Source organism: Vicugna pacos, chromosome 22, assembly GCF_048564905.1.
Source record: "Vicugna pacos chromosome 22, VicPac4, whole genome shotgun sequence".
NCBI classification, from domain to species: Eukaryota; Metazoa; Chordata; class Mammalia; order Artiodactyla; family Camelidae; genus Vicugna; species Vicugna pacos.
This window is the reverse complement of record NC_133008.1, coordinates 10,299,356-10,411,776: the sequence shown is the minus strand read 5'-3', so window position 1 is coordinate 10,411,776 and position 112,421 is coordinate 10,299,356. Positions and strand designations below refer to the sequence as shown.

The 112,421-nt window shown below is 45.8% G+C and overlaps 2 protein-coding genes and 1 long non-coding RNA gene across 6 annotated transcripts; 2 read left to right on the top strand and 1 right to left on the bottom strand.

Moving 5' to 3' along the window:
• The first annotated feature begins 16,810 nt into the window (after window positions 1–16,810).
• Window positions 16,811–28,102, top strand: C22H5orf47 (chromosome 22 C5orf47 homolog). Its single transcript, XM_072947216.1, has 5 exons — window positions 16,811–17,190; window positions 21,441–21,526; window positions 22,840–22,939; window positions 24,755–24,793; window positions 27,876–28,102. Exons 1-4 carry the CDS (start codon window positions 16,884–16,886, stop codon window positions 24,772–24,774), a joined length of 513 nt encoding a protein of 170 aa, XP_072803317.1. The 5' UTR covers window positions 16,811–16,883; the 3' UTR covers window positions 24,775–24,793; window positions 27,876–28,102.
• Window positions 22,894–92,454, top strand: NSG2 (neuronal vesicle trafficking associated 2). Its single transcript, XM_072947215.1, has 6 exons — window positions 22,894–22,939; window positions 24,755–24,793; window positions 44,720–44,870; window positions 60,693–60,776; window positions 88,682–88,792; window positions 92,072–92,454. The coding sequence occupies exons 2-6, from the start codon at window positions 24,771–24,773 to the stop codon at window positions 92,261–92,263; spliced, it is 561 nt and encodes a 186-aa protein (XP_072803316.1). The 5' UTR covers window positions 22,894–22,939; window positions 24,755–24,770; the 3' UTR covers window positions 92,264–92,454.
• Window positions 67,108–79,858, bottom strand: LOC140688411 (uncharacterized). Of its 4 annotated transcripts, none has more exons than XR_012063078.1 (3): window positions 79,742–79,857; window positions 70,222–70,594; window positions 67,108–69,222 (listed from the first exon to the last, which is right to left on the bottom strand). It is a non-coding gene; the product is annotated as an uncharacterized lncRNA (long non-coding RNA). The 4 variants fall into 4 exon arrangements; XR_012063079.1 differs by lacking the exon at window positions 67,108–69,222 and adding an exon at window positions 69,876–70,046 and having other exon boundaries at window positions 79,742–79,858; XR_012063076.1 differs by lacking the exon at window positions 67,108–69,222 and adding an exon at window positions 69,876–70,054.
• Window positions 92,455–112,421: the final 19,967 nt, after the last annotated feature.

Here is a 112,421-nt window from a genome sequence, read left to right as displayed (position 1 = left end):
TCTTGGTTAACAAGTCCCTTTTGAGTTTTAGTCCCCGGGTTCCTCCCTAGATCCTAGCATCACAGGAGGTGGCCTTCTGGGATTATAATCTCTCTCTCGTGTGAATTGGAAGTTCTATCTTTGGGTTGGTCCAGAAACCATGTGATCTATATTTTAAACTGCATTTTTAAGCTTTAAAAGGTTTATTGTAACGTGAAATGTTTTAACACTGAGAATATCTCATTTTTGTCAAGTTTAATTCCTGCTCTTTCTTACCTGAGTATGGTGTTCTTAAGTCTAGAAGAAGCAGGTCTCTGAGACAAATGGACTGTGGCGGTCTTTTACTTCTTAATTGTCTATAAACAGTCCTAATACAGAACACTTCCAGCTGTAGGGGCTTCTGAGAGTGATGCTCAGGACCCCCCAGGGGTACTAGGTCCCAGTAGCTAAAACTTACGTCCGGAGTTCAGTGAAGGGCTCCTGAGAAAGCCCCAGGGCCATTGGAGATGTGGGTCACGTTGATTGCCACCTCTGCAGTACCTCTGGGCATTGTGGCATGGTTTCAACGCTGTGGGAAAGAGAGAGAAAAAAAAAAAGACATGAGTAGATTTAATTTATTGCAAGAAATATTTATTTTAGACCAGTGATGTTTCAACTTGTAAGCGATGTAACAACTAGATCTTGAAATAACACGTAGCCGCAATACGGCTGGTGTCTCAAGTCACAGAGTCGGAGGGTGTGAGAGAGGTTGTAAGGGCTGCGTCTTCTTGCTACTGGTTCACCGAGACCCACTCAACAAGGAGGGCTGTGCGTGCCATCCTTAATTGCCCTTGACAGTGAAGGTATTTCACTGGTAAGCGGGTTGTGTTCGCATCCAGTTCAGAAGGAAAATAAAGTCATTTTGTTAGGATTTTTTTTTTTAAAGTCTGAGCAATACTTGAAGTCTGATCAAAAGTCATGGGGGAAGTAAATTTCTGATTTTAAAAATTAAGGAACATTGAAGATGTCACTGAAGTAAGTTAAAAACATTGAAAAGTTTAATTTTTTCCTGAAGTATGTAATGACAATAGTAAATAATAAGAAACCCTTAATAAATTTATTTCCCAAGTTTATGATCTTCAGAGCACTAAGTTCTTACTGCCAGAAAAGGACAAAAAATAAAAAATTGTCATGAAGTAGGTTGTGTGTGTGTGTGTGTAAATTTTATATAAAACAAAAGAGCTACAAAAGAAAAAAGTTCTGTCATTAAATTAACTTAGAAAGTAAAGCACCCTGTTTCTTGGAAAATCAAAATAGGAGATTGGCTTATTTAGGCTTTGAGAAGTTCTACAGAGAAGAAACCTATTTGTTTTGTTTAAAATGTTTTCCTCGTTAAGTTTGACTGTTCACAGGTAACACAGGATCAGGACCCCTGGGAACATAGTTCGGGGTCCACTGCTCTACATTTTCGTATGTTTGCCAGTGTCAGCCTTAGAACCCCACTTTGGTTTTTCTTCTGCAAGGCCTCGTGTTCCTGCCCCACCTCGGTCACCCAGCCATTGTCCACATTTAACTTGCCCAGCCTCTAACCCCTGTCCCATTTCCACTTCAGCTCCTTCCTTCCCTCCTCCCTCCCCTGCCACCCCAGAAGGAAAAGAAGCCATTACTCTGCAGCAAGAACCATCATCACCTTGCAAAGCTGCTTTGATTTGGCTCCTCACTGGCTCAGGTCAGCCCTGATTTTTCCTGAGTGCCACAAATACCGCGTCACACAAGCAGCCTGTGTTCCGAACCTGCCAGCCTGTGCTACGCCATGTACCTTTCTGATAGCGCGTATCATTTCGCTCCTTCAAAAATGTCCTTTGCAAACTTCCCCCAGCACACCCCCCCCTTCCTCATGGTCTGAGAATAGGGACCACAGCCTTTGAATAAACTCTAAGAATTCAGAAAATGAACGTTTGTGCCCTACTATGAACTCTATCTAGCAGTACCAGCTCAGCCTCTCTTACTAGAGAACATTTTGTTTTGGCACGCCTGAATCTTGGCGGCATGTTTCAAAGGTCGAATCTTTTTCTAGTCCAATTGGATGTCATTGTTGGCTGGCTGGGAAAAGTGTCTTCTTGTGATTCATTGTGTGACCAGAGCTGGAAAAATAAAGTGTGTCTCAAGGAAGTTAAAAGTGTACAGCAGCCTCGAAATCCCGTGTGCGCCCAAACCTGCCATGTTTTCTATTGTGTGTGAATCTAATCACGTGTCAGTTAAAAACCTGCTTGTGGGTAGATGGGGGCGGAGGGTGATGAATCAGAGAATGTAATCCCAGAAGCTAAGCCTGCGCTTTCTTCATCCTTTTCACTGGAGTTCTATTTCAGTAAGCAGGGCTTTGACACCATTGAAATGTCAATGTGATCAAGCAGATGTCAACCATTTTTAAAGAAAAAAAAAATGCTTCTCTGACCCCAACCCCAAAAGAGAGGAGAAAAGAAGCAGACATATCCAGGAGCAACCCCCCTGGAACCACTCAGCGCAAGAGGGCATTTAAAACGTGGTGCCCAGAAGGTGATAATAGAAATCTGTGAAAATATGAAAAGTTTTAGGCAGAATCCAAGAAAGACCTGTGCCTTTTTACTTGAATGAATGGAGGCATAATTCACCTCATATCTAAGAGAAAAAGCCAAGTGGCCCCTCGTGTGTTTCACCGCGGGGCAGGGAGGGGTGTGGAATGGCTTGGTGACTCTGCCCTCCTGACCCTGCGAGGTCGATGGCTTGGTTCTGGAAGGGGAAACTGACAACTACTGATCGCCTGTGGGGCGTCAGGCACTTAGGTACATGAGCAGAGTAACACCCCGCCCCAACTAGTATGTGGTGAAGCCTGGATTCCAGTCCCCACCTACCACAGCCCCACTTCTCCCCCCCCGTAAACCTCATTGCCCTGCTGGTATAGCAATGGACAGGATTTCCTTTTTTCAAGTTGAGTTTGTTTTTAAAACAAAAAAAAATTTCATTCCTAAATCTAATCGGGGCACAAGCTCTCATATTTGAAGATACAGAGCTAGGAGGGTGAAAAAATTCTCCTGAGAGAAGGTGAGTTTTGATTGTCAGTCCTCACATGAGGGCACTTACTCCCCGAAAACCGGCTCTTGGTTAAAGGATTTGCTCCAGGTCACACAGGTGGGTAGTGGAGGCCAGGTAAAGGGGCCCAGTGGCTCCCATCTCCCTCTATAATTCTCGTCTGCCTCGTTGGCCTCCCTTAAATGTGTGTCCGTGATTCAGCGGCCAGACCTGGGCGTACATTTCCAGGAGTAGCGGCAAGGGAGTTGAAATGCCATTTCCATCCACTTCAAGGAACTGCAGACTTCTTAGGGCATATTCTTTCTCTTTGACTTCACCACCAGGAAAAGTCATGTATCAGTTTGGGGCAAGAAAACAAGGGAAAAGGAAAGGACTTTTCTGTAGTACTGTAACCCCCCCCCCCACCACCACCACCAAATCCCAGAAACACAAGCAGTTCTGGGAATGAGAAGAAGAATAATGAAGATTACAAGCACCTCAGGCATGGATGGGTGCTTCCCAGGCACAGGCATCGTACTGCAGGCATCCTGCCGCCTGGCCCACCCGCCCCCAGCCCTCTGCATCAGGGGCTGCTAGCATGCTCATTTTAACATGGTCACGATTCAGAAAGGAGAGCTAGTTTGCAAAGTCAGGGTTCAAACACAGGTGTGCAGATTCCAGGTCCTGTTTCCCCTCAGAGAAATTTCATTAAAATTTTATTCCCCCTACAAAGCCATCAAAAACCATTTTTCCTTTATTTTGTTTGACCAGGATGATAGCTATTCTTTGTGGCCGTTGTGTTATCCACTAAATTGTCAGGCGACTAAGAAGTGGTCCAAGCAACTGTAATCACATGGGTGCCAAGGAAGGATATCTAGTTATCCAGATGGATGGATGGATGGATGGATGGATGGATGGATGGATAGGTAGGTAGGCAGGCAATAGATACAGATATTGGAGATACTAGAGAGAGAGAGATACAGATAAGCTATTCACGTATACATCTACACATCAGGGTGTTTTTTTGTTTTTGTTTTAGATTTTGTTTTTGTTTTTGTTTAGATTTAGATTTTCCACCAAAGAGAAAGGTTTTTCCTGCTTTCTATAGAACTATAATTGAATAACACATTCTGCATAGAAATCAAGCCTCTTCTTATGAATCTCATCCTTTGAGACTCTGCACAATCTCTGTAATCGGAACAAAAACAGCCCTGAAATGCGAAGGGGCAAGGGAAGGCGGCTTTCTTACTGCTGTGTCCTGTTGAACTGAAGAACAGCACTTGAATATTTTGCTTCTGGACTGAGATGTTAGAATCATTAAAATAGATTTCTACACAGAATTCATGTTCCTGATTATATACATATATTTAAAGAAAGAAAAAAAGCATTTGCCGTTTTTAGATCACCGGAGCTCTGGAATGCACAGCTTTGATCGTGGCTGCAGCCTGAACAGCTGTTCCTGAACAGATGTGAGGCTGTGGAGCCTGGAAGAACCAACTTAGAATTCTGGAACACAGATTTGCCGCAAAACGTCCTTCTGAGGGACACATTCAGGCTGTAGCCAAACAGACAACAGCAACTTCCTTTTATTTGCCACCCAAAGATTTCAAATCTAACAAAGGCCAAATACAAAATTCTGTAATTGGAAGGGATGCAAATGCGGACTCAGATTTAGGCCCCTAAAGCGTCTGACTTAAATCAGGGTCAGCAGCTCTCCTTCACGGGGTGTCAGAAGGTGGCGGGAAGGATGGTGGGTGAAGGGGAGTGTGGCGGGAAGGGGAAGAGAAGGGCGGTGGAATCTAACCATCAAGTGCAATTTAGTGTCCAGAAGCCAATAGCACCTCGTGCACACGCACACCCCAGCCCCAGGGCACAGCCTCCCACACTCCCGATCACCATCCCACCTCTCTCTCTCCCAGGGCGAGGCAATTCTGCAGGGATGCAGTCGTCACTCATAAAGGGGGGATGTTGGAATCTTTCGAGGGCTTTCCTTATAATGCTTTCTTCTTGGAATTACACATGAAGAGTGGAGCTCCATTAACTTTGGAAGCTGGGGTCTCCACATGTCTTCATCTGTTTCTGATAGGACTTGGCACCCTGCCTGGCAGAGAGGAAGTACTCAGTACATGTAACTGTTATTAGCAGCATCACAACGAGGGTGGTGGTTGTTGCCATTATCATCTGTGAACTTAACGAAGTGCCAGTCCCCGTGCTGGGTCGCGGGTAGGAGGTGGGAACGCTCTGAGGATGCCGCTTTCCCACCTCCTGCCCGTTCTGGCGGTTCCACCGCGGCCAGCCTGCCAGAGTTGCCATGGCAACGGGAGAAAGCACAGGGACTCCAGGCCAAGCGTCCACTGCCGCGGCGCCCAGTTCCTGCTATCTTTCTTCCCATCTTGGGAACAGGGCTCCTCCCACGGAGCCGAGGACCACACACGGCTGAGTCTGGGCTACCAACGTGAGGGCGACTCCAAAGCGCTATGCCCTGGGTCCATGGTTTTCTGGAATCTTTCTCTTTAGGCAAAGAAGCAGGGAAATGTGAATCGGAGTGGGAAAGCAAGCTGTCTCCCGGCTGACAGCTCATTTATTCTGTTTTTGAGGAAATACGATTTTCAGGTCCTCAATTATTTTTCTTTTGTCCTTATGAATGTCAAATTGTAGGCGACAGTGACCTAGGCATGGTAGAGGCCACTTGGGTTTGGAAGTCAGGCAAAGTTGGGTACTCAAACCCCAAAGACAGGGATCGCTGGGGTTAGGGACGGGGTTCTGAGATGAGACCCCCCCCACCCAGGATTTGTCCCTTTGCCACCTCTGGTGGAGTGACTTTGGCCACACGAGGTAACCTCTGAGTATCAGTCATCACTTTGATCAGAAGGGGCAAATAGTATCTCCATCATCTGGCTGAGGTAAGGATTAAATGAAGCAATCATAAAAAATAAAACCCACAAACTATCAACATTAGGGACTCTCATTGACATGATCATTATTGTCCCAGATCTGGCCAGTGTTGTCAGAAACTGCCTTGGGACAGTCCCTTCCCCGCTGTTCTATAAACCACCCTGCCCCCCCCCCCATCTCTGTTTGGAGGGGACAGTGATCCTCAGCTCCCGGGACCGGGGTGAGGCTGGAGTTTTGTGAATGCCCTGGCTCCTCGCTGCCCTGCCAGCTGCCACCCTCCCCCTGCAGCTAGAGCTGAACAGAAACCTGGCTTTGCCAAACCTTGCAAAAATCCTCCAACAGCTTCCCATGGCCCTGGAGATAAAATCCACAAGTTTTCCCAGGCGTGGGTGCCCTGCAGAATCTGGCCCAGCCCCTACCCCACCCTGCTCTCCTATTTCTCCCTCTCTCCATCATCTCTATCCACACAATGACCTCTCTCCTTCCTCCAGTGCCAGCCCCCTTTCCTGGGGCAGGGTCTTCTCACTCGTTTTTTTTGCCTCTGGTGAGAAATGATCCACCCACCTGCGCTACCCTCTCCCTGGCTTCAACTGGACGCAGAACAGAGCCGGCTCCTTATTCACCCCTTGCAACTTAGACCAAGCATCACCTCCTCTGAGAGAACTTCCTGAATCATTTTTTCGACACATGCACCCCCCACCGCCCCCATTCACCAGCATCCCACGCTGCTTGTTATCAGAAGCGCTCCTTCTGCCCAGCCTTTATCGCAATATGTAATTATCACTATATATAACTTGTTTACCTGCCTTCTGGAGGAGGGGGGCGAGGGACACAAATACCGTCTTAATCATGTTTGTGTCCTCGGGACCTGTCATGTGCCTCGCACATCATAAGTGCTTAATAAATGTTTGCCGAGTGGGTGACTCACAGGATCCTGACGCTGGTTCTCTTTCCAAGGCCGCCTCTCCAAACGGCCACTGAGAGGACGGACAGCTGGACGGGGGCGGGGGGCGAGGCTCAGGTATTTCACAAGCAAAGTAGAGATTGGAATGCTTGATAAAGGCAGCTCAGGGCTCTCAAAGGCTCATGGGCGCCAGGTTCACCTGGGGATATTGTTCAAAGGCGGGTTGTGGCTCAGCCTCCCTGGCAGCCTGGAACTCTGCATTTCTAACCAGCTTTCCAGGTGACCTTGCTGCGGCTGCTGCCTCGAAGAACATGCTGGGGAAACAAGAACTTAATCCCCGGGAAAGCCTTGGAGTGACAAGGATGGGGAGAGCCTTGGCGCCGGGAGAAGAGAGCCAACTGAGTTGCGAGTGTAGCTTCTGGACTGGAAGCTGCTGGACCCCGGCCCTGTAGGGGTGGGGATGAGGTGGGGGGAGGAGCAAAGAGCTGGCCTCCCGTGATGCCAGAACAGACAAACCACATAGGGCAAGAGGCTGGAATCGGCAATTTTTTGAATTTGTCTTAGTCCCAGAGAGAGAATTCTACCCAGGAGTTTGCTCACTCACTTACTCATATATTTCTTCAGCAAATATTTGCATATTATTTACCCTGAGGATACTGTGGGGACAAGACACATAAAGTTTCCATCCTCTTGTTGTTTACATCCTGGAGACAAAGACTGAGATTTGAGAGCTCAGGGTTGTGTGTGTGTGTGTGTGTGTGTGTGTGTGTGTGTGTATGTGTGTGATTCTGGTGAGTCATTTCAGTCTGAGCATCAGTTAAAATGTGCTATCCATACCCAGCATTGTGAGCTTTTGGGCAGATCTCAGGAGATAATGCCTTCCAAAGATAAGGCCTTGTTATTATTATTCACAGAACCACTAATCTGAATTTTGAGCTTGCTCTCTGTTAGTCAAAGGGGGCCATCTGCAAAGGATACTCATATTAAAGAGTTTTCTTATTCATTCAGTCATTCATCCAAGTATCTGCCCTTATCCTAAACTCCAGGGATATCGTGGGGGCAAAGTCAGCAAAGTCCTTGTCTGACGGGCGCTTACTTTTGGAAGATGAAGTCAAACCATCAACAAGTGAACACATATATAAACAAGAGAATGTTAGTGCTGAGTATTATGAGAAAAATAAAACTGGAAACTATGGCGTGGACTGGGAATGGGGCTACCTGAACTGGGAAATTAGAGGAGGCACCTCTGACCAGTGAGATTTAAGCTGAGATCCGAATGACAAGAGAAAAACAAGGCATGCCAAAATCTGAGGGAAAAACATTCTGGGCAGAGGGAACAGCCTTTGTTTGCAAGTCTCAGGACAAGACTGAGCTTGATATATCCAAGGCAGAGCAGTGCAGCAGGGGAGGGAGGTCATGAGATGAGCTCAGAGAGGTCAAGGGACCAGAGACGGCGGGGCCTTGTTACCCAGGGTGGAGATTTTGGATTTTAAATTAGATGGAGAGCCACTGAAGAGTAGCTGTAGGGGAGGGACTGGACCTGACTTGTGATCACACTGGCAAATGCACGGGGGAGAGACTGTAGAGGAGGGAGGGTGGGAGCAGAAGAGCCATTTGAGGGGACGGCAGTGGTCTCTGTGAGTGATGTTAGTGGATGACGGTGATTGTGAGTGTCGGTGGATGATGATGGCTTGAGTCAGGATGATGGCAACAGAATGGAGAGAGGTAGGCAGGTTAGGGCTACAAGTTGGAGGACACGTGGGGAGCGAGGAGGATACCCGAGAATGACTTGGGATTTGGCAAAAAATCCCACATGCACCACGATTTGGGGAGGAGTCACAATCTGCCATGCAGTACTGACCCCGCTCCCTTCGAACACTTCAGCAAAGGCAAAGCCTGGGGTGAAAGCGGCAGGAATGGAGGTCTGTCCTCATCTTACCCAGACACCCAGAGGCTTCAGAAGGAGGGTATTGATTACAAAGGGCGATCTTTACCCCAGTCCCCTCCCTGCCCTCCGAAGCCTCATTGAAATTCTCGGCTTGTTTGAAAGGGCACAAGAGATCCTGCTGTGACAAGGAATGAGTGGCACTTAGAGGCGTTGAACAGGCTCTAATTCTGATTAAGCGTCATTCTGACTAGGAGAGGGTATATGAAAGGGAGGCGAGATAGACGGATGACGCAGACAACTTAATTAATCTTAAGAGACAGGGCTGAAAAACCAGGAGCAGAGCCGTGTGTGTGTGTGTGTGTGTGTGTGTGTGTGTGTGTGTGTGTGTTGGTGTACTGCTGGTGAGGCAACGGGGGAGGGGAGAAGTGCTTCATTTCCCTGTTACCAGGTCTCGGGGATTTTCTCTTTCGGTTCCCCATAGGGTGAGGTCCTCGCATCCATTCACTCCCGACAAACTCAGTGTTAGGCTGGGTGCCCTGGGACCCAAGATCCTCCCATTCACAGAGGGCCAAAAATGGAGAAAGTCAACATTACTTAGAGAGTAAACAAGAGATCCACTGACAGGTAGAAGAGAACTGAGCCATCCAGCACCTTTTATCTTTTCTTTTCTTTTTTTTAAATAGATTTTATTTTTTTAGAGCAGTTTCAGGTTTACAGCAAAACTGAGCAGAAAATACAGAGTTCCCACATAGCCCTCCCCACCCACACATATATACTCTCCTACCCTCAACACCCCTCATCAGTGTGGCGTATTTGGTACAATCAATGAACCAACATGGACACATTATTATCAACCAAAGTCCATAGTTTACATTAGGGTTCACTCTTGATGTTGTACATTCTATGGGCTTTGACAAATGCATAAGGACATGCAGCCACCACTATAACATCATACAGAAGAATTTCACTGCCCTAAAAATCCCTTGTGCTCCATCTATTCATCCCTCCCTCCCTCCCTCTCTCTCCCCAAACCCCTGGAAACCACGAACTTTTTATTGTTTCTGTAGCTGAAGCACCTTTTTTCTTAAAAATTTTTTGAAATTGAAGTCTAGTGGATTTACAGTGTTATGTTAGTTTTGAGCCATTGCTCACCTTTAAGCTTCAGTGTCATTATCACACCCTCTGCCTGTAACACATAAAGAATCCAGTCTTAAAAATAACTCCTTGTGGTTAGCAGGGCAGAAAGGGGAGGGAGAGTTTGGGATTAACAGATACACATTACTGTATATAAGTTAGATAAACAAGGACCTACTGTATAGCACAGGGAACTATATTCAATTTTTTATAATGAGAATGGAAAATGGAGAAGAAACTGAAAAAAAATGCATGTATGTATATGTATAACTGAACTGCTTTGCTGTACACCTGAAGCTAACATTGTAAATTGACTACACTTCAATAGAAAATAAGAATAAAATTTAAAAGAATAACTCCTATAATTTCGTGGAGAAAAGCACGATTCTGTTACATTGTATTTTGGAGGTTAATAGCATTTATTTGTTTGATGTAAGCATTTGAAACATATCCCAATTTCTTTATTTAAAAGAAAAAATATATATACCTTCCCTCTTGCCTCCCTCCCGCTGCCATGGAATTGGCCTGGCTTCTTTCTTTCTGGAAGTCCTGGGATTTGCTTTATGAAAGTCGCGGCCGGTTTAGCAGCAAGGACCATTCCAGCCCCCATCCCCTTCCCAGTCCCCGGAACACGGTGGAAGCTGCCAGAAGCGTGGCATTTCAGGCGCAGATGAGGTGCGAAGGTCCTTTTCTGCCAGTCATCTGCGGCTGTCTCCTCAAGGGGCCACACGTCCCCATCCCGCTGCTGGCCAAATGGAGTTCACGACTAGGAACACGCATCCTTCGCTTTTCTCCTCAGCTCCTGCAGCTGTTTGATGAGGGGTGGGGGAGGGAGGAGCAGATCATCTCTTTTGCGGGCTGAAAAGACGTCTTGCACAATCCGTTGCTCCCAGTGGTCTTACTCAGCGCACCCCTCCAGCCGGCGCTGCACTGCGTCACCCGCCCGGGCCCCGGCGGCGCACCCAGGGCCACTCACCCCTCTGCGCACGGGGATTGGAAACGCGCTTTCTCCAAGGGTAGTTTTCAGAAAGCTCAACCTTGAAAGAGTCGAGCTTTGAATTCAGACTACTCAATCCTTGGTAAAAATAAAAATTAACTTCTTTCTTTCTTACAATGGGGGAAATAAAGGGAGAGACGACTTTATCTGGGAGGTGCGACTGCCACCTGGTGGATGATGTTAGCTCAGCAACTAAAGAGGCTGCTTACTCTATAGTCAGTCATTCATTTCTCTCCTCTTCTGCTCAGTTGAGTTCATGGGGAACAGCTCGGAGGAGGAGAGGAGACGGATGGCCACCGCACAGTGTGGCAGATGTTGTGATAGGGATAGTCTTGAATAGGGATTAAGGGCGTGGGTGCAGGAGCTACCCTGCCTGGTTTGAATCTCTGCTCTAGGACTTTCACGTTGTAAGTTTGGCTGGGCTACTGAACCTCTCCTGTGCCTCCTCGTCCTCATCTGTGAAATGGGGCTGATAACAGTCCCCATCTCAGAGAGTGATGGTGAGAAATCAACTGCCTACTCCCTGTAAATGCTTAGCACCAAGGCGGGTCATAGAAAGTATTCAGTATTAGTTAGTTGGTGGTATGGAGGAAAACATAGGGCTGGGGGCACCTTTGGACCTACTATGTGCTCGGCATGCAGTGGTGCATTGGGGATATGATGGTGAACAGAAACATTGCCCTGATCTCATCATCAAGTTTGTCTGGTGAGAGTGAAGGGTATGAGCAAATAAACAGCCAATGGAAGAGCAAAGCTCGTGCCTCCAGGGTCTAGCTGGGGAGTTAAACCTGGAAATGGGTGATTATAATTTGTGATGAGTTTATTCCAAGCTGGTACTCAGTGCTGTAGGAGCACAAAAGGGGCAACTCACCCACCGGGGGAGGGGGATGTTTGTGAGGAAGGGGCACCTGGAGGATGAGAAGGAGTCGCCCACTGAGGCAAGGAGAAGAGGGTTCGAGCAGTGAAAATGCTGCTCGCAATGGCTCAGAGATGAAATCAGACTCAATGCCTTTAAGGAACTGACAGAGGCTGGGTAGGGCTGGAGGCCAAGGGCGATCTGAGAGGAGGGTGAAGATGCAGGCAGGGGCCAGCTCCCCGAGAGGGCCCTACGGGGCCATGAAGGGGAACGTGCTTTGTCGTCAGAGCAATGGGGAGCCATGGGGAGGTTAAGGAGGGGGAGGAAGGTCAAAAGTGGAGAATGACCTTGTCATGTCAGTGGACCGGCGCAGGTGGGACGTCCTGCTGCAAAGGGTTGATTACCTGTATGTGGGAGGAAGTTGGCTACGTAAGTGGTGGGGTGAACCGGCGCACGCTTCCTCTCTGTTGTCAGAAGAGTAAAGTCAACGGAAGCCAGTGGAGCTGACTTGGGGAAGCTGGTGCCACCGCGTGGAAACATGCTTACCGCCAGGGCGGTTTCTTTTGAAATGGCACCAACAAGGTGGGGTGGGGGACGGGAGAGGATTAGAGGTCTGGCCCCAACGACTCTAACAGAGGAAATAAACAGCTCTTCCTTCTGAATGTAGCTACGGAAAATGAATGCGTATCTCCACTAAGGGACTTAGTAAAGAGAAACAACGGGGCTGACAGAGACACCCAGCTGGGACTGGGACACCCACATCCACCCTCATTCTTAGGACTCAAGTCCCATCACCTCCCTCTGCATCGGGTAGGACAGAGCAGGGGGAGGAGGAAGTCAGGAAAGGAGGAACATACTCTTGGCACAGCTCTCGTGTGGAAGAGATGGTTCTCGTTTTACCCTCCATCCCTGCTACGCTTGCCCTTTTATAATTTGGCCATTCATTGAGTTGCAGGCAGACCTCGTTTTATTGCAGTTTATTGCGCTTCACAGATTCTGCTTTTTTACAAACTGAAGGTTTGTGTCAGCCCCGCGTGGGACAAGCCTCCTTGCGCCATTTTTTTCCAACAGCATTTGCTCCCTTATTGTCTCTGTGTCACATGTGGGTAATTCTCCTCATAGTTCAAACTTGTTCATGATCAATCTGTTTGCTACGGTGATCAGTGATCTTTGACGTTAGTACTACAACTCGCTGAAGGCTCAGATGATAAGCAATTGTGGGCAATAAAGTATTTTTAATTAAAGTATGCACTTTTTAGACATAATGCTATTATTGGACACTTAATAGACTACAGTATAGTGTAAACATAACTTTTACATGCAGTGGGAAACCAAAAAAAATGTATAACTTGCTTTCCTGCAGTATTCGCTTTATTGTGGTGGTCTGGAACTAAACCCACAGAATCTCTGAGGTCTGCCTGTATTTTGTTATTAATACAGTAAATGAATGTGGAATGCTGGTGTGTGACAGGCACTGTGTTAGGCACCTGAGTACACGCTGTGGGAACAAAAAGGTCAGGGTCCTCATTTCATGTAGCAATTGTGGGGGTTGTGGGGCGAGGGTACCATACCATTCAATAAACACATAAACCACTGAATAGGAAAGACGATTTCAGATCGGGGTGAAGACCATGTATGAGGGAGGGACTAGGGACAGGAGCTGCTCTGGAGAGAGGGACCCAGGGTGGGTGCTCTCAGGAGGGGCCTACGGGCCGAGACCTGAATGGTGAGAAGGTTCTTTCCCCCACCAGGCTCTCTTGCAACCTGCTGGTCATCCCGCAGGCATCCATCTGTGCTGATCTCTAGCGGAGCACGAGGAGGGCCTCAGGTGACAGTCAGCTCTGTGACTGTTCCATGTGCGCAGCCTCGTGAGGCTCAGTGGCGTCAGTCCACAGTCCACCCTACATTTGTCCCATTCTTGCTCTGGCCAGGGGGCTCTAGTTTGTGTTACATCTGTTGTCTCTTCACCAAGAAAAAAAATCAAACACTGGATGAAAAAGGAAAATAAATCTGTTCAGAAGAATTCAAGAGCTATTGCAGTGGTAAGACCCTGAGGGCCCAGATCCCAGGGACAAGAAAAGCAGTGCGATGGCTCAGTATTCAGCGTAGCTCCCCACACTGGGCATTGCTGGTTTGTGAGTGGCAGCCTAGAGGCTTGGAAGTTGAGCAGAGCTACAGGCAGTCTCATGGGCTAAAGGAATAAAACCTGGAGTCCAGGGCCAGCCCAGGAGGGTCCTAGTAAGTGTCCTGGACTTTAAGTTGGGACACCTGAAGAGCTATACTCTAAAGAGTAAGGTCAAACAAGACATACACTGGCTTATATAAAGACTGAAGCCAAGCTATAAATAACTCAGTTCCTGATAGGATTAAGATGAACTCCCCCTACCTTAACTTCCTGCCAGAAACAAAAGTAAATCCTCCATGGAGAAAGATAATATCATCCCAACCCTCAGATAATCTCCAAAATTTTAAATGTACAGTGTCTGTCAATTAACTAAACAAACAAACAAACAAAAAAACTCCCCATCATAAGAGGATTCAAAAGTCAAATAGCAAAAAAACAAGAGAGGGGAAAAAATTAGTGCAGTCACCATAGTGGTATTAAAAATAACTCTGATCAATATGTTCTAGAAAAGATTCTGAGCAATTCTGAAGAAGACAATTTGGGAGGATGGAAATGGAAATTCTAGAAATGAAAAACATAATAACTGAAATTTAGAACTCAGTGAGGGAGTTTAAAGGCAGATTAGTACTGAAGAGAGGATTCGTGAACTGCCATACAGATCAGTAGAAAATAACCAGATAGAAGCTTCGAGAAACAGGGATGGAAACTACAGACAAGAGCAAGAGAGATACATGGAACAGAGTAAAAAGATTTAACATGTGTAGCGGTGAGTCATGACTTGAGTAGATGAAATAGCTGAAAAAATAATGGCGTAGAATTCACCAAAACCGATAAATACTATAAAATCACATATTCAAGAAGCACTATGATGTCTAAGCAGGACAGATACGAAGAAAATCATGCCTTGTCCTGTCGACGTTAAACTGCTGAAAAGCAAAGACAAAAAGAAAATCTGAAAAGGAAGCAGATGAAAAAAGAATGCATTACTTTCCAGTGGGGGCAGAAATAGGACTGACAGCTGACTTCTCAAAAGAAATAGTAGAACTCATCAGACGATAGAATTTCTTCAAAGTGCTGAAAGAAAAAAACCTTGAATTTGATACTGCCACAGGATGTTAAAAAAGAACTGGAAAACATCAGAGGGAATCAACAAAGCCAACATTGATTCTTTGAAAAGATTAATAAAATTGGTAAATTACTGCTGAGACCAAATAAAAAAAAGTGCATAAATTATCAATATCAGGAATGAATAGGGGGATATCACAATGCTCCTAGAGACATTAAGAAGAAAATGAAAGCATATTTGAATACTTTTTTTTGCCATAAAGTTTTAAAGGCTAAAAAGAATGAAAAAATTCATAGAACACAATTTATTGAAACTGACCCCGAAAGAAATAGAAATCTAAGCAATCCTATAGTTACTAAAAATGTCTCACATAGAAAGCTCCACGCCAAGATGTCTTTATGGGTGAATTCTACCAAATACAGAAGAAAGAAGTCATTCTCTCTTATGAACGTAGAAGTAAAAAGTCTAAACAAAGTATTAACAGATCAAATTTAGAAGTACACCTAACATATCAATTGATGAGCTGTCATAAACAAGTAGGATTTATTCCAAAATGCATGGTTGGTTTAACATTAGAAATCAATTAACGTAACTCATCATATTTACAAAACAGAGAAGTAAAATCATATAATCATCTCAATAGATTATAGCAAAAGTATTGGATAAAATTTAACACCCATTTATTACCAAAAACTCTTAGAAAATTAAAAATAGAATGGAACTTCCTTAATCTGTTAAATGATATGACCAAAAACAAACCTACAGCAAATATTAAACTTAATAGTGAAACACTGAAACTTCTTTTTGAGATCAGAAACAAGACAAGGATGTTCACTACCATCATTTGTATCATTTGTAGTCAACCTCGTATTGGAGGTTTTAGTCAGAGTCAGCTGGATACCCACATGGACAAATGAGTAATCTTGACACACTGTATCATACTATTCATAAAAACTAGTTCCAGATGTGCAGGCAAAATAATAAAGCTTCTAGAAGATAACTTCTAGGAGAATATCTTGGAATAGGTGAAGATTTATTTAACCAAACACAAAAAGTATAATCCTAAAGAAAAATATTAATATATTTGACCACATTAAAGTTAACATTTTTTATTTATTAAGAGTCCATAATGTGAATAAAAAGGTGAAGCGCAGATGAGAAAAAATTTGCAATACATACAAATAACCAATAGCTAAAATACAGAATATAAAAAGAATTCCTCTTAATGAATGAGAACAAGATAAGAACCCCAAATAGAAACAGACAACAGATTAAAACGCAAAAGATAATATCCAATCGCCAATGAGCTCAGCTTCATACAGCATCAGGGAAATGCAAATTACGAGAAGGCAATACCACATTGTGATGGCTAATTTTATGTGTTAACTTACCCAGATATTTGGTGAAACATTCTAGACATTTCTGTGAAAGCATTTTTCAGATTAGATTAGCATTCAAACCGGTAGACTTTAAGTAAAACAGATTACTCTCCATCATGTGGATGGACCTCATCCAATTGGTTGAAGGCCTTAGTAGAAAAAATAGAAAAAAAAATGACCTCTTGAAGAAGGGTGAATTTAGCTAGCAGATGGTCTTCAGACTTGAACTCCAGTATCCATTCTTCCCTGGATCTCTGACCTGCTAACCTAGAAGATTTTGGACTTGTCTACGAACACATGCACACCCCCTCCATTGGTTCTTTTTCTAGAGTCCCCCGGGCCCCACCCGAGTGGTCTGTTCCCTCAGCTCTGCACCCCCCCCCGCTCCCGCCCGAGTGGTCTGTTCCCTCAGCACCCCGCCCCCGCCCCTGCCCGAGTGGTCTGTTCCCTTAGCTCTGCACCCCCCCCGCCCCCGCCCGAGTGGTCTGTTCCCTCAGCTCTGCAGCCCCCTCCCCCCGCCTCCCAGCCGAGGTCCCGCTCCCGGGTCCCCCCCTCCTCCCGGCGTCGCCCGGCCCCAGTCGCTCTTCGCCGGTGGCTGAGGGCAGTTGGCGGCGGTGCCCGACGACGGCAGCGATGGCGGCGGCCGGCCGAGAGCGGGAGCGGGAGCAGGCGCGCTTCGTCTACGTGACCCGCTTCGGCTCGCACCAGTGCGGCAGCGTCCTGCGGCTGGGCGGCCGGCGGGCTCAGGGCCGGTGGAGCCCCGGGCTCGGGGCGGGCCGCAGCCGAGAGGAGCCGCGGGCGGCGGCGGCGGCGGCGGCGGCGGCGGGGGCCCCGGGCGGCGGGGAGCTGCCCCCCGGCTCCCGGCCCAGGGCCCCCGCCGCCTCCTCCCCGGAGCGGGCGTCGAGCGCGCGGAGCGGGCCCCGGCCGGCGGCGCGTGCAGGTGGCGCGAGGGGCCGGGCGGGCGGGGCCTCGGGGTCTGTGGGGATGGCCGGCTGGCGTCCGTCCCCCTGGGCAGCCGTCCTGCCGGGCGTCCTGGTGCCCGGGCGGTCGGCTTCCTGTCAGCCTTCCCCGGGGGGCCGCTCGGGCCGTCGGCGGCCGGCTCCGCCCTCCTGTCAGCCTGGACGGAGGGACCGGGCCGGGCCCGCGCTTCGGGGCTGCCCCGGAGGGCGCCGCCTGCACGGGAAGACCCGAAACAGCCCTGAGGTCGGAATCTGAGACGAGAGGCTGTTGGATGGGGTCCCTGCAGCCCCTCAGAGTGAGGGGGGCCTCGGCTTGCTTGTCCATGTGCCTTTCAGGAGTCACTGAGTTTACAAGTTAGCCCGAGGAGAACCGGCGTCGTCAAAATGATGTCATCTCCTCTTTGAGAACGGGAGACGACGTCTTTCCATTTTCTCTCTACTTTTGTGTCTCTCAGAGATGTTTTATATTTTAAAAGTTTCTTTCTATAAGTTTTTAAAATAGTTTTATTTTATTTTAGCACCTAAGTCTTGTTTTGAATCTAGGAGGAATTCCTGTAATATTCTGTTGTCGTTTTTATATTTGTCAGATTTGGGGAAGGGGGTACTTACTTTTTATTATTTGAGGAAAGTACTTTCTCTTTTCTTTTTTTTTCTTTTTTTTAATAGAGGTACCGGCGGATGAACCCAGGACCTTGCACATGCTAAGCACACACACTCCCACTGAGCTATGCCTCCATATCCTGTAGGATTTTTTGTATATTGTGTAAATTTATTCCTAGGTAGTTGATCTTCTCTGCTGCTGTACATGGGGTTTCCCTCTTGCATAATGTCCTCCAAATGTTCATTAATTGTGTATATAAAGCGTCTTGATAAAACAACAGCAATAACAATGTTGAGGAGATTTGAGAAAGTTATCCACCTGGTAGTATCCCACCACAATCAGGATCTAAAACATTTCCATCAACTCAAAAAGTCCTTTCCTCTACCCATGCTTAAAAAAAATTAATAGTTTATTGAGATATAGTTCACAGTCCACTCAGTTTACCCAAGTAGATAATTCAGTGGTTTTTACAGTGTTGTGCTACCATCATCGCAGTCAATTTAGAACATTTTTACTACCTCCCCAAAAGAAATCCTGTGACCATTAGTCACTCACCATCCCCTGTCACTGCCCTCCCCTCCCCTCAACCCCAGCTGTAAACGAACACTGAACTACTTTCTGTCTCCGTAGATTTGCCGATTCTGGATACTTAGTATAAATGGAATCATACAATATGTGGGCTTTTGTGACTGGCTTCTTTCAGTTAGCCTATTGGGGTTTTTATGTTAATTTCTGATCCCAGGACTTCGCTGAATTCTTTTAGTATTTGGGTTAGTTTTATCATTGATACTCAAGATTTTCCAGGTATATTATTTGTAAATGGATCACTTTATTTCTTTTTAACCCGTTTTTCTGCCTCCAATTGACTTGTTTGTCTAACTGCGTTGGCTAATACTATGAGTATAATGTTGAATTGTAGTGGAGATAGCATCCTTGCCTTGTTTCTGGTTCTGTCTTATAAGAAATGCTTCTAGTATTTTCCCATTAAATAAGGTATTGGCTTTAAGACTAAAGCATATATATTTAAAACATTAAACTGTATTCCTCAATTTTTATTTTCTTTCGTGTTTTTATCATGAATGGGTGTTGAATTTTGTCAGAGGCTTTCTTAGATCTGTGGAGATATATTTTCCATTAGATTTATTAATATGGTATATGATACAGGTGGATTTCCTAAGCTTGAACCAACTTTGCCTTCCTGAAATATATCCCATGTGGTTATGATGTACTATTTTCTTAACATTGTTGGACTCTGCTAATAATTTATTTAGGATTTTTGCATTGGTGTTTGAAAGATTTATCTATAGTTTTTCTTTGTACTTCATCTGACTTAGGTGTCAGTTATATTTAGTTCATAAAAGGAATTAAGAATTTTTCCTTTCTTTTCAATGTTCTGGAATAATTTAGAGAACATTGGGACTATCTGATATTTGAAGATGTGGTAGAATTCTTCTGTGAAACCATCTGGGTCTAGTGCTTTTTATGGGCTAATTCCTTAATAATTTTCTCTGTAACTTCTATGGAAATTGGTCCCTTCATACTTTCTAACTCTAATGGGTCAATTTTGGTAACCTGTATTTTCTTAGGAAATTATCCATTTCATGTAGATTTTTAAACATTTATTTGCATAGAGGTCTGCAAATTAGTGTCTTATGATTTTTAAAAATTTCTTGTGTTTCAATGGTTATTTCACCCTTTTCTTTTCATATATGTGTTTTCTTCTTTTTCTTGATCAAGTTAGCCAATGTTTTATTTTATTAATTTTTTTAAATTCAGGAATTTTGTTTGTTAATTAGGTATTTTGTTTCTCTAGACTCCTAGACTAGATAATAAATACTAAAGATATAAAGAAAATAATAAATAAAGATATATACTACAGATAAAATATTTCCTTATGTGTTTTCTTTTGGTTTATTTTGTTATTTTTATGCTTTCATTTTGAGCAAGATTTTTAACTCATTTATTTTTTCTTCCTTTTTATTGATAACAGTGTTTAGTGCAAGGAATTTTTTTTCTAACCACTACTTTAGATTCCATAGATTTTAATTTGTCACTATTAAATTTATTTTTGTAATTTCAAGTTTGTATTACCGCTTTGAATCTAGAGTTGCTAAATAGATTTAATTTTTTAATTTCCAGGACTTTCTTTTCTTTTTTCTTTTCTTTCCTTTCCTTTTTCTCTTTCTTTCTTTTTTTTTTTTTTTTGGCTAGTAAACTCTAGTTTTCTTGCATTGTGCTCAGAGTGTTGTTTGTAATGTCTCCACTTTATATATCTTACCGATGTTTTCTTTGTGACCTAATTTATGAGCTTTCCTTTTTGTTCTTTTTCTTCTCTAAAAGCCATGAGATTAGAAGACTGTCCGTTTAAGTCATACTTGTCCCTTTAAATCATGCATGCTACCTTAATCAAGTTGGTTCCATTAAATTGCATGCTTTTGGTGCTTTATGTGGTATCTCGCCTTTTAAATTGCACATTGAAATGCTCCTGGTAGTCTGTTGAGATCTGCCTGGTTATGCTTTAGTATTTTCACATTTAGGGTGAATTTAATCTTTCTGTTGGTTGCTCCAGCTCTCCTGCAGGCACCTTTTCTAGGTTCCTTCCTTTCTCTCCCCTGCTGGCTGCAAAGCCCTGCTTAGGGTGATGTTGGAGCAGATGGGATCATAGTACCGCAGTTTAACAACTTTTCTCATTTTGCTTAGTTTATTTTGCAGTTTCAGCGTTCTCTGTTTTCAAGTAATACAGAGTGTGTGGTTTTCTGTAGAATTTTTGTAATGTAAAGTTGTTTGGGGAGAAATTTGGGAAGTTGGTTACCCCACTGGGCATTGTGTTCAGCTACCCAGAAATTCTGCATTGAAAGGTTTCGAACAAGAGAAGTGATGGGGAAAATTTATTTAGTTCACGCTGTGTACCGGAGATAAATTGGAGGCAGACAAGACTCGAGTCCAAGTTAAGAAATATATAAATATTTTGTTTGGTATCCTTTCAGAACTTACTGAATTTTACTTTGATAATTTAACTTACTTACATTTAGTTGGATAATTTAGAAGTGTAAAGCTGTACTCTGTGTAACTTGATTGGCTCCTGGGAGTGAGCTATGGTGGGAAGCCTTCAGAGATTCTTCATCAGGGGCGCTGTTTTAGACTTCATACCACTCCAAAGATTCCATAGTTAAAAGGCGCTCAAGGTTTGTTTGTTTGTTTGTTTTTTTGCCGCTATGCTGCTGATTTAAAAATTCAGGGGTAGCACGAGACACCTTAGCACTAGGTTTCCAGCTCCTTTGAATAACAAGAACAGATGAAAGATTTATTCTAGGAATTGGACAGAGTGTGGTGGTGGCGGTGGTGGTGGTGAACTCTTCAACTTTAAAGCAGAGAGAGCAGGAAGTAAGGAAAGAATAAAATGCATCGGGTAAAAAGCCTGATTGCATTAACACAGACAGATCAAAGAGACATGTGACAGTCCAGCACTAAGACAGTGGATTGGAAATGAAGCGCTTTGAAAAACAGACGAAGAGGTTCAAAATAGAACTCAAGAGACATTTATAATTGTCTACTCTCAGGATAGTGAGTCCTTTAAAGTATGTGCTAACCTTGATATGTTACCTTGTCAATCTCCTCTTTTAAAATTAGGTTTAACTCAGGAGGATTTGGCTAAAAAGTTTGACTTCCCCATACCTTTGAATGAAGCTTCCAAAATAATGAAGAAAAAGAAAAAGGTATATTATTGTAAAGGGGAATAAGTGATATTTTGAATTTTAGATTAACCTGTTTAAATACAAAGGTGTGAAGATACTCAGGACAGGAAAAGTAATGCCATAGTCTTTCCAGTGTTTGAAGATATAAAACAATTTTAACCAAAATGTAACCGACTGGGAGCTTTTTCAAAGCATGAAAATACATGTCCCATAGAATATAACAAACTGATAGTGTAACATAAGAAAATCATGGATTTCACAGAGAAGAATAATGTATCCGTATTGGTGTCACATTGCTCTTTTAAAGGCAAGGGATGTGCGTTAAGTTTCAAGCAGAAAAGCTGACAAGCGTGAACCTTTATAATGAACCATTTTCTATTTTCATCTCTGGTTGTCCAGATGCCATGGTAACTGGAATGGTTTAAACATATTCAAGCTCAGCTGCTCTACTAATCTTTGTTTCCCGCCATGTATTTTACTCTTCAGGTTAGAGAAATTGTTAGTTGAAAGCAGCCCATGAAACCATATTGTTTCTGAGCTTTGAGTGTGATTTCTAATCCATGTGTAATGTCAAACAGCGTTCCAAGTGACTAAGCCTTGCAGCAGGTGTGCTTTGAGTGGGGGCATTTAACCTTCCCATTATACTGAGAAATCTTTCAAGAACCAGTTCCGCTTGGGCAATAGCCAGTATATACTTACACCTACTGTGTGCCAAACGGACAGTGGGGTAAGTGGTTTACATATACTTTTCATTCCTTCTAATAACCCAACGTGTGAAGTCGTTCCTAGATGAGATCAGAACACTCGCCCAGTGTCAAGCGACTGGTTTAAGTGGCAAAGCCAGAATTTGAGCCCGAATCTATTTGTTTGCTTGCATGGTCCGTGTTCTTCCTCTTCAAGTATATTCATGCTCTCTAGTGCGTTTGCTTTGGTGTGTCCTAGGAGAAAGGTTAAAAATTAACTGGAATAAAATACACAAATAAATCACTGCCCAGTGGTTTAGACAAATGAATAGAAACTCACTATCTTTATTACCTTTCAAAACAAAAGTGAATATGTTGAAACCACAGGACATTATGGACATTGCCTTTGAAGGAAGACTTCATCCAGGACAGTTAATTTAAATACTACAGAGAGGAAATGCTCGGAAGTTGGAAAAAGATATCAGAGAATTCAGTGATCATGGGAAAACAGTTATGTTTAAGTTTTAGTCTCTAAGTGTAAGATTGCTTTATAATGATAATACCAAATTGGCATGCAGCACAGTTGACTGTATCGAAATGTATTCCTTGGTACTCTGCTCAGTGTTCCTTAACTATGCTTATCTTTTTAAGGCTTCAGTGTGGAATGGAGTGTACAAAGTCATTTGTAAAATGCTTGAAGAAAATGAAAAATATAGACTCAGGCTGAAATCTCAACAATTATCTGGTGGAAGTAAGTGAACACAATTTTTATTGTATTAAAGAAGACTGGCTTCTCTAACAGTTTAGTTACCCTTGGATCACGTTAGATCAGTAGTTTTCCTAATCGTCACGTTCAATGTATAGAGCTGTAGAAACAAGGCTACCATATTATCACTGTTCGCCATAGTTGATGATGTCACTTACGTGTGGAATCTGAAAAATGACATAAATGAACTTATTTACTAAACAGAAACAGACTCACAGACATAGAATACAAACTTACGCTTACCAAAAGGAAAAGCGAGGGGAGGGGTCAATTAGGAACTTGGGATTTGCAGATACTAACTCCTGTATATAAAATAGATAAACAGCAAGATCCTACTGTAGAGCACAGGGAACTGTATTCAACATGTTGTAATAACCTATAATGAAAAAGAATGTATATATGCACATACATATGTATATAAAACTGAATCTCTATGCTGTACACCAGAAACTAACACAACACTGTAAATCAACTATACTTTAATTAAAAAAAAAAGAAAGTACAGAGCATTGTGGAGCTGTGAGTGAGGAGTGGACTGCAGGTGTGGGTATGAGTGAGAGGGTGCAGGGGTGCATGTTGACTGGACCTCACCAAGCGAAGGGAACGTGCTTGTGTATTAAATCTGAATTTGATGCCAACTTTTTAATGCAGATTACAAAACTCATCCATATTGATGAAGAAAAACATTTAATCTGCATTCTAGAAGTGTACATTTTGTGTTGCTTTGTACTTCCACTTCCTTTTCGTGATGCTGCTGTCCAATCTAGTGCATTTAACAAAATCTGCCCTTGAATTATGGCCCTGATGTCATTATTTCATTCCTGGAAAACAACTCATAAATCAAAACATGTTCTAAAGCTGCATCAGTATTGAGTTGATATTGTGGCCAGAGCAAAATTGGATGTGATCTAGTGTGTTTATTAAAGTGGTTGAAAGTTCTGGATTCTCAAACAGTTAAGTTGGATAAAACTTATGTAACTAATAATGCCACATAAATTGGTGAATCATAAGTTGTTTTCTTTCCTTCCTATGCCTATCCTAATATATATGTTATCGTGCTTCTGTAAGTTTTTAGTGCAGTCATTCAATGACAAGTTTTATTTTGACAGAGAGTAAATCTGCAGAATTAGATTTTGTGAAGAATATTTTCATAAGATAATAAGCAGAACAGATTGCCGGGTTTTGTGAGCCGTCTAACACTGGAACCTCATCACTCTTCCTGTAATATTGCATCAGTAATAACACACATTGTTTGCAATAATGGCATATAAACTAATATTCACATTAGTGGTGCTCTGCTTTACTTTTCTCATCCAATTAGGAAGAAGAATGAGGCAGGAGAGGGACTTAGGAGGGAAAAAGTAGCCAGTGGTTTCATAGGTGAAAAGGACGTTTGAATAGACAGAGAAATGTGCAAAAAACCCAAACTTTTTTTCTGAGTGTTAATCCAGATGCAATTACTTGAATAAACATACTAGATTACGTCTGATTTTGCTCTAGCCATAATCTTGAGCTTGTCGGGTTCTCTTGTGCCTCAGCAGTAGGCCTTCTGCTAAACATCAAATGACCTAAGGATTTAAATAACTTAAAATAATATGCTGTGTTTTCTAGAAATACCCTCTTATAAACAAAAGGTAACGTAAATCCTTTTTTAATTGCAATTTTAAGCCATATTATAAAAACTAATGATTATATTTTTAAAATGTATTATAACTCTTATTCATCAATATATATTTATTAATGAGAAAACCAGTGCCAAAGACTAATTTGAATTTTCCTTACATTTTATGTTGTTCCTAGACTCGGATTACACAGGATGAACCTTCTTGAAATCCTCTGGTAAGAATCCATTTAGATAACTATTAAAAAGGGTAGACTTCTTCCTTCCCTTTTACATCCTACCGTCTCCAATCTTTACTGCATACCCATTGCTAATTCCAGCCCGTTTCCTTCCTTAAACCCAGTGCTTGGCACACAGAAGGCACTTACTCAATACTTGTTGAAATTTAATACACTCTTTTTGGGCCCATCTTCACAGTGCTATTGAAACTTCTGTCTCCATGGTCCACGTTTTTTGTTTTTTTCTTTTTTCTTTCTTCTTTCTGAACACGCTGTCACATTTAATATTCTATTACTACTACTCCTTTAATTTTCCTTCTTTCTTATTGTTCTGAAGACTATGTCATGGTCCTCTCCCTGCCTTTCTGACTGTATTTTCTGTGTATTTTTTTTTTTTTTTGAGGATAGAAAGGAAAAGCTTTATTGCTTTGCCAGGCAAAGGGAGACATAGCAGGCTCATGCCTTAAAGACTGTGAGCCCCTATTTTCTGTGTATTTTTAATTTGCCCCTTTTGCTACCATCTAATAACAGCAAATGCTGCCCTGGGAGTAATTGTTGGTCCGACTCTGTCTCTACATATTTACTCTGAGATCACTCACCCACTTTATAGCTTTAGTTCCTCTTTCTTGGCGTTATGACCCTTAAATCTCTATTCTACTTCTGACCTCTGGTCGTGTACCTCTGAATTCCTTTAGGCAGTTCTACAGTTACTTTTTTTTTTTCAAATTGAAATACAGTTAGTTACAATGTGTCAATTTCTGGTGTACAGCACAATGTCCCAGTCATGCATATACTTACATATATTCATTTTAATATTCTTTTTCATTAAAGGTTATTACAAGATATTGAATATAGTTCCCTCTACAGTTACTTTTAAACACCACCATGTTTTAAACTGAGCATATCAACTCCTCCCCCTCCCTTTTTTTCCAACTGTGCCCTGGTTTACTAATCACCTGGGTTCATCCCGTTCTTATGGATAGGTTACACCCAGTGTGGTGGGGTTTGGAACGTAGTAGAAAAGGTAAGTAAGGAGGGCCTTGGAAACGAGAAATTAGATTTTTATAAGTGGGAATATGGGGGAAGGGCGTGTACTTTAGACACGGACATGAGCATATTCATGGAGTCCAAGAAAATGTTTAGGAATGCACCATTTGATTAAAGCTTGTTTAAGGGAGTCATAGTAAAGAAAGGTATACACTGAGACTATTTCAAATGGTCGCACGTGAATATTTGGCCAAGAGTTTATGCTCAGTTTAGTAGGCAGTGAAGAAACATGGAACATTTCCTTAACCCTTTATTCCAAATGATTTCAAATGTACAGAAAGATTGCAGGGAAAATGCACAGAACTCCAGAGTACCCCTCACCTAGGCTTACCGGTGTTTACATTTGCTTTATCTTTCTCCTGCTCCTCTCTCTCCCTCTCTCCCTCTCTCTGTGTGTTTGTGTGTGTGTGTGTGTGTGTGTGTAAAGTATTGCCCCCTGATACTTTGGTGTGTGTATCCTAAGAACAAAGATTTTTTTAATAACCACACTACAGTTGCCAAATTCAGGAAATTTAATATTTTTCTAAAACTTTAACCTATATTCCATATTCCAATTTTTTTCAATGGTGATAATAATTTCTTTAATGGGATATTTCTTCTGATAACCAGGTCTGGTTGAGGATCATATACTGCATTTCATTGTCATGTGTCTTTAGTCTTCTTTAATCTGTACAGTTCTTCAGCCTTCCTTTGTTTTTTATGATAATGACATATTGGAAGAATGTAGGCCAGTAATTTTTCATGCTCCCTCCGGACTTGCTGATATCTTCTCATGACTTGATTCGTATTTTGCATTTTGACTGGAACGTTACATAAGCATTCGTGTCATTTCTTTCTCAGAAGCTCACATCCGGATTCATGTGATCTTCATTTATCCCTTATTGATGATGTTAACTTTGATATTGGTTAAGATGTCCGTTTCTCCACTACACTATTTTTCTTTTTATAAGTAATAAGTATTTTATGAAAAGATAAGAGACTATGCAAACCTCTTGTACATGGAACATTTTAAAGCGGTGGGTTGATCAGATCTGTGTTTTCAAAAGAATCAAATGTCATTTTGTGAAATGGTTTGGGACAGAGACCAGACAAGAAGTGAAAAAGAAAATCTGGGGATTGTAGCAGCTGTCCAAGTGAGAAGTGAAATGCACTTACTGAGAGTGGAGAGGAGACAGGTGACTAGATGTAGGGGAAGAAGAGAGATGATACTGAGGTTGGAGAATGAGTACCTAAGAAATAAGGAAGTCAAGAGAAAGAGCTGGTTTTGTGAAGTTACTGAGTTTTATTTTGGTGTGTAAATTTTAGGTAATTTTACTCAGGTGAAAATTCCAAGCAATTGGAAGTCACAGTGGAGCCAGTGTGCTGTCTATGCTACATAAAGGTCATGTGTGGTTCTAGTGGATGTAGTGAGGATGGAGGGAGAGGAGAGGACTGAGGACAGAATGTCAGGCAATGTCTGCAATGAGAAGGAGTTCTCAATCCCTCAAAGAGGGGCTTCAGGGCTTTATTAGGAGGACTGAGAGAAATAATTGTAGGGCTGAGGGGGACGCAAATGAGATCAAGGGACTGGCAGTTGAAAGGAGGGCAGTGACCTTGCTCAGGGACAGTCAGGGGTACAGAAAGTAGGAGTATAGAGATACACCAGCTGAGCACACTTTGAGGTTCCTGCACTTAGAAGTAAAGCACAAGGTCCACGTGATGACGGTGTCCACGCGATGACCTTGCTTGTGGGAGGCTGAGGTGGCCTGGAGTAAAGGCCTGTGGTGTAGTGTTTTTGTGACACCGTTCTTGTAATTGGGACTGTTGAAGGCACCAAGGATATTGGCAGGAGGAGTTGGAGTGGAGAAGAGAAGTATGAGTTACACAGTGAGTCCATCAGAAGCTTTTCTTGGGCAACTAGACAAAGTAAGTTATCAAAGCAGTGAATGCAGGAAGTGGCTAACTGTTACTTTGCAGTCTTAGAAATGTTAAAACTTTTCAGTGACTACTGATTATGACATATTAATAAGATTCAATTTTGTCATCTTTTATGTAGGATTAACCTATCTTTGGATCTGTTTACCAAAGAAGATTTTGAAGAATTTAAAGATGAAACTTTATTGAATCATATTTATGTATTAATTTTGGTGTGTTTTGTTGGAATTGGGACTTTAATTGTTGAATAGAAAAAAACTACATTCTTTATAAATTAGTAGTTCTTTATTCTTTATAAATTCTTTATAAATTTCTTTGCAAATTAATAAAAATTTTAGTTAAATATTATTCATATGCATACAGTTGTTATTTCTAGAATGAATACTATTCCACACTTGTTCAAATTAATATTTTACATAAAATTTATATTAGCATATCAGTATAATTGCATGCATTTAAAACGCCAACTTTCCCCTCTTATTAATGAGTCTGCAGCTGCCTCTTTATTCATCCCTTCATATAGATTTAACTGTTTGAAGTTGAATTTGGATTCACTTAAATTATTTTTGGCTTCCTCACTTTTTCTAAATTTCTCAGTTACTTTATGGTCAAAACCTATCATTTACATAGTAACAATTATTTTGGATGTTTAAACTAATAGTTATTTTGAGCCATCTTTTCTTACTTTGAGAAAGTTAGTAAATTTATTCAAACTCTAGATATTTCCTCTATCTCTTTAAATTTTTATTTAATAAGTTCTGGTGAAAATATATTAAATGTCTCTTTTGTTGAATAGAATATAATAAATATAATACAGCTGTTCTTTGCTGACACGTCACTGAATATCAACTGTAGTTGATTTTTGGTTCTGTAGTTCCAGAAGGGGTTCATGATGCCTGCATTAAATGACCCCACGTGACTCAGAGGTCCTGACTTTCCTTCATCTCTAGCCCAGAGTCTCTTTTGTCCAATCTGCGTGAGTAGGAGCACTCACTTGCCAAATATGTACGTGACTCTTCCTTTCTTCTGCTTAGACCAAAGGCAATTTTTGTTTGTTTGCTTGTTTTTTATGAGGGAGGAGGTAATTAGGTTTTAAATTAAAAAAAATTATTTATTTATCTATTTTTTAGTGGAGGTACTGAGGATTGAACCCAGGACCTTGTGCATGCTAAGCACGCAGTCTACCACTGAGCTATACCCTCCCCGCTAGACCAAAGGCATTTTATTTTAGCCCAGTAGTCCAGTATTTGCAACTTTTGTTTTGGGGTCTGCAGTGGGTGTTTAATGCTTAGCTGTGCAGGGTGGAGAGGGAAGAGATCTTTAAGTGGTTCAAATTAAGGATTTGGTGAATACAGAATAGAGGAGAAACATGTCAATACTTCAGAATATTACTCAGCCATTTATTCCAGCCACCTGAAAGATTGTACGTGAGTTTTTAGAATTATGAAGAAAAACCAATGGGATCTTTTACCAAACAAGCTAACTAAAATCCAGGTTATTTTCCCATCTGGCGTAAACTGAAGAAAGGTTAAAATTTGGGAAAAGTTTTGGGTAACCTAAGAGTCTTTGAGAGTTGGTTTATAACACAATGGTGAGAGATGAGCTTTGAGTTTGGGAGCCAGGCCTGTGGGAGTGGAAGTGGAAACATACTAGTGCAGCATTTATTACGGGGAGGATGCCTGACAGCAGGCTGTGCCGCTGCGGCGGCATCCCTAGCGCCTACTTCAGGAAACTGTATAAATTTGCTTCTCAGACTTCCTACCACAGGGGACACGATGGACTGACGGCCCACCTGTACTGCACTGTGAACCGACTGCTGCGTTTGTGTGAGGCCCTCCTTCCCAACTGGTGGCCCCCGGCCAGTGATTAAGCATGGTGGGGATATTAAGGCAGGCACGTTTCTGTGAGACAGGCCTTGAAGACTCCCCACTTGCCTTGTGGAAACTTTCTTAGAACCACAGCCGAGAGTGTGTAAGACTTTTCCTACCCAACTGTCTTTCCTTTCCTCTCCCCCCTGCAGAGGTCAGTCCTCCATCATGGTGGGGTGGCTCTCCCGGCCCCCCTTGCTCTCTTGCAGTTTTCTCTCGTAGGCATCTCTCCAGTGAATACCTGCACATCTAATTCCCCCTTAGCATCTGTTTCTGAGAGGACTCAAATGAACACAAGTGATGTCAGGAGGGTCTGACAGAGCAGGCAGTAAGATGGGGCACTGCGGTGGTGTACTTACCAGCCGTCTGGCAACAAGATACCTTGTTGGGCGGCATGTGCTGTATGGATAGTCCCTGGCACATGGTGGCGGTCCTGTTCTTAAAGATCTCACCTGAGGTCACTTGGAAAACCTTCCAGTGGAGTGGGATGTCTTTGCAGGTGTGATGATCCAAGCATTTGCGAGATACGCGGCAAGTAATGCCTTCGAACGTAGCTCAGTTGGCCGGTTACTGCTATGTTGTAGTAACACCCTACAGAGAGGATAGTAAGAAACTGTATGTCCTGTATCAGAGATGGAAGTGGGGGCAGCGGGTTTGGAAGGAGAGAGAAGTCTCATTACTTGTCAGTGGGGTTGACAATCTTGGCTCCCTACTTGGCATTTTCTGACATCACCCCATTGAGGGTGCTGGGGCACCTCGGTACAGGGGGAGATTGTCTACTTCATCGTCCTGGAAGCGTAAGTCTCAATTGATATTTTACAAAGGAAGTGTGCAATGGCAGTTCAGTGAAGAAAGGATAGTCCCTTTAATAAATGGTGCTGAACCAATCGGTTATCCCTGTGCAAAAAAATACTAACTTCTACCTAAACCTCACACCTTATATAAAAGAACAGCTCAAAATGGATCATCGATCTAAAAGTAAAATGTGAAACCATAAAATGTTTAGAAGAAAATATAGAAGAAAGTCTTCATGGCAGGATTACCCGAAGTTCAAAGTGGGTGAGTTTGATTTCATCAAATTAGAATAAAAAACTATACATGAATAATTATAGCAGCTTTATTTGTAATAATCAAAACCTGAAAATAACCCAGATGTCCTTCAGTGGGTGAATAACCAAACAAAGTGTGGAATACTGCTCATTAATACAAAGGAATAAACTATTGACACATGCAACCACCTGGATGAATCTCCAGAGAATTATGCTGAGTGGAAAAAACCAGTCCCAAGAGGTCATATACTATATTATTCCATTTCTTTAGCATTCTTGAAATGGGAAAATTACAGAAATAGAAAATAGATCAGGGGCTGGCAGTGATTGAGGAAGGGGTGGGGGCTTGAGAGAAGTGCACACAGCTACACTAAGGTGAGTTCCATTGATTTAATGTCAGTGTTGAGCAGACCTTGCATTCCTGAGATAAACTCTGCTTGGATATGACATAATATTCTTTTCTCTATATTGTTGGAACTGACTTGATACAGTTCTGTTGAGGAATTTTGCCTTTATGTTTGTGATGGTTATAGGTCTGTAACTTTCTCTTATTGCAGTGTTTTGTGTGGTTTTGGTATCAGGGTAATGCTGTTCTCATGGAATATTACTGGGTGCATACATGTTGAGAACTGTAATGACCTCTGATAAAAGTTGACTGATAACTTTATTATTAGGTAATGTCTTTATTTCCAGTAATATTCCTTGTTCTGAAGTGTACTTTGTGTTAACATAGCTACATCAGCCTTATTTTGATTAGCACTGCGTGGTATATTTTTTCCCCACCCTGTTACTTTTAACGTGTCCCATGTTAAATTTAAAGTGTAATTTTGTAGAAAGCCTATAATTGTTTTTTCTAATCCAACTTGACAAGTTTTGTCTTTTATTTATTTATTATTATTTTTAACATTTCTACTAAGTTACAGTCATTTTACAATGTTGTGTCGAGTTTTGTCTTTTAGTTGGTTTGTTTAGACCATTTAGAATAAATACAGTTACTAATACGTTTAGGCTAAAGCCCACCATGAAGGTAGCTATTTCCTATTGGTTCTGTCTCTTTTGGCTCTCTTTCTGTTTTCTTTTGGGTTGAGTGTTTTTTATTATTCCATTTTATCTCAACTATTGGCTTAAGTATTAGTTGTCCATGGCTACACAGCAGATTACCCCCAAATTTTGTGGCTTAACAACACATACATTCATAATCTCACAATTTCTGTGGGTCAGGAATATAGACACAGCTGAACTGAATCCTCCACTTCGTGGTCTCTCTCAAGACTGCAGAGTGTCAGCTCAGCTTCTGTGGTCTTATCTGAAGTCTCAGCTGGAGAAAGATCTGCTTTTAAGTTCGCTCATTGGTTACTGGCAGCATTTGGTTCCTTGCTAGCTGTTGGCTTATGGTCACCCTGAGTTTCTTGCCATATAGGTCTCTCCAAAACAGTGAAAACTGCTAGCAATGTGGACGTCACGGTCTATTTTTAATTTTAATTTTATTGAAGTGTAGTTGATTTAATGTTAGTTTCAGGTGTACAGCAAAACAATTCAGTTATACATATACAGACATACATATTTTTTCAGATTCTTTTCCATTACATTCCATTATTACGAGAAGTGAATATAGTTCCCCATGCTATATGGTAAGTCCTTGTCATTTATCTTTTGTATATATACTAATGTGTATCTGCTAATCCCAAACTCCTCATTTATCCCTCCCTCACCTTTTCCCCTTTGGTAACCATAGTTTGTTTTCTATGTCTGTGAGTCTGTTTTTGGTTTGTAAATAGAATTTGTGTTTTTCTTAAGATTCCAGTATAAGTGATATCATATGTTACTTGTCTTTTTCTGTCTGAGAAAGTCACAGTCTTTTATAGACTATCAGAAGTGATAATTCCATCACTTTTGTTAAGTTTTATTAGTTTATACAGGTTCTTCCTGTATTTAGAGGGGAGCAATTACATGAGGATGTGAATACCAAAGTGAGATTATTAGTGGCCATCACAGAAGTCTTAAAAAAGTTACCTCTTAAAAAGATTTAGTGATCTCTTCAGGGTTTTCAATATACCTCTTAAGTTATTCAGCTTACCTTCGAATAATCTTTTAGAGCAACTAAAAATAATAAAAACTGAATTATATATTTATATATTTACTTTCATTATGCCATTTCTAGAGACCTTCATTTATTTGTGTTTATTCAGGTTTCTGTCTGTTTCATTCCTGACTGAGGAACTTCCTTTAACATTTCTTGTAGTGCATGTCTGATAGTAATGATTACTCTTATTTTTTGTTTTTCTGAAAAAAATCTTTATTTTGTTTTCATTTTTTGGAGAATATTTTCCCTGTATAGAACTCTGAATTAACTTTTCTTTTTAAGCATTTTAAGGATGACATTCCATCATCTTCTAGCTTGCATAGTTTCTGATAAGTCTGCTGTTATCTCTATTTTTGTTCCTTTGTATGTAATTTCTTTAGTTTCTGGCTGTCTTCAAGAGTTTCCCTGTTTTTGGTTTTTAATAGTTTGAAAATGATGTGTGTAGGTTGTTGTGGTTTGTTTTTATCCTTCTTGGAGTCCTCTGAACTTTTTGGATGTTTGGTTTCATGTCTTACTACTTTTAGACAATTCTGGCTACTATCTCTTCAACCATTTCTTCCATTCCGTTGTTTCTTTCTTCTTTTTGTACCCCAATTACACGTATATTAGACATTTGATATTGTCCCACAGTTTGTGGATGCTCTGTTCTATTTTTTTCCATTCTTTTGCATTTTTTGTTTTTCAGTTTGAGCAATTTCTATTGATTTATCTTCCTGTTCATTGATTCTTTCCACCAGTGTCTGAAGTCTACTGATGAGCCTTTAGAAGGCATTTTAACCTCTGTTACTAGCATTTAATTTTTCTTATTCTAGCATTTTTTATTCCTAGCATTCCTACTTGATTCTTTTATGGTTTTTATTTTTCTGATGAAATTCCTTTTCCAGACATTCATGTTGTCAATATTTTCCACTAGAGACTTTATTCTAGTCATCAGACTTATTTGAAATTCCCTGTCTGTTAATTCCAACATCAGCATCACAAATGAATCTTCTTCCGTTTATTGCTTGTGTGTTGGCTTTTTTTTTTCTTGCTTCCTCATGTGTCTCTTAATTTTTTTTTCTTAATTTTTGATTCACCAGTGCTGAACTCTGTTGCTTATAGGGAGATAGGGACAAAGGATCTGAACAGAATTTTGTGCCTCTTGCAGTGCTGCTGTTTTTCTATCTAAGTTCTACACCATAAAGGAGGCTTTCTGTGGTCTCTGTTCTAAGTCTTTCTTGTGAGCATCTGAGGAGATATGTGGAGGAGACCTGGGAACAGGTGAAAATTCTCATGTCTGCGGTGCCTGGGGATTCTGTACTTTCACACTAGCTCACATTCAGCTTTTTAACAATCCATTAAAATTCTAAGCTGAATTATTCTTACCAACTTGTACAATGTCTGGCATCTACCCCAGGCAAGCAAACGCTGGCTTCTTATCTCTCCTTGGAGGTGCCTGTCTTTCCTTAGAGTTCAAGTCAGTTGGTTGCACTGCTACCTCAGCAATCTGATGGATTAAAGAAACATTGTGGTTGTGCAGATATCCAGCTTTCTTTTTGTTAGAGTGGGTGTGATGGTCTTTCCAGTTTGGGACATACTAAGCTGAATTCAGAAATTTGGTCCACTTATTCTCAATTGATTATAATTAATTTTATGTTACCATGAAATTATGACCACCATGTCTTTCCCCTGTCAAATTTATGAGTCTCAAATAAAGAGATTGAATTAATCACTAATCCCTGGTTCATGACATTCTAATTGGTCAGTGCATGGTCTGCTTTTATTTAGTTATTTTTAATGATGCAATAAGCAACTGTGAACCTACCCCCAAAACAATATCTTGAAAATAACTTATATCTAATCATTTTAACCAATAATTCCCAATCCATTCTTCCTGCCTTTTCTACTCAAGATAATCAACAAACTGAATATATGTGTATGATTTCTTTATTTTGCTTTTTTACGTAGTGTTATTGCAATTATGTGTCTTTTTTAAACTTGCCTTATAAATCTAGGTGTTTAATTTTCTAGTGAGGACATTATGTTTCATATAATCTTTTTGGACTTTTCATATTACATTGATACTACTTTTTAATATCACATTGCTAAAATTTCATGCATATTGTTGACTGTAATTGTGGTTCATTCGTTTTACTCTGAATTTTCTAAAAGTCAAATAAAGTATGGAGAAGTATCCACATTCCTGGGAATAATGCAAATTATCTCACTTTTATAATAGCCCAAATTATCCCACTTTTCTCATGATCATGATAAACTCATTATCCCTTGCTTAATTTGTTTAACTTTATTGATAATAAATGATAAAAATGCTTAATGAGTCCTCTGATCCATATGCTTTTAGAAATCTGGTTGTGTAGAAGAAAATTTTATATTCCTAGAAAGTTACAGTATAAAATAAAATTAATCTGTAGACTCCCAGTTGAAAGACCTGGCTCAGTGCTTCATGAAAGATCCTCACTTACCCTGTCTATTCTATGCTTTCTAAGAATCTGAGTAAGAGGGAGATTTTTCAACTTTCTGAAAGTTCTCCAGTATGATCTCAGATGACTCGTTTAATTGTCAGTTGTCATGTTGGTCTTGCTGTGATGCTAATGTGTCCTCATTGGACCCTATTATTTCAGGAATCTGGTGAAGGTTAGAGAAGTTTTTCAAATAACTGGAAACAGCCTAGTTGATGATGGATGACTCCATTAGTCCCAGGATTTTAGTATACGAATTATGTAATTTAGTGTATGTCAGAGAGGAAATAGCCTCTCTGAGCCAGACCTTCTATTTTCTTTTTAAAAAATCACCATGAAGTGGAATATTCTGGACACCAAGAGATAGAGACCAACTGAAAACTGACACTACCTCAACAAAAGGCAATACCAAGTAGTTATCAAACATGTGTTACCCACTCCTGCCTGAAGTTGGCAGTCTTCAATCATATAATGGTCTAACTGGCAGAGACTGGAGGAGTGGTGACATCCAGTCTACCTTATGTGACTCAGGTTCTAGTGGGACATCCATTCATTCACTCATTCATTTATTTACGTGATATTTATTAATTACATACTATGTTCCTGATTCTGTTCTAGGCCTGTGACAACAGAGGAGAACAAAATAGGCAAAACCCCCCGTCTTCAGGGGAAGAAATAATAAATGATTAAAATATACAGTATGATAAAAAAAAATACTATGGAGTAAGATAAAGGCAATGAGGATGTGTCAAGGGATGCAGTGTTAAGTAGGGAGGTGACAGAAGACCTCACATAGACCTCATTGACGTTTAGATAAAAACCTGAAGTGAAGAAGCTAGACATGCAGAGTTCTAAGCAAGGAAATAACACGACCAGAATTTATTTTATAAAAATTGCTTAGACAACAGTGCAAAGAATAGACTGGTTGGGGGGAAAGCACAGTTGTCAGAAGGAGACTTTATAGGTCTGCAGACTGAGTGGACTTAAGGGGAGTCGTGGAGATAGAGGTGGGTGGGCTGATGTGAGGGATGCTTGGGAGGGAGAACTATCAGGACTTGGTGATTGAATGTAGGAGTGAGAAAGATGTCAGGAATTCCTCTCAGTTTTCTACCTGGAGCAATAGATGGACAGTGGGGTGATTCACTGAAAGACGACCAAGTCTGGGGGGCAGGTTTGAGGGGAGAGACCAGGAGTTCAGCTTTGGACACGTTGAGATTGAGGTGCCTGCGAACCATCCAAAGACGTCAAGGAAACAGTGGTATACAGCGGTCTAAAGTCTAGAAGAACTCTAACTGCTGGAGATATGAATGTAGGCGTTACCAATATAAGAGTAAGAGGTATTTGAAGTCTCGGGGTATGGTTGTGAAGTGAAGGAGTGTGGTCTGAAGACAGCCTACACTGTGCTCCCAGATCGATCCTCCTTCAGGCCCGAAAGTCTTTTGTCCCTGGACTGCTGGCTGACAGCCTTGGCTACCAGCCCTCTCCAGGGATTGCCCTTGGCTGAAGAGCTTCACCTTGCCCAAGGTCTTGCCCTCTTGGGGAAGAGCGCTCACCTGCATCTCAACTGAGGACAACTACGAAGGGCCATTCCAGTTTTGTAGGCCCTTGTGACATGGGCTGGGGGCTCTGTTGAGACGGTTATCACCATTCAGTTTCTTCCTCTCACCTCCCCTCTTCCTTCCCTTCTTTATCCCGAGAGCACTCCTGAATAAACTTCCTGTGTTCAGAGCTCTCAGCATTGGATTTTGGAGGAAACTGTCCCACAACCTGAGCTTTCTACTCAATTGGGACACTTAGTTTACAGCATAGAGTGGGAAGCCTTTCGTTAGAAGAGACAGATGAGTAGATCGATCACTTAACAGGGAAAGAGTCCCTTGGAGTACCTTTCAAAGCCATACATTTCTAGGCAAAATGCAAAAACTTCCTCAAAAAGCCTGTATTCTTAGAAAGTTATTTCTTCCTAAGTGGATCTCCAGACCATAACTGGAATGGTTCTTTGTAAGCCATCCTTCTTGTACTAAGCTGACGTCAGTTTTCACCCCCAGGGCCCGCCTCCTTTGCTTAGAGAGTCTCCTTCTTCATCTATTTCTAGCCAATCAGAGGAGAAATTTGGACTGGCCTTTCTGCCATTTGCCTTTCTGCCTCTCTATTGTCCTTTTTCCTTTAAGTCAAAAGTAGGCAACGTCCGCTTTCCTTTTTAAGAAGAAAGAGCATCTCAGGCTTTTCATAGCTTTCTGACTGCTGTTATTTGAAATTTAAATATAGAGCTCCTAGCAATAATATGAGCATAGCTTCCTTTTATGCTTGCCTCTGGGAGATTCTTAGAATAGACTTCTCAAAAGCTTATATTCCTATCATACCATTAAATTTTGAATAACATTCTTAAACTGACAACTTAACAAGATTTATAATGAGACATCTAAAGTGCCTTTACCATCTCTTTCATTGGAAGTGTATCTATACATGGCAACAAAACAAAACACTAAATGCTAAGATGTAATGAAAACTGATCACAGAAGCATCACAGGTCCTTTGAAACTTCCGTATGTAAAATAATTGTTTTCGGATAAAACATGATTGAGCCCTTTGGAAAAAAGAATCACATTGTATTCACTTTTCTCCCACTCCCAGTTCTGACAAGAGTGTCTCAGGAAATGGAAATAAAATGGGAAAATGTGCGTCAGTGAAAATAAAAACTTGTACTTCACATCTGACAAATATGGGGGAAATGATAAACAGGAAAGAGAAGAAATAAATGTGAGAGAATTACCTCATTTTAAATGTAGTGGGGACCAAAATAATTCGTTTTATTTTTAAGGCTGGGAGATGAATGCCTATTCAAATCTGGTTTGGACATATTAAAAAAATAACTGAAGACATAATTTTAAGCTTCATTTGTCCCTTCCAAATTACTGGGGGGAAAACAGTTCACGTACAGTTACTGTAGGATGAAGGTTATTACGGAGTACAATGAAGGAAGTAGCAAGGAACCATTAAAGTTAAAGCAAGAATGAGACAATACACGTCACGGTAAAAGGTGATTGTAAAGAGTTAAATTCCCAAATTAAAAAAGGTTACTTAAAGTGACCTAGTCAAGATGTAAAACCCAATTACAAAAGGCGAGGAGGAGAAAATAGAAACCATAGAAGGAAGGGTTTGCAATTATATTTTACCCAGAAAGGAATTCAATCATGCAACATTAAAATGGGACTAATGGGTTATTTTACATCCATAAGCAAAACTCATAAGAAGATGTGGCATCATGAAACTGTGTGCCAAATAATGGAGCTTTAATGCGAGAAGAAATACCACGATAGTTATGGGAAATACTTTCATTTCTTGCCAGATCAAGGAAGTGAAAAAAATCAGTGAAGGTATAGAAGATTTAAATAACTAAAGGAACAGACTTGACTTCATAGTTATGTGTAAAAATTTATATAGAATACGACTTCTTTCCTTATGCTCAGTTTTAACAGAAATGGTTCATATGTTAGGTAACAAAGAAAATTTAATACATTTTTCAAAGCAGAAATATATACAGAAAACACTCTTGGACTACATGCAGTAAAACCAGAAACTAGTCTCAAGAGATATAAATTAGCAGCAATGAAAATCAAACATTTCAAAATTAAAATGAAACAAAACTATTTTGCTGAATAACTCTTGAGTCAGAAAAGCAAATCCTCAGTTACATAATATTTGAAGGGGGACAATAAAATAATAGCGCTAATCAGAGGTACATTAAAGTAATAGCATTAATTTCTCTCATTATCAAACAGGAAAAAAAGCAATCAATAAACTAGATATTTGTCCAAGAGAGTTCAAACAGAGAAAAATGGGATTAAGAATAAGGGAGTGAGGAATAAGAAAATAATTTTAAAACTAAGTTAATAAGTTAGAAAGCTGAAAAAAATTGAAAGGGTAACATATTGTAAAATTCCAACTCTATGACATTCTGAAAAAGGGAAATTTATAGTCAGTGCTTGCCAAGGGTTTGGATGGAGGAAGGGAGGAATGAGTAGGTAGAGCATAAAGGATTTTTAGGGCAGTGAAAGTCCTCTGTATGGTACCATGATGATGGATATATTACACACGTGTAAGAGTGGATACATTGTACATTTGCCAGAACTCATAGGATGTGCAACATGAAGTAAACCCGGATGCAAACCACGCGTTTTAGTCAATAATAATGTATCGATATTGGCTCATCAGTTGTAACAAATTAGCACATTAATGGCAGATGTTAATAATAGGAGAAATTGTGTGTGGGAGTGGGGGTGTGATGGAAGCAGAGAGGCTTTATGGGAACCCTGTACTTTCCACTCTTGGGGCTGAGGAGTCAGACGTTGGAGTTCATTGCTGCCAAGATACCCAGGACTGGAAGGGACAAGATCTGGGGAGGAGGGAGCTGCTGAGACGAGAGCCCAACCTTCCCTACAATTTTTTTCCCTCAAGATGTTTTCTGATGTGAAGTGGATGTGAAAAGGTTAAAGACTTACGCAGAACATCTGAGGCCCCTGGTGCCGCAGAAACAGCAACTGGAGTTCAGTGCCTGCCTTGGAGGAGGAGTCTTGGTTAATGCCCTAGGCCTCTGTTTGAAAGCCCCAAGGGACTGGTCAAACCCAAAATAGACCAGACCTTCCAGGAACTGAAACCCACCTCTAATGATCTCAAGCCCTAATTGGATCAAGGTGAATTTGCCCCTGTGTAACTTCCTGTCGGGAAGTTATTGTTGCTGGAAGTCAGCAGTATCCAGAGCCTTCACATACAGTGCAGAACATTCGGTAACAAATTAATAGGCACGCCAGAGGCTAATTACTAAAAGACAAGGGAGAAATAAAAAGGTAGTAAGTGGAGATTCACATGTGATACAGGTACTAAAATGATCAAACATGGATTTAAAATCTATCTGGGTAATATATATAAAAAAAAAAAAGACAAGATGCAGAGTGTCACCAAAGACCTGAAACTAATTTAAAAAAAAAGAACTATAAAGACTATTTAGAAAAAAATATTAATAACCAAAATCAAGAACTCAGCAAATGATCTAACAGTAAATTGGATTAAGTCAAATGAAAAAAAAAACTGCATAAAGATTACAGAGGTGAGCAGATTAGTGAAGTGGAAGACACATCGGATAGAAAATATTTAAAGTATGGAGAGGAAAAATAAAAACAGATGGACAATACAGGAACAGCCATAAGAGACATTGGACAAGGTGTGACATACAGGTAATTAGCAAACCAGAAAAAGGAGAGAAAATGAGGCCAGTAAATATCTGAAGAAATAAAGTAAAATCAACAGAGACAGTGAAACCAGAAGCTGATTCTTTTAAAAGGTCAATAAAATTAATAAGCTTCTCACCAAGGTAACAAAGAAAAAAAAAAAAGAGGAAAGAAACAAACTACTAAGATCAGAGATGAGACAACTAAAATGCTTTTATTGCAACAAGTCTATCTTGAAGTAAATACTAAAGAGTATTCTCTTTTAGAATAAATTTTAGTTTAAAAATAATCTTAGACGGAAGTCCAGAAATGCAGACAGCAATAAAAACTGATACAAAGGAAAAATATCTGGGTAAGTCTAAATGAATACTGATAATAAAATAATTGAAACATAATTTATGATAGGTTTTCCATATACGTATAATATAAAATTTATAACAACAGGATCGCAGAAGTAGAAGTGTGTGGTTGAATTGGCCTAAAGTCTCTGCACTGTCTGAGAAGTAAAAATATTGGTTTCTCTTAGTTCCATAATAAATCAAAGTTGTAGATTGCAATCTCTAAGTTAATGACTGAAGTAATAAGAAAGGAATAAAAACAAATGTAAGTAAAACTAACAAAATATCTGAATAAAACAAAAGAGAGTAAGAAAGGAAGAAGAAAGGAATTAAAAACCTTAATATGGGACACATAGAAAAAAATAGTAAGACAACAGACTAAACTCAGGTATATTAATAATTATATTCACTGTATATAATTCAGTCAAAAGATAAAAGATTTTCAGACTAGATAAAATTCAAAACCCAGGTATATTCTGCTTGCATGGGATATACCTCAAATATAAGAGAACAGAGAGAGTGAAGATTTCATCAAAGGATGAAAAAGTATTTCCCATACAAACACTTATGAAAGGAAGCTGGTATAGCTATGCTAATACCATATAAAGAAGATGTTATGACAAGAAGAAGTTGTAGAGATACAGGATATTTCATAATGTAAAAAGTGATTAATCCAGGAGGAACAATTATAAATTTGTAACTGCTTAATTTCATATGCTCAAATATGTCAGAAATAAAATAAGAAGGTAAGTCCACAGTTATAGTAAGAAATCTTAGCACACTTATTGTAGTCATTGATAGAACAAACAGATGAAAAAAATCAGTGTGCAGATTTGAACAATACGGTAACTCTAACAACACTGACTTAAAATCCTGCACCTAACAATTCAAGACGAATCATTCCTCTCAAGTGCAGATGAAACGTTTGCCAAAACTGGCTGTAGGCTGAGCCATAGAGTCTGTTTTAACAAAGTTCAAGGAAATAAAATCATAAATAACATGTTCTCTGACCACAGTGCAATAAGGCATTAATTAATGACAAGAGAGGTATCTAGAAAAATCTCCAAATGTTTGAGAATTGAACAGTAGACTTAAGAGAAGGAGAATCTCAGTGGCCATTAAGAAGAGGTGATCATGAAGGCTACTGTTAACTTTAACTTTTGTCTTATGGAGCAAAATGATCTGAGAAAATAAAGCCAACACAGAGAGAAATAGAGAAAAAGAGAGACAAATTAATCAGTTGATCTGTGTCTGCGGTTCCTACAGTTGGACTGCTTGAGCCAATGTATTTTTGTGTCAATCTAACATAGCTCCACAAACTTGTCATCTGAAACCACAAGAGTGCTGATTAATAACAATATGCAGGAAAGCTTTTGCTCACCCGATCTTTGCTTGCAGCTTCTATTTCTTCTCTTGCTTAAACTCCAAACTCTGAACTCTGTACTCCAGCCGGACCGAAATATTCGGCATTCCTGGGAATTGCCCAAACCTTTGTCCATGTCTTTACCCTCTTTGCCGTCCTGACTCTTATTTATCCTCGTATCTAAGCTAAGATTTCCTCTAGGAAATCCTTCCTGTCCCTAGGCTAGGACTGGGTGATGGATTCTCAGTACTCATCTTCTGGTCTGTGCCTCTGTTTATCATAGTGGTCTTATCAGTGTCTGAATTTAGAGAGACTTCCAATATTGTGACTTACTAGCTGTTTGACATCGGGCAGTCGCTTTTATGAATCTTTTTTTTTTCTTTTGTAAAATGGGGGTAACAACAGTACCTACGCTATGAGGTAATTTTGAGAATTCAATGGTATTATACAGGTAAGCGCTTAGACTAGTGCTCGGCTCATAGTAAGTACTCAGTAACTGTTAAATATTATTATTATTTCAGAAGTTTCTTGTGAAGGGTCAGAGACAATGCATACACTTCATCACAGTGCCTGGCACACAGGGAGGATTATGTTTTTGTCTGTTAGTGGGATTCTCTCTTTTATTGGGCAGTGACTTCTTCAAGTCCTGGAACCACGTTGGAGGTGGATTCAAAGTCCCATGTTATTATTCTCACATCAGAGATAAAGAAATGGAGGCTTGGAGAGTGAATGCGAAATGTCCGAGATCTCCACAGCCTGAACTTCATAGAGCTGACACTAGGACTGCCCTCTCTGATTCCAGATGCCAACCTGGAAGCCCCATAACGTTGTGGACTGCATACAGTCTTCGACAGCAATGGGTCAGGGCTCAAATCCCAGTTCCTGATGCTATACCAGCTTCGTGAACTTAGCTGACCTGCGTGACCACAGTAGCATTGTGAGAATAGGACCTTAGGCTTATGCACTGTTTGCCACGTACCCTGCTCTGAGCTAAGTGCTTTCCCCAAGTTATCACACTCACATCTCACACTAACTCCATCACGTAGGTGCTATTAGAAATCACAATTTGCAAATGAGGGAAATAGTCTGAAAGAGCCTGGAAAAGTGCCCACTGCACGAGAGATACTCAATAACTATTAGTTCCCCTTCTCTCTTTACACAGATCAGAACATGAGCACAGTACAGGTCCTGAACAATTTCGAGTTTCCTAATATCGCTCTGGAAGATCTTAGGAGGTAGTCCCTTCTTCTAACGAATATGCCTCCTTTTCCAGTTTTTCTAAAGGCTCAAGGATTCCTTGTAATATGGTGCACATTAGTTTTTTTTTTTTAATGGCCAGAATCCCTCCCATTTTCATGAAACCGTTTTGTCCCATGCTGGGGTTGTGGCCATGCATGAGAAACAGCAGGTGGTGCCAGATGACAGATGGTGTGGGAACCCGTTTCCCCGGTGGGAGGGGGCGCGAGCGAGCGATCAGGCAGCTGCCAAGAGCCCGCTCTCGCTTGCTTGCGCCTCGCTCTCAGAAGCTCCCAATCCAGAAGCACGCAAGGCGCTGTCCTTTCAGCACCACAAGCTCGGGCTGAGGAGGGAGGACTCCTGGCCGTCCTCCTCCTCTTCAAATTGGCTTGAATCTGCTCTGACCCCCAAGAGTGCTGCACAGTAAGTAGGCATTTGTTTTTGCTATAACCACTCCCCAGTATCCTCCAACCCTTTACCATCCCTTTCCCCCCCACAACAACCCTGTTTTGTCTAATAACATTCCATCCGCAGGGTTGACAAGAGAAATTCAGTTGTGCCGGGCTTCTGGTGGTGTTGGGGGGTGGGGGGAGGTGAGGTGTGGGGTGGGGGTGGGAGCACCGTTTGACTTCCAAGAGTGCTGGAGAGGAATAAATGTGATTTGTTTATTTAGCTGGCAATCTTGCAATATGGGGGTTGTTAACTTTCCATGGAACCAAAAAAAAAAAAGCCCTTTGCTATTGAGGAAATGGAGGCATTCCATGGCCGAATAACAGGATCAGGTTCAAGCCAGCCCTTTTATTTTGTTTTAGAAAATTGTATCTCCTGTACAACCTACATATCATGTAAAAGGGTACACTACACATAAAGGCATTGAATATATTTATTGTGTTTTGGGGAGATTAATGGGGGAAAAAACATAATAAAATAGCAACCAAGATGGTAAGGTGAAATTTGTCATACTGCAGGGTGACCCAGAATAATAGGGTTTAATTTTGCACTAAGAATAAGCTTTTCACTGTGATTATATGATTTATATTAGCTCTAGGGTCTTGGAGATATATATATATTTAAGATTGTATATTTTGTGTGTAAGTCTGGGATTTTCCTTGAGTTTCTCGATTTCGAAGGCTGTTGAGTGCAGGTGGCATATTTTGATGATTAAAGAAGTTTTACTGGATAATGGGAATCATGTCAGGGAATCTAGCGGAAGATCGATGACTGATCTGTACACTGAAGCCACCGGAGTGGAGCTGTTGAGGACAGCGTCATTTGCTCCGTCGCCAGCCCTCTCTTTTCCTGCCTCACTTCCCGCTGTAACTAGAATCCCTCTGCTTGCCTTAGGTCTGGGAAGAAAGGCGTAAGGATGGTGAAACTGAACAGTAACCCCAGTGAGAAGGGAACCAAGCCGCCTTCGGTTGAGGATGGCTTCCAGACCGTCCCTCTCATCACTCCCTTGGAGGTTAATCATTTACAGCTGCCTGCTCCGGAAAAGGTAAAGCAGGTGCTCCTCTCCTCATCAGCCCCCCCGTGCCCCCCCATCTCAGGAAATAAAACAGCAAAAAATTTCCACCTCTCCAAACCCTTTCATTCCCTCATCGGTCAAACATGTTCCCTTTCTTGTAAAATGTAGTTATTCCTTCCAGAGACATGACACCTCTTGTGTTGTTTCAGATTTATGGTAAGTGTTTATTCATTTTTCTGGTTCACATTTACATACACGGGCAAGAAAATTAATCTCTCCTTTTTAAAGTTTTATCATAGTAGCCGAATACTAACGAGCTTCTAGATGATGAAAGAGAAAATTGCCTTGATTATTTTGGGGAGGTGTTTAAAACATTGACTTGTACAGATTTGAGGACAGAGAATTGGCTGCAGTCCAACAAGGATTTAGTTCGCACCTGCTAAGGCCCCGTCCCTATGCTAGAAGTTGATTATAAAAAGGCACATTACAAAATCCCTATCCAGTATAACACTTAAATTAATATAAAGCCTCACAGTAAATGCTATGCCTGAGCATTACAAGGTTTGCGAGAGCACAAGGGTGGAAATGATTAAATTCTGTTGTGGCAGAGAGGGCACTGGGAGGGCACGTTGGGTAAGCTGCAGAGGGAAACATTTGAATTTGGCTTTTTAAGGTGAGTAAAGGCCTCCCGGGTAGACCATTGGAGGAAAAGGCATTTAAGGCAAAGGGCACACATGTGCAAAGCATGGAGAGCTTTTGGGAAATAGCATGGCTGGAGTAGAGTGTCTTTGGGGGAGGCGTGGCTGGAAATGAGTGACTGGCTGATGGCACATCTCCTGATATGGGAGTAGTCCATGAAGAATGGAGGTGAGCATGTATGCAAAAGTCGGGGGTGGTTGTCCCATGGACACAGGTGGGAGAAGCCTTACTGCTTAAGACCCAGCTCAGAGGACTTGGGGTTTTACAGCGTGAGCTCTTGCACACCATAGGCGATAGATTTGGAGGCAAATGATGGAGTTCCCTGGCTGAAGAGTGAACAATGGATCATTCCATCTGTTTGATTTTCTCATTGGCATCTCCAGGAGGGCATTGTGTGTCTTAACCAATTGGCTCTATCCAATGAACGGAAGAGGAGCCAAAGCTAGATAAAGGGGCTGGCTGATTGGCTGAAGGCTGAGTCATGTCTTTTGAAAGTGCAGAGTTTGTCAATATGAAAATGTGCACAAGGGGTGGCAGAAATAAAGAATCCTGGGCCATCCTGGGAATCGGATGAGATCTCTTAAAAATAATATTTGAATAGGCAGTTAGCACTAAAGAAATGTGAAGGGACAATTAATTGGGCATCAGCTACCTGTATAGCAGAGGTTCTCAGTTTTTTACTGTGTCTTAGGATCTCCTGGGGAGCTTTTGAAAGTTCTGATATCTAGGCTACACCCCAGAACAATTATATTGGACTCTCTAGGGGTGAGACCCAGGCGTCAGTATTAATTACATCTTCCCAGGCGACTCCTGTGTGCAGCCAAAGTTGAGGGCCACAGTGCTGGATGCACATTACCTGGGACTTATACATTCACATTTGCAGGCAAAAAGCTTCAGAGAAATGTGGTTAGTTACCTAAGCTCGCAGAGGGAGTAAGCAGCAATGCTGGAATTTGATCGCAGGTGTAATGGAAATTGGGGAGAAGAAGCGGGGATATTCTCTCAAGGTTCTGAGAGGTTTCAGGAAGAATCTTTACCTTTCAGCCTTGAAGATCTGAATGTTCTTGGGAGGCATGCAAAGAAAAGGGAATGTGGTGAGATAACCTCTCCCCTTAACTCTGCACACTTCTGTGGGTCATCCAGAGATATCCAGACAGCTGGCTTCTGTCTGTCTTAACTCACCTACTCCATCCTTCGACCTCCAAGGGCTTCCTTCTCTCCTTGAGAGAGGAGACACACCTGATAACCACTGAGCATCCCGTCCAGATGTGCAGGAAGGCTTTGCGGACCTGCATGCATGGAAAGGGAAACCAGTGCATCCTGAAAGATGCAAATCCCTAAAGGGACACATCCCCACAGGGGCACATCACAGACCCCCTCTGATGTTCATGTCAAAGTCTTGGTACCAGGTGGACCTCAGTGTCCTCCTCTGTGAAGTGGAGAGAGTCACAGCTATTCACAATGGTCAGAACAGTTAGTTGTAACCTTACACGTAAAGTGCCTGGCACAAAACTAGCTGTGAGAGAATAATAATTATCATTGTCATGTGCTTCCTAAATGTTAGATGATGTTGTAAGTCACAAGTACACACACACACACAATTTTCTTTCATCCTTTCAGTAGTTAATAGGACTTAATAAGGGAGTTGCTACTTTAATACAATTTTTAAAGATGATAAAACCCAGGCGTGGAGTGGTAAAGTAACTTCCTAAAGCCCAGAGTTGGGGAGCCTCCTGGCAGTGTCTGGAGAACCCAGAGCCCAGGCAGCGCTGTTCTAGAACCTCCCATCTCAGCAGGAACAAGGAACCAGCTGGCCTGGGAGTCCCCAGATTTGGGGTCTAGCATGAGCTCAGTCATCAACCACAGCTTGAACCCCCGTGAGTTGTCTCTCCTCCCTTAGACCTCTGTCTGTCTTCTCTTCTCTGGGTGGAAAATTGTATTAGCAGTTTTCTGTACTAGGATGTAGATTTCATAATATTTACAAGAGTCAACAAGTTTTCTTCCCCCTGACATTGGAACAGATGTGTTAACAGTGAATTCCACTCAAGAGGCCAAATGCTGAGAACCGTGCTGTGGCTGCCAGCAGCGACTCTGAAGCCACCTCTCTCGGGGCGCTCACCGCTCCACTTTCTATTGGCTGACCTTGCTGACGGCTTGAGCGAGGTTCTCAGACTGCCTCAGCCTCAGCCCCCTCGTGGGTAGAGGGGGAGGAGAATGCGGGGACCCGGGCTCACAGCGCTGTGGGGGAGGCGCAGCCGGTCCTCACACAGCTGGCAGCTCTCTGATTAGGTCCAGCCTGGCGGTGAGGGCTTGAAGCTAAAACCGTTGTCAGAAAGCAGTGTATTTGACCCCAGTGTGACATCATGGGTTTTCTTCTTGAAAAGTAAAATACAGAGTGTGCTTCATGTGTAATACTGACAATCATCTTTAGATCTGTTCACTAAAGATGATTTGGAATGGAATACGAGTTTCTGGGGGAAAGCTTTCGGAGGCTAGTGGAGTGGAGAGGACGAGCCTGTGTGAAGTCCTTGCTCTGGGCTAGCAATGGGCCAGGCAGGGCATTCACAGCTGTAGTTTCAGTTAATCTTCCCAACAGCCCTGTGAGGTGGGTGTGAGTGTACCCATTTCACTGATGGGGAAACTGAGGCTCAGATCAATGGAATGATTTGCCCAAGTCTCACAGACAGAGAGGAAGAGCTGGGGTTGGAACCCTGGTTGTACCTGACACCCCAACTTTTCCCTCTACGTGGTGCTGGCTTCAATCATGAGCCTCCCTCCCCCAGGCAGTGCTTCCTCAGACTGCATTCCCTCATCCATCCGTGGCTGCTTCTCCTCCTCCAGGGCTCCTGGATCTGTAGCTGGGGCCTGGGGCGACCCCCCAGAGAGAGTGTCATGGCCTGCAGGGCTGCCTCCCTCCCCGGGGCTTAGAGGGCCTGGCGCCTGCCTCGGGAGGGGAGGCTGGCCGGCCTCCTGCCTGTCCTCCCCCTTCTCCTGTCACTCTGAGCAGTCCTCCGCACTGCGCCTGCGTAGCGCCCCCGGAGTCGCGACCAGGCCCTTCTCCCGCGGATGACTGGTCTTTCCCGTCATCCCCGCCGGGTGCAATCCTCAAGTCCTGACCTTGGCATTCCAGGCCCTCCATTACCTGCCCCACTGGCTTCCATTCCTACCACTCCCCACTTTGCACCTTGAACACCAGCATGTCAGGACTACCTAGAGCCGTGGTTCTCAACCAGGGGTGATTTTTGTCCCCCAGAGGCATGCTTGGCAATGTCTGGAGACATGTTTTGGCTGTGACAAGTGTGACAATTGGCTGTTATTGGCCAGGAACACTGCTAAATACCCTACAATACACAAAAGTTGCCCCCCCCCAAAAGAGAATTATCTCTCCCAAAATGTCAGCAGTGCTGAGGCTGAGAAGCTCTGCCTGGGTGTTCTTCCCACTCCCCAGGCTGTTTCGTGCTCTTCCTCCTCGCCCGCGCCATTCCTTCCACCCCAGATGCCCTTCCTGCTCCTTTGCCTGCTTGATAAGCCAGTGCCCATCTTTCTCAACCCAACTCAGCTGGCCGCTCTCCTGGACTCCTTCCCTGACCATCTGTAATTACAGCTAAGTTTATACTTATCCCACTGGGAAGGGACTCCCTCCCTCAATCACTCACTCACTCATCCAGCGTGTCTCGTTGGGCACCTTCTATGTGCCAGGCGCTGCGCTAGGCTGTGCACGTGCAGCCATGAAGAGTCAGGCTTGGCCACTGCTTTCATGGAGCAATGGGGAAGAGGGACTTCAAACAAGCCAGCACACGTGTAGGAGTTCAGAGATGCAAGTTGCAAGAAGGGCTATTAAAGAAAAAATAAGATGCTACATTGTAACAGAGGGTAAGACGCAAGGGGATCTACGGTGGAAGGGTGGCCAGGGGAGGTCCTTCTGAGGAAGGAGCCCTGGCTGGGGGCTGGAGGATAGGTTGATAAGGAGAGTGGGGCAGCGGGCCCAGCATGTGGACAGGCATTGAGGGAGCTGGAGGAACAGTCAGAAGGTCAGGCTGGCTGGGCACACGGAGTGAGCGGGAGAGACTTGGGAGATGAGGGGCGATGGGCACCAGTTCATGTGGGGCCTGGCGCATTTTTTCAAAAGGGGTTTAGAGAAGGGGAGTGCCAGAAGCAGATCTATTTTCAGAAGATCCTTCTGGCTGCCATGGGCCACCCTAGGGACAAGGGACTCATGCTTGGTCTCCTGGTCCCTTCTTCCTCTTTCCTTCCAGTGCATCTTCCAGATAAGATTTCCCCCAAACAGAGGCTACTGAGTCTCCTGCAGCACCACCCTCCCCCTGTGAGTGGTGAAAGAGAAGAGTGCAGGGCAGGAGATGAGCTAGCAGGCCACTGCCACGCTCATGAAGGGGACGGGGTGGTGGGAACCAGGGCGGTGGCAGCAGAAATGGGGAGGCGGGTGGACTGATGTGGGCTCGGTGCTGGGGTGGGGCTGGGAGCTTTTCCCACCAGGCCTGAGAGTCCTAGCTCCGTCTCATCTTTGTAGCCTTAGTCCCAGCACACAGTGGGCAGCAGGAAACGCTGGCTGAACCAGCCGCCCTGTCCCTTGCCTGGCACAAAGCTGGGCTTGGTCTCTCTGCCTGACGGGCAGGGAGATACACTTGAACCTGAGCAGTCTGGTAGCTCTCTCCAGGCCATGGGAACAAGCTCTTGAGAAGCCGGAACATCAGTCTATAGATACCAAATTCCAGGATGTGCCTTTAGTTTATCTAAGTGGCCACGATAACCCAGATGTCCCCACAACCCTCTGTGAGGGTGCTGGTACTTTCTCCATGCAGAAACAGGCTCAGAGAAGTGAAATGCTGTCCTGGGACACACCAAAAGAGAACAGTGCAGCCGAGATCCGCACGCACGTGCGCTGGGAAGTGCCAGCTGAGGGACGGCCGGCCCGCAGAAAGCAAGCCACAGACAGGCACAGCCCCACCTTGGCAAAGCCCCAGACGACTCACATATTCAGCGAGCCAGCTGCCAAGCCCTGGCAACCGTCCTTTCTCTCCCTACTGATGACTAAGTCTTTGCACGTCCTAGGGGAGGTTGGCTCACCTGTTTGTGGGAGGAAAGGAATGCAGACACTAAGAGATCAATTATTGATGATTGGCACACTTTGAACTTTTTGTAATAGACTACTCGCGCTTTGTAGTCCTAGAGACTTGTAGTCCTAGAGATTTAGCCATCGAATTGTGGCTAAGCTATTTACTTCCTGTGTGGCTTTAGGCAAGTTGCTTGGCATGGCTGAACTTTTTTTTTTTTTGTAACGTGTGCATAATATCTACCTAACAGGGTTACTGTGAGGAAAAAATGAAAATTGTCTAACAGCACCAAGACGATGCTCACTGATAGAGTTTCCTGTCTTTCAAAGGACTCTCAGAATATTTCTCCTGAAGGTGACGTTTTTGGAGGATGACTGTAAGCGTGAAACATATTGAGAAGGATGGGGTTTCAAGGGTGGGGGTGCAGGGGTCCACCAGGGAGGACCTTGAAGGATGTTGGGCAAAGGAGATGCTTCTCCTGTCACTGAGTCCTGCTTGCCTTCTTGGTCTTTCTTGTGGCTTCGCCAGAGGGTTTCTCTTTCTCCCAGACACCCAGGATCAGAGAGCGGTCAGCCTTTCCCCGGGGAGGACAGGATGCACATCTCTGCGGATTCCAGGCTCCCAATGCCCCCTTGTTCTGCTCTCCAGAAACTCTCGGGAGACAGATTATAAATCACCCTGAACTGGGGCAAAGGCTCTGGGTGATTCCAGCAAAATAGACTGAAAATGACCAATAAGCATATTACAATTTCTTTGTAGTTTAAAAATATAATTTTAAATGAAACACAATGTTTTACCTATCAGATTGGCAAAATTTTTTTTGGATAATGCCTAGTGTTGCTAATACTGAGGAAAAAGCAGATCTCATTACACTCTGGTTGGTTATATGATTTGATTTGTTTTTTAAGAGGGCATTTGGACATGGTTTATAAAATTTAAGCTGTGTATCCCATTTGATTGGTATGCTTGCTACTGGCAGGAGTTTATCCTCTGAGTATATTTTTTCAAGTATGCAAAGGCATATACATATGTATATATGTGTATATACAGGTATATAGTGGGGACAACTGGAATGTTCCGTGAGATTGGAGTGGTTAAGTAAACGCTGGTGCAGGGATGTGGAACAGTAAGTGATTATTACGAGGACGGGGCAGATTTCTTTGTGCCTGTGCTAATGTGGGAAAAGCAACAGACACATTACTCCATTAAAACAGCTTTAAAGAGCATGATATGGAGTGACCCCATGTGTGGAAATGTGTGTATGCTTCACTATAATTCATAAGACAGTTTTGAAAAGACACACGAGAAACCGTTCAATGGTTAGGGAGTATAGATGGGGTGGTTGGGGCCCGTTTGAAGACTTTTATTCTGTAGTTTTCATACTTTTTTTTTTTCACATGAGCATGAATCGAATTTTCTATTTTTAAAAAAATCACCTCCATTTCACCGATGGTAAAACAGCCTCGGGGAGCTGAAATGACTTACTGGCTCACGTTCACACGCGGAGGGACCACTGTGGAGCGAGCCAGTGCCCCTGCAGGTGGAGGCGGGCCTGGGGAGACGCACATGCATTGGAGCAATGCAGTTTGACTTCGAATCCTAACTCTGCCACCTACTTGCTGTGTGATCCTGGGCCAGTTTATTAACCACTCTGTCCCTTTGTCTTCTCTTTGTTAAGAGGACAATAACATCTTCCTCTAAGAATTGTTTCAGGGACGATACGAGAAAATGCACGCCGACTGTTTATCACCGCGCCGGCACAGAGATGTTTAATGCGAGGCTGTTATTATGGTGGTGGTTGTTATCATTATCAATTCAGTCCCAGAGTCAGGATTTTTTTTCCCGTGGGATGCACAGGGGCTGGCCCCAGGCCGCAAGAAGGGTTGGGCAGTGCACTGGCCTGGGTCCCTGCACTGGAGAGGACAGGGCTGAGTGGCCGAGCTGTGGGCCTCACTGTGGTGACTCCAGCCCGGGCAGCTAGCCTCTGCTCGGAGCAGAAGGCCCTGGAAGTCCCTGAAGGACCCCGTGGAGAGCCCCTCATCTCGCCCAGGTCTGTGTCTTGCCACAGATTTGGAGAGCCACAGACTTAGTGGGCTGGCTGGTCATTTAAGGCCACACCAGCCAACCTTCTGTTCTGCCCTGAGAAAACAGAGGCCCAGCAAGGAAAAGAGACTTGATCCCACAGACAGAGCCCCACACTTGGAGTCCTGTTTCTGACGCAGCCTTGCTGTGTGGCCCGCAGCAAATCCCTTCCCCTTTCTGGGCTTCCCTGCCCCCATCTATGAACTGCTGAGATTGGACAACACTGCCACTAATGTGCTTTGAGCACTGACATTTTACCTTGTGTTCTGGGCCCCGTTTTAAACTTCAAGGGCCCAGGGAAAGACTCAGACTCAAAGGCTTGGCGTATGGGTTGAGGAGTGAGGGAGAAAATGGGAGAAGGCTCCCAGCTGGGTTCTCAGGCCGGCCTCATCTGGTCACTTTAGACGTGGGATTCACCCGTTTGTTCATTCAGTCGCATTTACGCAGCCTCAGGTGCCACAGGATCAGAGCCTGAGCCCTGCAGTCCTTGAATGATGACGACCTTTCCGCGGCACCTGGATCTGAGCCGGAAGCCCAGGCCCAAGCCTTGCCTCTGCCTCTTAGTGGTTATATGAGGGCTATATTGTGAAGGGCATTTCTGCTCCCCGAGACTCAGGTTCCTCATCTGTGAAATGGGGACAATCAGCCCTCCCTCAGAGCGCTGAGAGGATTTGCTGAGATAGAGGATGTAAAGCTTTCAGCACAGTGCCAGGCCCACAGCGGGTACTTGTAAAAAAAAATGTGATGGATGGAAAAGAGCATGCTGTTCTTGAGTTTGATAACCAGCTCGACCACCTACTAGTCACGTGATCAACGGCAAGGGACTGAACTCTCTGGGGCAAAATTTCCTCGTCTGAAAAGTGGGGAAAATAAAGATTTTACAAGAGAGATGTGAAGGTTGGTGAGAATGCTGTCAGAGGGGTTATGAGAATCAACTGAGTGCGCCTCATCAGGGCCCGTAGCACAGTGTCTGGCACACAGTAGGTGCTCAGTGGTTCGCTGTTCGTTATCCTGCTCAGAACTTCTCTCTCTGCTGCAGGCGTGAGCTGGAGGGTGCAGCTTCAATCTATTTTTGGCCTGTGTAGGTCCAGCTCATAAAAATACAGTCATGCTCCCCGTCAGTGCTTCTGCACTTTTATTTATTGTTTCTGCCAATCCTGGGGCCTCTCCATGTGGGAACCTCTTCATTATTGATAATCCTGGGAAGTAGTATTTTAAATTTTTATGATCTGTACTTTGCGCCATCTGAACCACCATGTATTATCTGGCCTTGCCGGCGAAGGGGGAAATACATCCAGACGAGGGGTCCTTTCAGGATGAATAATTTATCTCATTTTCACAATGCCAATTATGTTAAATTGTGTTCTTCATATCAGCAGCCAGCAGGACAATGGAGACTGACATATAAATATGAAAAGAAAACAAATTAATTTCTTTGCCCAAATCTACAATGATAGTTGAAAGCCTGGAATTTCATCCTTCTAAGTACCTCTAAAACCCCACTTTTAATAATGACAAGAGTAGAAAGAATTTTTCCTCCCCTCTCTCCTCCTTGTCCTCCCATTTCTGTTATTAATCAAGTTGCTCAGGGCTCTTTTTTTTTTTTCTTCAACTGTAGAAAATAGAGCCTTTCTTTGCAAATGTATTTTCTCTTCTCTCTCTTGCTTTGCTTATGCAAGCTTGATTAGACTTGATTCCTCCAAGGTACAGTTAATAATGATTGGCTAACATTTCTTATGCTTTCCCGTTCATAGTACTGAAAAAAGTGACTGTTACTCTATCTCCCTTTATAGAAGGGAACTGTTTCTGGCTCCAGTCCTCGGGAACAGCACACCACGCATCATGGCATGCCCAATAGCTGGTAGATTCCAGTAACTGGAGGGCTGGATCTTTCCTGCTCTCTCCCGTCTCTGCCTTGTATCGTCACAGTGGCAGAGGCTTCTCCTCCGCCTGTAATGCATGCCTGGAAAGCCATTCTCTGGCTTATAATCCTTCCTCAGCTCCTCACTGCCCTCAAGTTCACCTTCAGGATGCTAGCTGTGGCATTCAGAGCTTCTGTCTGCCCCTCACTTCACCTGCTCTCTTCTCTGGTTGCTGAAAACCACCTCTCAGTGGTTCTCCCAGGTCCAGCCACCTGGGTGTCTTCTGAATGTTTGCTTTTATATAAAGCTCTCTCAGTCCAGAAGGCTCTTGTCTGTGTATTTGGGGAGGCAAGAGTGGAGACAAGGAAGCTGGTCAGAGCCAAATTGCACGCAGTGCTGTGGATTAGGCTGGTGGTAGCATAACAAATGGGTTTATTTGAGATACATTTTTGAGGAAGCAGGAACTGGTGATGGAATGGATTTGGAGACAGAAGGGAAGGGAGGGATCATGGGAGATTCCTGTGTATGACTTGACATGAGCCATGGCGTGGATCACGCTAATGTTTTCTTAGCTGCGGATTACATGGGGAAGGTGGTTGGGGAACCCAAGAGCTTCGCTGTGGCCGTGGTAAATTTAGGTGTGTCCATCCAAGGGCAAATGTCCAGGGAGGTAATCTGAGTGCAGAGTGGGGTCCGAAATGGGAGATGTAAACTTGAGAGCTATGAGCATAAAGATTGGAAGTGATGGGGCTAAGAACACTCAGGCGGGACTGGTAGGAAGGAAGAGTGCCCATGACCTGGCCCCGAGGGATTCTAACACCGGGAGGTCAGGCAGAGGGGGAGGAAGAGGAACAGAGGCCGGCTGGTCAGTGAGCAGGGAGAGGACCGTGGACCCGGGAGGAGGACCTTTAAGGAGGAGTGAGTGAGGAGCACACCTGTCAGATGCTACTCAGAGGTCAAAGGAGACAAGGCTAGAGGGCTGCCCATTTGTTCCAGGCAGATGGGCAGAGACCTGCTTTTGACGTGGAGATGGGCTTCTAACAAGCTAATACTTCCTTAGGGGCAAAGGTAAACTGTTACCTGGGTTGCCTTGGGAGAAAATGTCACTTAGCTAAAGAGGGAAGCAGAGGACAGAGGATGGACAAGGGGTCAGGTACCCACCTGTCTGCTGGCCTGTGTTAGAACTCGGTGGTTAGGGGCGTGTGCGGAAGCCCAGAGAAGGGTTTTCATTAGAAAGTCACTCAGGGCGTAAGTGACGTCTCAGAGGGGTTCAGGGCGAAGCAGGACATGGATCTGAAGAAGGGCTCTGACCACAGCTCTGCCTGAACTCAGTGCCCCTTCTGTTACTGCGAACAGTAAACGGGATGTTAAAAAAGAGATGTATCTATAACGTATAAATTACATATATGTCATATGTTGACACAAGTGAAGTCACACAAGATATTAAAAAAGAAACCTTTTTTGAGTCAGATTTCTTTAGTTCAGTGTGATGTCTGTGGGACTCACCCATGCCCGTGTGGTGTTGCTATGTAGCGTTCCATTTTGCGAATAAATCACAGTTTGTCCATTCTCCTGGTAACGGACATTCGGATTGTTCTCAATTTGGGGCTATTATGGAAAAAGTGGCCTTGAACATTTTTGTGTGTATCTTTTGGTGGGCCCGTCACTTTTTGAGGTGTTTTTTTGCAGATGCCAAGAAAAGCTATTGGTTTTGTTATTTAGTTTTTGGCCGTCTTGCTAAATTCTAATAGCTTTTTGGTTCATTTTTCTTGGAACACATTTGTATCAGATAGAAAGCTTTTCACCTCAAGTACCAGAAAACCCAACCCAAAGTGGATTAAGGCCCGAAGAGTATATATTTGCCCCCATGACTGCAGGGTCCAGGGTGGGCCTGGCTTCAGGTGAGGTGTGATCCAGGGGGCATGATGTCATCTGGATGTATCATCTCCGTTTCTCTGAGTTCCTCCTGGCTCTGCCCCCTTTTGTACACCACCTCTGACCTCATCCTGGCTCCTCCTCATGGTAGCAGCAATCTCTCCAGCAGTTTCAGAACTAAGTCCTCACCACCCCATCCAGAGGACGGGCATGCTCTTTGGGGAACCCTCAGAAAGAGCAAAGAGGCTTCTTCCCCAAAGTCCCCGGTCAGTATTGCCTCATATCTCATTGATCCAAATTGGGTAACTTGCCCATCTCGGAGCCAGTCAAGTTCTGTGACCAATAGAAGAGCACGCTCTGATGGGCTCGCACCTAATTAGGGACCAGCCCTGACATCCAGGGAGGCATCACTTCTGCCAAACGACGTGGCTGCCACCTGGGATAGGGGTGAGTTCTTGAAAGGAACACTGGGGGGCTTTTGAATGAAAAAGGAAGTAGCTGCTAGAGAAGCAACGACAAAATATTTATTATGACAATGAGAATGATATTACCTGTAGTGGTCATTCATTGTCTCATCCCAACAGTAATGTTTGCTTAGTTCTGTCTCCTGTCTCAGCATGTTGGCTACTGCGTGGGGTCTTTTAAATCTACGTGGAGTGGTGTTCATGGTTTAGAGCTCTTTGAGAAACTTTGGGAAAGATGTTTGTAAACATAGAGGAGCAGAGGGAAAGGCTAAGAAGCAAGTGCTTCTTAACATTCAATGTGGGAATGCCTGAGACCAGTCTGATGGCTAAGGATCTAGAAACGAGGGGATCAAGCTAAGAGGTGGTTGAGAAGGATGTGGCATGGTGGAAGGCATATTCGTTTTCTGTTGCTTTGTAACAAATTACCAAAATTTTAGTGGCTCAAAACAGCACAATTTTATTATCTCACAGTTTTTATAGGTCAGAAGTCCAAGCGCAGTTTAAATGGGTTCTCGGCTCAGGGTCTCACGGGTCTGAAATCAAGGTGTCAGCTGGGCCGCATTCTCATCTGGTGCTTGGGGTCCTTTTCCAAACTCGTTCATGTTCTTGGCAGAATTCAGTTCCTTGTGGTTGTAGGACTGAAGTCCCCCCCACCTTTTTTGTTTTTTTGGAGTGACCTGGGTTGTTGACCAGGATCATTTTCAGCTCCCAGAGGCCACCCTCAGCTGCATGACCCTCCCACAACATGCTGAATTCTTCAAGGCGAGCAGGAGAATCTCTCTCCCGTCTGCTGTGATGGAGTGCTATATAGCATGACATACTCATGGGAGTGACTGCCATCATAGTCACAGGTCCTGTTCACTACCTTGATGGAGGAGATGACACAGTGCATGTACTGGGGGGAGGGTATGGTGTGGGAAGCTTGGGGACCATCATAGAACACTGTCTGCCATAAAAGGCAAAGGAAATTATTGCCCCAAGGCTTATGGGTCACAAGGCCCATGATCAGGGAATTCACTACGCTTAGAAATAGATTCTGAGATGTATTATAATGTACTTACATATACATACAGACATCAGATATATACGCACATACAACACGGGGAATTAGGAGAAGAAATTATAATTTCCAGTTTGTGAATATTTCTAAAACTGTGGACTCAGGGAAATGATCAGACAATGAAATTTTCTATATGCTTCATAACCTGCCAGTTGATCTAGTAATATCCCAACTGTATTTTTTTAATTGAAATACGGTCAATTACAGTGTGTCAATTTCTGGTGTGCAGCACAATGTCCCAGTCATGCATATACATACATATATTTGTTTTCATATTTTTTTGTTAAAGGTTATTGCAATACACTAAACATAGTTCCCTGTAATATTCAGAAGGAACTTTTGTTTTTTGGTGGGAAGGGGTAAATTTGGGGGTTTGAGATTTACAAATCTTAGCTGCTATATATAAAAATAGATTTTAAAAAATTTCTTCTTCCAAATATTTTAAATCATTAGAAGTTGCAGAATGTATTTTGAGTTCACAAAGCACCTGCACATATGTTATTTCATTTGGCCCTTCCGAGAACATTGTGAGTTCCTAATAAGAGAAACACCTAGCCTATAAGCTGTGCTTTTTTTTAGCATTTGCTCTTATATTTATATGCTTTCATTTCTCACTTACACATCGAAGTTCATGTGACACCAAAACAGCAAAGCACATAGACTATACGCTGTTTCACGCTTTTGTTTCTTTAACCATGTGGTTCACTTTATAGAAAGTGTCTTACTTTGGCTTGTTCACCCAGGAAACTTCTATTCACTCTTCAAATCCCTTCTCCACTTTTTTCAGACCAAGCTTGAACAGCTTTATTCTTGAGAATGGTTGGGTAGGGAGGACCTGAAGGCTGACAGGTGCAAGCCAGGCCCATTCCACATCTGCTCAGACATTTATGCAGAAACATCTGGCAGCACCCAGAGGCAACGTTCAAAAAAGCAGTTGTTACTGAATGAGTGGTCTGAGTGCTTAACGTGAATTAACGCGTTTAAGCCTGCCAACAACCCAACCAGGGAGTTATAGTTATTTACCCATTTAATAGATGAGAAAAACGAGACATGGAAGGCTTAGTGCTGGAGCCGGGATTCGAACCCAGAGCACATTCCTTTATCTCCTTACGATACGGACAGTATTGGTATCTGCCCTACAGCACAGAATTAAGTGAGATAATGCATGCCGAATGCTCAGTGTCTGCTGTATAGCAAATTTTCAAAGCATGAGGGTCATTTTGATTCCTTATGGCAAATAGACATCTGCTTTCCTATTCTTTGGGACAGGAGGTAGAAAAAAAGTAAGAAGACCAGAACATTCTCCTACTGCATTCCTCCCCAAAGCCCTCATCCTTGTTTGGCTGTATCATTTCTTTGTTTGGCTCACTTTTTGCTGTTTAGGGGAGCAGACTACAAAGGTGGCTGGAGCGCAACAGCGAATTTACACCTGCAGCTGAGTTTAGATGTCGGGGGTGGGGAGAGGTGTTCTATGTGGGCTGGGCCTCCCTGGCCAGCATATGGAAGTGGCACACAGTAGATGTTCAACAGTAGTAGTTCCTTCCCTACTCTTCCCTTTTTTGAGCTATATTTTGTCAATGGTGTGCCTCACAGGCTTTAAAGAACATTCTTCATAGAAGAATTCTTACAGGAGTCAATATACTTGACTATTGTCTCTAGGAAAACATGATGAGAGTTTTTCAATGAAGATTTGGTTAATGTGAGCTCTAATGAGATGGATAATCATGGTTAGAAGTTTGCTTTCTTTTAGCTGTGTGACCTTGGACAAGTGACTTGGCATCTCTGTGCTTCAGTTTCCCTTTCAGGAGAATGGAAATAGTAGTGGTATGTAGATGAAGTACATGGAGAGCTTGATCTAGCTCTGACACATAAAAAATTATTCCCCAAATATTACCCATGATCGTCTCATTTAACTCTCAAAACAACCTTGTTGAATAGGGGTTATGATTACTGTCCGTGTTTTACAGGTGAGGCCCTGAGGCTCAGACAGCCTCTGTGTTCCCCTTAACACTTTGCACTCAGAAGCAGTTGTTGTCTGTCAAGTTTCTTCTTTCTTCCACTTTGCCTACATAGTGGGATGGAGTTCCATAAATGTCTTGACAGGTTGACAGCTTATCTTGAAAAGATATTAACCACCTCTGCAAAATATTCAGACTTCAGAAAAATAAGATGATACAATAGTTTCAATAGATCTTTAGGTTTTTCTCTGCAGAAGTCCCTAAAGCAAATTGGAATTAAGCACGTACAAGATGTTCATTATAACCCGTTTATATAACCCCAACTAAACGTTCAGCAGTTGAGACTGGTTAGATCAACTGTGGCGTGTGCACAAAATGAAATATGCTACATCAAAAGGCAAGATGAAATCGTATATTTGTCTACATGGAAAAAATGTTAGTATAGTGTTGTGTGATAAAGGAAGAATGAAATATGAATCCATTTCATAAAAATCTGAATTTGCATAAATAGCAAATATATATATACATAATATATGCATATAAAAACATCTGGAAAGGTGTGATCAAAACCATCACCTATGGCGGTTGTATCTGTTAGAATAGGGAAGTATTACGGGTAATCTGAATTTTCTGTTTTCTTGTGTGTGTTTAAATGAGGTTCTTTGTTTTCTGATCTTTTATGAGATGTATAGTAACCACTAGTTTCTACAGAAGAAAGAAAAGGAACAGAGAAGCGTTTCAAGCCTCTGCCTGTGCTAACAGTGCTGGTTGAACTTTTCAGGTGATTGTGAAGACAAGAACGGAGTATCAGCCCGAGCAGAAGAACAAAGGGAAGTTCCGCGTGCCGAAAATCGCCGAGTTCACGGTCAGTGTCTTGATGGTGTAACAGGAAGACTGGGTCTGGGTCACTGAGTCTAATCCAATCACAACAGCTCTGCCTCTTGAGGATGAGTATTGCTCTCTCTCCTGCTCCGAGATGTTTGGACAATTTGATCGTTGATAAGTGTCTCTCCTGTCTCCTTTTTCCTCCTGTCCCTGTCTCTCTGCCTTTCCATCACCAGCTCCAGGAAAAGGGATGGGAGTGTATAAACAAACTCACATTTTAGACAGCAAATGGTTGCAACAAATACAAAAAAGACAAAAGGAAAGAGAGGTTGACTTCTTAGTAGTAAAAACCAGACGGTTGGCTTTCTGCTTCTTGGCGGAGGGGTCACTAGGAGAACTGGTGAATGTATATCACTGTGTAAGCTGCATGAGGAGCCGTGAAGTCTGCTCCATGAGGAAGTAAGGAGGAACCTCAGGGAAGTACCTGGGGAGGTCACTTGGGACTTTAGATGGCTGAGGTGAGCACAGCTTGTGCAAAGACCCTGGGGTTGAAGGGAGCTTGGACTCAACATGGAATAAGAATAAGGGCAGTGAGGCTGGGCTCTAGGAGGGGCGAGGGGAGCAGGCAGAGATGAAGCAAGAGAGGTGGGCAGAGGGCAGACAGTTCCAGGCCTCGTAGGCTTTTTGGGGTAATTGGGTTTTATGTTAGAAGCATGAAAGAAACTGCTAAGGGCTTCAAGAAGAGGAAGGACACGATTAAATTTGGTTTTTGAAAACAGCACACTTGTTTTTACATGACTGAGTGCAGTCGGCAAGAGGGGTATGGGGAGACTGTTGGGCTATTGCAATTGTCTGAGTTAAAAACAAACAAACAACAGTAGTGGCTTAGAGGAGGACAGTGAGTGGATAGAAACCTGAAAGATATTTAGGAGGCAAAATCAACCAGGGAGGCAGTGGTTCTGTGGATGAATACTGGGGGAGCAGTCTGGCTGGGTTTGAGTCCTCTTTCCACCTCGAACCAGCCATGTGACCACAAGCAAGTCAGTAAACCTCATGTATCAAGTGGAGATAATAGAAGGTTACTGTCAGGATGAAGTGCAGAGTACATGCAACGCACTTGGATCTGTACATGATAAGTGCATGACTTAGATCGTGTAGCTATTTTGTGTCAGCTGCGGCTGGGGGCTTTGGAAGTGAAAACAGCCCTTGACTGGTTATCTGAGAAACAGAGTATGTACATGGATAAACATATTGGTCTGTTTCTGTCTCTGTGTTTCTCTCTGCTAAATCTGTGTTAGAGCAGCTGGGTGTGTGAACCTGGGACGGAATATGGCATCTCTGTGTACATCCCCCAGAATGTGGGATTTCCCTGGATGCTGACCCTCTCTTTGAGGGCAAGGATGGCTTTTATTTTTGGCCATAGCTTTAATGTCTGACACACAGCATGGGCCTGGTGAACGTGGACCTGGCCTGAGCTGGATGCAGCGATCTGCAAGGACCAGCAGGGAGCTGTGAGGGGAGGGCGGGAGTATCTTGGTGCATAAGGTACGGATCGGCTCCAGGCCAGGGAATAAAGCTGACCTGCACTCCTGCCAGCAGAGACCATCAGAAATATGCCCAAATTCACACACAAGAATGTCTATTGCAGTGTGGTTTATAAGATCAAAGTATTGGAAACAGTGCCAGATTTTCAACAACTTTCTTATGATTCCGCAGATCAGACCACGTGCATTTAACAGTTTTTTTAAGAATGACTTATTGGGGAAGAGTATTTAGTTTACTTCAAATTTTGGGTTTAAGAGGTATTTGCATCTTCCTTATTACTTTCCCAGTTTTACACGTGCATGAATTGTTCCAATAATCGGAAAACAATGAGAACTATTTTAAAAATTTGCTCTTTTTATTTACCAAATAGAGTGTTACAGTTTTTGACAGTATTACTGCATAGTTAGCAGTCATTTTAAATGATGGTTATGAAAGACATGCAATAATTTGGGCAAATGCTTCACAGAGGAGGTTGAGTGAAAAAAGCAGAGCTGAAAATTGTATGTTTTCTGTGACTGGAACTATGGAAAAAAGCCACAGGTTTACAGGGGGAAAAGGATATGGAAAGAAATGTCTCAAAATGTCATCTGTGGCTGTGCTATCAGCAGTGGTGTTGGCTTATGTTTGGTTTTTTTTTTTTCCTCTCTCTCTTCTTTGGCAACTTTTGGTGACATGGCTATTTTATCATATTTAATGAGCCCCTGAGAAGCTAAGCTAACCCCCTAATTTTTTCAGGGGGATCTATGGCCCAGAGCGGTGATGTGACCTGCTCACCCAGCTAGCAAGTGGCAGAGCCAGGCTGAGAGGCGGCCCCCGCCTTTCTGTTCATCCATGCTGCCTGCAGTAGGTAACTAGCGGTTAGAACAGAAGTGAATCAGGGTGCGGGGACTGTGGAACCCTCCCGCCCCCACACAGCCTGACTCAGTTCTGGGTGTTGGGAAGAAAGGGTCTTGGGGTTTGGGGGCAGCCGTCTGTCAGCCCTGACTGTCAGGTGTGGGCGGAGGGCCCTGCTACTTGGAGCAGAAAGGGAGGAATGCAGCAAATGTGTTTGCTTTTGTAGAGCTGTGAGCGTTCATTAGCCTGGCTTTTCATTTCCTTAAAGAGAGCTCCCCCTGGGCCGCGTGGAGGATGCACGGGGGAGAAGGTGGATGTAGCCGCGTAGGCAAGAGGCGGCGATGGCGATTAAGACGAGCCCGAGGGTCTGAGCCGTCAGCTGCAGCTGGACTCAGTGGTCCAGGTGGGCTGGCACCGAGGTGGAATTTACAGGACTGGTTCCTGGTTGGAGGAGGTGGCGTCAGGGGGCTCCTCGGTGTTCGGCTTGGCTGACTGAGCCACGGGGATGCCGTTCACTGAGGTAGGGGGCAGGGGGACTGGGCGGCAGGAGACACATTGAGTGCTAGGTGCCTGGGGATCATGGGGGCAGATGGGGGAGAAGGCAGTCTGGTCACTTTTGGATGTAAGTGTTCTGGAGTAAAGGATGGAAATTTGGGCTAGAGAATCAGAACTAGAAGTCAGAGGACTCCCAGCTCATCTTACAGAGCCTGACACCGGTCAACAGTGGCTGGGCCGCCCCTCCGGGATCCTGCCCACTGCAGAAGTCACCCCGGGCTCCCTCCCTCATTCCAACACCTTCGCGGGGGAGGAACAGCTTGTGATCTCGTGTCTCAAATCTGACCCGGGGAGATCGGCTCATAACAATTATACTGTGAGGGAGAATGGGAGGAGAGAGCAGGGCCAGGAGAGATGAACTGAGAAAGAATGAGAGAATTGCGTGGAATTTTTGTTTTTGTTGTTTTCAACCATGAAAGCTCCTGCAGTCATTGCCAAGGGCCTCAGACTTGAGAGACCATCCCTTACCTTCTCTGAGAAGATGGGAGCACGCAGACAGATGCCCCCTCCTTCTCTCTTAGTCCCGGGAGCTGGAGGTTCTCCCAAAGCTGATTTGCTGTGGAAGGTGGTGGCGCCACAGAGGGCACAGGTGTTTTGGAAGCTGCTGGTGCGTCCCGCCATGCTGTCACACCGGGATGTCCCCAGGCTCACCTGTGAGAAGGAACTGAGTCTCGCATTTGGAGGTGGTTTGGGCCACGCTGATGAGAGGAGTTCCAGGGAACAGCTGGACTTTGGGGCTAGAGGCGCCTGGGCAGCTCAGGTCACAGCCTGTCACCCCTCTGACCTCCTGATTCCTCATTGATGAACCAGGACATAGTCTTGATATGACACATAGCGTCCTATGGCGCACTGTGGGTCTCAGCGAACAAGCATTTTGTTCTCTTCCTGTTCTTAGTCCTGGGTTCTTAGCTTCCTGCCTAATTAGCTGTATTTTGTCTGTTGGTTGAGAAAGACCTGGTCCTCCCTTTTCTGGCTTTCCTCCCCCTGGGAATGTGACTGGGAAAACTGGGAGGAACTGTGCAAAGTGTAGCCAGTTCAATGTCACGGTCCATGGGTGGCCTCTGCAGTCATGGCGGGAACCATCTCTTTGCCTCCTGGGGAGTGCACGCAATGTTTTTCTGGCAGGCTACCTCTCAACACATCAGCTTTAACATAAGTAATCCTAGTACCTGTTAAAAAACACCTTTATATCCACTTTTTGGGCTAACAGCAGCCTTGTGTACTCAGTACTCATTATTATCCCATTTTACGGATGAAGAAACTGATGCTCAAAGAAGTGAGATGTCTGCTGAGGCCACACAGCGAGGATGTGTCAGAACCAAATAAGAACCCAGCCCTGTGGCCCGGCATCACTCCCTCTGCCACACCTCGATACCACCCTTGCCAGGCTGTGGCCTGCCTGACTTCATCCCTTCCTGCTCTTTGTGCCCTTTGTTCTTCATCTTTATCAGATTGGCTCTGGGCTGGGCTGAATGCCTGTTGCTGGGAGACACACAGATGCATAAGACAAAATCCTTGTTCTGGAGGCACTTGCAAAAGTGTGGGTTAGACAAGGAATTTCCAGCCAGTTTCTTGGCTATACTGTCCCCGCAGGGTCACCTTCCCTGGGACGCCGCCCTTGATCTCCTGAGCTGGGTTTGGTGCCTCCTCGGGGCTCTGCAGCTCATACGGGTTCTTGAATGCTGCTGTCGCTGGCTACTCCTGCATCTTCAGCCCCCTCCAGCCACTGGTCCCTGGAGGGTATGGTCACACTGGCCCACCTACATGTTCCCAGTTCTCAGCAGAGTGCCTGGCATAGAGCAGAGGGCCCCCATCTTTTGGCACCGCCTCAGTGTTCATCCTGAGTCAGGGTTCAGAAAATCTGACTCTAGTGGCTATGGCTTGGGCAAGCTCAGGTGGGAGGGTGCAGAGGTGCACGGGGAAAGATCCTGGGGGTACCTGCAGGCTAGACCCTGACAGCAGCCAGGGAGGAGAGTCCAGAATGGAAGGGATGCATTAGTGCAAAGGGACTGAAACTCACCATTCCTGTCAAGCAAACGGACACCAGAAAAGAAAGCAGGTAGGGGAGAACTGGAAGTCAGAAGCTAGGAATTTTCAAAGAACTGGTGTCTGTGGGCTATTACCCAAAACAGGCAACAACAGCAAAGCCACAAAACAAAAATAAAAACCCAGCTGAAGCTGCCAGGCCTACTAGCATGGGGTGTTGCCTTTTCACTGTTTCGTCCATCCGCTGATCCACTCAACTCTCTGGGCTTCTGCTCTGCTCCTCATCTGACCTGCGATTGGTACCTTCTCTAAGTTATCCCACTGAATGATTCCAGAAAAGCGGGCTGGAGAGACTGTCACCCCGCTTGCAGGTGAGACAAACAGGCTCAGAGAGGCTGAGGATTTTCCTAAGTTCCTTGCCCAGAAGGCTGTGGGGCCAAGGTGTACCCCCAGGCCCTAAGCAGGGTGCCGTGGCTGGGCGTAAGGGGTTAGGGAAGCTGCCGCAGGGGGAGGGGGCGTCCGGCTGCACGTGAGCAGCTCCTGGGGGATGCTCTGAGCCGGCCTACCTGACAGCTGTTTCTTTCCTTCTCTTCCTCCTCACCCGGCCAAGGGTGGGAGCCTTGGCTCTCTGTCTCAGGCCTCCACTCTGCTCGCTTGCACTTGGCAACAACACGGAAGGGACGCGGTGAAACGCCAGAACCCGCCTCCCCAGGGTGGGTGGCCACATCTAACAGCCAGCAGAGCCCAGGCCCCTCTCCCTCCTGAAAGTAAGGAGTGCCTTCTTCCCTCATCTCTGTTTTCACTCATCTTCTCCGGGTCCAGCCTCCTTCTGGGTCTGTCTGTCCCGTTTCTCCTTTCCCCTCCTGCCCCGCCTTCTCATCTCCCCGAAGGAGGACCCTCCCTCATGCGCATGTCCCTGCAAGGCAATGCCATCCTTCTCACCCTGCCCCGGCTTCTGCTGCTCACCTGCCTCCTCCCACAGATGCCCTGACCTGCCCAAAGCCCTGGTCCTTCCCTCTCCACACCATACATCGTCTGCCTCCCTGTCTTTGTTCACACTGTCCCTTCCAACTGGAATGTCTCTTCCACCTTCACCCCTGGGCAAGTTTCCTAATCATCCCTCTGCACCCAACTCAAATATTTCTGGTCTGTGTGGTCTTGTCTGCCTGTCTGAGTGCAGCCTGTCCTTCCTCCTCGGGATTCCCGCCCCTGCTGCACAACCCTCCAGTTCCAGTGCTGGCAGCAGCAACTTACCTGCTGTGTCTCGCACTGACTTGGGGTGGGATGGCGTCTTTTGCATCTTTGCACCTCAAGAGCCTAGCCAGTGCCTGGCCACCTGAGGCACTAAATGATGTCTTGAATAACTAAATAAACAGACGAATGAGCAAACAAAATAACCCTCTTGGCTGATGGAGAAACTCCACATTTATCAACACCAAAACCCTGGCCGCCTCGTTTTCAGTATCTTTATTTAAAATCGGGGCCCTGTCTTCTTGCAATGACACACTCTCATAAATGTCTCCTTCCTGATGTCACATTCCCCGGGAGGGGAGGCCTCATTTACAGCTTTGCCATTTGCTCCTACCAATTTTTCATCAAAACCCCAGGGGCTGCCTCCCATTGGTGGGACTCTAATATTTGCTGACAGCAGCAAATGGAGATAAGAAATTTTACTTTATTATCTGTCATCTTGGTTTTTATTGCTCTCTTTTTTTTTTTTTAATTTTGAGGAACATTTTAGGTAAGTTATTAAAAACACTGCCTGCTGGGTTAGGAGCAGAGTCATTATCTGGTACGGAAAAAATTTGCATGTGAGTGTTTGGTGGAGAAAGGCTGCAATGGTATTGGATGTTTATTATTGCACTCCTAGCTAGGGTTTTATTGAAAATCAGATTAACATGCGAATTTACATTTATGGCTGTGTGCTTTCTCCTGCCCTGATGGAATTATACTATTAGAGTGACCTTCAAAAACATATTGTTATTAAGAATTGAAAAGCAATTTTTTTAACAAAACATTGTTTTTGTTTTTCATTTTTTTTTAACAAAACATTTCCCTGGGAGAGAAAACAAAATATCTGTCTCAGGAGGGAAGTGCTCAGGGTTTGGATGGGGGGCTGGGTCACAAGTGTCCACTCCAGTCACTGAAGGGCCTGATGACTGGGCTGTTTTATGCCGGCTTCTCATTGGCATTGATTCAAACACTGATCAACACTCGTGGATTCAAAAAATGACTGCTGCAATAAAGCAAGTCACTTGTTATTAAGTTTAGTGCAGAAAATTTCTAGAGTTTAGTGAATATTATTATTTCGTATGGGTCTCCGGTAGGCGTTGGCCGATTCAAAGTTTACACAGCAGTTGTTAAACTGTGGGAAGTTTGTATGCAACCACGGTGGTAGAATTTACACCAGAGTCCTGAGCAAATGCTACGAAGTGTGCATCGCCCCCATCCCAGCCTGCGGCGTTTGACCAGCACACTTCCGAGTGAAGGGCAATACAGAAGAGGGGTAATAATACATCAGGTTGGGATTTGACACTGTGGGTTTGTGTGAACTAAAGCAAGTCATTTCATCCCTCTGAATCTGTGTTTCCCAATCTGTAAAATGGGATAATGCGGTCTACATCATAGGCCTGGCGTGAGGACAAAATGGGATAAGTTAACACCATCCCATGGTAGCTTGATTACGTGACAACAGGAAACCCTGCACATATGGGCAACTGGCTACATTAAACGGAGCTGCAAAGCGGTTGCTAGAATATAAGGTTGTTGCCGCCTCTCCCTGCTATTTGCCAAACATTAGGCCAGCTTTCCTTTGGCTCTCTGTGTCTTCTTTCTCCTCTTTAAATACACTGTTTGGCCAAGTCCTGAATCCACTGATCCAAAAGGAAAAAGAGAAGCAAGAATTGCCTGAAGGAGAAATGCCATTTTCCTCCAGCTTGCCGTGCGGCTGGCCTCACGGTCCCGACCCGCGGTGGGAGGGTTAATCGCCTGACTTTCTTGCTCTCTGGGCCTCTGCTGCTGCAGTATGTGATTATTTCAAATGGGATTTAAGAGAAAAAAATTTTTTTTATGATGTTTAAGCTCCTGAAACTGTCAGAGGAAGACAGGTCCCAACAAAGTGACTGTCTGTGCGGCTTCTCCTGTCACCACCATGTTCTATAATTGTAAGAAAGCTAGTCGTCATAGCAACTGCCGCACAGGCCCGGCTTCCTCCTGGAGATGCTGGCAAGCAGCTCAGCCCTGCGATCCCAGCCCTTGTGAGGGCTTTGGTTCTCTGAGGGCAGTCGGCTCTCACCTGGGCGACAGTCGTGAAGCCCGTTCCAAGTCTCCACCACCCGAACTCAGTTTTACTATGTGCTCGGACAGACCTGGGTTCGAATGCTGGCTCTAGAAGCCCCTGGATGTATGATTTCCGGCAAGTCACCCCACTTCCATGAGCCTCAGTTTCCTCCTTAGTAAAATAGGAATGCCAGTGCCCCCTTCAGAGCGGGGTTGTAACGACTGTGTTCAGGATGGTACATGGGAGCCCCTGATATATGTTAGCCATCTTCCCTTTCGCTTTTTCACTGTGAAGAGATGAAAAAAAATGCTGAATTAGAGAAGGACGGATGTTTTCATAATCTTTTATTATTATTATTATTAATTTTGGTAGCATTTGTAGCTAGAAAAACAACTTAGTAAATAGAATTCTAGACTGAATCGTGTCTATCAGGGAGAGAAGAGAGATGGAAAGAGAAGAGAGAGAGAAAATAAATGAATATTCAGCTAGAGGAAACGGACTTGATTTAAAATTCCTCCAACTTTTTTTTTTTTAACTGAATTTCTCTGAGACTAAGAAAAAGAGATCTAAACTCTAAAAAAAGGTTTCTAAACTGAGTAAGGAAACCTGGTTTCTGGCCTTAGTCTCTGGGCCTCACATTTCTCATCTGTAAAATGAGGAAGTTGGGTGGGATGGTCCCCCCAAAGGCTCTTCTGTCTGAGATGGTCTAAGACAGTGGTTCTCAACCAGGGATGATTTTGCTCCCAAGGGACAGTTGGCAATGTCTGGAGACATTTATGGTTGTCATCCTTCCGTGGACGTGTGTATCTACGCTACTGGTACCTAGCGGGCTGAGGGCCGGGATGCTGTTGAACGTCCTGTGAGGCACAGGACAGCCCCCCACGACGAAGAATTATCCTGCCTAAAATGTCAGTGGTGCCGAGGCTGAGAGACCTTGGCTTCAGGTTTTCCACCATGTTTATTGGTTCTGAAAACAGGAATTACGCCACTGTTGCCCCACCATGACATGTCAGATCTGTCGAGTATTCAGTTTCTTATCCTAGCTGTCTCCCGGAGATTTGGAGCCCCAGAAGAATTAGTAAAGGTGAAGACAGAGGACCTCTCACTGTCCTAAGGGACTTAATAAAATATGAGATAGTTAGAAATATGCGATCACTTCTTTCTCCTGCTTAAAACCATTCCGGGGCTTCCCCCGTCCTTCAGGGTGACATCTGGACTCCCTGGTCTACTGTACCTGGTCCTCAGAACCTCCCCTCCTTCCTGCCTTCACTCCCCTCTCACCAACCTAAATCACTCCTGGAATCCTGGACACACTCTGCCCTTTCTTGCCTCCACTCCTCCGCATGGCAGTTTCCTCCGCCCTGAATGCTTCTTTCTCCCCCGTGGTCTAGTGGACACCTTTTCACCGCAAGCCTGGCTCAGACAACACCTCCTGGATGAAGCTTGTCCCAGTAGCCCCTCCTCTTTTTCCAGCTGTCAGATGTAAAACTGACCCTTGCTTCCTCTGGGATCTTACTCATTAGGGAGAGTTTGTCAACTTGACCTCCTCGGTGCAGTCATTTCCTTAGATGTATTTATTCCATGGCCTGTAAAATCCTGGCCTCTCGAGGACAGACACCACCTTGATTGTAGAAGAGGCTAAATCCTCTTCTGGGACCCTGAAAACAAGAGGTGGTCAGTAACTTTTAAAATAAGAGTAAGAATTAGATGAAAGTAGTCAGATGGTATAACCTTCCATTTATCAGATAAATAAGTTTTACTAAGGATGTAATGCACAATATGATCAATGAAATTAACACTGCTGCACATTGCATATGACAGCTGGTAAGACAGCAAGTCCTAAGAGTATTCATCACAGGGAAAAACATTCTTTTCCTTTTCTTTTTATTTTGTATTTATATGGGATGATGGATGTATGCTAAACTTACTGTGGAAGTCATTCGATAATGTTTGCGAGTCAAATCATTATGCTGTAGACCTGAAACATAAACGGTGTTGTATGTCAACTATATCTCAATAAAACTAGAAGGAAAAAAAATAAAGTAAGTTTTGGAGACACTGCATAATCAAATACCCTTCGAAGAGCATTCAGATTGCTCTATGGAGTATATTCTACACAGATAATAGGTTGAAGATAAATAAAATCTGCTTTAAACTAGGAAAAAGGAGTAACACATGTTACTCCAACAGGATAGAAAGGCAAAAACTTAAAATAAAAATCTCCCTTCCTCTCCCTTTATAATCCTTCTCACCCAAACTATCCATTGTCTATGTCTGTGCTATCCAAATTGGAAGCTCTTAGCCAACGTGGCTATGTACATTTAAATGACTCAAAATGAAGGAAAAAAATTCAGAATGTAATTCCTCAGTCACACAAGCCACATTTCAAGTACTCAATAGCCACGTGAGCCTAGTGGCTACGTACTGGGCAGCTCAGATTTATAGGACATTTCCATGTTGCAGAAGGCTCTATTGAACAGAACAGAAATGGCTTCTCATGTTTCTATCCAGAGATATTTTATTCATGTCAGCACATGTGTGTGTGTGCACACACATATATATATATATATATTCATGTACACATTGATACTCTTTTTCATTTTCTCAAATAGGGCCACTTTATATACATTCTTCTAAATCTTCCTCTTTTTTCTCTTAATAATATACCTCAGAGATCTTCCCACTCAGCACACTGAGATCTTTTTTGTTCTTGTTAATGACTGGAGACTGAGGATTTTCAAAATCTTTCTCAATCAGTGCCCTATTGTTGTTTTAGCTTTCAGTCTTTTGCTACTAAGGACTCTGCTTTAGTGAACACACACACACACACACACACACACCTTTCATGTATTTTACAAGAATATTTGTAAGATATGAGAACCTTTATCTAAAAAGCCTCTTGAGAGGGAATGTGAATATTCAATTTTGATAGATTTTGCCAAGTTATCTTCTAAAAATTTCCCACCAATCTATATATCCTCCACCATGCCTACCAATGCCTTCCTCCCCACGTTGCCAGCACCTGCTTTAACAAACTTGAAAAGCGTCACCATTCTGAGAGGTAGGAAATGGTGCTTCAGCTTTATTTAAGTTTGTATATCTTTCATTATTGGTGAGCTCCAGCTGTTTTCCACGTACCAGTTGACTGTTGACTGCATCCTTCCTGGAAAACGTCCTGCTTGGCTGGACCACTTGCCGTTCCTTCCTACTGATTTGCGTGGCCTCTTCTAAAAGCTGAGAACTTAGTCATTCTCATTTATCTGGTATTTTCTCCGTTGTCCTTTGCCTTTTCATTTTGTTTATGGCGTAACTTCTTTCTTAAGCCTGCAGTATTTCTTACTTTTGCTTTAACTCAAATAAATCACAAACTCCGGAAGGTGTGAAGGAAAATATGAGTACACTCGTCTCTATAAAAATCAAGGCTTTCTCCCACCTTAAACACATGTTTTCTTCTGCTACTTTTATGATTTTATTTTTTTATTTAAAAATTTGGATCCATCTGGAATTTGTGAAGAGTAGGGTGGGAGTCCAACTGCACTTCTCTTTGAATGGCAGCTTGCCGGTTGATCTGTGATTATTCGTTAATCCTTCCTCTCTTTGACTCGACAAACCACCTTTTTTAGGCACTGCATTCCCACATGTATTTGAGTTTACTTCTCTGCTCTCTTCTCTTCCATAGATCTGACAATTATTTGCTGTTTAAAACTGAGACAATGCCAAATTGTCTCAATCACATAATTTTATAATACATCTTAAAATCTGTAGACCACTCTTCTCTTATTTCTTTTACTTTCCAGAAACTCCTATCCCATTCTTGCACATTTGCTTTTCCAGATAAATCTTAATATATTTTAGGTCCAAAAAACTCTTGTCAGCTTTTTAATTTGGGTTACATGCATTCATAGATTAACTTGAAGAGAAGCGACATCTTTAAAGTATTGAGTCTGTTTAGAAACAAGATTTAACTTTGCATTTGTCGAAGTCTTCTTTTGAGGTTCTCCGTGGACATTTGATATCACCTTTACAGTTCTTGTTAGTTTTATTCCAGAGTGTTTTACTTATGTTTTGTTGGTATTGTAAAAGGAGCCTTTTCTTCTATTATATTTTCTAACTGAATTTTTAAGTTATTATTTATACTTAATACAAATGCCTTTGTATTGTGTACAATTTGTTTGCCACCAGGCAGTTACCAACTTCTCTTGTTGTTTCTAGTAATTCGTTTAAAATTTTGGTTCTTGTGGTTTTCTATGTGTGTATCAATACTAATATTGCATCTTTTTTCCCTCATATTTAGTCTTCTTATGTTATTTCCTCTTTGAAATTGTTGGACTCTTAATGTCATTTTCTTGTCTTATTGCGTTGGTCACTACTTTCGGATCTACTGCTTCTAGCATTTCGCCATTTAGATTTTGACGGCTTTTCCCCTCTACATGCCCTTTCTGCATTTGTGGAGATGATTATATAGTTCGTCTTCTTTGACCTAGCATTATAGTAAATGACACGGAGAGATGTTTAAATGTTAATTCATTCTTACATACCCTCGTTTGGTACACCACTGGGTTCTCTTTGCTAATATATTATTTAAAATTGCTGTTTTAATAATGTTGTGAGGTTATGTTGAGTTTTCTGTGCTTTATCAGGTAAGGGTATCAGTGTTACGCTGCATTTGTAATGAGAATGTACATGCTTTTTTCTTTCTCCATGCTCTAGGAAATTTGAAGGAGTAGAGAAAGAATGTTTCTTTGAGTTTTTTACAAAACAGAAGTGACCCAAAAAGCATCTGGCTTAGTGTTTTGGGGAGAGTGTGGGTAGTTTTCAGTAAATATGTGAAGAATTAATAAACAAGTTCCGTATATACCCAGCTACCTCTCCAAAGCTTTAAAAGATGACATTTTTTTTTTCTTTTCCTGTACCCTGTGATTGGGTCTTACTTTATTTATTTATTTATTTATTTATTTATTTTTACATTTTTTATTGATTCATAATCATTTTACAGTGTTGTGTCAAATTCCAATGTTCAGCACAATTTTTCAGTCATTCATGGACATATACACACTCATTGTCACATTTTTTTCTCTGTGATTTATCCTAACATTTTGTGTATATTTCCCTGTGCTGTACAGTGTAATCTTGTTTATCTATTCTACAATTTTGGATAGACTGGGATTTAAAAGATGACATTTTGGAATGCACCTGTTGTCATTCTCTTAATTGTGACTCCCTTCAGTGATTTTTTTTTTCTTGAAGTGCCCCATTCAGTTAATAAATATTTACAGAGTAGCCACCACGTCCCAGGCCCTGAGGTAGGTGGTGCAGGTGATTCACGGAAGTACCACACATGGCGCACAATCTAGTGTTCCCAGGATGCTGGCGTACAGCTACGATTTGAATGTGATTTGAAAGCAACATCATTTATCATTGAATATTAATAGAGCTCGGGGCCCTGTATTTACAGATAAATCTTTAGGCACACATTAGTCATCCTTTGATCTAGAGGACAGCATCTCTCTCCAGGCTGCACACAGCGATGCAGCAAAGTGTCTTTCCTTTCCTGCTCCACTTCTGACGCTGGTCTGCAGGGTGAGGCCACACTGGTCAGCAGGGCGTGGAGCCCATCAGCCCCTTGCCTTACTCATGGGCTTTCTCCATGTGATTCACTTCTTTTTACCCCCCAGAACTTTAGCCTTCTTAATCTGTAAGATGGAGATACTGATCTTGTTTACTGATATTTAAATGAGACGACATATGTAAGGCATCAAAATCCAGTTGGCACCCTGTGAACATAAGTTTATCTCCTTTTTTTTGGTATCTCCCAAAGCACCTAGCTCAGAGCTAGGTTGAGAGGAAGACACTCATGGAATGCTTATATAGGTCCGGACTATTTTTAGATCCCTTGGCTGGTTCTCCTACGTCCCAATTTTATCTCCTCCAATTCAGTTTCCACCCATCCAATTTCCATGTCAGCGAATACCAGATGTTAAACACCTGTTGGCTCTCCAGTACCAGACACTCTTTTCGTCACACCCATGCTCCTTCTTGAGCTGCCCTCTGTTTTTACCTTTCAAGCTTCATCTTTCACCGTCACGTACCACCCCTACCTCCGTACCTTTGCACAGACTGTTCTCTCTGCCTGCATCACCCTTCCCCCCGTCTCCTTAGCACCCTTACCCAAGTGCTCTCTTCATCACAGTGCAGGCTTCCTAAAGGCTCTCCTAAGGGCAGAGACCACGTATATGTCACCTCTGCCTCCCCTGTGGCTGGCCCTGAGCCTGCTGTGGACCAGGTGTTCCACCAGTATCTGTTGCCAGTGCATGATTAGTCTCTGGGTTACATGGTAAAATATGAATGAGATTTTCTCCATTTCAGTTCTTTGAGGAGCCCTGGGGAAACCGTTCTTTAAAATATGAAAATAAGGCCAGAAAAATCAATTGTGTTTCTCAGCTGCAGGAGATGACAGAAAAGAGTGACTTTCCTGCACCTCCCAGGGCAGGGCACTGTGATGGGAAGTTAGAGGCACTTTTCATTTTAACGTGGATTTAAGCAGGGCCCAGGCTGGAACTCTCTGAACCATTCAGCCGCCCACTGCTCGTGAAATTCAGGAACAGCCAAGCTTGAATAGCCCTGCATAGCTCCTTTCTTCTTTTTAGGCATTAATGAGCTGGCTGGGCAGCCTTGCCAATGATTTTACAGTTAAACACCCACGCTCCAAGATGCCTCCTTCAATAAGTGGAGGTGGAGGAAAGGCCAGAAATAAGACAGGGTGACTATTGATGGAGCGCCTTGTGGGTTCCAGGCACGGGGCTTGCTGCATTTATTGTCTCCTTTGACCTTCGTGATTGCTCTGTGATGGAAACATTGCTGCAATCACTCCCTTTGTACAGAAAAACACCAAAAAACCAAGAAAACAGAGGATGAGATAGAAGTGGCTCGCCCAGGACAAATGGTTGGATAGAAACCATTTGCGCATCTTCTGAGCAATCAGTTTGTTTTTCTGTTCTGGGCTCTGAACTCTCCTGGACTCTGAATGTTATAACAGATTCTGTTCCTGCCTTTGTTTAGGCTTCTAGAAAACCTTGAGCCAACTTATCACCCCCACTCCTGCTGCAAGTATAAGCACTGTTATAACACCTGCTCTGACTTACGCCCATCCTTGTTCCTTGCATTGACTCCATTTCTACTTTCCTCATCTGTAAAATGGGGACAATAACAATAATAACCCCTATATCAGAAGATTGTCGTGAAGACGTAAAAGGCTAACCATATAAAGTGCTCGGGGCAGAACTCGGCACACTGGGAACACTTAGTGAATGTTGGTGATTACTAAATCACGCAGTCTGTAAGCTGCCTTAAGTCATTTCTGGAAAAAAGGTAGGGGTGTGATGAAAATAAGATGCATGAAACTAGTTAGGTGGCATTTAGTTACTTAGCACAGATTTATCCAGCGCCTACTGCAGTCAAGCCCTGGCAGATGCAGGGGCTACCAAGAGAAATCCTTAAGAGCAGGGCCCCCAAGAAGCAAACAGTTCAGTCAAAATTCAAGTCCCACCAGGCTTTCTCAGCTGCCGTGCTGTTTCCCACCATGGAGCCTGCAGCTGAGAACATTCTGCACTCCGTATCTTCTGTGCCGCTTTATTTTCTGTACCCGGAAAGCAGCCCTGACCTGAACCTCACCCCCAGCCCCACGGTTTCCCGCAACCCTGCCAAGAGCAGCTTTGAATATAGGAAACACGCTGACCCTTCACTTGGGGTCACGATGCCCAGCTCTTCCTGCCAGAGCTGCTGGGAAGACACAGCCGGAGGTCACGGTTGGATAAGCTCACAAAGCGGGGACCCAGATTGCAGCCGCTGTAGGGAGCTCGGTTGAGGGAAGGTGATTTCATTAGGTTCTGAGCCCTGGCCTTAATGCCGTGCGGAGAGGTCCCTGCAGCGTCGCAGGCTGGCCGTGGGTGCATCCTTGTGTGTCTGCTGGGTGATTTGCTCATCTTGGTCGAGTCAGACCAGTTTATGAGATGGGAACTTCCATTATCCGGAGTCAGGGAGCGGGGACGAAAGGCAAGGGCCTGAAACACGGTTTCCCAGCGAAGCCATGGGAAAGTTAATTAAGGCTGTGACTCAACAAACCGTTTTGATGAAATTAAGAGGTCTAGCCAGGCGTCCTGCTATTTTAGTGACAGGGCATCAAGCAGGTGGCTCTACAGGCAACTGCTTAAGGAATGCATTTCAATAACAGGGACAGTGATAATATGCAGCGTTGCTGGGAGCTTTAATCCAGTGTCTCTGGGAGTCCTACCGATGTGCCTGGTACTGGGTGTTATGCTTTATCTCATTTTTGCAGGTGAGGAGACTGAGGCTCAGAGAGGTAGCGCCACCTGCCTAAGGCCACACAGACAGTAAGTGGTGGAGCAGAGACAGGATCCCAGGCCAGGCCGATGCTAGAGCCTGACTCCTTCGTGCATCACCTGACACTGCTTCCTTTTTAGATGCCTGTGTCCCAGTCTCTGCGTAGCTGAGACTGGATGCCACACTGCCTGGGCCCTCAAGCCTTGGACGCCTCTCCTTTTCTTAATAATAAAAATCATAATCACAGCAGCAGTAAACAAATTTCATGACCTGTCTGCTCAAAGCCCAGGTGCCTGCACATTGGTACAGATTTGTAGCTGCGGTCCCTCCCTGTGCAAACAGCAAGGCTCGTGTGACATCTTAATTCACCGAGTTCCACTTTGCGCAAAATAACCCTGGTAGGATTTATGAGGCTTCTGGTCTGGACCATTTTTACAAAACGCTGGTGATTGACAACATCGCTGTGGAAGCTCCAGGCCTCTCCTTGCCTGACAGCCCAGGCGGGAGGAAGGTGCGGGTGTTTCGAGCAAATTCCAGAATTAGAAAGCTCCACCTGGCCTGACTGGGAAGGTGGCCGTGGGAAAAGTCCCCTCGGTAAGGCAGGGATAATGACGTCTTCATCAGATAGCTGCTGTGTGGACGGGGTAAAGGAATGAGTGTAGAGCCCGGGGCCTGGCTTGTAGCGGGTGCTCAGTGAATGCTAGGTCCTCCTCCTCCAGACCCCACGTCCCCGCTCCGGGGAGGACAGAGCTGGGCCTCTCTGCAGCTGTGTTGCAGACACGTGCTCCCCCCTGGAATCCCCCACGCTGCCCTGGACAGTAAGTGTCACAGTGCTCTTGGTGCCCCCTGGGGCTGGCTCTCCACTTAGCCCCAGACCAGTCACACTCTCCTCCTCACGCTGGACCGCATCCCCTCCCTCCCAGAACAGATTGGGAGCAAGTCCTGGTTTTGGCCTTTACTGGCTTTCGGATGCTGGACCAATCCTTTTTGGAGCCTTATTTCCTATAAAAGAGGGTTAAAAAGACTGACTTTACAGGGTCATTGAAAGATTTGGAATGAATGATGAAAGAAAGCATAGCCTTGTCTATTCTGCCTCCAGTTTAAGAACTGGGAAATTTCACTTATGTGCAGAATCTCCATCTTTTCTTGAAAATGCAGAAGAGAAGCCATAGGAGGGCCTCATTCCCCGCCTTGACAACAGCTGTCTGGAGCTGAGCAGCTGCTGTCCCTGGGGGATGGGACCTGTTCCCGCCAGGTCCCTCCAGTCCCCACACCTGGACCTTTACCCTCAGGGCTGTGGTTTGTTGGCTCCGTGCTTGCACACAGTAGGTGATCAAGAAAGGTTGGCTCCTCCCTTCGATAGGTTGTTGAGATCTAAGCACGTTAGTTAAGATCTCAGTCCTGCATTTGCCTTTGATTGATCGCCTCATAGAGACACAACCTTGTGAAGGAAGGTCTCAGCCTCTCCAGCCTCTGAGAGGCTTACTCTCAAAGGTCTTCACATCCTCTGGTCCAAGTTGAACACCGGTTTGCACTTTCAAAATGAAAAATACTTCAGGAGGCCAGAGATTTATCTCCTACATAAGCGGACCCTCGTTTCTTCCTTCTAATGATTATGCCAATAGCAAATTAAATTGGGAAATGAGTTATTGCTTTGGAATGTTCCACTTTAAATTGTTCTTTTTCTCTTTCAAGGGTTCCACTAATATGAATGAATTGCTGGCTGTAGCCGGGACCACGCTTCTATTCAGTTCCTCCCTCCGTGGGGAGGTGCCCTTTCTGGGTTGTGAGACACTCTTGAATTATTGCTCACATAAAGTTTGAGGCCACAGATGTTTCATTTTCCCTTCCCTTTCAAAAGGCAATTTACTCAGCGGGATTCACTAGGGTCCTAGAGGATGGACTTCTTTAATGGGTTTGGGGGGAGCTTCCACGGGGAGCTGACCAAACAGTGTGATGCACAGTCTTTGTGGTTTGGGATGGAGCGAAACTTTGTATTCCAAACAGCCACTCTGGGAGCAGCCACTCTGGAGGAAGTGGAGCGGGTGGAAGGGACACGCAGCCTTGGGGCTCACATCTGGGTTCAAATGCTGCTTCTCTATTTGTTATTTTAGTTTACTTAGGCAAGCGATTTAGCTTCTTCAGGTCTTATGTTCTTCATTTACACAACAGGAAAACTAAGACATGCCTTATAGGGTTGCTTTTAAGAGTTGTTAATAAGAAATAAAGTTAAATCGTCTACCCCAGGCTTAATAATTCTTGAAGTCCATTTTAAGCCTTTCCAATGAAACCATCCAGGATATGGGGGACTGACCCCACCCGAGGAATTAAACAGGATACAGGCGGTAAACAGAAGAGACGCTCAGCCTCCGGACCTGTCCTGCCGTTTCAGGGTTGGCATTTCTACCCAAGAGACAACAACGTGGCGGAAATCATTCTGACACATTCACTTAGGAGCTACTTACTGAGCAAATGCACTGCTTCCGGCCACAGCCAGGCGGGTGATCTGCGCGATCTCGTGTTGCCTTTCAGTGCCTCGAGAGCTAGGGATCATTGTAACTCCCATCTCATAGATGGAGAATCTGAGCCTCAGCGATGTCACAGAACTTGTCTGAGGTCACACAGGCAGTGGGGGAGGAGCTGTGTGTGGGCACGTGTATGTTCTCAGAGTCCGCGCTCGCTGGATCGGCTCTGGCTAGTAGTGATGGCCGTCTTCAGCCTCATCCCAATATTTCATAAATCACCACCCCCCCAAAAAATCCAATTTCTTTTCTTCTGATCAGTTCAAACAAGCCAACACTAACCCCACGGGTCTTTGTTTCCATCCCTCTGATTGCTCCCACTCACAGCTATGTGCGTGAGTCTGATGAACCCCAAACGAGAGAATGAACTCATTAGAATTAAGTGAACTCAGTCCGTTTGGCATGAAAAAAAAATCATTGAAAACATGGACCCATGGGGCAGGCAGAGGGCACACGATTTTAGATCCTGAGGCGTGTTCATTCTTTCTAGATCTTGGGACAAGCATCCGAGCACCGGCTCTGAGACAGGGGTTGCCCTCAGAGTTTTCATACAGCGATCTCATTTCATCCTCGGAAAGCCGAGGTCCAGGAAACGTAATAAGAGGACCAGAAGGTGGTGGGGTTAGAATCTAGACATGTGGGTTTCTGGCTTTCAAGCGAAGGCTCTGGCTGCCACCTCATTTTTGTTTCTTTATTGAGACAGAACAGACTGATGGAAAGCTATTCCGCCTGAAACATACACAGCTGACCTGAGGACATTCGTGATTGGAGGGTAGATTTGGCTGCTGGGTGTGATTCAGGGTGAGAATGGTGAGCCCTTGACCGTGTCAAGTGGCTGAGGGATCGGCCTGCACACCAGCACCCGTAGACGGACAAGAGCCAGGGGGAAGTTTTGGTGCCAGAATCCTTCCACTCTCTCCTTCCGAGGCTCCCTGCCAACCAAGGAGATCTGTACTTAAGGATGGGCCCCACATGGCAGATGAAGAGCTGCTCTGTTCACCTGGTGGCCAGTAACCTGAGAGGAGCACAGGAGAGCCTGAGGCTCAGGATGGGAGGCCTAAGTATTCCCTAGCTTCACACCCTTCACACCCCAGGAATCTCATGTGATGGATGCTCACCATCCCTGGAGGGCAAATTGAGGTGAAAGGTAGGGGAGAGAGTGTCTGCTCCCAGTTCCCAGCGTTGGGCTCGGCCAGGGATAACCTTGGTCAGGATGCCTCAGGGAGAGGGGAGGGGTGGACAGGAGTCTCCAGGGCGAGTCTGCTGGCAAAGCAGTCTTAGGTGGTGGAATATAATCATCGAAGTGACATCCTTTCACCTTTGCTCTGCTTGTTGGTTAGGACCAAGTGATAGGCTCCACTCACATCCAGGGATGGGAAAGCGATGGCCCAGGCTCCTCCTGTGCGGGAGAAGCGAGACCTTTACCCGTGTCCTGACCCCGGAGGCGAGGGGTCAGAGAAGTCATGTTCTTGGGGCCAGGGCTCAGGGGCAGGAAGGGACGGGTTAATGATGGGAACCCAGCGCCTGCCTCTAAGGCACAGCGTTCGTGGTAAAGCATAGCCATTGCTGTCAGTTCTGAAAAATAAGATCCTCTCCTTTCGGGGGAACCCAAAAGGGGGAGCGTGGGGCGCTGAGGCCACCCTGGGTCGGTGCATCACTGGAAGGGCTCGCAGCGCTCAGCACACAGCTGTAGTCGTGACAATATTTCATTACGGGGAAGGGACACAAAGCATAGACAGCAAAGGGAAAAGGTGCAGGGGGTCGAGTCCAGAGGACACCAGGCAGGAGCTTACGGGGGCCGCTCCTAGTGGAGTCGCGTGGGACACACTCACTTCCCCCAGCAGTGAGCTGGGGGCACACTTACGGAGAGGAACTTGTAAGAGCCTCAGTGTCCGGGGTTTCAGCTGGAGGGCTGGTCACATCGGCACCCCCAGCCTAGCAGGTGCTCGGGTCCCCGACTCGGGAAGGAAGGGGCAGGTGTTCAGCATAAAGCATATTGTTTGTGTAGTTAAGGCACGGTCAGCCCCTCTTGTTAGTTCTGGGAATGGTGGGGCCCTTCTGATACCCGAGTTCGCAGGGGCCAGCTGAGGGCCAGCATGGCGAGCAGGCCTTTCCAGGAGCTGCAGACTCAGGTCTGCCGTGCTAACAGTCCATCCTGTGAAAACTGCCCCCAGACTCCTTTCAGGTAGGTGTGTGTGTGTGTGTGTGTGTGTGTGTGTGTGTGTGTGTGTGTGGAGGGTGGGAGGGATGCGGAGGTAGGAGGCTGGGTAGAGAGCCCTTCCTCCTCACGGACAAAAGCAGCAGATTGAGTAGGGGCAGAAAAGCTGCCGCCTCCCAGCGCGGCCCCTTCTGTCCGGGGGGACCCCGCTGAGCGCGCGGCTGTGTTATCGGCAGCCGTTGCTTCTCTCCCTTGCAGGAATTACTGGCAGACGCCGAGTGGCTTATCTGGCTCAGAAGCCCCCCCGCAGGCACGCCTAGCAGTGCCACACATTGGAACTTGGAGATGATTTCTAATTTTCCAAACCAATTTTGCTGACCTGATTCTTTTTTTTTTTTTTTTTTTTTTTTTTTGATCAACTCTTCTGCCAAGAAAGGGGATTGAGGAATGAAAGTAGCTTAATGGAACGGGCTGTTCGGGCCGCAGGGCTGGCGTCTCCATGGAGATGCGGATGCAGGCTGCGTCTAAACAAGGCTGGGCTGGGCTGCAGTGAGGCAGCGCTGCATCTCTGACTGTGGCGGGACGAGCGTGGATGGCCCCCCGGGCGGAGGACACCACGGCCCCGCTCTGGGGCCTGGCTCTGGGCTGGCGGAAATGGGTGTGAGCCCTTTGAAGCCCACTCCTGTGCTCTTTGGGCTGAGCTCTGGCCAAGACCTGGCGGGAGGATCGGTGAGGTCCAGTCCCTGCCCTGGAGGAGCCCAGGGTCGGGTGGGGTGGGCTGATGGGCCAAGAAGTCGTGATAACGCAGAGCAACAGGGGACTGTGGCCAGGATGGGGTGCAGGGGAACCGAGGCAGTCCTCACTCCTGAGGGAAAGATCTGGGAGGGCTTCCTGATGTGTGTGGGACGCGCCCTCCAGGGGGAGGACGTGGAAAGTCATGCCAGTAGCAGAGAGCCTAGAACTTTCCGGAACTGGGACTCTAGCCATGTGGGCGTGTCTGTGTATGTCCATGTATGTCTGTGTGTGAGTCTGTGTGTATCTGCTCATGGGTGTGTGTCTCCCTGTGTCTCTGTGCATCTGCGTGTGTCTCTGTGTCTGTGTGAGGCTGCCCAGGGCTGTAGCAGCTGGTACTGTGGGACAGGTAAGCAGGGGCAGAGCATGAAGACAGGGCAGCACCGAGGCAAGAAGATGTGTGTTGGATCCAGACAGCCCTGGTTTCTAGGTCTGGCTCGACCACTGATGGCGTGGGAAATCCTGACAACTCCCCAACCTCTGCGATCCTCGGTTTCATCGTCTGAGAAACAGGAATACGGACAGTACCAACTTTATGGGACACCGGGTAGGACGGAGTGAGGTCATCTCTGTAAAGCGCTGAGTGTCCAACCATCAAAGACAGGAATTCCTTGCTCTCTTCTCTTCAGAAGCCAGAATAGGATTTTGGCTCTTGTCTTGATCTAACTGCAAGCTCCAGGTCACTTGCATCCAAACCTCCTGGACTTGGGTGCGAATGCTGACTTGTGGGAGCCGTGCAAACCAAGGGGACTTGGCTCTCTGAGTGGAGGGCACGGGGCTCTGCATCTGATCAGTCTCCTTAGGTGGCTCTGATGCTCAGTAAGGTCCCGGACCCAGCGGGCTCACAAGGGATCTTCAGCCGCACGATGAAAGGTTCAGAGGAGTAATTTAGGAAGGTCCTGCTGGTGGCCAATGGGGATGATGGCTTGGGAGGGGGAGGCAGGTGGCCCATGGCTGAGGTGATTTTCTGCCCCATCCACATGAATCACCAGCAAATGCTTTAAATAGTAAGACCCTCACTCAGGCCCTCGGAAGCCCAAAGACAGAAGCCATTGCCCTGTCCCTGAGGGACTATTAGTGGGTCAGGGAGGACAGGTCACAGGTGATGGTAACACAGTGTAACAGCTGATGGTCCTCGTGCTGAGGAAATAACTGGACCCAGTTCGGCTCAAATGACGCGCGGTTGTGAGGATGACAGTGGTGGCAGTGAGAAGTGTCAGTTTATCCTTTTTGCATTTACACGGCAGTTTGCCATTTGCGTTACTCATCTTGGTTGTACCTCCTGACAGTTTTGTGTAGGTTAGCGTAATGACTTGGGGCCATTTTGCATCGTGTCGCTGAAACCTGCCTTGCTCTGGGGTGGTCTGGACGAGGCACGTGAGGACGTTCCACGTGATCAGAGAAAGTTGGATGGGCCACCAATGGCTGAAATGGGGAGGGACAGAGGGCCCCAGGTTTAGGCAGGGATGCATGTGGCCGTGCAAGGAGCAAGAGTGTGAAAATGGACTCGAGATGGTGGCTGGATTCTCATGGGTTTGTTCACAGAATGGTTCAGTACATTTTTAATAAAAATAAACTCTAATGTAGTAATAGATTTATTGGCAGTAGAACACATGGTTAGCGGGCAGACTTCTGACTCAGACAGACCTGAGTTCAAATCCTCACACCCGCCTCATATAGGTAAAGTCATTCCACCTGCCTCTGGTAGACCATCTATAAAATGGGCCCAGCGATTGTACCTTCCCCACAGAATTGTGAGGACACAAAGTGATGTACTGCGTGGGTGCTCCCCCTGGATGCTGACTAAGGTCCTTACCTCGGGCCAGGCCCCTCCTTGAGGATCCCCGGGCACTACCATGTTCTGCTTTAACAACAGCTGGTGTGAGGTGGCCACAGTGTCACCTCCATTTTGGAGAGAAGTAAGCGGAGGATTCCGAAGGGCGAGCAGCTTGTCCAGGGACACAGCAAATAAGTGACAGAGCTGGGCTTCCAGGGTAGACAGTCAGGCTCCAAAAACTCCGCTCCCTTCACTGCTCGGTCCTGGGGAGAGGCCCAGGGAACCCGGGCGTCATGTGGGCAGAATTTATGGATTCCGCGACCCCTCGCACTTTCCGCTCGAGCCCCATTGTCAGGATCTCTGGGGCAGAGCCAGGCGCCAGGCGCCAGGCGGCCTCATTCTGTCTCTGGAGGTTCCAGCTGTCACATACAAAAGACGAATGTCTGTCGGGCGGCTCTGTTTTTCTCTCCCCACAAAGTTTAATTTCCCCGATGTGAGTGGTTCTATTGCTTTGAGGTTTCCAGGGTTTGCATTCTTCCTACAGAAGGGTGGCTTATTGGGTGTTGTGGGGCCGAGGTGCTACAGTGCACGGATGTTAATGGAGTTGACGTTTCCTGGCGTAAGGAGGGTCCTAGATCAGCGTCCCGACTTGGCAGACGGCGGGAGTGTGTTTGTTTTTCTCTTCCCTCTTCCCAACTCCCGGGGTTTCATGTCCGTGGCGATGCGTCCTCCCAGGAGAAGTTTACAGCACACTTCGCTTTGCTTCGTTGCATTTTTGCAAGCAAATGCAGCTGCAGGGCTGAGAAACACTTATCAAAAGGCTGGCTAAGGTAGGGTTTGGGATTGAGGGCTTCAGAATCAGGTATTCCAGAGTTCTGATCAGGCCCTGCTACTTCAATAACCACTTGACCTCAGATAAGTTACGCTGCGCCTGTGTGCCTTAGTGTGCACAGCTGTAAAGTGGGGATAATAACGAGGCACCCTGGGACAAATGTCTCTGGGAGCTGTGAGCAGACAGGGCAGTGGCCAAATATCACCTGAAGACGCTGGGGAAGAGAAGAGCTTGAACTGGATCTGGGATGAGCAGGGACTTGATGGACTAGGAAGGGGAAGCTGGCCTTCCGGGCAGAGGGACCAGCGGGTGCAAGAGCTTGGAGGTGGGGGAGACGAGGGTGCAGTCAGACAGCGGAGAGATGGGGTTGGGCGGAAGGGGCAAACCGAGGTTGCATCGGGAAGGACCTTGTCTGCTCTGGAAGGAGTTCAGACTTGACCCCGTAGGTGTGACAGCTCATTCACCTGGGAAGCAGCGTGACTGGGGTGGCTTGTTAGAAAGTCTGGAGTGGTCTGGAAGCCGGGAGACTGGAGCTCAGGGGAGCAACGAGGAGGCCACTGCATGCAGGGGTGGGTGATGCTGGTCTGACCCAGGGAAGTTATGACGAGGATGGTGGAGAGAGATCAACAAACCACGCTAGAGGCAGAAGCTCCAGGCGCTGGGGGCTGACTGGGGTGGGGCTCGGGGGGAGAAGTGAGGGATGGTGGGGATGTCTGCGGGAGATCAAGCTACAAAGGTGGGTGGGCAGAACTGCCTCCCACCATGGCTGAGGGGAAGACACCAGGCTGGTTCTGGCATGGTGAGTCCAAGGTGGCCTGGAGGCACCTCGAAGCATTGTCTAGATTTATCTTTTACTAAATTAGGGACCTTAGGCAAGTCAGTTAACCTCTCAGAGCCTCAGTATCTCCATCAATAAAATGGGGATAAGAGACTAAGGGTGGTGGGGGCGGGTACAGCTCAGTGGTAGAGTGTGTGCTTAGCATGCACGAGGTCCTGGGTTCAATCCCCAGTACCTCCATTAAAAAATAAATTAACTAAAAAAAAAAAAAGATACTAGGGGTGGAAAAGAACAGAGGCTTCAGTGGCCCATCCCTCATGAATGCAGTGTGGTTTAGGCCATGTTGCATGTCTGTCTGTTTGTCTGGGAAGAAAGTGTGTGTGTGTGTGTGTGTGTGTGTGTTTGTGTGAATGTGTGTGTGTGTGACTGTGCCCCAGTCTTAATTCACTTCAGCACTTCAGTTCAGGAAGTGTTTACGGGTCCCCGCTGGGGGAGGCACGGTGCCGGGCACAGAGGAGAGGATGAGACTGGGGGCTGCCTGAGACGCTCCCAGTGCAGGCAGGGATCAGAGGTGTGAAGAGGCACTGGGGAGGTGCAAGCAGACTCGGCTACAGAGCAGGGCGGGACCAGGTGTTCGGGGAACGGGCCTCTGGGCTGGACCAGGAGGCTGATGAGGAAGGCGGGGAGGTGTCCCAGGCCTGGGCCAAGGCCCAGAGAAGCATGACAGCAGGAGCTCCCAGAGAGCTGGGGTGGGAGGAGGGGAACCTGTGAGCCGGGGAGCACTGACCTGAGAGGCTAGAGGGTGGCAGGCGGAGGTCAGGCTGAGTTGGACGTTCCCCGGAAAGCACTGGGCTGGTCGTTGGAGGAAGCCCCTCTCCTGGGCAGGACAAGGGTGATCTTGGTCTCTAAAGTCCCACAGGGCCTTGTCCCAGTTCTCTCTCCCCCTTGTCCCCTTCATCTCAGGCAGACTGCTCCTTCCCGGCCCACTGGGACCCCGAGCTCCTCTTCTTTTTAGGGTCTTTGGGGCTACACCTCAGTCTGGGGTATAGCTGCTCCTGTGGGGCTCCTTGTCCCCCCACCGCCCACCCGATCTGAGGCTCCCCTCACATGCGCTGTTCCAGATCCCGCTCAGGTCTCACTTTGTAATTATTTATTTGGTGATCTGCTTGTTTGGCGTCTGACCCTCTCCCTGCTGTAAGCTCCCCAGGCGATGGCTGTGTGGTGGCGTCTGGCTCACAGTGGGCCCTTTAATAAACGTGCTGAGTGAATGAACGGATGAGCAGGGAGGCGGGGAGCAGGGAGAACCACATCACTAAGGAAACACTCAAATCCAGCGCGGAGAGCTGGTTTATTTCTAGTCCCGGGCTGTTACATTCAGGAGGCAGAGCCAAGAGCTTTAGAACATCTCCAAGCAACCAGATTACATAAACCCCGTCAATCAGCCTTGATGTGCGGCCGGCTGTCACGTTCAGGGGTGCTCAGTGCGGAAGTGAGGGCTCTCTCCCGGGTCCTCTGAGGCTGCCCCACCACTCTGGGAGCTTTGGGGCCGTGACCAAGCACTAGGACTTCTGACTTTCACGAAATCTAATCTGTCGGAAAGGGAGGAGGCCAGCTGCAGGATGCCCCTGGAGATCCGCCTTCAAGAAAAATCTCGCCCTGGAAGCAATCAGCAGCGTCAGTCTCCCCATCCCACCCCACCCAATAGCCAATACTGGCTCAGTCATTAAGAACAGGAGTCCAGACCCAGCTCAAACGTCGCCCTTCCTCCCCAGAGACAGCCCCTTTCTCCTTCCCTTTCACGTCACTCTGCTCACCTCCCAGGCCTCCTTAAGCCATCGACCCCTTCCACCCCCACTGCCCCAGGTCTGACCTCGGCGTCTGGGGCATGCCCTAGTGCATCAGCCTCCCCACTGGCCTCCCTGCCTCCCTGTTGCCCCCAGAGACATCTTTCTAAACAATTTTGATCCTGTCACTTAAAACCTTAGCCTCTGGGGATGGGTAGAGCTCAGCGACACCGCACATGCTTAGCATGTTTGAGGTCCCAGGTTCGATCCCCAGTACCTTCGTTAAAAATAATAATAATAAAATAAAACCTTAACCTGTAACCTTCTACTTAAAACTTCAAGGGCTCTCTGTCACCCTGGAGGTAAAACCCACGTTTTAGCCTGGTCCTTCCTTATCTGTCCTCTTCCCACCTACACATTGCCCCAGGCTCGTCTCTCCTTGAATTGCATCCTCAGCATCAGCCACAGTCCTTAATTAGTGCAGGGAAGGGCTCTTACTACTGAGGAAATTACAAGGGTTGTAGCTCTGTGCCAGGGACCAGGAACCAGACCAAATATATATTTATATATTCCTTATATCACAATAGCACACCACCCTAAAGCTTCACACACACGCACGTGCACAGGACTTTTCTCACGGACAGCATCTGTCCATCGGGCTCAGACAGGCATCCCCCATATCCATCCGGGTTTCAGAGACTGCACGGACGGACCGAAGGCCGGCCAGCCGAGGCTGGACGATTCTGTTTTGTCTTCCTCCAGGTCACCATCCTCGTCAGCCTGGCCCTGGCCTTCCTCGCCTGCATCGTGTTCCTGGTGGTTTATAAAGCCTTCACCTATGACCACAGCTGCCCAGAAGGGTTTGTCTATAAGGTAAGGGGCTTCTGGCAGGGGGCTGGCTCCGGGTGACTGTCAACTTCAACTAGAGGGTTTACCCACGTCTTCTTGTCATTGGCATTCAAATTCTAGGTATGGCAAGCTCCCTTACAGACTGTTTAAAATGTAATAGATGTCTGGAGAAAGTAAAAACACTAATTCAGAAAGACACATGCGCCCCAATATTCATAGCAGTATTATTTACAATAGCCAAGATATGGGAGCGAACTGAGCGTCCACCGATGATGAGTGGACAAAGGTGATGTGGTATACGTATCCAGTGGAATACCACTCGGCCATAAAAAAGAATGAAATTTTGCCATTTGCAGCAGCATGGATGGACTTAGAGGGTATTATGCTAAATGAAATAAGTCTGACAGAGAAAGACAAATTCTGTATGATATCACTTATATGTGGAATCTAAAAAAATACAACAAACTAATGAACATAACAGAAGAGAAAAAAACACAGATATGGAGATCAAACGTGGTTCCCAGTGGGAAGAGGAAAGGGGGTGGGAAGGCAGGGGTAGGGGATTAAGAGGTACAAATTACTATGTATAAAATAAATAAGCTACAATGATATATTGTACAGCACAGGGAACATAGCCAACATTTTATAATAACTATACGTGGAGTCCTTTAGAAATTGTGAATCACTGTTACATACCTAAAACTTACATAATATGGTAAATCAGCTATATCTCAGTTAAAAATACTTTATGCACTCAATAAAGCCATTGAATGATGTAAAAAAAATCAGTATAAAGAAATGCATAAGTAACACCAAAAAGAAATTGATGGTGGCGGTCTAAAATTATTTTCGTTCTAAGAAGTGGTATACTCAAAATAAATTTTGATATGCAATTTAAAAATTTACAATAAAAAAAAGTCAAATGTGTCTGGCAAGGTGTTTTCAGGCTTGCATGAAGAACTTGGTCTCCAGTAGGCTGTCGAGGGTCTCCTCCCAGACAGCGCCCACCAGAGTGCTGGCATCAGGGGGTGGGCTGGCTTTGGACCACACATCCGCAGTCAGGGAGCGCTCGCTCCCGCTCCAGATAGACTGTCCCATGATCAGAGCGCTCTGCCTTGGTGTGGGTCTCCCTGGTTTGATGGCTGGTTCCTCATCCCTGCAGACACTTGAAGACAGGGAGTGGTGCTTCCGAGGTCCCCCCACCCCCGGACCTGCAGCCAGCCCCTTCCCCACCCCTGGACCCTCACTCTGATCGTGCTCCTCCCCCTGAACTGGCTGCATGACCCCTGGGCATCCCCTCGCACCTCTGAACCTCAGTTTTCTTGCCTGTAATGGATGCTAATAATGTCTGCACACAGGATTCTTGTGAAGCCCTAAGGAGAGAATTTAAGTAAAATCAGCCAGCCAAGGCCTCTAGCTCAGGGCTGTCAGTGTTAGTGGCAATAAAGACAGACTCTGATTCAGAGCCAGTACAGCTGATGCAACACTTACACGTGACCATTTACTGAGCACCCATTGTATGTCATGCTCTTTCCTAGACATTTGCATAAACAGTACCTCAGCTGAGCTGTCCACCCCCTGAAAAATAGTTTTTATTGCCCCCATTTTATATCTGAGGAAACAGAGATTAAGAGTGTTTTCTTAAGAGACTTTTTCCAAGACATCACAAGCTGTTACCTTTCAAAGTGAGGGACTCAAATAGGGGACGTTCTGCCTTAAAACCACAGGTCTTTTGGTTCCGCCACATGACTTCCTAAGACGACATTCTTCATCGTTAGACGCTGAGGTTCTGAAAACTTGTCAACAGCTATCAACGGGGGACAGTGGAATAAACTATGATGTAGCCACACGGTGAAATTCCCAGCAACTGTGAAAATGAGTGGAGGGGGGTGGTCTCCAGACATGGACGCAGAATCCCCTCCCAGATAATAATGAAGAAGAAAAGGTGCGACCTTTGTGTGAGAAGAGGGGCAGTGAAGGATATTTGCTTATATTTTCAGAAAGAAATTCTGGAAGGATACATTTTGAAACTAAGAAAAATAGTGACTTGGGTCGGGGGAGCGTCAGGGAGGGAAAGGAGGGGACAAGGATGAGGAGAAAGGCTCCTTCTGGTATATCTTGCTATACATCTGTCCTGGATGTATGCCACTGTGACATATTTTTGTTTTAAATAGATAAATAAAAAGTAATTCCTGAAACTAAGAACAAGCTCAAATCTAGCTGTATGTCAAGTTGGGGACATAAACTTACCAAAAAAGTAAATATTCCAAAAGACTAGAGAGCACAGGGTATTCACTGCACAAGCAAAATAGAATATATTCTTAGGGCCCAGAGAGCTGCAGAGAAATTGTGTAGTTCATTTCCTCTGACTGTGACTCATGATACTGCTGTTGTTTTGTGACCAGCTGATAGATACGGTAGGATAATGCAAATGTACAATTATATCAATGTTGTTAGGAACCAAGGCTTTTGATATAAAAGAGTTACAAGTAGAAAATTAAGGGAATAAAATAGAAATTGGCTCCAAGCACAGAGAAGCAACTGGGAGGTGGGTGAAGCAGCCAGGTAAAGCCCTCGCAATGCTGTGTCCGCTGTAGCTGCACCGTCAGTGAGCAGAAGCCGTCCACTTTGAATTAGAATTAGCATCGGTTTCTTTTTCTCTTTCTTTTTCTTTCTTTTTTTCTCTTTCTTTCTCCCTCCCTCCCTCCCTTCCTTCCTCCCTCCCTTCCTCCCTTCCTTTCCTTTCTGTTGAGGTATAGCTGACATATAACCTTATATTAGTTTCAGGTGTACAATGTAATGATTTGCTATTTGTATATATTGCAGAATGACCACCACCGTAAGTCTAGTTAACATCCATCACCCTACATAGTTACAAATTTTTTTTCTTGTGATGAGAACTTTTAAGATCTACTCTCTTGGCAACTTTCAAATATGCAACTCAGTTTTAGTCCCTCTAGTCACCCTGCTGTATGTTCCATCCCCTGACTTGTTTATTTTGTAACTGGAAGTCTGTACCTTTTGACACCCCTTCACTCATTTCTCCCACCCTCACTGTCTGCCCCTGGGAACCATCATTCTAGTCACATCAAGTTTATTTCTTCTGGCTTCAAGGAGGTGGCAGCTTTGATGGTGGGGATGGCGGTGGTGGTGGGGAAAGCCTGCTGAGCGCCAGGTGCCATCACCTGCCCTCTGGGTGACAGCCCCGTGTGGCTAGGTCCCCCCAGGTGGGGTGGCTGGGTTGCAGGGCTGGTTGGAAGCTGTCCACTGAGCTCCGGCTGACTCTGTCTCTTCCTTCCCCAGCACAAGCGCTGTATCCCGGCCTCCCTGGACGCTTACTACTCATCTCAGGACCCTAGCTCCAGAAGCCGCTTCTACACAGTCATCAGCCACTACAGTGTGGCCAAGCAGAGCACTGCCAGGGCCATCGGGCCGTGGCTGTCGGCCGCTGCTGTCATCCACGAGCCCAAGCCGCCCAAGACCCAGGGCCATTAGAGGCCCACCCCCAGCCAGAAGCGGGGTGGGGGGCGGAGAGGGGGACCCCCGCTGGCTAAGCCAAGCTCCAGTTACAAGACAACACTGTACTCCTGGGATTTGGGGGCGGGGGCGGGGCCGGGGGCGGGTTGGGGGGGAGCTCTTCGAAAATATTGCGCACTGGAGTTGTCCGAATCGGTATTTCTTTTCGTCCTTTGGTATTGTTGATCCGTCCCCGAGTCAGGCTCATGTACAAAGGCATGTTTCGTGTTGACTGTTCCCATGTAAGATATTTTCAAAGCCACTGCTTTTCATTTGTTAGGAAAATCTAAAAACAGAAAAGGAAAGAAACAAAGGGTTAGACTGGCCGCATCTGGAAGATGTTGAAGGGAGGTTAAGGCCACAGACGCTCTCCGGGCTTGGCTTCTCGGATGAGAAACGGTAGCCGCGGTGTGGGCTTCGGACGGGACAGAACTGGTGAGCGATGCGGGCCGGGCTGCTCGCCCGGCCCTGGGTCTGCAGGGGAGGCGCACCGGAAGGTAGGCGCTGCCGAGTCGGAGAGGACTGGTTTTGGCGTCTGTCAGCCCAGGATGCAAACCACCCAGAGTGCAGAGCCCCCACCACGGTGTGTCGTGCAAGGTTAGCCCACACCTGTCCGCCTGGGCGTCAGAGCTGGGCCGGGGCTGACGCACGGGGCCCGGGGATGTGCACTCTTAGCAAACATCGCGCAGCGGGCAGGCTTGCCTTTTTTCCGTGTGCTTCTAGCCCTACGCCTGGGAACTGCCCACGGTTAGGAGACGGCAGGGGTAGAGAGGGAAGGAAGGAAAGGCCGCAGGAAGAAGGGGGGCACAGCACAGGCCTGTGATGTTTGGCCCGGCTATAAGCACGGGCACCCAACTTTTAAAATTTCGTCTATTTGCTGTTTCCCAGAGCGCTGATGACACCAGGATGGAGAGTAAGGCCATGACCGGGAACCTCCGGTGACAGCCAGGGAGGGCTTTAGATCGGGGTCGCAACAATGCGAGTCATTTCTAAAGGAAACTGAGGACTGTGGCTGTCCTCTGCCCACTGCATCGTGTTGACAGGGGACACCCCAGTCTGGTTCTAGGAGCACCTGACCAGGAGGCGGCATCGGGCATTGCCCAGGCCTCCCACTGGCCTGGACCCACATCAGGCACTCCCACGCCGCCCTCCCGAAAACATTTTGGGGAGGCCCACCCCGTGGGGCATCGGCCCCGGGCTCAGCAGGGCCAGAGCTTGCTGGGAGAGTTGACTGACTATTTGAGATATGGTACTGCTTCCTCGCGAAGCCGGAACAGGCCATTCAAAGGGCATTTTTTCCGTGGCTTGCTATGTTGCTGACATCATCGCACACAGCAGCTGGGTAATAAGGCTAGCATAGCTCAAACTGTTCTGCTAAAAGCAATCATCTGACTTTTCCTCCCTCCCCCGCCCCACCCTCCAGTCACCTCGAGTCACCTGTAAATTCATTTGTCATCCCAAGCGGAATAACAAATTGTCCCTAGCAAAACTGCTGAGCGCTTTCTAATTTCGTGGTGTATTTTTGTCAGTAGGTAGCAGAGGCTGAAATATTTTTTGGTGTAATTCTTGAACTTTTCTGACAGGAAACAAATAAAGATAGATGTGTCTGAGAGCCTTGACCCTCCCTTGCAATTTTCTCTTATCTTCTGCTTAATGAGCTTGGGTGGAAGGGGGGAGATGCTGGAGGGTGGCGGTCCCCAAAGACAGGGTGAGCGCTGGGGGCAGAGTGTCCTGTTAGGCGGGGGCTGGTACTGGGCTGTGGGGGAAACTCCATCCTCAGCCAGTGGGGCCTGAAATGATGCTGAGGTCAGAGGCAAGGACCAAGAGAGGCACCTGGCTATTTGTCTTGCATCCCAACATCCTTCATCCCATGAGCATATGCTGGGCACCTACTGGGGGCCAGGCTGTGCTGGGCACGGGGCATTCAGCCATGAATGACACACAGTCACTCCCTGAAGCCTGGAGGTGGAGTCAGACATGGAAACAGACCTTGGCAGAAGAAGAGTCTGAGGGTGCCATTGACAGAATACATTTGGCCGTTAGCCAACAGCAGGAGGAGGAAGATGATGAGAGATGAGTGGGGCCCTTCACATAATAAGCTCATTGAAGGCATATTCTAACCTTAGCATATAGGAATTATTTATCCCCATTTGACAGATAAGAAGACTGAGGCTCAGAGGGATGGGGAGATGCCCTAAGACTATAGCAGAGGAACTGAACCCAGGTGTGTGTGCTGCCTTGTCGCCCTCAAATGCTTCCATAGGACCCTGAGCAACGTTGTCAAGGTTCATTCCTCAGAAAGTGAAATCACAGCTGTAAAAGCGAACTGGCTTCTATCCTCAGCCTGAACTCAGTACCAGCGGTTGATGTTGAGGGGAGCAAACACTCAAATGCCCCTTGCTGCGTGCAGCGTACTGAGCGCTTGGTGCGCCCTGGTTCACGTAACCCTCCCGCCAGCTCCGTGAGGTCGGCACCCCCGTCATCAGCATCACTGTCGTCACATCGTCATCACCCCCATTTTGAGAAGAGGAAACGGAGGCTCGGAGCAGTGCGACACCTCCACACAAGACAGTGCAGTTAGGACGCAGCCGGGCCGTGATTTCAACCCACACGTTTCAGGACCAGCATCTCAACCACCGTGCCGGTCCGCTGTAACCGCTCATCTCTGCCTTCTGCTTGCGAGTTTCTAGTTTGTGTTCAAAGCTCTTCTCAAACTCAGATGGCAGGCAGTTAAGGGAAGAGCCAGGATGGCCTTTGGGCAGAGCTGGAGGCTGAGGCCCCAGGCTCATGGCTGCCCTGGGGGTGGTGGCCGTTCCCAGAAAACTGGCGGGAAGGAGGAAGGACGGTGGACCAGTTCCTGCCCTTTGGGGCTGCTGAGCACACACGGACCCCTGTAAGGCCTTAGACTCCAGCCTCCGTTCAGGGCCCACTGAGCGGCAGAGGCGGGGCCGGGATCTGGGCTGGGATCTGGGCCGGCCTCCCACCCGCAGAGGCGGGCTGATCCGTACGCCCAACGCGTAAACACCCACTATTTTTCTCAATTATACAAAGTCAGCTAAAGATTTAATGAACACATGTTCAAACATTCTGTCATAAATGGATTTGCCACTCCATTGCCTCAAAAAATAAACTGAAGCTATCTTTCCTCTGGAGTGAGCAGGCTCTGGGAGGGTCACTGTCAGGAAGGGAGCCCATCAGGGACAGGACATGGGGACAAATATTTCTGTTTTTCCAGGGTGACCCTGAGGCCGCATGCTATTCCTGGCAGAGTCAGAATTTTCTCATCAGAAAAAGGAAGGATGCCTGCCTACTCTCTCGAACATCCAGGGAGCCGGGAGGTTGGTTCTAGAAGAGTTTAACCAGAGGGAGTTTGGTCAGCGAACAGCAGCTTTGGGTTTGAAGGATGGGGTTTCACAGGGCACTGCTGGCTGACAGAGAGCGAGGGGCGCCACGAAATGAGGACAAAAACAGCACCTTGGTTCGTAGAATAAGCTCTGTTTGTGGCTTTTGCACACTTTTTACTCTGCCCACCAACAGTGGGAACCTCTCTCAAGATGCTCAGTCTATGGTGGGGGAGGCAGGATGGCAGGTGCACAGGAGAAGAGGGAGGCGGTTCTCAGGAGGGAAGAGCGGGTCAGCCGGGTGTCAGCCCTGGGCTCTGAGAGGAACTGGACTTAGAACTGGGCCTTGAAGGACCGGTTGCATTTTGACAGAAAGAATTCAGGAGGTGGAGAGAAGGCACGAGAGAGCCATCCTCTCAGGCCATGGGACGAGCATCACAAAGGGGCGGAGGAGAGACAGCCCAGGGCTGCCCTTCACCAGTGCCCCTCGGATGTCTCCCCGGGGCCAGCGCTGGATGCAAAGATTAAACAGGCACAGGGAGCTGCCGACACTGCCCTGGGGCTGGCGGTCCAGGCTGTGGGGAGAGGCAGGGATGGCGCCCGGGGTAATCCTGACATCAGTCAGGTCCGAGGATATTTTTCTGGAAAATTGAGAGACCCTTGTTGGAACCACTGTCAATCACTTTATCCCCCACCCCACCCCTCCGATGTGCTCTGATCCCAGGGAGGACTCATGCGGAGGAAGAATAAGAAATAGATCCTGGATAATTTTTCCAAGAAGCACACAACACCATCTCTTTAGAAAAATAGCGCTCCTGAACCATTGAGGGAAAAGGGCTGGTTTCCATGGCAACACCAATGCCATCAGACTCAGTCTGGCACAGCGGGGGTGTTTATCTGACTCTGCTCTTTTGTTGGAAATGATGTGTTTCTCAGAAGCCAGACCCAGGGTTCATGGTTTCAAGTTGCCCTCTGAGATGGCCACGTCCCTTTCTGGACACGGCCCCTGCCCTCCCCCCTCTTGATCTGTCCTTGTCTGTGTCTGCCTCTCTGTCTCCTTCCAAGGAAATGGACTGACTTGCTGTAATTTATGCTTCAGTTCGCGGTCCCCGGTGAGCACTGCACTGGGTTTGGGCCGGGTGTGGGGTGGGGACCCTGGCAGAGGGCGGGACAGCTCCTGGGGGGGAGCGTGGCTCCCAGGCTCTGCTCCTCCCGCCTCTGCAGCCTTGGCCAAACTGCCTTCCTCTCTCTAAGCTTCAGCTTCCCCACCTCTCAATAGGGGGTAATTTTGCAAAGAAGTAATATTTTAAGGTTTACCTATAGCAGGCGCTCAACAGATTGTGGCTACTGTATCTTGAAGAAGTCTCAGTCAGGTTCCGCTTCCTTATTCGTAAATTGGAGTTATTTATTAATTAAATATTAACCCTCATAGAGCAGTGGCTGCGAAGCATCCTCAGTACAGAAGCCAGTTACCTCCCACCTGCCCTTAGGAAGCCCATGGACACGCCCCTTTCCTTCCAGAGCCCGGGAACTTCATCACAGCCCACGCCCCAGCGCAGAGCCACGAGCACCCCATCTTCCTCTGTTACTAACAGCTTTCATCTGCGAAACTTAGTTACACAAATATATCATTTTTAATGATAACATTAAAGTGGTGCTTTGAGGTCTCCATCACATTTCTGGAAACAATTTTGATCAAACTGCTTTCTATGCATGAAAAAAAAAAAAAAAGAAACGTCTGAATTCCGAGTGTTCTTCAGATTTCGCCAGTTTTCCGCTAGAATCCTTCCAGGGTCTCACATTACATTTAATCGTCTCCTTAATCTCCTCCAATGTGTGACAGTTCCTCAGTCTTGTCTTTCATGACCTTGACACTTTGAAGACTGCTGGCTGGGTGTTCTGTAGACTGCCCCTCAATTTGGGGTTTGTCTGATGTTTTCCCATAGTTACACTGACGATATGATTTGGGGCAATCTGAGGTGAAATGCTGTTCTTGGAGCATCACGTCAGGGAGGAAGTGATATTAAGCGTATTTCTAGTGATGTTAACCTCGACCCCTCAATCTAGGTGATATTTTCCAGGTTTCTTCACTGTAAATGTTACCCTTTTTCCCTCTGCAATTAGTAAAAATTTGGGGGAAGGTACTTTCATGATGTAGAAGCATCCTGTTTCTCCTTAAACCTTCTCACGCTGATTTTAGCATCCATCAGAGGCTCTTGGCCTGCAGTAATTACTACTGTCGTGTTCGAATAGTAATTTTCTGTTTCCTCTATTCCTGCTACATTTATTTATTAGAATTCTTCTAAAAGGAAGAGTTATTTCTTGTCCCCATTTATGTATTTATTCAATCATTCATTTATATTACTGTGGACTCGTGGATATTTATTTATTCTTTGGGTTATAATCAAATACTGTGTTTTGTTGTCTCAGCTTTTGTCCTCAGAAGCTCTTTCAGGTTGGTTCCTGTGTCCTTTTGACACATCCCACTTTTATTTTCAGTGCTTTCTTATTTTCTTGCACTGCAAGATGCTCCGGGCCCATCTTGTGTTCTCTCTTTCCCAGTTCTGGAATCAGCCATGTCTCCGAGGAGCCCTGATTCTTTTTTGTTGAGGAATGGTATTTAGAAATAAGATCCGGAAATTGGTGGTGCTCATTTGTTAGAGGAGTGTCATTGCTTCTAGGTCCTCTCAGTGGACAGAGTTAGGAAATTATGGATGTGTGGATGCCCGTGTATGCACACACACACCCCTCTCTCACTCTCCATCCATCTGTCTCCTTATCTATCTATTATCTATCTATCCATCCATCGTCTATCTATCTCTCTATTATCTATCTATCTATCTATCTATCTCTATTATCTATCTCTATCTCCCTATCTCCCTATCTATCTATCCATCTATCATCTATCCATCTATTATCTATCCGTCTATCTATCCATCTATCCATCTATCCTTCTATCTATCTATTATCTATCTGTCCATCTATCATCTATCCATCATCTATCTATCTATCCATCTATCTGTCCTTCTATCTATTATCTATCTATTATCTATCCATTATCTATCTATCTATCTATCTATCTATCTATCTATCTATCTATCCATCAATCATCTATCTATTATCTATCATTTATCTATCTATCTATCATCTATCCATTATCTATCTGTCTATCTATCCATCAATCATCTATCTATTATGTATCATCTATTATTTATCTATCCATCTATCTACCTATTATCTATCTATCTCAAAATCAAACAAACGTAAGTTCATTTTGATAACCTCCATTGCAAAACCAAAGGGTTTATTCTAGCATTCTCTCTTTCCTTGACTGCAACTTCTTTCTCTGACAGTGAGAAAGATGACTCTGTTATTTACAGTACACTTACCTATTGGTTCCTCTCTTGTATGCATGTAAAGTCATTTCAGATGAATGCCTTTCTTTGACATTTAGAATTTCTGACATCACTGGAGACACGTTTTGAGTCATGGACTTTGTGTTGCTGAGGATGCCATCTTGCTTTGTGTTTCACTGTAAAGACTCATATATGAAGTCACTCATTTTCTGAAGGCTGACATTTTTGAAGGGGTCAATGCATTGTGTGACGTTTAAGCTGAGTGTCTCAAGCCTCACCACGGAGGGCCGTGACGATGTCTTAATAACAATAATACCTTAAATGTCATAGGCACCTGTCTCCCTCGGCTCATAGAGGATCCCACCCTTTTGTGAAGGCCGCCCCCACCCCAGCCCAGGTGGACTCTCGTATGTGCTGGAGAACAGATTTGAACCTGCTGGGCTCAGCTCTCCGCTGAACTCCATGAATGCTCAGACTCGGATGGGCAGTGCCATTGATGCCCTAGAGTCCTGTGGCTCCCAGTTTTCTCGGGATCTGGTGGAGTAAAAGGAGAGGATGTCCTCTTCCTTTGCATTTCCTTCTGTCATGAGAGGCCCATTGCTGGACTGCCAGTGCTTCCTGCGTCCCACAGAGTTTTAACCAAACAGCTCTTTTGTTCTCTTATTATATTGACAGCACCTTTACCTCCTCCACACTCTACTGGGACCCCAACATGAATCCATGGGGCTGCAAGAAAAGGCAGATTTGAGTAACAGCTGTCACGCTTGCATTGTAAGTAACTGGCCACACCCCCCTAACTGCTCCTATCTGCACCCACGGCAGACTGTGAATCACCACATCACCTTTCTTACTGAGCCCTGTTGGAGCCAAATAATCTCCCTACACAGCTCTCCGTGCTCCCTCGGCCCCTCACTTAGCTGCTGAGAGTGACAGAGATTGCTGGTCCTATTGAAGGCTCCACGACACCCTTCCGCAGCATGAAGTTGTCACCACGAGGGCCTTGGCTGGTCAGGGATTATCCTCCCAGCCCCTCTTGTTCCCAGGCTTGATTACATTCTTTTCACCCTTCAGGACTCAGTTCAGGTGCCACTTTTTCCCGATCTCCCTAAACTGGGTAGGATTCTCCATGGCAGTCCCCCCCACCCCTGCCAATTCCTGTGTATCCCTGTGTCACAGAATTATTACAGTCCATTTTTATCACTGGATTACTTGTTAGTGAACTCCTGGATGGTTGCCCGAACTGATGAATGAATGTATCTATGCCAATAACTTCTAAACGTCTATTTCCAGCCCAGATCGTTCTACTGAAATTCACACCTGTACATCTCTTTTCTGATTGATCCTTGCTAACGGAATGTCCTTGCAGACCTCTCATAGTCAGCATGTCCCCCCAAACCTTCATTGTGTTTCCCCCAAATAGGATTTATGTCCCACGTCCTTTAAACGGGGTGATGACTTCACCGACTACTTGGCTTTCTAGAATGAAGCCTGGAGGCCACTGCAGACACTCTCCTTTATCTCAGTGACCATCTGATCGGCTGCTAGGCTCTGAGCCTTTCACTTTCTAAGTGTTACTTGGGTCAGCCCCTGCCTTTGCCAGAACCTGAGCGCAGGTCCTCACTCCTGCCTGAGATGCCACCTCACCACCTTCCTCCTTTACTTTCTCCCCCCAACCCCTCTTCCCACCGGACCCTGTCACATCCCTGTCTACAGTCTCTCAGTGGCTCAGGATGAAATCCAGTCTCCTTACCCTGACATCAAAAGCCATTGCAGTGTGAACCCTGGTTCCTAGCCACCCCCCATGCCTCCCATCGACCTCCCTCCCCTCGCACTCACTCAGTCCCCACAAGCTGGCCCTTCACAGCACCCACAGTCTCAAATGCCCTCTGAGCTGGGATCATATGGAGATCGTTCCATGTTTCTCCCTCCTTCCATCCTGCTCACCACGGCTGAGTGAAGTAAGTCATCATCCCTGGGATCCTTGTGTGGGAAAAGGACGAGGCAGGGAGGAGAGCAGACAGCATCTTCCTGACTGTCCTGCTTTTGTTTCCAAAATCCACACCACAGAGGGGAGAGAACCCCTGGGTCCAGATGAAGTGTCTCGAAGAAATATGGAGAAAGATTTGCCTCATTCGAGAAAGGATCCCCTGGGTTGAAGGGAGCAGGGATGGAGCAGAGCAGTTGAGGGGGTGGGTCTCAGAGAGAAGGGGGACCCCGCACAGAGCCCGCCAGGGGATCCTCCCCTCCCTGGGGGCACCAGGGGCCCAGAGAGGAAAGGCTCCGGCACGCCTGGGGGACTGTCCGTCTGTGGCCCAGAAGCGGACTGGGCGAGCTGTGTCTCTAAGAGATGCCTCAGGTCCCAGAACCAAATTCCTCTGAGGGCTGAGGCTACATCTGCTGATCCAGCGGAATGAAGGCTCAGAATATGGACTGAACTGAGTTTGGGGACAAAGAGAGAGATCTTGCCCACCTGAACTTAAGGAGTGAGGTTCAGAGCCTCTCTGCCCTCCTCACTGTCTCCATCTCCTCACCGTTCTCAGGCTGACTCCCATCAGCCTCATGGTCCAGACTTGCTCTGGCTGGATTCGCCCTTCCTCTGGGCCCCCATAGTTTCTTGTCTGTTCCTCTATTGTTTATCTTTGTTTAGACACTCAGTAGAATATGTGCTCCATGTGATGATGATTATTTCATTTTATAGATGAAAAAACAGAGGCTCAGAGGGGTCTGATGCTGGGGGTTGAACCTGCCCTGCTGCTGTGACACCGGGATACAGGCCTCCACCCCCCGGTGTGGAGTCCTTCTGCGCCAACCCTCGCCCTCCTCCACCCTCCTCCATCCGGCTTGGAGGCCCCCCCTCACCCCCACTGCAGCTTTACACAAACACATTTGATTAGGAGGATGTGTCTCTCTATGTCGGCAATTTATTCCCTTCTATGCAAATTGTCCAACTAATTAACAAAGGAAAAAACAACACAATTCAGACCAGTGAGCTCTTGAAAGAGAAAATGAAGGCGATGTCAGCAAATTAGTGGCATTCAGATTCCTCGGCTTGGAGTCAAGCAGACCTGGATCTGAATCCCACCTGCCCGGCCCTCCGCCCCAGGCCCTCGGGCAGGTTACTTCCCCTCTCATCTGTGAGAAGATGGTGCTGATACCTACTGGACAGCGCTGCTAGGAAGGTCATTTGAGAAAGAATCCAAATGTTTTGGGAACTCCAAGATGCTCTGGCAGCAGGGGGAAAACATTCATTCCTTTACATTAAATTGCAGAAAAACACACGAGGGGCAGGTGCCTCCTCTCAGAAGGCTAGAACATAGGGTCGCACTGCTGGGAACTCAGAGGGGCGTGATCTAACCCACGTCCGGTAGGCTCCGTCGTGGGCTGAAATGAGTTCCCCCCAAAGACAGGCCTGAAGTCCTAACCCCTGGTGTCTCAGAATGTGGCCTTATAAGGAAATGAGGTCTTTAGAGAGGTGACCAAGTGAAAATGAGGTCATTGGGTGGCCCCTAATCCAATGTCCTTCTAAAGAGGGGGAGTGCAGACACAGAAACAGAGACACGAGGTGAACACCTTGTGACGGTGGAGGTCGGAAAGGATGCAGCTAGAAACGAAGACACGCGGATGGCAGCCAGCAACCCCCAGAAGCTGGCAGAGGGTCAGGGGACAGAGCCTCCCTCACAGCCCTCAGATCAAATCAACCCCCGAACACCTCGATCCCGGACTTCTCGCCTCCAGAGCCATGACGACAGCACACGTGTGTTACTTTAAGCCGCTTGGTCCGGGGTCCTTGTTCCGGCAGCCCTGGCTAACTCACACAGACCCCGAAGGCGGGGCCCTTTCTCCAAAACGCGCGTAGCAGCTGTTCCCGGTGCGGTTACAACCAAAGGACACGAAGCCGAGCGGCTCCATCCAGTGCCGGGTTCAGGGATCACCTCCCACGTACCGAGTCTCTGCTGGGAAATGGGGAGCCAGTGACCTGGAGAATGCAGACGCAGCGTTCAAGGAGACAGGGGCAGATGCCAAGCACCGCACAGCTCCAAAGTGATGCTCTTTCATCCTTTTAAACGCCCGGCAGTCATTCAGGCAGTGCCCACGCTGCCTGGATCGGCGGCTGGGGACCGGCAGATGGGAGGACCCGGCCCCGCCCTCACGGAGGTCCCAGGCTGATGCTTGCGAGGCCGGGCGCGGAGGAAGAGACAGCCTGGAGGGGCCGTGGGAGGCGGGTAGGCCATGAACTCTGGTGATGGGGGCTTCACAGTGGGGGAGGGGCGCACACACCACAGATATTAACAACTGGCATCCTGCCAGCGGTCACACCCACCCCGCAGCCCCACCCTGAGGTGGACGGCCGGGGAAAGAAGTAGGAGAGAAACTTCATCTGGACTAGATGAGCTGGAAAACAAACTCTCTCCCTCGCGCAGGAGCTGCTCGCTCTCCAGGGCTTTTGTAATCAAGAGTGAGCCAAAATATCACCAGCAATTGGGACCTGAGATCAGCCACGGTGCTCGGCATCTAATTGCGTTTGGAAAGCAAACAGAGGAAGATCTTTTAAAGTCATTATTGTATTTTTGCCAGCGTGAGAAGTGGTGCTTTTAATTAGTTCTTCTTTGACATTTTTTTTTTCTTCTTCCTCAGCAATACACCTGAATCCTAGCTGACAGGCTCAAGCCAGCCCCGCAGCCAGCTCCATCCTTTTTCCATGCTTCCTAAGCAAATGGAGGGACCGCTGCCGGTGGGGACGCCTCCCTATTGGAGAGAGCGCTGTCCTCTATCCTCCAAGTGAAGGTGGCAAAGGGGGGTTAGACTCAGCATTGTTGAAAAGCAAAGAGCAGTACTTTTTGGTTAGGTTTTGGCCTGCAGCCCCTTCCTGCCTCTCTGGAAAGAGAGCTTCTTTTCAAAGGAAGCCTGCGAAATCCAGATTGGCCGAAAAGCACACCTTGTGATTCTGTTTGTCTCTGACACAGCCAAGCTCTCATCAAAGCCCTTCAGACCGCTCTCCTGTGGCTGATCAGATTCTTTGCAAATTAATTTTCTTTCCCAAAATGAAAGGGACAGATTTATTATTTTGCTCCCCCAAATGCCATATGATGAGAATTCAATTCACCAGATTTCCTCCTGGGAAGAGCACTGTATTTATTTGGAAGAAACACCTTGAGAAGCTGGTTTCTGACGAAGGGTGAGATCCCCAGGCAGAGGTCTTCAAAAACCTTTTCCTCCCAATCCTCCTGAAACAGTAATCATTTTAAGAGCTTTGTTTCGCCTTGTACATTTTTTTTAAGGTTGATAACATACATTCTTTTAAGTCACAAATAACATTTGTCTTGTTGGAGGTTTATAGGGACACAGTGACCTGACCCACGCGGGCAGCTGCAAGAACAAAGGATGCTGACACCAAAAAATTTGCAACAACCCACCACACCCTGTCCCCTTTTTTTTGTATAAAAGAAGCCTGAATCCTGACTTGGGGATGATGATTCTCCAGGACATTAGCCCCCCATCTTCTCAGTCTGCTAGCTTTAAATAAAGTCATTATTCCTCACCCAACACCTCGTCTCCCGATTTACTGGCCTGTTGTGTGGTGAGCAGAACAAATTTGGATTCAGTAACATAAGGAGAGAAAGGGATAGATGAAATTTGCTAAGAGGTACATAGCTTCATTGGGAGTGCTGGAGACCCCAGTGCAGGCTTCACTTACCGGAAAGAACTCACAACCTGCTCCGGGGGTTGTTGGGGGCTGGGGGGTGCCAAGGAGGCCACTCATGGCACCAGCTGCAGAGGGGGAAGGAACAGAGAAACAGCCCGAAGACATCCTCGTTTCAGGCCCAGACTACCCACCTCCAGTATTTAACAGATAAAATCTTTTTAGAGTTAATAAAAGAATACACTGTTATAAATGTTACAATGGTCCACCTTTTAAAGCCTCTTTTGTCCCAAGAAATTACTGCCTAAGTTAAGAATGCAGACTGTCTGGTGTCCTGGTAGCAGTTTGGGATTATTCCGAGCACACTGAAGATGAAAATCCTGCTGCATTTTGAACCATTAAAAAGAGAGAGAGGTCTTGGTGATCTGGGAGACCCTTGTCCACGCCTGTCACCCGCTCCAGAATGTTGCAAAGGCCTTTGTCCGTCACCTGCCTGGTCTGCGCCCTGCTGACTCCAGTCCGTCTTCCTCAGATGCTAACAGAGTGACCTTTATTTTCACAATCTTAGGAAACTGGTGGGAGTGTAGAATGATAGTGTTACTTTATAAAACATTCTAGAGGTTTTTATTTTTATGTAAAACTAAACTATCCTTACCCTATGACCAGCCATTGCATTCCCGAGAAACATGAAAGCACGCGTCCACACGAAGACTCGTGTGAGAACAGCCATCGCAGCGTCTTTTGTAACAGCCAAAGTGCAGGAGGACGGCCCAGGCGTCCATCAGTGGGGGAACGAGGGAAGGAGCTGTGATCACTCTGAACAGTGGAAGACAACTCAGAAATGAAAGGAACAACCCGCTGCGACCTGCCAACACGTGGCTGCATCTCAGAAACGTTACGTGGGTGACCAGAAGCTTGCCTCAAAGAGTGCCTGCTCCCTGACTCCATAGACAAAGCTTTGCAACAATCAAAATGAGTCTCTAAGGATAGAAATCGGGGCAATGGCTGCCTCTGGGGGTGGGTGGGGGTGGAGACTGACTCATAAGGGAAGGTTCTGGAGTGACGGAGATGTTCTGTATCTTAAAGTGAAACAGACTCACAGACAAGAAAACAAACTTGCGGTTACCGGGGGGGATAGGGGATGGGAAGGGATACATTGGGAATTTGAGGTTTGCAGATACTGACTACTGTATACAAGGTGGGTGGTGCTTACAAAGAATCAGGGAGGAAGGAGAGAATGTAAAAATAAAGAAAAAGGCGGACTATCAGAAGTATGTCCGGCCTCCAGCCTGGGTGGTGTAGAAATCAGAGGTGGGAGAAGGCCGGGGGTCAGCCCCCAGCCAGGGGGCTGTTGTCATGGTCCAGGCGAAAGAAGAGAGGACTTGAACTAAATAAGCACTAGAGCTTGAGCATCGTCAGGAGCTGGAAGCGAGGAGGCGGAAAGACGGGGCGTGTGACAGATTGAGTGTGGGGGTGAGGGTGGGGGCGGAGTCTAGAGGATTCTCCTGTTTCTGGGCATCGAAGTGACTGTGCTGGCATGCCTAGGGCAGGGAACCCGGGAAGAGAACCAGATCTGGGGGTGAAAGAAATGAATTCCATCTTGGTTGTCAACATGTGATGGTGTGTTCACGATGAAGTGTGTAAATGTTTTCTCGCAGATAAAAGATTTGGGCAGGACACGTGAGCAGTTTCCCTGCCTAATCCGGCACAGGCTGCCATGCTAAATTAGCCTTTGCCAAAAAAAAAAAATGGTTAGGAGATTTCATAAAACACATTTCTGGACTCATCCCCCAGGGAACACACCATCCAGGAACACTCCCTTTGAACTCCTGTGTGAATGAGCAAGAGAATTTCTTACGATGAAATACGGAATTGTTTGTCACAGCAATTAGTCTATCCTGACAAACACAAAGGATCTGGAAAGACTTTGCAAGCCTGCTGCCCACTTATCACTCTTCCAGGCTTGGGACAGAGGGGTGGGAGGGAAGTGGAATGACTGTGTCAAAGGCTGAGAAGTGAACGTCTTGAGGTTCAAATTCTGGTTCCTTCCTGAGCTCAGCGCCCAGACCTTGGTATGTTTCAGTCTTCCACGCCCACCCCCTCCTCCTCCCTCCTCCCTCCTCCCGCAGAGACCAGAGAGACGAAGCGATGTCCCGCTCGGTGGGGACCCGCATTCAGCCCTTGGAGCGCGTGGCTGTTCTGGCGGAGGTGACAGAAAGACAGTTTGCGCCTCCAAAGTGCATTTGATGTCGGGGGACACAAGCCCACCTCCAGCAGGGAGACGAGTTCCTGAGTTTTCCAGTCTTTGAGAAAAGATGATTGATTCATGTCATCAGCAGGAAGGTGGCAGCTGTTTGGATTCAGGCAACGAATCCCAACGGATGCTGTTTTGAGAAGGTCTTAAAGGCCAATGCTTGTGGTTGAAATCTGCAAAAACAAACAAACAAACAAACAACAACAAAGCTCCAAACAGCTCTCTTGGGACTTTGCCTTCTCTCCCGGGCCGGTCTCTGTGTTTCCCAGCACACAGGCACCTGTTCATTTGGGCCAGAGACAACTCTGATATTATTCATGCTTCCTAGAGGTTGAACTGCATCCTCCAAAGATATGCTGAAATCCTAACCCCTGGTACTTGTGAAGACGACTTTATTTGGAAATAAGTAATCAAGTAAAAGTCATTGGTGGAAGGGGTGGGAGTGCCCTAATCCAATTTGGCTGGCATCCTTATAAGAGAAAAATACCATGGGAGACACAGACATCGAGGGAGAACATTCTGTGATGATACAAGTAAAGACTGAAGCTCTGTGAGAAGCTTGGGCAAACCCAGGGAGGCCAAAGTCAACGTCAAATTCCCTGGAAGCAGTCCTTTTAGTCAATCAGGCAGATGGTCTGGATGGAGGGAGAGGAAGTAGATGCAGTGGGGGAAATATTGCATCAGATGAATCTGGCTTTCCCATATGCGAGCCACTCTCTCACTGAGCCTCAGTATTCTCATCTGTAAAATGGGGGTGCTATTGTCTCCTTACCAGTGTATGACCAGTGATCCAATTTTGTTCAACTTGCTGGGGAGACTCTGGAAAAGATATTTTCCATCATAAGGAGGCATTTGAGGATACACTCTGCCCCACGCCACCACTGTTCTCTGCCTTCTGTCTTCGAAGATGGTGAAGTGAGGCTGTGATGCCTGGGGCCATGACTGCCATCTTGCAACCATGAGGAGAAGGATACGAGAATTCTGGGGCTATTGGTCTAGCTCACTAAATTGTTGAGCTGATACACCAACCCTGGGACACTTCCTTTCTGACTTGTTCTATGAGAGAGGAATGAGAGAGAAATAAATGTTCTTAGTACAGGAACCACAGTCAGGGCGGTTTTCTGTCACTTCAACTGAAAGGCACCCTCCTGGACCATCACCTTTAATCCTATCATCTTAAATTTCCCATTCAGTTCAAGTTCTTGCCCTTTTCAGCTGGTCCATGTCTCTGTGACAGGTCCAAGGAGGAAACAAAGAGAAGTCTGCTGCCTGAGGTTCTTCCCTGGTCTATCTTTGTATGAGCCTCACCAAAGCCTTGTCAGATAAAAGTGATCATTTCCACTTGGCAGACTCCAGCCATACTTTTCTTCTTACCTCAAACACGCACCCTGCCAGTTTCTGACTCAAGACCTTTGTTCTTGTCATGCCCTCTCCCAGTCACATGGTCCCTCCTGAGTACAAGTGGAATGAATGTCTCTATGTTCCTAGGAAACAAGACCATGGGTTTGGTGAGCGTCCGGGCGGTTTTCTCGACAGTGGCTCTACACCAGCCCACCTCCAGGGCTCAGCCCTCTGTCAGTCATGGTCTCCCGGGCAGGGACAGCTCTGTGTTATGGGTACATTGTTGGGCAGCAGCAGGCGACCGTTCTGCCACTTTGCACCTAAGGGGACATGATTTGTCAGTCTTCTCACCAAGTTTGGATGGAGTAAACATCAGGTGTAGAAGTCGATGTCACTGCGAACAAGATTACACTCATCCCTCTACCCACACATGCGTTTCGCAGACGGTTGTTTAGGACCTACTCAGAGCCCAGTGATGGAGACATGGCTCTGGGCTCTGCCACATGGTGGCCTGGATCCACACGATGGATCTGATGCATTTGGTCTTCACTTACCAGTGCGACCCTGGCGTGAAAAACTCCACCTCTGACTCTCAGTTTTCTCATCTGAAAAATGAAGATGATTATACATCACGATTCAACAAGCCTGCACAGCGAGCACTTCCCATAATAGCCCTCTCTTGGGTATTCAAGAACTGGGGCTTTCCTTCTCTTTTAAGAGCTTGGACCGTCTGCTCTGAAATTCTCATTTTAAAGCCAAAGATTTTTCCAACAATTGGTGCCAGAAGAGAAGGGGCAAAGCAGGTCAGAGTCCACGTTTCCATGGTCTCAGTTCAGTGTTCAAAAGGGAAAAAAAAATACGGCTTGAATCCAGAAATGAAGAAGGATGTTTAAAAATCTTTGATGTTAACATAATCAGCACAGAAGAAAAAAAGATAATTTGTTCTTTTTACTATTGAATTTGGCAATGAGAGAGAAAAAGGTGAGCTCCAAGAGCAGTGTCTTAGTTGGTTTGAGCTGCTGCAAAACCATACTGCCAGCTGGGTAGCTTGCAAGTGACAGAAACATGTTGCTCACAGTACCAAATGCTGGAAGTCCAAGATCAAGGAGCCTGCATGTGAGTATCCTCTTCCTTGTTCATAGCCAGTACCTTCTCTCTGTGTCATAACATGGTGAAAGGGGCAAGGAAGCTTCCTGGAGCCTCTTTTAGAAGGACACTAATCCCACTCATGAGGGCCCCGCCCTCAGGACCTGAGCATCTCCCCAAGCCCCACCATCTAATACCATTGTCTTTAGGAGTTAGGATTTCAACATATGAATTTTGGTGGGATGCACTCAGACCATAGCAGGAGGCACGGTTTTGTTCCTTGCTACTTTCTTTTCTTCCTCGCCTTCCAAAACCTGTCCCCCTAGAGTCTTCTGGGAGGTAGGTCGGGGATACAAGGTGGGAAACTTGGGTTTGAATGTCAGAAGGCACTGGGTTTGATTCCTGGTTCTGCCCTACATGTGAAAACTTGGGCAGATTTTTCAACCTCTCTGAGCCTCAGTTTCTTCATCTGTAAGATGGAGAAAATAATGCCCACCCATGGAGTGAGTGAGGCAAGGAATGAAAAGCATCTGGCAACTCCCTTTTTACTGTGGGAATCTAGACTATTGTTAACATGGTAAAGCAGCTGAGATTTTCGTGTAAAAACCTCTCAGGTCTTCTTTGCTCCTAATTGTGGTCTCACGGTGACTATAGACAGTCACATTCCTGCCTCCTTCGCTTCCCGTCCCTGCCTTATTCAAGAGGCTCCACCCCTCTGCTGGACCCACCCTCTCTTGACCCCACCCTCTCTGGGACACGCCCCCATTGGTCCCGCCCCTCTTCTGGACCCGCCCCTTCGCTGTCTCCAGCGCAGGTAGTGAGCAGGCAGGTGAGTGAGAAACGGTCTGATGGCCATGAGCACGAGAGAAGAAAATATATCAGCAAGAGACTGATTAGAGGGGTGGTGTATGTCGGGTATATGTCAGGTGATCTGGGAAGGTCTCTCGACATCTGCCATAGAAGGTACTAGAACTCTTGATGAATAGAGGGGAGGAGAGAGAGGGATGGTGGAAGCGCGTTTCTGTCTTGAGTGCACGTGGCCTTGTGACTCGCTCATTCGTGAGGAGTCCGTGGGTTCTAAGTGAGTGCCCCCTTGGTCGATATTTTCCAGAATGACAATTCTCTGATTAGATTCGAGTCTTCACAAAGCAGACAAATGCCTCTTTGTCAACCGTCGTGATTAACCCACAGTGGGAAGACTTGGTATGTAGGAGCTAATGGGGAGCCAGTGTGGGTTCTACATCAGAGAGGCTCCGGGATGATTAGTGCTGTGTGACAGCCTCACAATAACGGCAGTTAGGACAAGAATAACCCTCGCCACCCGCACACGCGGCTTGCCATTTTAAAAGTACATCCATAGCCGATGTTGTGTTCAAATCTCCCTGCAGACCTGTAAGACCATGAGCCCTATTTATGGAGAGGGAGACCAGAACTCACAGGAGTGAAGTGGCTTTCCCAGGGTCACGTGCTGAATGGAATATCCAATCTGGGGCTCTGATTCCAAAATCTGGGTGCCAGAGAGGGCTGTCTTGGGAGGTAGTGAGCTCACCATCAGTAGAGGTATGCAAGGAGAAGTTGAGCATCCCCTTAGCAAGGAGACAGAGGCAGCAATGGGGTGAGAGGTGGAGTATGTGGCCTCTTCTGCCTGCTCTCAGCTTCCCACTTTCTCATTGTAAGAGGGTGCAAATAGCACGTCGCCAGTGCATCAAGGCTCTCCGTTTCCTGCCCCGGGGAGACAACCAGAAAGGGAGGGTGCGCGGTTCTTCCTGCTGGCTGAGAAAAGAGGTCTGAAAGCTAGCCTGCGTTTTGGCAAGTGAAACTGAAGCCTTTGAACTTTGTCTGATGGGCCCCACATGGATGCCAGAGTCTGTCCTGACAACATTCTCCCAGCCCTGCACCTATAAGACCTGGGACAAAGTGCCAGAAGAGATAGCTTTCTTGGTAACCACGGCTCCCAGCCACAGACAGCCACCTCCTGGGATGTCTTCTGGGTGGGGGAGGAGGTGGAGCAGGAACCGACCAAACAGACAAGTTCAAGGAGGGTGTTGGTGGCAGAGCTCTGAACCGGAAGTCCGGAGCCGCAGAGCCAGGCCCCTCCTGCTCTCCGGTGCTGTGGATTTTGTGACATCTCAGTGTGGGGGCACTGGAGTCACCCAGCCATGACTGGACAGCGCTTTCGCTCCAGGCCTTTGGTCTGGCCTTACTCGGGCTGGAGTGGGGTGGGAGGAGGGTGCCTGCTCTTGAAACTCCTCTCAGCGCCAGCTTTTCTATCAGACGGGGCAGGTTCGTCCTGCCACTTGCTTGCTGGGGGACCCCGGCCACAGCACTCTTCCCTCAGAGCTTCAGTTTCCCCATCATCCCAGATGCGACGTCCCCATACGTGAGGAGTCACGTGCATAAGGCACTTAGCACAGTAAGAGCCTGGTGTAGGACAGTGGTTACCTCTTATTATTAAGGTTATTGTTTTTAGGGGAAGCACCACTCTGCAGGAAGAGGCTGTGAGCCATTAGGCTGAAATTTTTCTCTGCAGTGATGGCATGGATTTCCAGTGATCCCAGTATAGGGGCTTCTTGCGGAAGACAGAACAGGCTGGGAACACCTGTTTGGGAACCGCGCAAGCCCTTGATTCTGTTCTTACTTGGAGTCTTTGAAAATGAAAAAGAAACTTTTCATAGGAAAGAAGAAAAAGAAGTTATAGTAATTCTTGATAATTATTGAATGTTTAGTACATGCCGGGCACCATGCTAAGCTCTTCCTGGACCTTACCTCATTTTATCTTTTCAACACTATATGCGTGTTCTTATTAACCCCATTTTACAGATGAGGAAATGGAGGCACAGTGAGGTCAGATGAGTTACTCTAGGACACTGCGTTAGCTATGTATGGCTGTGCAGCAAATTACCCCGCCACTTAGCAGCTGAGGACAAATGGACAAGTGTTTATTGTCTCACAGTTTTGATGGGTCAGGAATCCCGGAGTGGATTAGCTGGGAGGCGCTCAGTCTGGTCTCTCATGAGGCTGTCATCCAGGTGTTTGCTGGTGCTGCAGGGATCCGAAGGCTCGATAGAGAGCAGGACCCCCTTCCAGGATGGCTGTGTGTGTGTGTGTGTGTGTGTGT

Bases quoted from the DNA above. Each gene is read 5' to 3' on its own strand.
- C22H5orf47 (XM_072947216.1), top strand. From the start codon at position 16,884: ATGGCGGCGGCCGGCCGAGAGCGGGAGCGGGAGCAGGCGCGCTTCGTC. The intron at 17,191-21,440 runs GTGGCGCGAGGG...TTTTAAAATTAG, and splicing joins CCGGCCGGCGGCGCGTGCAG to GTTTAACTCAGGAGGATTTG. The intron at 22,940-24,754 runs GTAAGTGAACAC...TGTTGTTCCTAG, and splicing joins TCAACAATTATCTGGTGGAA to ACTCGGATTACACAGGATGA.
- NSG2 (XM_072947215.1), top strand. From the start codon at position 24,771: ATGAACCTTCTTGAAATCCTCTG. The intron at 60,777-88,681 runs GTCAGTGTCTTG...GTCTTCCTCCAG, and splicing joins CGAAAATCGCCGAGTTCACG to GTCACCATCCTCGTCAGCCT. The intron at 88,793-92,071 runs GTAAGGGGCTTC...TTCCTTCCCCAG, and splicing joins CAGAAGGGTTTGTCTATAAG to CACAAGCGCTGTATCCCGGC.